At 42.1% G+C, this 127,612-nt stretch overlaps 1 protein-coding gene across 1 annotated transcript; it reads right to left on the bottom strand.

The window, feature by feature from the left end:
• Positions 1 to 31,482: 31,482 nt before the first annotated feature.
• On the bottom strand, positions 31,483 to 112,980 carry DAPK1 (death associated protein kinase 1). Its single transcript, XM_081930386.1, has 26 exons — positions 112,413 to 112,980; positions 111,793 to 111,950; positions 83,693 to 83,914; positions 76,323 to 76,461; positions 75,380 to 75,509; positions 70,254 to 70,302; positions 70,142 to 70,168; positions 69,537 to 69,689; positions 68,368 to 68,413; positions 68,144 to 68,233; positions 65,589 to 65,681; positions 62,803 to 62,922; positions 61,500 to 61,598; positions 60,652 to 60,750; positions 58,870 to 58,968; positions 57,291 to 57,488; positions 54,853 to 55,050; positions 48,664 to 48,762; positions 46,478 to 46,555; positions 45,827 to 46,049; positions 43,606 to 43,794; positions 40,440 to 40,637; positions 38,141 to 38,279; positions 36,852 to 36,972; positions 34,654 to 34,842; positions 31,483 to 33,873 (listed from the first exon to the last, which is right to left on the bottom strand). The coding sequence occupies exons 2-26, from the start codon at positions 111,852 to 111,854 to the stop codon at positions 32,641 to 32,643; spliced, it is 4,293 nt and encodes a 1,430-aa protein (XP_081786512.1). The 5' UTR covers positions 111,855 to 111,950; positions 112,413 to 112,980; the 3' UTR covers positions 31,483 to 32,640.
• Positions 112,981 to 127,612: the final 14,632 nt, after the last annotated feature.

The raw sequence follows: 127,612 nt of genomic DNA, 5'->3' as shown, positions 1-127,612 counted from the left end.
ACGGCGACGGACCGGGGGGGACCAGAGAAATAAACAGGCAACCAGCTAAGGGTAAGTGCACTAAGGGGTTTTGGCCCTCCAATTAATTGGGAGGAAGAGAAGTCCTGATCAAACTTCTGCGTCTCAGTAAAGGGGAACTGAGTACGCTAGGTGGCTGGGTACATCAGATGGTGATCTGGTGTAGGGCAAAGGGAAGATTGGGAGGTAGAGTGTGGTTGAAGTATCTAGTGCATTGCATGTGTGAGAAAGTACAATGTGTAGCTGACCTAAGTGTGGAGTGAGTACTACTTCGTTTCCCAGTAAGGCGTGTGTGTGAGTGACTGAGTGGATACTTCACAGGGCCATACAATGGGAGTTGGGGGTTCAAAGGGGGAAATACACCTCTTGAATGTATGTTAAATAATTTTAAGAAAGCCTTCTCAGGGGCATATGGAGTCAAAATGACGCCAGAGCGCTTGAGAACGTTATGTGAATTAGGGTAGCCAAAACAAAGTACTGGATGGCCATCCCAGGGAACCTTTGATATAAATTTAGTAAGCAAACTTTGGTCTAACATCACCAAAGAAACTGGAGGGTGCCCAGAACAATTTTCATATATAGATTCCTGGCTGAGCACATTAAAAAAAAAAAAAAATAAAATCCTCCATGGATAAGGGAATGCAAAGTCCAACGATGCAAATTATTGGCTGTAAAAGCCGAAGCTAGGAAAGGAATCTTGCCAAATAAACTTAAACCCATTTTTGAGGGACCAGAGGAAGAGGTGCTTCCACCTCCACCCTATGCTCCACAACGAAGGGAGTCTAATCCAAACACTCCACCAGTTGTAACCCCAAGGCAAGAAACTGGAATGAATAATGGGAGTGGAGTCACAGAGCTTGATTCCTTGATAGATTATGATAAATATCTTCAGGAGGCATTGGAGTCCTATAATGAAGCCCAAGCAGAAGTGGTTATTCCACCTGTGAGTCCCAGTAGAACTCCATCTACAGTCTCTTTTAGTGGAACAACTGATTGCCTACCCCAAACCCCTGTACATCCAAGTCCTAGAGAATTATTACAGAAGTTACAGGGAGACCTTAATCGGTCAGCAAGCAATACAGCCAGGCGTATAAAGCTGCTAAAAGAACGCCTTGGGACAAATACCATCCCCTATGATTTGAGGCCCCTAGAGCAAAGTGAAGAAAAAGGTCACGTAGTAGCCCCTCTTAGAAGAGTATTTGATGCACTTGAGGAGCCTGTGCTGGTTAATGGGCAACCTGGACCACGGCCACCTCGAACTTCGACCCTGCAATGTATTCCATTCACAACTACAGATCTGATGAATTGGAAAACACCCCATCTTTCGCAGAAAAACCTCAGGCTATGATGGACTTGGTGACCTCAATAGTAATAGTCCTATTTGGACAGATTGTCGCCAGCTCCTGAATACTCTTTTCACCACTGAGGAAAGGAGAGACATAATTGAAAAGGCACAGATATATTTGCGTGAGCAGGCCAGAGTGGGAAATATTTATAATATTGACCATCATCTCCAGGACAATTTTCCCTTGGAAGATCCTAATTGGGATCCAAACAATGCAATTCACCTGGCCAGGCTTACTACCTACCGCCAGACACTTGTGCAAGGCATCTGCAGGGCATGCCAGAAGCCCACTAATATGTCTAAAGCAGGGGTGTCAAACTCAAATTCATCGGGGGGCCGCATCAACAGTTTGGTCACCCTCAAAGGGTCGGTTGTATCTGTAGGACTATGTGTCCACTCTTTATTTGTATGGTGCATGTATGGGGACATATTTATACTACTGCTGGCATTATATCACTCCGTTTCTCCTCTCTTCTACAATGGGAATAACCATGGCCTACCTCCTAGGATTGTTGTGAGATCACATTAAGTGTGTGCAGTCGGGTACTGCTGCTGCAAGGCTGAAAACAAGAAACCAGCTCCCTAAAATACAAGCTGGCAATAGCCCATTATGTGGGTCAGAGGCGGCTCTGGTGCAAGTTCAGTTTTTCTGCGGAGCTCAGAGAGGCATTTGCCACCCTAACCCACCACGCTCCGTTGGCCCCAGTGTCTGTTGCGTGTGCCCCCGGGGGGGGGATGATTGCCACGAGGCTTCCGGCAGGTGCTTCACCCAGGAGGGAGAGGGCCCAGCCTGCCTCCATCTCTTACGGCCCTGCACCCCAGGGACCAGGCCGGGCTGTGCCAAGCCTGCAAAGGAAAAGCACAGGCTGCTTTAATATCCCCATGTGCTTGCTGACCCATAACACTGTTTCGTGTTCGGTGCGCACCCACAAAAAGACTTAAGTTGTCACCTTTTGAGCTCCTGTATGGGAGGCCGCCCTCCTTTGTTCAGGATATTCCAACTGACCTCAAACAAATAGGAGACCATGTGACACAGGGACAAGTGCAATCTCTCCCGTGTTTTTGTCTCTCTCCCGTGTTTGTTTGTTTTTTTATCTTAACAGGTGGGCCCTCAAGCACACGCCGTGCAGCATTGCCAAGCCGATTCATCAGCTCCAGACTGGCATAGCATATGGGTGAAAGAGTGGAAACGTGATCCACTTGCACCTAAGTGGCGTGGACCTTACACCGTCCTGCTCTCTATTCTAACAGCGGTGAAGGTAGCTGAGGTGACCCCCTGGATTCATCACTCTCGTTTAAAGAAGTCTGAAGGCAGTTGGACATGCAAAGGTGACCCCTCTAATCCTTTAAAACTGACTCTCTCCAAAAACCCCTGTATCTAGCCCTACCGGGAGCGGGTTAGGTCACGGGCAACATTTGACGACCGGCCTGCTGCAGCCACAACCTGGAAGCTGGCTGACCTGCGCACGCCTGAAGCTTGAGGAGCGTCTAAACCAGCAATTGTGAACGGGAAGATTCTCTTATACAATTGATTGACTGCCCCCTTGTGGAACAATTATAAGTGATATTACACATTGGGGATCCTCGGGATATATGTTTTGGTCTTGGTGGTTCCCCATTTCTGTCACTGGGGGAATTATATTGGGACTAATAATTATTTGCTATCACAATAAGGTAATCTTTTGTGGAAGGAATGCATATGCTAGACATCAACATGATTTTATTATTAATCCTGATCCCTTGGGAAGGGGAAGGGTCCATGAATCTGACCAAATTTGCTAAATATGGATTCCGCCATGACCACAATATGTGGGTAGGCTTAGCTGAGATGATAGCCAATGTTGCAAATAGGACTAATTGCCTTGTTTGCTCTCTTGGGCCAGATGATTCAGAGGGAGGTATGCCCTTATTACCAATACCATTAAGTGCCATTGGTATGGTAAGCGGAATGCCACACCAAACAGAAGTACAGAATTTCCCCGGTTGGAACTCAACTAAACCAATACGAGTTATACCTGTGCAAGGGGAATTCTGTGTACATAAATCATCAGATGCAGCTGATTCTACCATGATAGGCTCTTCTCATTGCCACTATACTTGGGATTATATTAAGAATAGTCAAACCTGGGCAAACGGTACTACGTATCGAACTCGGAATACCTTGCCCTGTGCACCTCCTTTTATTTATGCATGGAAAGTGGTGTGGAACATAACTGTGACAGAAAAAGGCAATCTAACATACTGCACTGTGAACTCTCTACCTCTTTTGATATTTTCGCCTTCTGTACTCCAAGTACCAAAAACCTCAGACCCGATGGTTGTGGTGGATATGTGGAGAATGGGCATACAAGAAACTCCCTTCCAAATGGAGTGGGACTTGTTTCCTGGGATGGGTATTACCACCAATGTGGATTATGCCCACTAGTTCAGCTAAGCGAACACGAAGGAATGCTGATATTTCTCGTATAGCAGGAGGAAGTACCCAAAGTTGGAGCGGTACTGATGATTGGCCGCCAGAGCGCATTATAGCCTATTATGATCCTGCCTCCTGGAATCCTGGTGAGCTCATACAAGGGGCACGGGATCCTATTTATAAACTAAACAGAATAATTCGATTGCAAGCAGTAGTGGAACTTGTAACCAATGCAACGGCCCAGAGTTTGAGACTTATTGCACAACAGTTGGATGAAAGTAGAGCCGCCATTATGCAGCTGAAAATGGGAATGGATTATGTACTTGCCAGGCAGGGAGGCCTATGTGGAGTCTTGAACTTGACAGGGAATGCCTGTTGCTTTAACATTTCTGATAATGGTGAGGCAATCCGTGTGTTGGCTACAAAGATGGAGAATATAGCACATGTCCAAGTATAAACATGGGAAGGATGGGATATGGGATGGCTCACCAATTGGTTACCTAATGTTGCGGGACTCAAAGGGATATTATTGTCTTGCTTGTTTTTCTTGACGGTAGTAATAATGGTTTTATGTATGGTGCCATGTATCATCTCATGTTTTAGAAGTACAATTAGCAAGATGATTTCGAATGAAACTCTACCTCATATCATGGCCCTATACAGAGCTTTACCTCAGGAATATGATGATCAAGCTATCAAGGACGCTTGGTAAGCAAGGTCCTTGAGCTTGAAAGGGGGGAATGTGGCATCTGAATATAGACTGCATTTTTAATCAAGACTTATATTGGCTTATATCTTGATCAGGTTCCTAAATTAAATGGGCTTAGATTTTCAAAGGTTTCATGCCAGGCAGAAAAAAACCTTGGCAAGAGGTTTTCTCCTAAGACAAGAGGGCCCCATTGATGGGAAATTACATATGCTGCCCCAAGGCTGAAAAAACACTATTAAGAATGGGTAAATAGTAAAATAATACCAATGTGCCTCCCAGTAAAATGAGCCATATCTTCTTCCTAAGGTTGAAAGGCCAAGAGCAAATGGTTTTGAAAAACAACTGGCTGGAGAAGGGGGGGAGTGTAAACAGGGGAAGAGACTTTTTCTTCACTTTTTATTTTGAGGCTGTAAACTGTTCCTTCCTTTTACTTTGAGGAGATTTATCCTTCTAAAAAGCTATATATGATAATGTATGAAATATATTAGCTTAAATATATTGGCTTAAATGTAATTATGCAAAGGATTTAAGAAATGCTAGATTCATAGAGTCATATTGCAATAGGAGACCAGAGGGGCAAATGAGCCTAGCCCCCCCCTTGCCAGACAGGAGACGCCATCGAACACTTCTGATATATAGTTGTCAGGCATTTGTTTAAAAGACCCTCAAATGAAGGAGATCTTTCAATGTTGATGTGAACTCAAGATCCTTGACATCTGTTGAACATAAAAATGTAAGATTAAACATTTGTTTTAGAAGGCAATAGGGCAAGAGGTGAGCTGGTAATTAAGATTCCATGTAAGATATATTATTACTTATATGTCAAATATATAGCTCTTTGTCTCCCTTATAAGGATAGGAGGATATGGGTGTATCTTTTTGTGATTAGTTATAGCAATCAGCCAATAGGAAATCCAACCAGGCTGATTGAACAGAGGCAGCCCCAGGAGGAGCAAAGGGGGCTGGATTAAGGGAATATAAGTGCTGGCCATAATGGCAGGAGGCAGGCCAGAGCTTGGTAACCATATACCACTGAGCCTCTCATTTATTTGTCTGACAAATAAATTATTATTTTAATTTCTCTGTTGCTGCGTTGAATATTTCATTCCAGCTAAGCGTTAACCACAAGCAGGATGCTACAATACCTCCCCTTTCTGTATTCCAATCTCTAATTAATTCAATTCAGCAAATCCTTCCCCTAATTTCTGTTTAATTTTTGGTCTTTCTTTTCTTAATTACATAATCATTACAGCTAAAAAACCCTTAATTTCTAAATCAACATCGTTCTAACATTCAATAATCTTACAATGTTTCTTAAGATAGTCCTTAAATTTCTTCCAATCTTCTTCTGCCGTCTCTTTTCCCTAGTCTCGGATTCTGCCAGTCATTTCTGCCAGTCCCATATAGTCTTAACCTTCATCTGCCATTCTTCCACGGTGGGTAAATCTTCTGTCTTCCAATACTTTGTGATAAGTATTCTTGCTGCTGTTGTAGCATACATAAAAAATGTTCTATCCTTCTTTGACACAAATTGGCCAACCATACCCAGGAGTAGTCGTGTCCGACTCTTCATGACCCCCTGGACCAGAGCACGCCAGGCACTTCTGTCCTCCACTGCCTCCCACAGTTTGGTCAAACTCATGCTGGTAGCTTCGAGAACACTGTCCAACCATCTCGTGCTCTGTTGTCCCCTTCTCCTTGTGCCCTCAATCTCTCCCAACATCAGGGTCTTTTCCAGGGAGTCTTCTCTTCTCATGAGGTGGCCAAAGTATTGGAGCCTCAGCTTCAGGATCTGTCCTTCCAGTGAGCACCCAGGGCTGATTTCCTTCAGAATGGATAGGTTTGATCTTCTTGCAGCCCATGGGACTCTCAAGAGTCTCCTCCAGCACCAGAATTCAAAAACATCAATTCTTCGGCTATCAGCCTTCTTTATGGTCCAGCTCTCGCTATTGGGAAAACCATAGCTTTTACTATACGGACCTTTGTTGGCAAGGTGATGTCTCTGCTTTTTAAGATTCTGTCTAGGTTTGTCTAGGGGTTGGTTAGATTGGCCCAATTGGCGTAGACAGGATTTTTGCTTGGGGGGGACAGAACCAATTGGTCAGTAAGTTAAGTACTGTACAGTATTTTTATTGTTTAACTTGAAGGGGGCAGCTGCCCTCGGCCCATGGTTGGCCCCCACCATTGGCACAACAATAACAATGCATTGTAACAACGGTGGCTCCATTTTTCTCCATGTCTAGGTGTTTGTACAAAATCCAACTGTCCATCAAAAAGGCAGAGCTGGTCACCTACTTCTCATTCCTGTTTATGCCACATCCCATCATCATACCCAGGACAATACGAACTAGGCCTGTTCAGTTAATGATATCAGAAGTTGCTTTGGTACTGCTCAGGCTGCCTGGCTGCAGCTCCTAAAGATCTCAGGTGTCATTCTCAAGTTTGCCCTCCGAAACCCAGATGGCAGAGACTGGACCCAGGACTTTATGCCATGCCACTGACCTACGGGCTCTGAGCTCTGCTCTCTACAGATCAGGCCTGAAACATTTTTTAATTCCCTGCAGCAAATAAATGAAAAACTCTTATTGTTTTAAATGATTGTATGGCAGCCACTCTGGGAGCCTTTTTGGCTTAAGGGCGGTGTACAGAGACTCAAAATAAATAAAATTTTGAGTTGTGCAGCCCAAAATTCTCCTTGATTTTACTGCTGAGCAGTTGATATGTAGGATCATAGTCTTAGAAAACATTTTCATTGACATCTGTGCCTTTCCCTCACAGAGGGAAACATTTTCTTTATTTATTTTAATGAAATAAAAGTAACAGAGTGATGATAACTAAATTTAACCTGCGTCAGACTCTGTGGTCTAGTATTGTGTACTCAGGCTGAAGGTGCTAGGGGCTCCATCTGAGACCTTAAAATGCAAGTAATGTCATCTGTTATGGACTGTGACCCTTTCCTTCACTCATTATAAAATTCTTTATTCGTCTTTAAACTTACTGGTTTTGATGCAGATTTTTCAATACCTTCAGAACTCACAAAACAGGTGCACACACATATTTTTTTTACATAATTCCATTGGTCTCTCACCTTCCTTAAAGCAGCTCAGATGCAGAGGCTGTTATCTTTTGCCCATTATCACCCAAAGAGCTCCATAGCCAAGCAGAGATCTCAATGTTCATTTCTGTGTGCTTTCAAGCACAACACAGTACTCAAACAAAAAAACTCCAAAACGCAATTTAGAAGTTATTGTAGCATTTTAATTTCCTTAAATGAATGCATAAAATTTTGAGGTAAACACCATAATACTCTCTGCTTGGTGTTCTAATAGTACTATCCTATGCAGGTTTACTTGGAAGCAAGTATCACTGGATTCAGTAGAAATGCTCAATGGGATTTTGCTGCAATTCTGCAATCCTTTCCTTAGGTCTTATTTTTGACTAGGCACACATAGAATTAGGATGTTGCTTAACTGTAATCCAATGCATTTGATAAATACAATCAGTATTACACTGAAAATAGCATTTCTGTTGAGAAGTAATTTCTATGTACAACCATGCAAAGGTTTAATGTTGAACAAAACCCCAAATCTAAACACATCTATACATGTGCACATGTCAGCCTCTAGTTCTCAGTAGGCTTACTTTGACATATATGAGTAAAAAACATAAGTAGAAACAGAGATTTGCTTTCACATATGTAACTTTAATATGCATTAATAATCCAGTTGTGCAAACAATAGTAAAAAAATAATAATTTAAAGTTTGACGGTGAAATTGTGTAATTAATAACCACAAATGGCTTAAGTTGCATTTAAGTTCAGATATTATTTTTGAAACCAATAAGACTATATCAGTGTAAGTGTAAGAGGGGTACCCTTAGATAGGTTCACATTATATAAAGTTTCCAATCCTTTGCTTCTTTTATATTTGGACTTTTACAAATGTCTGACACTTTAAACAACATTCAGGAGATCCATCTGGTAATTATTGTTATTTATATCAGGCAAATAAGTCAAATTATTTGTTTAGTAATTACCAGTTGTCCATAACTGAAGTTTTCGTGTTGACAAAGTGGGTGGGGCAAATGGAGGTCGTTTACCTTTAAGTTCTGGCAGCATCCAGCCACTCTTATGTTAAAAAGCACATGATTTCTGAAGTCATGTGAGGATCTCAGCTGGTCTTTGAAATGATTGGATTTTCACCAACTAAACTGAAAAGTTTCAAAGCACATTTTCTTCCAATTAAAAGTTAAACAGTAGCGTAGTTAGTCTGAATAGTCTGAGCTGAAAAGCAAAGGTCCTTTGAACTGGGAATTTTTTGTGTAAATTTCCACAACAGCAGTGAGGATTGTAGTAGGACATATGTAAAAAGGATTGGCTTTCGTTGAATTGGCAAAATGGCTTGTTAGCTAGCCAAGCATATGGAATTGCTACTAAATTTTAGGGTACACACACATAGCAGACACACACTCCACAGAAAACCACTCCTTCACCCTTCATAATGAAAGACCAGTTAACCCACCAAGGCCAAAATAATTTATTTATCGCGTTTCACTTTTTTCTTCATGGTTAGGCTGAGAAAACTGGCTCAAAGTCACCCAGTGAGTTTTCTGGCTGAGTGGAGATTTGAACCCTGGTCTCCCAGGTCCCAGTTGGACACTAACCACTACACTGCACTGCTTTTTCTGTGGACACTAACCACTACACTGCACTGCTTTTTCTGTGTCCACTTTTTTTTGGAACCCATTGAATGAAATTGGACTTTACATCCACATAAGCAGGAGTTTGGTCTCTGCTCAAATCTCTGTTTCGTCACATTGGATTCACCTGGAGGCATATTTTAACCTCAGTTCCTCATCTGCAAAATGGGAACTGCAATAGTCTTCTGGCACGTGGCTGGATAAAGATGAATGCGTACTTTGCACATTAAAATAGGCCGTGGTTACACAGCTGCTAAAAATAAATAGTGCCATGAGTTAAGCAGGCGGCAGCTGGGGCTGGAATTGCGTCTGGCACGACATCTTCAACAATGAAACAACATGCAGATATCAATCAGTTCTCTTTCCTCTCTCGCAGTGGAAATTTGCCTTCTTTGGGTTCTAATGTTGCACAATACAGAACAAACAAAGATCATGGGACCTTCAGTTTACTCACTTCCCAGATGCTAGCGCTGTGGTTTTGGGGAAAACATTCCCTCCCCCTAATTTGTATGGGTCCTTAAAAACTGTTACTGTTATGGATATTCTTTTTAGCAGTTGTCTTTAGATCTATGGAGGGGGCAGATCTCAGCGGAAATATGGGGCCCAAACTTATTTTGCTAGTCGTGCACAATGCACAATTCGTATTATGTGCTGCTGTCTTTGAAGATGTTCTGGAAATCACAGTTGCTCCAAAATAAGACTGTGAGACCACATTATGCCTGTAAGTTGTACCGACTCTCAAGTCTGTTTCTGGCAAGAGTGGACACCCGACAGTGGCACAACTGCCATGTAACCATCCCTGTATGCGTCTGCAACACTGCTGTTGGGTGGGTGAGGGCAGATCCATGGCACCGACCCCACCAGGGGCGCCAGCTTAAATAAAATATTGGGGGGGATGCAGGTAATCTCCACCCCACATAACTGATCACAAGATGTGGCATGCACACCTTAACATACACCATGAAATTTGGGGGAGCCTCAGTCCCAATATTTTATTGGGACGACGACGAAGAGAACGTAGGCCCTAGGAGTTGGCTCATATGCCAGCAGCTACTCTTGGGCCAAATTTAAAGTGCTAGCTTTAGCCTTTAACACCCTGAACTGGTTGGGACCAGGTTACCTGTATATACTTAACTAATCCTTAAAATCCTTGTCATGTGCGCTTCTCTGTGTGCCCCACAAGTTAAGATGTGGCGAATGACTAATTCTAATTGGCAGCATCCATTCTATATATATTAAAACACAACAATTTAAACTTCTTTGGCGTGGATGTCCTGGTTAGCTGTTGAACGCATGGTTCTTAGTGGACTTTACTCGTCATTTTAATTCCATTTTCATCAATTTCAGGAATTAAACATCTGCCTCAGAAAAGAACAGGGACCTTTTATAGAAAGTGGAAGGTGAGGCTAATTTTACACCAGATGGGAAGATACCTTTTACATTGGAACTACACAGTACAAAAAATGGTCTACAAAAATTGGTTAAACCTGGAGACACAGTGCTCCGCATTGAGAAATTCCATTGTAACCTTATCTTGAAAAAGATGCCCTTGGAATGGGAGGCACCTTTTCAACTTGTCAGTAATCCTTCGCTTTTTGCATATCAACTGGCCCTTCTGGTCACAAGTTTAGGTCGACAAACAATCGCCAGAGTGATGAAATTAAATGCTTGTCCTGCATGAGGGGGTTGGGGAAGAACTGTAGAGTCACTCATAGAAGTAGACTGGTTGGGAAACAGCAAAACCTTCTCACTCCCTGCCCAGGTCCTTGTCTTTTTATTTATTGCACATATTTATTTATTTGCTTTAAAAATTTAGAAAATGCTTCAGAGCCTAAGACAAGCATGTCCAAAGTCCGTTTCGGGGGCCTAATCTGGCCCGCCGGTCAGTTTAATCTGGCCCCTCTGGCAGTTTATTTCCTGGGGTAAAATCCTAAAAAAACTTTAACAACTTCAATCCGCCACGGCCCTTCACTTCATAAAATCTGGCCCTCTTTGAAAAAAGTTTGGACACCACTAGCTTAAGGCGATCAAAGTATAGATGGTGTGGGGGGGGGGAGCATGCAGGAGGGGCAACCCCCCCAACAAGCCGCTGACTTCCCCACTTGTCTCCCACTGCTGAACTCCTGTCATCAACATATGCTGTTATTTTCCTTTCTCCCCTACCTAGAAATTTCCTTCACCTTCCCATAATTTTTTTCTCATGCTGCCACTGCATCAAAGCAGTGTACAACAAGATTAAGAAAATAGAAATTCTAAAAATAGTTAAAACCATTTCTGCAAACTATTAAGAAACCCCATAAAATAATCCCCACAGACGTACACTGATTCAATGGGTCATGCCTCACAGAAAGCTTTCTTAATAACAAACTGTAAGTCATTTCAGCGGGAAAATCCCCCAGAGGGCTGGAGCTGCAACGCTAAAAGCCCAGTTTCTAGTAGAAACTAAGCACAATTCTGGGGCACACAGTAGTTGCAGGAGTGCCCCACATGAGGTCTGTGAAAACTGAAGCTTCTCGGCATGGCCTGAGTGTTTGTAATCTTATCCTTTTCCTTGCCTTTTGTTCTAAAATCTGCAGACTCAACAGCGTTGACACCAGCACAGTTGTATTATTGCACCGAACCCCTAAGGTTAATTCCTGAAAGTGTTCTAAAGTGGCTTTTTTGACGCTTTTCCTGTTGTTGCTGCTTCTTGTTGTTGCTGTTAAAACCTATCGCTCAACTTGACAGTTTGCAATTTTTCGATAACCAATGGTTGTTAGCAAATTTGACCGGATGACTGACTCAATGGTTGGCTTATATTTACGATTCTGATTTTTACCATCTGTTGCCATTTTATGGGAAGCCACCATGGATACACTTTGGTGTAGAAAGGTGCCTTAGAAATTATTTTTGAAAAAATTATTAAAGGCAAAAAAAGAAAGAAAGAAAGAAAGAAAGAAGGAAAGCTTGGTACTACAGTGGTAGCTCGGGTTACATACGCTTCAGGTTACAGACTCCGCTAACCCAGAAATAGTGCTTCAGGTTAAGAACTTTGCTTCAGGATGAGAACAGAAATCATGCTTCGGCGGCACGGCGGCAGCAGGAGTCCCCATTAGCTAAAGTGGTGCTTAAGGTTAAGAACAGTTTCAGGTTAAGTACGGACCTCCAGAATGAATTAAGTACTTAACCTGAGGTACCACTGTACTTGAAAGATTATTTCCAGTGTTTCAAGTGACTCGGTAGCTGGTTCCACAAAAGCTATTATTGCATTTACTCTGCATTAAAATTTTTACCTATGGAAACTACTTTTGGTAATAATCAATACAATGTTGAAGCTTTAGTTCATAAAATTTTGTCCAGAGCGTCAGAATTGAGTGCAGATCAGCTCAGCCCTATAGGCCAGGAGTAGCCGAAGCAGTGACCTCTATATTTTTGGGACTACAACTCCGATGGTTGTGGCTGATGGGAATTGTGGTCCAAAATACACAGAAGGTATTATGTTGGTTTTTTTATAATAATATTTTATTAAATTTTAGGAATAACAACAAACAGAAAAAAGAAAAAACACATACACAAAAATATAAAGTTACAAAATACAAAAAATACAAACATTTAGCTTACAGAGAAAATATAAAAAAGCAGGAAAAAAACACACTAAAAAGAAAACACAAAAATCCCTCTTTTTGATTTCTCCTCTTTGATTCACTTATTTTCCTGACTTCCTCACATCTCCCTTTTTTGTATCCCTTTTAAAAATTAATTCAGCAAATTCATATCCAATTAATTTATCTATTATCAATTCAATCTTATTTTTAACCTTGTTGCTAGAAACCCTTCAGTTCATTTCAATGTCATCAACATTCAAAAATTTTACAGTGTTTCTGTAGATAAATTTTAAATTTCCTCCAATCTTCTTCCACCAACTCTTCTCCCTGGTCTCGGATTCTGCCAGTCATTTCCGCCATTTCCATGTAGTCCATTACTTGCATCTGCCATTCTTCCAGAGTGGGTAGGTCTTGTGTCCTCCAATGCTTTGCAATAAGTATTCTTGCTGCTGCTCACAGAAGGTATTATGTTGGCTCACCCTACTGTAACCTAAGTTTTTAAAATTGATGATTACTTGTATTTCTGCCTACGTTAGTCGTGATCTTTACTTTCAGTGGGACTGCTCTGAATATGATGCTGTAGCTGAGATTTCTGCACGGCAGATTAAATGACACTCCCAATTGTATGATTCTATGATTCTGTGACTAACATTGAAAAAAACCGAGAGCAAGGAATTGGACCTTGTGGCCCTCCAGATGTTGAAAACCACTCACATCACCCTTGACCATAGGCCATGCTCAATGGGGCTACTGGGATTGACGCCACATGCAGGGTGGCAAGTTCCCCATCCCTGCCATAGGTGAAAATTCCAACACTCAGACCATTCAACAAACTTTTTAACCTTTTAAAAAACATTCATTTTTAAAGCTCCTAAAGTAGTTTAAATCCAAGGGACGCAGGTGGCGCTGTGGGTAAAACCTCAGCACCTAGGACTTGCCAATCGCATGATCGGCGGTCGAATGCCCGCGGCGGGGTGAGCTTCCATCGTTCGGTCCCAGCTCCTGCCCACCTAGCAGTTCGAAAGCACCCTTAAGTGCAAGTAGATAAATAGGTACCGCTGTATAGCGGGAAGGTAAATGGCATTTCCGTGTGCTGCTCTGGTGCCGGTTCGCCGGAGCAGCTTCGTCACGCTGGCCACGTGACCCGGAAGTGTCTGCGGACAGCGCTGGCTCCCGGCCTCTAGAGCGAGATGAGCGCACAACCCTAGAGTCTGTCAAGACTGGCCCATACGGGCAGGGGTACCTTTACCTTTAAAGTAGTTTAAAACAAAACAAAACACCTTGCAACATTACTTTACCTTTCCACCTATTTTGCACCAGGAAGCCTGTTTACATTTCAAGCCCTCAGCTGCTCATTTTGTTAAAAACAACAATATCACTGTCAAATTTGGCTTGACATTGATAGCACAATACTTTTCAGCCATCAGCCACAATTGCCAGCCTGGGAAACAGCTCCCTGCCATAACGAAGCACCAATTAGTCATCCTTGCTGCTGAGAGAATAAAAAGCCATGGAAACACAGGCTGTGCTTTCACTGCAGTAGCAGTCCACATACCCTCGAGAAATTCACCACAGTCAATGACAGTTGAACTATTAATATACAAGCATCTTGTTTGTGCACTATAATACATGTAGCATTGTATGGCTAAGATTCATGATTGCCAACCTTGCTTTCATATACAGCGGTACCTTGGGTTAAATATGCTTCAGGTTACATATGCTTCAGGTTACAGACTCCACTAACCCAGAAATAGTACCTTGGATTAAGAACTTTGCTTCAGGATGAGAACAGAAATTGTCCTCTGGTGGCGCGGCAGCAGCAGGAGGCCCCATTAGCTAAAGTGGTGCTTCAGGTTAAGAATAGTTTCAGGTTAAGAATGGACCTCCGGAACGAATTAAGTACTTAACCTGAGGTACCACTGTATATTGTTACAGATTTGGGGTAACAGAGTTTGCGGGGTACAAGAGCACCAATTTCTGCTGGAGTTAGTGAATGTTAGAAATTGATAAATGGTAGAATTTAGAAAATAGCTAAGTTTCTTTTCCAGGCCAGGACCTCACCTGGGATAGAAGTCATTATCACAAAAGGTACTGGGGGCAAGGCATTTATCCAGCAATGGAAACCATCAACCAGTTTCCTCTCGTAGTCTCCAGCTGAAACCTTTTGGCAGAAGTATGACAACTTTCAAGCCTGTTATTGAATGCCTAGGAAAATTGCTCATGCATTAGTCTTGTGAATAATTGTAGCCTCACTTTTTCACAGGTGTGTCCGTCCCCCCATGAGCTTTGGGATCACGCCTCTTTATAGAGCTTCTAGAAGAAACTCCCTCTTACACACCCTTTTGTGCCTTCCAGTTATCCTGGCCTTGGTAACTCTTGAGACAGTTGGTAAGGTCTTGACATCGCATGTCACCGCCTTTCCTGTACAGTACTTCCCTGGCCTGTTTCCATTTCTGAGAGTGTTGGCATTTCTAAAAGTGTTCTACTCTTCAGTGACTGTTAGTACTTGGCTGTCTTCTTCGTAAATAAACAGAGAAAAGCAAGCTTTTTATGGAGATAGAAGGCCAGTAGCCACTGCGATTATATAAGAATACAGAAGCCAGAAGTACAACATCTTATATATAAAACCTCAAAAAAAGTCTTTAAAGTACCGTTCTCCAGTGCAGACCAAGTTAAAAGAAAACTCCGCGGGGAGGGAGGTATATCTATCAACGGAACAGTTTTCTGCTTGCATAACAAACATTTTCTCCACCTTGCACCCAAGCTCTCAAATTTAACTTGGGGAATCTTCTGGAGCAGGGGGAAGGAGAGTAAGGAGGCAACCCACTGCAATTCTTGCTTGGAAAAAAGAAACTCAACATAGCAACTCTATTACCATTGGTTGGCTTTGCAGATCACTTAGGCTGAACATAGGCACATGCAACTTTTCATATTCAAGCCTTCTTAGCAGATTTGCAAATCTTTTTATCACAGACCTCTGCTACCCCAACCCCTGCTATGTGAATAGCAATTTTAAAATCTCAATCTCTCTCTCTCTCTCTCTCTCTCTCTCTCTCTCTCTCTCTCTCTCTCTCACACACACACACACACACACACACACACACACACACACACAGTATAAACCTCTTGGTTATAAGGATTATTTTGAAAATAGGGTATTAGTGTACCAGTGTACACTTGCACAAGAAAACCCACTTTTGTAGGCTACGATGAATATAAAAGGATAGTAACTGGAGAAATGAACTTTCCACTGCCTTCTTGATGTACACCAGCTGAAATATTCTGTAGGAAATACCAATATGTATGACAGATTGCAATCTTTCTGAAGACACAAATCAAGTGACTAGAGTTAAGATTGGTCAATCAGTCTACATTCCTGAGTGTTTGTCATACCTTTGTCATTCAGATCTTTGCTCTTTCTCTCTCCCTTCAGAGATGTCACATGCCATCTGCCCTTCCCTAAAGTGCTTGCCTTTTGTTTGACCAGTCAGTTATTTACCAGCTCAGCCAAAAGGAGATAAATCTGTTATTTTCCTGCGACTAAAGAACGCAATATTGCAATCGCTTTTTAAAACTAACTTCTTAAAACCAGCACCTCTCCCATCCTCCCTGTTCACTAAGATTTCAGCCCCACTTAACTTCCCATTAGACAAATATTTGTTCACCTGTAAGTATTTTAAGAGTACCTGAAATAGTTTTGTTAAGTGAAGCACAAAATGTCAAAGAATGACTAAGAGACTCAGGTAATACACATGTTCTGCTGTTGGTAATGCATGGCTACATAGTCATTTTGCTAGTTTTAAAGAGTCCGAATAAATATTTGATATACACAAACTTTAGCAAAAGAGAAGTGTGTTTTTTCTAAAAACCTGGAACCATTGAGAACATTTGCTATTTATTATAGGTTATTGCACTATTTCATCAGTCTCAGTTAGGAAACGTATACTGGCATTTACACGGGGGTTACGTTCTAGGCCCCCACATGCATAAGTGTAAGTTGCATTAGTGGGGATCACCCTTTAAGAAGCCTCTAAATGCTTGTTTTTCCTCTGCTCTCCCTCCACAGAAGTATGTCTTCAACTAAAGTTTAAGCTCTGGGGCTGGCTGGAGGCTGGCTGGCTGCGCTACCACACATGTCAGCTGCTAGGCAGGGAGGCTGAGTAGCCTAACCAAAGCCCTCCGGTCTTTACAGGGCTGGTCTTCACAGGGCTTCCTCTGCCCTCGCTGACATCCTCTTTGGGCTCTGGAGAGAGTCTCTTCATGAGCCACAATGACTCTCCATTTCTCTCCCGCCATTTTCAGATTTGAATATTTTTATTTCTTTATTTCATGACGCAGAGCTTCTATGTGATGACATGCGAGTTGATCGCACGTAAATGGGGAGATGCCTGTATATTACTTGTGATTACCCATCCTCAAGTCACCACCATCGGTAATCCTTGCAATGAGACCCAGGGCCTCAGTTCAAGATAGTTAAGTGCATGCGGGGGGAAAATACCTTCAGGTATGCCCGAAATTATCACCACATGTCTGTGCATATTATTTACCAGTCTGCTGAAATCATGAGATTCGTGCTCCCTTCTGGACGACCTTCCAACAGCCAGAGACAAAAGTGAGTAAAGCAACAAAGGCACACATTGCCCTTGTAAAGGTAAAGGTAAAAGGACCCCTGACCATTAGGTCCAGTCGTGACCGACTCTGGGGTTGCAGCGCTCATCTCGCTTTATTGGCCGAAGGAGCCGGCGTACAGCTTCTGGGTCATGTGGCCAGCATGACAAAGCCGCTTCTGGAGAACCAGAGCAGCACACGGAAATGCCGTTTACCTTCCCGCCAGAGCGGTACCTATTTATCTACTTGCACATCGTGCTCTCGAACTGCTAGGTTGGCAGGAGCAGGGACTGAGCAACGGGCGCTCACCCCGTCGCGGGGATTCAAACCGCCGACCTTCTGATCGGCAAGTCCTAGGCTCTGTGGTTTAACCCACAGTGACATCTGCGTCCCTATTGCCCTTGTACAGTTGTCTAATTTCTAGACACAACCTTCTTTATTATCCATCTATGCAAGCCAGAGGCATCCTAACACACCAGAGTTGTGAGGATAAAATAGCACGGGGAATATGTATGCCATACGCACATAAATATGTAAGCCAGCCTGAGATCTTTGGAGGACATATAAAATAAAATAAATCTAGAGTTTGCACTGTCGCCTACAGTATTAGTTGGTTGCTAAATTGGCAGAGAGTATCCCACACTACATGGGGCACGGGTGGCACTGTGGGTTAACCCACAGAGCCTAGGACTTGCCGATCAGAAGGTCAGCGGTTCGAATCCCCGTGAAGGGGTGAGTTCCCGTTGCTTGGTCCCTGCTCCTGCCAACCTAGCAGTTCTAAAGCACGTCAGAGTGCAAGTAGATAAATAGGAACCGCTCCGGTGGGAAGGTAAATGGCATTTCCGTGCACTGCTCTGGTTTCGCCAGAAGTGGCTTAGTCTTGCTGGCCACATGACCCTGAAGCTGTATGCCGGCTCCCTCGGCCAATAAAGCGAGATGAGCGCCGCAACCCCAGAGTCGGTCACGACTGGACCAAATGGGCAGGGGTCCCTTTACCTTTACTTTATCCCACACTACGATTCCCTCAGCCATTTATCTTCATGCAATGATCTCAAATACGTATAAAACGGCAGGCGAGACTGTTACACCAATTTTGTGCAGTATGCAGCAGAGTTCAAACAGCTCTGTATGACAACTTGCTACTGTCTTCACAGTTAACCAAGTAGAAATGTTGAGATGCTTTGAATGCATGAATAATTAAAAACTATTTACTGTGAACACAAATAAAAGGAGATGCAAGAGAACATTCCAGAAATGATTTGGAAATGCAGTTTAGATAGCAGAAGGGCAGCCTGCCAGAGACTGCCTAGATCAAGATGGAGTCTCAGTTCTATTAACTTATTTTCATTTTATTCTGGAAAGTCTTTTTGAAAAATGGTTATTGAGTACAGTGGTACCTTGGGTTAAGTACTTAATTCGTTCCGGAGGTCCGTTCTTAACCTGAAACTGTTCTTAACCTGAAGCACCACTTTAGCTAATGGGGCCTCCCGCTGCCGCTGCGCCGCCGGAGCACGATTTCTGTTCTCATCCTGAAGCAAAGTTCTTAACCCGAGGTATTATTTCTGGGTTAGCGGAGTCTGTAACCTGAAGCGTTATGTAACCTGAGGCGTATGTAACCCGAGGTACCACTATATTATATACACTCCTAATTTTAGTGCCCAAATATTTTCATCATATACATGTTCATGGCCAGTGGGCTACAATCTCTGGCTGACTCCCTGCTCTTTACAGAATTTGGTAAACAAACCATGGTTAATGTTACGTGTGTCTGAGGCTGTACCACTTCAGAGCTTCACATCACTGAATGCACATAGAAAATCTCAAAAAACTAGATGTCAGGCACAACACGAGTCTGGTAAATTTTGTATGGAGTTGTATTCAGTCATGTCAGCTTACGCCTGCACTAGGCAGTGTACTATAGACTAGGGGCTCAAGAGTAGGGAATCTGTGTCCCCCTCCAGATATTGTTGGCCAGCCACTTCCAGCAGCCCCACTAGCATAGGCAGTAGTCAGAGTTATTGTCCAACAACATAGAGGAGGGATAAAGGTTGTTTTCTGCTGCTCCAGAGAAGCGGACACGGAGCAATGGATCCAAACTACAAGAAAGAAGATTCCATCTAAACATTAGGAAGAACTTCCTGACAGTAAGAGCTGTTGGACAGTGGAATTTGCTGCCAAGGAGTGTGGTGGAGTCTCCTTCTTTGGAGGTCTTTAAGCAGAGGCTTGACAACCATATGTCAGGAGTGCTCTGATGGTGTTTTCTGCTTGGCAGGGGGTTGGACTCGATGGCCCTTGTGGTCTCTTCCAACTCTATGATTCTATGATTCTATGATTCTTCTATGATTCTATCACATCTGGAGGGCAACATGGTCCATACCCTCCACCATTTCTCCGATGAAAATAGGGACGTCCCATTTCATAATGATAATTTTACTATTTATATCCCACACAACTTACTGGGTTGCCCCAGACACACGGGGCAGCTTCCAGCATATATAAAAACATAATAAAGCATTAAACATTTTTTTTAAAAAAAATCCCTATAAAAGATTGCCTTCAAATGGCTTGGGATTTGGCCGAATAACTGCATACCCTCCAAAATATCTCCAGTGAAAATAGGGACATCCAAAGGAAAAATGGGATATTCCAGGATCAAATCAGAAACCGGGACGGCTTCTCTAAATCAGCGATGTCCCTGGAAAATAGGAACTTTTGAAGAATATATTCCGTCAATTGTAAAGACAATTTTGACTTTACATTTTATGCTCACGCTATGGCCAGCTAATCTATTCTATGACTTTTCTCCCCAAAGGCAGGATAAACATTTCTTCAAAGTATTTCATTTCACTCCACAACAAAGCCCCTTGGGTCCTTTAAGGTGGAATGTGTTAATATTATGCGATTGCAAATGGAAACATTGCTACTAAAGATAGGTGGTTTGTTTTGAAGTAGCTGGCTTCTGTTCTAGTTAATAATAACGTTTCTAGGAGGGGGGGGGGAATGGATAAAAGCAGATTACCTCAGGGGAAGTGTTTTGTATACATGAGGGTCTGTTTCCCATTTCCATCAAGCCTGCTGAGAGAAAACACTGCTGTGTCCGCAATCCCGGAGGTGTGGTTCCTGCTGAGTCACCAAAGAGCCTGAATATGCTTAGTCAAACCAGGAGAATCTGCTACTTAAGGAGCTCAACCAGCTTGGCAAAACAATTTCACCTCATGCATCATTTTGAAATAGAAGAAGCATCACCTTTTTTTCCTATTGTCAACAAGACAAAGTCAAGGCTGGTTTACAACCATTCATGTTCTATTGTGGTCTCCAGCATACGGACCAGATATTCTTCTCCCATTGCTGTCAACGTTTCCCTTTTTTTAAGGGAAATCCCCTTATTCCGAATAGGATTCTTCGCAAAGAAAAGGGAAAAGTTGACAGCTATATCTTCTCCACTTCCACCAGGGATCAATAAAAGAGATCTGCAACCAATCTACTCCGTGTGGCAAGAACCCTAACATGGAATGAATTAATACATTACGTGAAAGAAGGAACGTGTAGGCTTTTCCTAAGTCACTTGCGATTGTGAACAACCCCATTAAAAGTCAAATAAGAATTTTAAGGCCCAAATAGAAATAGAATAAATCCCAATTTGAGGCACAAAAAAACCTGTTCGTCTTGCTTGTGAAGGTAGTGGATCTGTAGATCATTGGTAGTGCTGTAGAAATGGCATCAAGAATATTGGAAAGGCTATCTCATGTGGAGGATGGAGCAAGTTTTAAATTAAAAGAGGATTTTGATAGAACATTAGGACCGAGGAAGTTGCTAGCTGTTTGACAGTGGAACAGCTTTCCTCAGAAGGTGGTGGTCTCTGCTTCAGTAGAAGTTTTGAAGCAGAAGATGGGTGACAACCAATCAGGGATGTTGTAAAAGTAGATTTCCTGCTTCAGAAGGGGTTTGGATTAGAGTAGTTTTGAGGAACCTCCTGACATTATGAGCAGTATCCAACAAAGCCACCGCATTATTGCAAGGACTTCAAGTCCACACAATGGGCATCTCTTCAATCTGTTCTGGGTTTCCCCTCAGCCCTCTGGATATTATTATTGCTATTCTTATTGTTATGGTTATACATTTATTAGGCATCCTTCACCAATAGTTCCAGGTAAGGTTACAACAATCTAAAATTCAACGTTAAAACAAATCAGAGTCATGGGAATAGAGTGGATCCCCAAAACACATCTCAGAGGTCAAAGGCCAGGGTCAAGAGGTGTGTCTTCAGCATACAACAAAAGCTGTACAATGGAGGTGCCAGGCACACCTCTGTGGGGAAGGAAATTCCACAACCTAGGGCAGGCATAGGCACACTCAGCCCTCCAGTTGTTTTGGGACTACAATTCCCATCATCCCTGACCACTGGTCCTGTTAGCTAGGGATGATGGGAGTTGTAGTCCTAAAACATCTGGAGGGCCGAGTTTGCCAATGCCTGACCTAGGGGCTACCACAGAGAATGGTCACTCACTGGCCTCTACCCTCCCCCACCCACAAATTTCTGTGGGTGGTGGAACTACCAAGCTGCCCCCACTTCACTGATCTTAATACTTGAGAGGGTCTGTATGGAAGGAAACATTCTTTGAGATATTTGGGGTCTAAGTCATGTAGGCCACTGATATGGACTAATACGTTGTAAGATAGAAATGTTATGTGACGGCTAATGTTACCTCTTGCAATAAATGGTTAGGAAACTTGAAAATGAGGTACATTTTCTGTATATTCTGTGGCTTTTATGTGCAGTGTGTGTGTGTGTGTGTGTGTAAATCTACATATAAAACAACACCCTTCTCTAGGAGGCCTAACTTGATTAAGCAAGCAACTGCAAAATAACTTCAAGTCTATTTCACCTTGAAGAACCAGAGGAAGTACTTCCTCAAACGTGAGTCAGTTTTTTTAAATAGGATGCAGCCTACTAGGAATTTATCTCCTCCACACCTACATAATAGAGCATTCAGAGTTCAGTCATACCTGCTATTAATAACACATCACCACTGGATTTACTGATACACTCCTGCAGCCATTATACCAATGTAAACCAGTGATGTAAACATGCTGCATTTGATAAAACCATGTAGTATACTTCAGCCATGTGTAATAACACCTCCAGCATTATCAATTACTTTTGGAAAGAGGTGATATAAAAGGGATTGGGGGTGGGGTTTAACCCTTGTTTTCTCCTGAAACTGCACTTCTACAGCTGCTTTTTCATTTGTGTTTGATTTCAGAATTTATCTCCATCATCACCACCATCACCATCATTAGGTACAGCGCCACCTGCGTCCCTAAATCACCATCATTATCATCATGTATCCATCTATATCCCAGGGGAAGCAGGTGGCGCTGTGGTCTAAACCACAGAGCCTAGGGCTTGCTGATCAGAAGCTCGGAGGTTCGAATCCCCGCGACGGGGTGAGCTCCCGTTGCTTGGTCCCTGCTCCTGCCAACCTAGAAGTTCGAAAGCACGTCAAAGTGCAATTAGATAAATAGGTACCGCTCCAGCGGGAAGGTAAACGGCGTTTCCGTGTGCTGCTCTGGTTCACCAGAAGCAGCTTAGTCATGCTGGCAACATCACCCAGAAGCTGTACACCGGCTCCCTCGGCCAATAAAGCGAGATGAGCGCCGCAACCCCAGAGTCGGTCACGACTGGACCTAATGGTCAGGGGTCCCTTTACCTTACCCATTTATATCCCACCTTTTTCCCTGACAGGGACTCAAGGTGGATTACAGATAAAATCATTAAACATCTCCACAGCTTGACCAAAATTTATTTTCCAGAAAGCTTAAAGTGTGTTTGTAGATCCCGTACTCTGCTTACATTCACAGCGAATAAGTAACATATCGGAGCGTAAAATAGGTAAATAAAACACAGCTTGGATATGCATGCCGCTTTAGAGATATAGAATCGATGCCTGAAGACATATGAAACATCATTAACGGCTACTGAAGCTGGATAATTATTTTAGGGAGGGAGCCCTGTACTTTGCAGTGACAGTCTGTTGCGTTCCTCCAGTGTGGTGTAGTAGTTAAGAGCAGTAGATCCGTAATCTGGGGAACCGGGTTCGCGTCTCTGCTCCTCCACCTTGGGCCAGTCACACTTCTCTGAAGTCTCTCAGCCCCACTCACCTCACAGAGTGTTTGTTGTGGGGGAGGAAGGGAAAGGAGATTGTTAGCCGCTTTGAGACTCCTTCGGGTAGTGATAAAGAGGGATATCAAATCCAAACTCTTCTCTTCTTCTTCTCTTCTCCTCAGAATCCACACCCAACTCACGTGAAGTTCTACAAGGTGGTGAGAGTGGGCTCCCTTTTGCCGTTTACATCTTTCTTTCGTTCAGACTGGTAAATTAGGGCTGCTGGAAGTGTGACTATTACTGCTTGGATTGTAATGGGCATTGGGGGAGGTAGGACATGATAGCCTTTTCACTTGTGGCTCTGCTTCAGCCAAATTCAGCAACAACAACTGCTGGAAGAAAAAAACAATGTAAAAGGCAGTCCAAAATAATTTAAGTAGGTTGAATTGGACCCTATTTGCAAAATTTTACAATTCCCAAATACAGACGCGCTTTCAATTTCGCAAGATTCAATATACTGCCTTCGGCTGTACTTGAGGGTCGATTTCAAAAAAATCCGCTCGAAAAACGATTGCCGGTATGTCCCTGTGGAGATGGCAGTATGGAGTCAGTGGCTCATGTGCTTCTGGCTTGCACTCTTTTATAAAGATTTGAGGAGTGATGGGTCGCTCAACCATTGATACTGTTTCCATTCTTCAAGCAGATCAATAATAAATAATAAAATTTTATTTATATCCCGCCCTCCCCAGCCGAAGCCAGGCTCAGAGCGGCTAACAACAGTAAAATAAATACAACATTCTAAAATCATTTCATTATAAAATTAATTCAAATCAGATTAATGGCAACCATTGGGCTAGAGTTCTGTGAGGATTGCCAAAGGAAGGGGTGAGGCTGTGCCCTGGCCAAAGGCCTGGTGGAACAGCTCTGTCTTGCAGGCCCTGCAGAAAGATGTTGATCAAGATCAACTTGATCGGGTGACAGCAAAAACTGCAAGGTTTTTAGCGGGCGCAATTAGAATAAGATCTATTATTTGATTATTGAAGTAAACCTTCAAACAAAATGTATTTTGTATAGTTAAGTTTCTACCTCTATCTTCAGTACATTTTATTTTATTGCAGTGGCCAGTGGTTGAGGCAAATAAAGATTCTTCTGATCTGATCTAAGTAGGGTGAACATTTGGAGTGTCTATGTGGATTTAAACACACACACACACACATTTAACACTTATGCAGAAATGTGATGGAATGGTCTGAAGGAAGGGCCCACATGGAATGGAAATAGGAGGTCTGTTCATCCCAGTGGCGTTTTTTACACCAACAAGGAATGAGAGCCAGGGCCACACAAGACAGTGTGTTGAATGCACAAAAGCATTTGAGGCATTTTAAAAATTTACTTTGAGAACAGCTTTTGGGGAGCAGGGTGGTAAGAAGGTGAATTAGGATAAGGGCTACAGTATGTGGTAAAAGGTAAAGGGACCCCTGACCATTAGGTCCAGTCGTGACTGACTCTGGGGTTGTGGCGCTCATCTCGCTTTATTGGCCGAGGGAGCCGGCGTACAGCTTCCGGGTCATGTGGCCAGCATAACTAAGCCGCTTCTGGCGAACCAGAGCAGCGCATGGAAACGGCGTTTACTTTCCTGCCGGAGCAGTACCTATTTATCTACTTGCACTTTGACGTGCTTTCGAACTGCTAGGTGGGCAGGGGCAGGGACCGAGCAACGGGAGCTCACCCCGTCGTGGGGATTCAAACCGCTGACCTTCTGATTGGCAAGTCCTAGGCTCTGTGGTTTAACCCACAGCGCTATGTGGAGGTGGGTGTACTTGTATTGGAGCTGCCCAAGTGAATAGCAGATGAGTTGTGGTGTTGGGGATCACAACGCAGGAGCAAAGGTTTAACCCCCTTCTCCACATGCCAAATTGCTCTTATTTTTAAAGTAAAGGCAAGAGTCTTTAATAAACACACACACACACACACACAAAATATTTTTTTTTTTTAATAATTTTTATTAAGGTTTTCCAAATTAAAACAAATAAAATCCAATTCATAAACTTTTTCCAATATCCAGGACTTCCCCTCCCCACCCCCTCTTGTGTTCCAAATCTTCCAAAAAAGCAATGATATTCAACAAATTCTTATTCCCAAAATACACTCATCATCAATAACTCAATTTATCCAAATTTCCATCCCCTAAGGTCGACCTATTCCCTTCCACGAGTTCCCCCCTTTCAGATATAATACAGATGAAAATAGAATAAAAACAAACAATAATTTTACAACCTTTGGATTCCAAATTTCCCTCCCCTCTTTCCCTGTTGCGTTCCCCCTATCCCTCCACTTCTAGTGTCTTCCTGATGAACCCACCTTTCACTAAACCCACATCCCTCTGGTTCTTTACCGGTCTTTTTTTTTTAAAATGGCATATATTAAACTTCTGGCATTTTTAAAATTACAGATGTCCAATCATAGAAGGAGTCTATCAAAGGGGGCCCATTTCTTCTATCCAGATTTTTATATCCAGGAGTATAAACTCCAATTTTATATCCATAAGCTTGTCAAATCTGGATATCCCAAATGTTCCCACATTCTGTCCAGTTCTTGTTGTTTCCTTGTTCTTGTCAATCACTCTCCTCCTTTTTACTTCCCTGTTCCCTCACAGAAATGTTCTTTTTCCAAAGGCTTCTAGTGTCTCTACAGAGGCTTGTTATTCAGGAGCAAAACATTACATCATGTTCCTTTCATTTTTCAACAGATTAATCCATTGTTTCCAGTAAAGTGTAGGCCTCTGTAGACAAAATAATGTTCCATTTCTGCAGTTTCCCAGGAGATTAAAAGTTCTATCCAACTGTTCAAGTTTCCCGTCGAAAACACATGCAATGTCCCTCAGCTCCTCTAGGTGGATTACAATAACAAAGTTCCCTTCCAGATCACATCCGCCAGTCCAAATAACCTATAAATCCTTATTTGAAACAATTTATCTCCAATTTATAACAAATGTAGCCGGCAAAGTCCTCATAACAAAGTCTCAATTTCATTCTTCCGTTTTGACAGCTCTTTGACAGCTGTCAAAACCTCCGTTGTTCTTCTCCAGGCATTTTCACGAATCGCTCCAGGGATTCCGGGGGGGTTACTTTTTAATACAAATTCCACTTTTCTCCTCCAGCTCAATCTTATAAATTTCCCTCGCGAAGTTGCTAGTTCGGCAAGATAAGGTTCTTCTCGATCTTAGTTATCCAGTCCTTTGTTTTGGCTCTTCTACAATTCGGGGGGGGGGCTGACTTCCTTTTTTCCACCTCCCCCGTTCGCTCCAAATTCTAAAAATTTATCCCTCTTTTTAGTCCATATTCCAATTACTCACGGGTTCTTCTTTTGGGTCCAAATTTTCAATAGAAGAAGTCAGCGCTCTCCGCCGGATGGCATGCGGCTGCGCTCGGCAGGGATAGCAGAGGACTCAAAGCACCACGCTCCTCCCCGGCACCCGATCCGTAGCCTTTAAAAAGGCTCCTTCACGAATCGAGAGGGCGCTGACGGTGCCAGCCGAGTCTCCATGTCCACGGCCTCCGTGGCCGTGGTTTTTAAGGGTCCCCGCATCGCCGGTGCGGTAGGACCCAGCCCCTGCCGAGCAGGCTCCCTCCGGAGCTCGGAGGGAGCCCGCCATTCGGCGATGGCGCCGACCCGGAAGTCCCACACACACACAAAATAAATGCATACACACACTTAATACAAGGTTGGTAAAGCTGTAGCCCTCCAGCTGTTGCTTGACTCCAACTCCCACCAGCCCAAGCCAGAACGGCTAATAGGGATGACGAGAGATTATCTACAACAAAATTTGAAGGGCCACAGGTTCTCAGCTGTTGAGGCAAGTACTGAGTAGCAGTCAAAACTACTTCATGATCCATTTAGAACTGCTCCGGCACATGATTGTCTTAAAAAGAGCAGAAAGCATTGCTACTGGTTTTTATCTGTCTGGGCAGAATGACACACCCTATCTGCAAGAAGCTGATTCGGCTACCATTTGCCACATTATGAAAATTAGTGGTTTTCTAGAGAACAGAATAAATTACAGGTGGGGAAGAAAACAAAACTCTACAATGGTTCAGAAATCACTCTATGGGTTGTGTACTAAATTATATCTCAAATGGAAAGTTCTTCAGAACCCTGTCAGTCACTCACACTTAGTGGGCAGCAGCCGTGGTCAGTTATGAGCCGCCATTTTAAATGTGCCACAATTCCCAAAAGCAGCACGTTGGCAGCATTGTGAGACATGGTGGCTCACAGATCCAGTTGCCTGGTAGATGTTGTCACTAGGCCTTCAGCAGCATTGGATTTGAAAAGCAGTTTTTTTATTCACTGGATATAATTGGAGTCAATGATTGCTGGAAGGGTAGGAAAGGAAAAACAGGAAGTGGGTTAGAGAAGGTTTGAAGAGTGTTTTTATATATGTCCAGTGTAGATTACATTCATTTCCTAACAGTTCAGCATATAAAAGTAGCAGACCCTCCAAGTGTCCCTATTTTCCAGGGACCGTTCCGGATTTACAGAAGCCATCCTGGTTTCCGATTTGATCCTGCAATGTCCTGCTTTTCCTTAGGATATCCCTATTTTCACTGGAGAAATGTTGGAGGGTATGAAGTAGGGAATGAACAAAATGAAGAGATGAGTCTTCCTTTCTACTTTATGTTAGCTGAAATACAAGCAGCAGCACCAACAAGATATTTGACTGTGACGTGTTGTAGCTGTGAGTCAGAAGATGGAAACTGCAACCTTAACAAGATCAGCACTATCTATGTCAGTCCCTTGCTCCTTTTTGTCGTTCCTCAGCAGGACAGTTGGGAAAGAAAAACACTAAACCTCACATTTCAGTCATATGATTGATTGTTGCACAAGTCATACTTGCTATTCTTCACATTCTTTCAGACTGTAAGCTTCTTGAGAACAGGCACCTGGCTTTTACGAATAAAACCCCTCCACAATGCCCCACATTCATGGTATGGTGCAAATATAGGCCTAATAATTATTACATTCTCAGGGAAGGAATTATGACAGTCCTAAAGAGAGGTTTAAATGATACACACATTGGTTCTACTTAAGTTGCACATTGGCCACAATAACACTACAATAAACGTTACGTGTAAAACATATTCCAGGTAACATCTAAACATATTTCCCTAATGCTAAGATCCTCAAAGGACGCAGGTGGTGCTGTGGTCCACACCACTGAGCCTCTTGGGCTTGCCAATCAGAAGGTCGGCGGTTCAAATCCCTGCAACGGGGTGAGCTCCCGTTGTTCGGTCCCAGCTCCTGCCAACCTAGCAGGTCGAAAGCACACCAGTGCAAGTACATAAATAGGTACCGCTCCGATGGGAAGGTAAATGGCGTTTCCGTGCTCTGCTCTGTTTCGGAAGCGGCTTAGTCATGCTAGCCACATGACCCGGAAAAACTGCCTGCAGACAAACGTCAGCTCCCTTGGTCAGTAAAGCAAGATGAGCGCCACAACCCCAGAGTTGTTCGCGACTGGACTTAACTGTCAGGGGTCCTTTACCTTTAAGATCCTCAAAAAGAGAAGGAAGTTGAAACAAGGATTTTTTTTTCCATTTTTTGAGGGGAGGGGTATTTGCTAATATCACCAACGTAACACCCTCAGTGAAGTAAATTTTATTGTCCTAAGCTCATCATTTATTTACTTATTGACCAATATATAATTTCTTCTTCATTCACAAAATGATAAAGCAAAACTATGAATACAATAAAGGGTCAGTCACCTATCATCTGTTTTTCTGGAGAGGTCTTTAAACTGAACTTTATTAAAAAAAATTAAGAGAAATCCTGAGCCATTTTGTACATCACACTTCTGGTCGCTTTACTCATTTTTAAAATGCCACTTTGAAAAAGGGTGCCTGGAAAGTTATCTTTAAAATGATATAGAACAGGAGTACCAACTTGAATAAAATGTTGGGGGGCCCAGGTAGGGCCCTGCCCCACATAATCACAATACAGCACCCCCATTTGAATAGCAATCACAATACAGCACCCCCATTTGAATAGCAATGCTCTTCGACTCGGGGGGCAGCCCCCTCAAATATTTTATTGAGGGAACCAAACGGATCTCAGCCCCTAGGAGTTGGCTCCTATGATATAGAATATGCAAATTAAAAACGGTTCTGTAGGTTTGCCATTTTCATGGAACTACCTATTATTTTAAAGGTAGTTCTCAGTAACAAATAGGAAGCTATTAAAAATGATTGCTACCGCAACAATGGTCTTTTGATTGAAAATGGTACTTCTTGGCAGGGCATCACAAGGTCCTCATGATGAAATCTGTCATAGTTTGATTTGCACATTCCTTTGCTGTGTGGCTTGTTTTGTGCGGCTGCGTGCAGTTGAACTTTTCTCAGTTCAAAGGTTAAAAAACAATTATGGCTAAGGTATGTGGAAATGTCACTGAGTTTAACAGGGCTTAATCTCAGAAAACACCTTACCTGTGTAGGCACGGGCCTGGACTAAACTGGAACGCTGATTTAAATAGGTATAAGGCGGCTTCCTTCCCTTGAAGACAGGAGAGGAACATCTATCTACCTATGGAGATACTTATATATAATAAACAAACAGGTCCTCAAAAGGGCCACATTGAGGACCTTTGAAAATCTAACTTTTCATGCTCTGCCAAAATATAGACCCTGCAAAGGAGCCAGACCACCTGGCTACCAGACCTCTGTCAAAACAAGCATATTCTGCCAGAGGAAGATTTGTTTTAAGTGCCGAATAAGATATGCCTTAGAATCATAGAGACCACAAGGGCCATCGATTCCAACCCCCTGCCAAGCAGGAAACACCATCAGAGCACTCCTGACATATGGTTGTCAAGCCTCTGCTTAATTATTTTCATTATAAGCAGTGGGTTTTATAAAATCAAGTAATTGCAAAATATCTTATTCCTGGAAGCAGCACTGCCATCCCACTGTGGATTTGTAGGGTGCAAGTAAGTATTAAAATGAACACAGAAAAAAGAAATCTTGCTGCATTGAAAAATCATCTGACTTTTAGAAGACATTTGAAAGGAGCCTGCATAGGGAAATTTTCAATGTTTGATGTTTTACTGTGTTTGATCTTTAAATTTGTTGGAAGCCACCCAGAGTGGCTGGGGCATCGCAGTCAAATGAGCAGCATGTAATTAATAATAATAATAATAATAATAATAATAATAATAATAATAATAATAATAATAACAAACAGTGAGATTCCTGTCCAAAGATCCCTGGAAATTGAAACCGAGATCCCATACTGATAGGAACTACTGCTGAAAAGAGGAAGCTTAATCACAAATTACGTTTTATGCACTCATGAATGCAGCACATACCATCTGCAGAAAGTAATCCTGGATTCTGCTGTCTGGTGATGGTGATTCACTCTGCATACTTAAGCAAAGCCACACCCTTCACTATCACTGCTGTTTCCAACTATGCAGAATCAGCACTTTTGGAGGAAATTAACACAGACCTTGGCCAGAAATCATTGTATTTACACAAGAAGTCATTTCCTCTTCACACACTTAAAAAAAAAAAAGAAAGATGATTCAGCAGAGGAAACTCTTCAAAAACATGTTTGCATATGTTTTCACCTTTGTGTCTTCCAGAGTCTTCCTCTAGTGTGCACAAGCTATTTGTTCCCTTTCTGCTTGACTTACTTGCAATATCCGAATCACTACCAGAAGCAAATTACAGCCTTTATCCCAAATGTTCTAGGGATGGCTCACAAATCACGGCAGACTTTGGAAGAAAGGTGGAACATAAATGTAATGGTGGCTGCCAGGTTGGCATGCCTGCAGGTTAAAAAAGCAGGCCATGTCTAAAGGATAGCCTACAGCAACCTCTTAATATAAAAACTGCAGGGAGTTATATAGTCCTGCAGAGTTCACAGCTGCTGCTAAAAAGTCAAGTTGTTGGAACCAACAGCTAGCAATGCTCAGTTTGCTTATTACACGAATGCAGCTAGGAAATGAGGAATGATGAAAAAGTTGCAACAGGCAACCATTTATTTGTAAAAAAAACTTTAAAATTTTACTACAACAAAGATTAAGGAAAAACAGTATTAATATATATACATACATTGTATATGTATATACACATAATGTATCTTGTACAATTAAAATTACATGCTTTTCGGAACAGAAGAGTCTTGATCCCTCATACCAACTTCTCTTACCGCAAGAAATTCTTGCTTTCCTTTATTAAAGTAAAAATAAAAATCCAACTTTCAAGTATAAGAAATAAGCACACTAGTATCTGAAAGTGAAAAAAAACATTTGCTTTGCACAAATGATCACTGTTAAGTACAGAGTAAATCTGTTTAGCTAACACTTGTATATGTGCCTTGGTGAACTTTACAACTGTGTAAAATCTTTACCTGAGATATGTGGAAAGAATGGAAGGTTCATGGGGTTTCAATTTTCCATTCCACTTCAACGGAAATAAAAACTGATAATGTCTTAATGTTTGTACTCGCACGGTATTCAACATGAGAGCTCTTCAGCAGAACAATTTTCATGTTACCAAGTATCTTAAACTCCAGAAAAACACAGAGGCAAGCACCACTTCTAGCAACCAGCATGCAGAGACAGTGAAATAGAGGTAGCATTGTCTTATAGCTTCAACAGGATCACTTGATTTTAGCCACATTATCTTCTGCAAAAGGCACTCACTTTTTCATTTCTAAGTCTGGTGTTAAAATTGAAATATACTAGCATTGTTTTACTAGAAATGTTCTTTCGTTTTTAAATTAAACAAGCACGATAAAAAAGGAGAGGACTTAGGAAACGAGCTTTGTATCACTACGTATGCTTCTTCTGTTTGGAAAAATGACTTTAAAAACCTTTAAGTACCGAAAAGCTAGAGTCCTCCCAGTTAAAACGCCAGTATTTAAGCAGCACGATGTATAATCAGAAACAAACTGTGAAATACCCAGAAATACACCAGCCTTTTATAACTAAAATAAGAGCAAGAGGTCACAGTAAAAAAATAAGATGATTGGTCACTTAAAAAGTGGTGCTGGGAGGCAGCAGCAACCCATGAATGTAGAAACTTATAAATACATACAAAACGGTCGTACTTAATCCTTTGTCGCTATCTGCTATTAGAAAAGTGTGTGCTTTCTTGTGTTTGCTTTTACCGAGAGACAACTGAGCTAATTGAATTATAAGATGTCCCGCTGTTACAGCTTGAAGCATAGGCTTCTTGGCCATTCACATCTAAACTGACTCTAAACACAGAGGATGCTTTCATTAAAAAGTCAGCTGCATCTCTGCGCCCCAGTTCCCTCAGTTTAGACATTAGGGTGCCCACAGTACTTTCAGGGCTATTTCCCCATTCCTGAAGAAGAGCATAGGATGGGCTCGGGACAAAGTCATTCTGACTCCCATTGTTTGTATTATATTTCGCAACCAGATCAGGAAGGCCCAAGTTCATAGCAAGAAGGCACCAGTCCTTGCCCATGGGATCAGGAGGATCCAGAAGTCGACTCAGTTTCCTTCGTGTAAGCAGATTCAGATCAGACACGTGGATATCCATCCCCAAACTCCCTTGTGAATAGACATCTAGACACCCAAAGCACAGTATACTGCTAAAGCTTTCTTTGTAGCCACCCATGGTATTAGTCAATGAGGTCTCCTTTTGACTTTGTGCGCGGAAAAAATCTCTCGGGTGGTAGATCATTATTGGCTCATGGTGTTCCCTCAGCTGCTGAGGACTGAGATAGTGTTTGACTGTCAGGAGTCCTGGTAATGTTGTGGCCATCAGGTTATCAATCGTACTGCACACAGAGTCCAGGAACAAGCAGCATTTTATCTTCTCTGTTTCCAGGCCTCTAACTTGAACCTCAATACCCTGACCATTGTTCACAAGGAGGACAATGAGCTCAGCTCCACGGTTCACAATCTTTGATCCATTGATCCACAAGCGTATGTCTGCATCTCCCTCTGTGCTCTGTTGATGGATCCATCTACAAAGATTCACCTGAACTTTGTGGAATATCCCACAAGGCAGTGGGGTGAGGTGTTCCACAGGAACAATTCTAACACCACCATAAATCATAACTTCATCCTCCTCGTCAGCCCAAGACCTATGGAGGCTATCAGTCTTGATTAAAGCAGGAATGTCAATCATTGTTCCACTGCTGAGATCCCTGGCACAGATGTCCATAGCGTCCAAGATTTGGATGAGTTCTTCTATATCGCTATCTGGGACCAGGCGCTGGATGTCCTCTATGGTGTAACGGCCTCTGTAGTGATGGAGGGCCTTGGGGTTCTCCACGGACAGGAGTCTTCCAAGCACATTTGAACACAGCCAGCGAGGATCTAGCAGAACAACATCTTGGACTGTCTCGCTTTGCATGATATTGATCTGTTGAACAGAAGAAAAGCCACAAGTCAAATCCAAATATGAGAGAAAGGAATAGTTTTGCAGACATCGCAGCTTTAACTGTAAGAGGACTACAGGTTCTCATATGGTCCATTATCTACATCCAATGAAAAATGTGAATTTGAGAAAGGGAGGAGACCTTCTCCTTGTGCTGGCATACAGCACTTAAAGGACAGTGCAGACCACAAGTTATGGCTGCGTATCAAGCTGAGCCAAAATCAATTCACCTCTTTTGATGGCCAAGCTGCAAAGAATGCAGAGTTACCGTATTTTTCGCTCTATAGGACACACTTTTCCCCCTCCAAAAATTAAGGGGAAATGTGTGTGTGTTCTATAGAGCGAATGCAGGCTGCAAGGCTAAGCCCAAAGCCAAAACAGGGAGACGGAGCGCTGCGGAGAGCTCCGTCTCGCTCTTCTAGCTTGGGAACGGCTGCGCGCAAAGCCTCTGCAGGGCAGCGGGGTGCCTTCACCCCGCTGCCCTGTGGAGGCTACAAAGGCTGACCCCGAAGCCAGAACAGCGAGGCGGTCTCGCTGTTCTAGCTTGGGGATGGTAGCCGCCTGAAGCCTCCAGAGTGCAGCGGGAGTTCCCGCTGCGCTCTGGAGGCTTTGGGTGAATGCACCTTGAAAGCACCTTGTTTTAGAGGGGAAGAACAAGAAAAAAATTTTTTCCCCTGTTCTCCCCCTCCTATGGTCCGGTGCGTCCTATAGAGCGAAAAATACGGTACCTATAGAATTAAAATTGGAGTAATGCGGTTTACTTACTTCTCCTATACTGTGTAGCTGCTGGGCAATGTGCCTCAGCTCATCTTCGCTTGCTAACGGGTTAAGCTGATCTTGCACATCATACACAAATTGCTGCAGTGACATGAGCTGGTTGGGTCCGTTCACTTTTCTCCATGAAGGTAGCGTGGAGACGATTTTTTCGCACAAGTGTGTCATGGGTGGACATGTCTATGGAAAACACCAGATTGGACATCAGCTCTATTTCGAGAAGGTAAACTGTTATCTTTTCGCTTAAAAAATATATATGCCATCAATCACTCATATCCTAGCAGGAACAGACCCAGTGCGGTGGAACAGAGCCACAAAGCTTCTGAGACTGCTTAGCCAGATGGGTCTGTGGCAGGGCAGGTGTGATGCTACACAGACACAACAGCAGAGCCAATCTGCTGCCGCCACTGGAGCATCTACACAGCCTCTACCTGGCCAGGTAAGCTGAAGTACTGTGAGGGCTGGCTCCATGGCTCTGCCACACCTCACTGGATGCTGAAGAATAGAGCATTGATTCTATTTGGCCATGTATACTCCTCTATTGGTAATAATGCTAGAAGTGGAAGTTATTTCCACAACTGATGCAGCCCTGGCAGTACTGGCTTGCATGCTCATTCTGCTGAATGTGAAGCCTGTGCTATTCTGTCATTCCCATTTCAAGGTGATGCATTCTGTAAAGGAATACAAGAATGAAAGAAGCTATCAAATCACAGATTATGCTAAGTACTTACTCATAGTCACTCCTGCTCCAGGCATCATGTAAACTGTATTTTCTTAAAAAAAACAACAACCCCAAAGCAAACTGCGACAGCATAACTGTAACACTCATCCCTTTTATATTTGTAATGTGAAAGTATGTCACAGTACGTTATCCTCAGTTTTTGACAAGACAGTTAACAAGCCTTTTCTTTTATATTTCAAACGTTTCATAAAGACAGCACAACGTGTTAGTATGGCTTGCATTAAATCTGTACTGGCATAAGCATACAGGCTCTTGAAGTCTTTTTAATGGAAAAACTGTGCAGTACCACGAACTTTCTGGAACAAAACAAACCCCGTTTCTTGGCACCATTTGCACAAGTTAACAGAATGAACTTCAAGTGCATGCATGTGATGCAGAAAAAGAGCAGTGAAATGATCACTAGTTTAGCTGAGTGGTTCTGGCAAAGAAGGACCAGCTTTTCACCACAACATTATAATTTATGAAACACGTGAAGCAGGAATCAACACACTCTACTTAAAAGGGGTTGCATTCTTCAGAATCCTGCCTCTGGCGAAAACTCATACTGAAACGAACTGTATAGCTGATGCCTGTTTGACAGCATTGTTAAATACTTATTCTGGGAGTGAGAAACATTTTATACACCAAAAAAATCTGGTGGCAAACCCAGGAGTAGAAGAGTGTACGAATTATGAAGCAGAGGAGAGATAGTTGATCTACACAGAAAAGTATGCTTCTGTATGTATACTATGTTTTGTTTTTTTTTACAAAAAACCCCCCACACAATTGGATGCCAGACAAATTCATCCCTTTTTCAAATTTGTTGGAAGTGAAAGCGGCTGAGTAAATAAGCACCACTATGGTATGCTGTGTAAAATATGGGACTAGGACCACTCAGCCATAATACTCAGTACATGACCTATGGCAACTCATGTGATATGAGAATAAAGTGGAATAGCTCATTTATTCCACCATGAGTTCCTTGGAGGAACGGCAAAGTATAAATGAAGAAAACAAAGATGACTCTCCCTGAAAGGTTCAGGATGGTTTGGTCACATGGAATTCAAGAGGCCCAAAGCTTTTCAGAACTAGTTCAACACTGCAGACACATGTTTAAAAACTTGCTATACTTCAATAAAATATTTATTAGGCCGTTTCTGCAGAATGAGAGAAGGATATTTTCTAAATTTACTTGCCCCCTTTTTTTACAAGGCGTAAGAAAGAGCTGAAAGAATTTATGGGCTCATGATCTATTTAATACTTCTTGCTCCCCACCAGAGGGCACTCAGGCCAATGAAACTAATTTATCCCATACAGACCTTGTTTGTACTTGATACATATTTCTAACTCTCTTCCTTCCTTCCCATACTTATAACCACAAGGCAACTTCATAATTCAAGGTGCACTCAAAATGGAAATACTCTCATGAGGCCTGGGCCAATGGATGTAATAAGAAGACGTGACTTACAGAAATAATTTGACTACGTAATTCTTGGAGGTGGTTGCGGAGAATCTTCATATCTTTAGAACCAGATGCCCCAGCATCCAAAATAAATAACCTGTCTAAAATGTGAAGGTCATTTCCAAACCTGAAAGGAATAGAATAAAGAACCTGTTTATCATTTTACAGTACAGCATTCATCTTTTTCATTCTTATTCCATGTATTAATTGAAGCAGTTTGAGGAAGCAAGTTCTACTAGTATCACATATCTAGTAAAAAAAACACCTTGTAACTTGATCCTATTTCTATATACTCAGAACCTTCCAAATTTAAGGGTGCTTATCGCACAGTAAGTGTGCATATTTTTGTGGTACACAGTGCCCTGGTTTCGTTGAAACTACGTTGACCCCCTCATGCATGAGGGAAGGAAAGTGAAACCTTCCCACATTCTCTTTTGAATTAACTGCGGTTTCCCATTATGCCCGGACTAAGAAAGCTGTGGGTTACTCTAACTGTGCTCACTTCAAAGACTATATGAAAACCATGGCTTAATGCTGCTTTGCTTGACTCAAGAGTTCAAACAAAATAGAAAATGGGCGTCTGTTCAAAATGGAAAGCAAGCAGATGCTTGTATGTGGAAGTAGGGAATGCCTGAGCTCAGGTTTGCTGTGGCAGGTTTTCATAATGGAAATCCATTGTTTTGGACATAAAAAAGAAGAAGATTGCCCATGATTTTTACTGATTTTATATCTACTGATTTTTGTATTTTTTACTTTTGCAGTGGTACCTCTAGATATGAACGGGATCCGTTCCAGATGCCCCCTTCGTATCTAGAAGTAAACGTAACTAGCGACGGCGTGCCTGCGCACGCGTGCGTCACTTTTGGCCACTTCTGCGCATGCGCGTGACATCATTTTGAGCGTCTGTGCATGCGCAAGCAGTAAAACACGGAAGTAACGCGCTCCGTTACTTCCGGGTTGCCAAGGAGCGCAACTCGAATGCTCTGAACTTGAAGCATCTTCAACCCGAGTTATGACTGTAACTGCTTTTGTTTCTGATGTTTTTGATCTGTTTTATATTTGCTTTATGGTTCTCTTTAGTTAAAGATAAAAAAGGGAATCCATTGTTTCCTTTCTGCTTCTGAACCAGTCCAATGAAAGGTGTAGATTTTCTTTATTTGTATGAAAGTACAGCCTTTTCTTTTTTTAAAAAAGGTTTAGCTCAAGGTCTTAACATGCACATAAGTTTTAAAATATACTAATTTCTTAGAAAAGAAATCATTCCTTTTTTAAAAAATACAATTCCCCCATCTTACCTGTTCCTGATTTCTTTCAGAAGAGATGTATCTTTGTCATACTGGAACTCTCCTCCAGCAGAACGCGGAAGATTGACAATGTCGGCATGAGTAGCCACCAGTGCAGCATGGAGTGGGTTTTTTAGCTTTCCTCCAAATGCTTCAGGAGAAAAAAACAAACACAAGGAAGACTTTGAGGGGGAAAGATTTCTCTTCTAATGGCATGGTTCAAATGTAACATTTTATGGTATGTTAAATTGTTATAATTGACCATTTCAACTTGGACCAGCAGCTTAACCACGGTTTGTTAACCATGACAAACCATACCTGTAAGCCATGGTTTGTTACTGGTCTATAAATTTCGGCTTAGCGTTATATGTGAACCTGGCGCTCAAGTCAGGGATTGATTAAATGTTTCCCCAAACTTAAGAGGCTGACTGTGGCTAGTGTGGTTACATTCACAGCACAAAAAACAGACATTCATCGTTCCAAAGCAAAATTGATGGTCCATGTCATAAAACAGAGACATATTACAAATCACAATAAATCTTTGTAAACCATCTATTTCGTTTCTAACAAAATATATATTTGGAGAAGGGGCAATGCTTTTTTTCAGCTATAGCTACTTTTTAAAAAGATCATCCACTGACCGCACTAGTCTACAATACTATGGTTGAGATTATTATAGGCAGGAGACAAATGATCTAAAAAACATTCATACAGTGGTATGAATGCAATTTTACAGTACTTACACAAACAAAGAATTCTCACATAAGTGAGAGTTAAGTAGGAAAGCCTGGGAGATACCATGAAAAAGAATGAGAGAGAAAGAGATACAAATGGGGTATGAATGAGGTAACAGCACTGAACACAAATTTGTACAGCCTGCTTGCTTATACATCATCTTGATAAGATGAAAGTATTTTGCCAAATTTTGGAAAATACTGAATTTTACTTTATTGCTATTACCTGTATTATGGCACATACTCTAGAGGCAATACCACAACAATCCGTATGAGCAAGGGCCATCATATGCTAAACACATACATTCTTCAATTGCAGAATACAAATAAGCATACTTCAGACTTCCATGGAACATAAGCATGCCCAATACAATCCTTGGTTTCTGTTTTGTGCTCTTTGTAAATTCTATGCAAATCTAAAGGTAAAGGTAAAGGGACCCCTGACCATTAGGTCCAGTCATGGCCAACTCTGGGGTTGCGACGCTCATCTCGCTTTATTGGCCGAGGGAGCCGGCGTACATGTGGCCAGCATGACTGAGCTGCTTCTGGCAAACCAGAGTAGCGCACGGAAATGCCGTTTACCTTCCTGCCGGAGCGGTACCTATTTATCTACTTGCACTTTTATGTGCTTTTGAACTGCTAGGTTGGCAGGAGCAGGGACCGAACAATGGGAGCTCACCCTGTTGCGGGAATTCGAACCACCGATCTTCTGATCGGCAAGTCCTAAGCTCTGTGGTTTAACCCACAGTGCCACCCACGTCCCACATGCAAATCTAGAACACCCCAAATCCCTATATTGGTTCCAGCGCAAATATGATCTGTATTCATTCTAATGTGTAGCAGATCATGTGCTTTGCATGCAGAAGGTCCTATGTTCAATTCAGGTAGAACTGGGAGAGAGCACTGTCTCAAACTCCAGAGAGCCATTGGCAGTCAATAAAGACCAGTGGTGTTGTTAGATGACAACTCCCACCAGCTCTGACCATTGGCCATGCTTGCTGGGGCTGTTCCACAACATCTGGCAGGCCAAAGGTTCTCTACCTCGATGTAGACAATGCTGACCTAGATGGACCAATTAACTGATTCATCTTATATTCTTATATTCATAACAAGCACTATGGTTTTGTTAAACCGTCAGTCCCATGATTGTTTAATTAATGGCTTTGTTTCACACATTTCAGCAACTTTGCTGTTGACGAAGTGAAGACAGACATCATCACTTTGTTCTTCCAAAAAACTTCCACAGTAGGTGAAGAGTAATTTACCATAACGAAGCTAGATTTATGGTGTTAGCTAAACCTATATATTTAAACTTTCTCCAAAATATGGAACAATTAAGTTCGTTGGCATACCCAACTTTAAAGCAACATGCCCAGTTAAAATATTTGACCAGTGATCTCATTTAAGAAGTATATTGAATAGCAAAGAATTCTAAAAAGGTTAATTTGTATGAATCAAGGCAGTAGAGTCAAAAGAAGGATGGAATGGTTCAACACAGCTCTACAAAACCATGAAGAAATACTGCTTTCTCCCTTGCATGTTGAAGGGCTGGCAGAGATAAAGGACTTGTGGCATACCTATGGATTCTTCGACTGGAACAAGAGATTTTAGGAAACTAAGCCAAAAGGTCACTTGGTTCAACTGTATTTCATAGGGCTCTTCAAGACTAAAAAGTACAACGTGAATTGAGGTGGGATCATTTGCAGCAAAATAGTCGTAGCAGCAGAAATACACAGGATTCCCAGAGAATTCCCACACACTGAAATCACCAACTCCTGCAACAAGCAAATATATATTATCAAGACATTAAGTAGAACAAGTTTTACAAACATTTTTATTCTTCTTGTTGTTGAAGTATACATATCATTATTGTTATTATTATTAGTTATTATATTCAGAGACAGAGGCTGCAATCCTGACCACAGCTACATTTACTGATTTCAAGGAACCAAGCCATGCATACTGGGTGCAAGACTGCAGTCAAAATTAGACAGGTTTATCCACTGAAGAAATTCAAGTCTTTTTTTTTTACCACAGTGGGTCTTACACTAGAAGACAAACTTTTCTCCATAACTTTTCTGTAAAAACTATAGAAAACATGGCACAATACACCTACCACTAAAGCTGTAGTTTGTGCAGAAGTACACATTAAGACCACTGCAAGAGAGTTAATTGCTAAAATATTAAATGAGTAATTTTACTAGTTTTGTCTTGTTTGACAGAATCTGAAGCATACTATTACACAGGCATATTATTGTGCTATATAAAGTGTCAAAAAAGGAGGTTTTCTTTTTTAAAAAAATCAGAACAGGCCATTTTGTTTCACAAGACAGTAGAATAATAATGTGTAATTGTAAACTCAGAGAGAGATTAGAATAGTCATAGTTCATTACTAACTGCCATTTTATGCAACACTTTATCATGCAATATTTTATTTTTTTAAAATTTTCTGAAGCTGAGAGAAGCATATGTTTATTCCCTGTCCTCCAGAGAGTAATAGGCATTTTTACAAACTTTAATTAATAGGATTTATAAATAAATGCATCTCAGGAAGGCAGGAGCACTAGAAAAATCCTTCAGCATTTTAAAAGGAATTGTAATTTCAGATAATATTAATTCAGAAATGTTATCTTTATTAATCTGGAGGATTTGAGCAAATACTTTGGCTAGTGTAATAATCTCAATCTGTATATATATTAACAGGATGTCAGGCTACAGTTGGTAGTGACAGTATGCTCATTCCAGGCTGGAATTTAAGCCCCAATGCATACTATCTATATGAATTCCTTCAAAAATTGTGACATTTTCCTAAGCTCTTAATTTCTGTGACAAACCCCTGGCACTTTTGACAAATACTGTGTCCTGCAACTGTGGAGATGCAATCTATTCCTCCTTCTCATGGAATATTTGGCTGCTGTTTTTTGAAGCTTTGAAGAATAACGAGTAAACATCTGAAATATCTACCCATTAGTACACCTGCAGCTTGGAAGGACTCAGCCTTTCTTTGGGTACAGGTTGGCTGAATAAGAGCTTCTTAAAGAGCAGTGAGTAAGCCCTGAGTAAGCACCTCACAGTGTTTGTTCATCAGTGGCAGAGTGAATTCCTCAGACTACAGATAACAATGCTCCTATCATGTCTGTTCAACCCTATGTTGAATACCCTGCAGAAGACCATCCCTCATATAAGGGTTTCTTTGCAGGCTGTAAAACGGCCTATATCTCCTCAGACAGAGAATGGCTCTCTCCAGCTTGTATTCCTCATAGAGATGCTTTTACCGAGCAAACAGCAAGTTAAATCACACTTCTGGGATTCCATCAATAAATGCAGCTCCAGCTGAAAATGTAATACCACCACTGGCTTTGGCCAGTATCTCTTGGCTCTCAGAGGATTAGTGCTCGATTGAGATACTACGCTGACACTGAAGAAACTTTAAAATGGTAATGTTTCTTGAGATATTGTGTTGACATAGCAAATGTTACACCTAATCGTAAGCTTTTATTGTGCTGGTAGAGAGTCTGAAATTAGGGATAAAGCACTGATATACTTTAAAAAATAAATAAAGATTTTCTTGTTTTATAGAAGTATGTGTAATGTCTCTCATTTTTTGTTCCATGTAACATTTTTACAAATCAGTTTCATTTGTTGAGACATTAGGAAGAAAAGAGGTGGGGGGGAAGATGGGTGGGGTTGGGTGGCGATGTTTCTATTTTGCTTAATGTATGTAGGGTTTGGTGTCAGCGTTACTCGTTACTCGTGCCGGTTCTCTGCTGATCGCTTGTGTTCCTTTGGTGGTGAGAGAGGTTGGGGTTGGCCTAGGGTGTGGTTGTTTGTTTGTGATTGGCTGTGGTGATCTTTGTTTTGGTGTGTGAGTGGGGTGGGTGGGTGTTTTGGATCAGGTTAGCCATATTAATTTATATGCTGTTGGTGGATTATTGTCATTGTCCTGTTGGGCTGTGTACATGTCTTCTTCTGTTTGTCCCTGTATCAGTTTCAGTTTCTTGGTTAATTTTTCTAGTAGGGCAGTTTCCCATACTATTTGGTACCATTGGTCCATGCTTACTCCTGACAGGTTTCTCCAGTGTCTGGTTATGGTGTTTCTGGCTGCTGAAAGTAGGTGGGTTATGAGTTCTTTGTGGTGTAAATGGGCATTGTCGTCTTGGAAGATGTTTAGTAGGGCCAGTTCTGGGGTGATGCCTAATACTTGCTTAGTTATTTTACATATTTCTCGTATGGCTGTTGTCCAGAATAGTTGGATTTTGGGGCACTCCCACCACATGTGGAGGTATAAGCACTAATATACTTAAAGTGTGCCCCCTCTTGGAGAGGTTTGAAGGGTGGAAACTATAGGGGAGACTTATGTCTGCAGAATGCTTTCCCTAATGATGGTCACCTGGCACCGTCATGGACATGTTTTCACTGCCAGGTTAACACTTTCTCATTCCCATGACACTTGATAGAACATGATCCAGCTGTGCTCTGGGTTATTGATAAATGTTTGTTTGTTGGTCTTCTGTGGCGGCTGGCATTGTTCTATGTATTTTGTTTTTTGTTAATTTTTCATGGGTGTTTCAAACAATTTTGGATTTTTTCAACCCAATGTAAGCCACCTAGAGCTTGCTCTCTGCTTGGCAACTAACAAAATCAACCAATAAATCATTTAAGTGGATTTCAGACTGAAGCGTTTTTTGCACAAAGGACCCAATTAGTTACATTAAAAGAAGAGGATTTAAGTTCATGTTTTACCATTCAAATATGCATTCTGAACGTCAATGGCCTTGGTTGACTGGTCATCTGCTGAGCAGTGGGAATGGTGAGAGGGCGAGACGAAGACTTCCAACATCCCTTTGGTAAGGCCTGGCTCAAACATCATGCTCCGGCTTCGCACACTGACATTCTCACAGCCAGGATACAGATTTGTAATACTTACTGAAACTGGATCACAGGAAGAAAAGGAGAAGGGCAAAAGAAGATTATAAACCTTGAATTTTTAAAAAGAGCACTGTTACAAAACCATGTGGACAGACCATTGTGGTAGTCTCCAGAGAGCAGGTTCAAGCGTTGGTGGCAAAAATAAGGCGCTGATGCTATCAGCAGCTGCCTGGAATATTCTTTTTTCAGATATACAAGTACACAACAATCAATCACAACCAAAGCCCTCCTATCTCCTCTAGAGGTGAACCTGCAGTTCAGAACAGCCCCTTAGTGCCAAAGGAGGTCATTCCCAGTTGACAGCTGGGTAGATTACATATGGTTGGAGACCTTCTTTTTTGAGGGGGTAGAGGCATTGGTACTTTACTTGTGAGAGCAGTATTTTATCCCTCACCAATTATTACTGCAGGGATCAATGATTTGAACAAGTATGTTATTATAGTGGTACCTCAGGTTAAGTACTTAATTTGTTCCGGAGGTCCGTACTTAAACTGAAACTGTTCTTAACCTGAAACTGTTGTTAACCTGAAGCACCACTTTAGCTAATGGGGCCTCCCGCTGCCGAAGCACGATTTCTGTTCTCATCCTGAAGCAAAGTTCTTAACCTGAAGCACTATTTCTGGGTTAGCACAGTCTGTAACCTGAAGCGTATGTAACCTGAGGTACCACTGTATCTAAATATTAAGGAGACTACCTATAAAGCATCAATTTGAATAATAAATAGCAAAGCTGTATTTTTTCCAAGTGGAAGCATGAAGGAGCAGAGCCATTTCATTATCCGTAACTTTTTCAGGATTAACAGAAACCATGCAAATTTAGTAAATATGTATAATTAGTACTTTTGGTATTGAACTAGCCTCCTCTAGTGGTTGAAATAATTAAGGCACCCCTGACATTTCTGAAGGCGCAAGTCAGCTTTGATCAACTTGGTGCCCTGTTTTTAGACTACGACTCCAATCAGCCCCAACCAGAACGGCCCTGGAGGGCACCCAGTTGGTGAAAGCTGAAATAAATATAAATACATATTTTAATGTGAAAAACAGTATTAACTGCACCTTTAATGCTACACTGTAAAGCATTCTCATCCATCTGAACAGTGGTGCATCCACTCTTGTTAGAAACCAAGTACTATGTTAGTGTACTACTGAAATATAAAATGTAAAGTGCCAAAAATGAATGTTGCAGATCATCATCACTCCCCAAGCAAAGCTTTGCCATTTTGTGGGTCTTTCCTTCTAAAAAACCCAAAACATTTCTTTCCAAGAGTTTAACACCTGCCATCTTTAAAGCTGGCATGCACCGTATTTTTCCATCTATAAGACGCCCCCATGTACAGTGGATGCTCGGGTTGCGAACGTGATCCGTGCGGGATGCACGTTCGCAAGCAGCGTCTGCGCACGCGTGGGTAGCGATTCAGTGCATCTGTGCATGTGCAAAGCGCAATTTAGCACTTCTATGCATGCGCAACTGCCAAAACTCGGAAGTAACCCATTCTGGTACTTCCGGGTTTCGGCAGTCCGCAACCAGAAAAAACGCAACCTGAAGTGGACGCAACCTGAGGTATAATTTTGGGGGGAAATGAGGGGAGATGGCCCAAAGTTGTTGAGCTTCTCTCCCTACGCAGCTGCAGGCAAGAAACACTCCCTAGATCACTTCCCACATGCAGCTGCATCGGGGGAAGTTGCGTGCCCGCCAACCAGCTGGCTGGCGGGTGCATAGCTTCTCTCCCCCCCCATGCCACTATCCGTGTATAGGACAACTCCTGTTTTTTACAGGATTTTTGAGTCAAAAAAACTCGTCTAATACACACAAAAATACGGTATCTAGCAAGCCCCACCTTCCTGCAGGAAGGCTACTCTTCTGCCTTCTCCATCTTTGCGTGAAAAGTGATCATTGCATTACTGTAACTAGATTAGGCCCAGCACGAACACCACAAATTAAAACAGTTGCTGTAAACTAGTAAGTTCACCCAATGCACTGAGGTAAAAAACAATGACTATTAAGAGCGACAACATAAAAAGCCTTAAAATGGTACCTGATGGCTTATTAGATAAAGGCGAAGGGGGAAACCGGACAGAGTTTGTAGAGGAAAGCCTTGGTCTGCGTCTTCTGAAAAAGCTTCTCAGGAGCCCACACTTCAGAGACTCCACAAGAGTAGTTTTCCCAGATGCTGAGTGTCCAAAAAGCTTAAGTTTTATTCTCGGCTGCAGATTATGCGTAGGTCTAAGATGCTGGATGAAAAGTGCTCTGTGTGTATCCTATAAGGCGAAAGCAAAGAATAAAACAAACACGTAGTTGTGAAGAGAAACGCCAAACATCAAAATGCTTCTACTTCTTTAAACATCCCATATTTTCCAGAGTAAAGCAGTTGTGCAGGAATTAGTATTCTGATTCAAGTAGCAGAAATATAACGAATGGCGGGAGGGATAGGGGAGACAAAGCCGCATGGAACAAGGGGAAGCCTTTGTGCTAATGGGACAACTTTGCTGGATACGACCCTTCTTTCCTCTAGGGAAAAGGGAATGCTTTACCCTTTGGGGAATTTGTTAAAATTAAAGTGATATCTCTCAATGAATTGAACTAACCATTACTAAAATATATATTTTTTTAATCTATTATTTTTCATAATATTTTAGGTTCAAGTGAAAAAGCGAAATAAAGTTCGATTCCTCACTCATCTCCTCACCTTTTTTAATCTTGTAAGCAGACTGGCTACGTGTTCGTGTTGCTCTGCTCTAGCCAGATCTTCTGCTGTTTTTCCATCCTGTTAGAAGACAAGTGATTAGCTCCAATGACTTCTAGCCCACAAGAGAAAAATAGAAACAAAGATGTTCCAATATCCTCAGGGTGGCAAGAAAATAAATTATGTCAGAAGCAAATGGATTAAGGAAAGAAATAGCAAGGAGCTCCTAGCTGGAATCTCTATTTTGTTCTCTTTCTGTTCTTTTTCCTCTTAATGCTTCTTTTATAGAAGCATCCTGATATTACAGAAACACTTGAAGCATGTTTTTTTTACCCCTTTCAGCATGAATGCTCCCATCTTTACAAAGAAACACGCAAAATGCTTTTTCCAAGCCATGTGTTCCTAATAGTGCGTATGAACAATATGAATCTTTAAAATGCAACTACAATGATCTGTTGGTGCTCATTTAAATAGGATGCAAGAAATCATGAATTGTGTTTATATAGCTATGAGAAATAGAGAGGGGGAAATGAATTACTTGGTTACTTTGTCTATCATCTCTGGGAGGTGTTAGTGAAGAGAAGATGACAGCGCAGCTTTAAACAGCTTAAGCAAACTCAGGAGCAAATCTGTCTTCAGCATTCTGCTTTTGACTTTTAATTACCTACATTTCATGAGTCAGCAGTTTGGTGTGAAATGAAGTATAAGAAAAATTGCTTACTGCAGTAGCCTCTTAGGGCTGCATTCGTGCAACTGTTATACCTTGAGGACCTACCCATTCTGTATTTACAATCTTTTCTGAAACAGAACTGCATTTTCGATTTAAGCAAGGAGATATAATGCAGTCCTTCCGATAGTGTGTTAGCATGTCTTCAATTAAGACCACCAAGATCAACAAAATACTGGAACTCAAAGTGGTTCTTTTCTGCTAACCATTTGAAGACACTGTGCTACCTCATCTATCCAAAACTATGCTTCCATAATAACATATCCCTTAAGCTACTTAAATGAATGCACTTTATACCCATCCATTAAATAAAACACAAGAGTGTGGTGAAAGAATGAAAAAAGCAAACTCCCCTCCCCCCCAGTTTTTCAATACAACCTTATGATGCTGACCAAGTAGTAATTCTAATTATTATTAGTTAGCGTGCATGCAAGTGTGGACATAGGTGGAGTTATTCTGGATTCTGGGTTCCAAGTACAAAGTTAAAATCTTCAAAATGAGGCCACTTTATTTCCCGGCTCTGTAGTACAGTTCATGGAGATTCCTTTGAATATGTGAATTAGCTTTAAATCACTGCAAGTGCTGCAGGGGCGATGATGATGATGATGATGATGATGATGATGATGATGATGATAATAATAATAATAATATATTATTTGTACCCCACCCATCTGGTTGGGTTTCCCCAGCCACTCTGGGTGGCTTCCAACAAAGATGAAAAATACAGGCACATAAATTGCACGCAAAAATTCTCTCTTTCTGGTTCTCTTCACAGCAATGCTGTGAGCCTATGACACAAAACTATTTGGCTTGCAGCAGGGGAGTCCTGACAACTATGCAGGTAGACTGAGGGGAGGGGCACACATTTTGGGTGCAAGCTCTATGCGCCTCCTGCAGAAAACCCCACACGTTACTTAGTTAAAGTGTGGGCAATGATGTGTGTGATAGCTACTTGGTTCTTCAAGAAGGTCAGTTTTAGGAACATTACTCAACCCTGGTGAGAGCTGAAAGGACAGCAGGTGGTGCTGATTGGAGGCAGTGGCGCAGATCCGTTGGACAAGCAGTAATTGTTTTACAAGCTCACCTGCAAGCTTGCTGATCCATTCACTCTGCCTCCCACACATGCCAGTACACTGCGAATTATCCTTCTTATTTTTAGCATGAAAGCTTTCCAGAGGAACAAATTTCAAAAAGGCCTAAATATTGTATTTATAGGTTTTCAACACACATTGTCAGGGGAATAGCTAACATGTTACTGGAAACGAATAAGCCGGGTTCTTAGCAAGAATACTGTTGCTAACCGCGTTCCAAATTAATTTATTTTAGGCTTAGTGTCAGAAAAGCCTGCATATTGTGTGTAAGATTTTTTAAAAACCTAAGTGTTATAGCTCAGAAGCTCTTTTTGTGTGTGTGTGGGGAGATTTCAGAAAACTGCCAAACGCATATCCCAAGTCATACTTACAGAAGTTAAAGCCTCCACATTTGCTCCACTTAGGCAAAGGTACCGGACAACATCGAGAATTCCATTGTTCGCTGCCAGATGTAAAGGTGTCCTACCATACTATAAAAGATAAAATAAGACTTCTGCTGAAACAATAATCCAGTCAAAATATTAAAATGTTGTGATTGGCTTGCAGACAGAGACATGGTCTTGCACTCATTCCTCCTTCCATGCAGCTGAAAGTAGGCGTTTGGTGAACAGCAGTTTCCTATTTTTTCCAAACTAGGAATCAAAGTTTATCACTAACTGCGGCTAGTTCAAAGAAGTCTCATTTCCTGAACCATGGTTTGAAGTTAGCTTGTTTTGAAACTGGACCATATCGTATTAAACTACGATTCCTGGATAAAGTGGATCGTACAGTGGTGCCCCGCAAGACGAATGCCTCGCAAGACGAAAAACCCGCAAGACGAAAGGGTTTTTCGGTTTTTGCGACGCTTCGCTAGACGATTTTCCGTATGGGCTTGTATCGCAAGACGAAAGCCCATAGGGAAATCTCGGGGACCTTTTTTTAAATGCTGGCGGTGGGGAGCAAAGCCTTTTCCCCCCCTCCGGACTTCAGAAGAGGTCCAGGAAGGCCGGCGGGGGCGAAAGGCTTTGCTCCCCACCGCCAGCATTTTAAAAGCGGTCCGGGATAGCAGGGAAGCGCTTCCCGCTATCCCGGACGGCTTTTGAAGGCAGGCAGGGGGGGCAAAGACTTTTGCCCCCTGCCCGCCTTGGGAAGAGGTCCTGGACCTCTTCCCAAGGCGGGCGGGGGGCAAAAGTCTTTGCCCCCCCTGCCTGCCTAACCGGGGGCTTTTAAATCGCCCCGGGACTGTCTGGGGCGATTTAAAAGCCCCCGGACGGCTTTTGAAGCCTCCCCCCGCCGCCCGGCTTCGGGGCAGGAACGCCTCTCCCTGCCGCCCGGCTTCGGGGCATCGTTCCGATGCCGGGCGGCGGGGCAGGAACGCCTCCCCCCGCCGCCCGGCATCGGAACGATGTCCCGAAGCTGGGCGGCGGGGCCGGAAAGCCTCCCCCCGCCGCCCGGCATCGGAACGATGTCCCGAAGCCCGGCGGCGGGGCCGGAAAGCCTCCCCCCGCCGCCCGGCATCGGAACGATGTCCCGAAGCCCGGCGGCGGGGCGGGAAAGCCTCCCCCCGCCGCCCGGCATCGGAACGATGTCCCGAAGCTGGGCGGCGGGGCGGGAAAGCCTCCCCCCGCCGCCCGGCTTCGGGGCATCGTCCCGATGCCGGGGGGCGGGGCAGGAACGCCTCCCCCCGCCGCCCGGCTTCGGGGTATCGTTCCGATGCCGGGCGGCGGGGCAGGAACGCCTCCCCCCGCCGCCCGGCATCGGAACGATGTCCCGAAGCCCGGCGGCGGGGCGGGAAAGCCTCCCCCCGCCGCCCGGCATCGGAACGATGTCCCGAAGCTGGGCGGCGGGGCGGGAAAGCCTCCCCCCACCGCCCGGCTTCGGGGCATCGTCCCGATGCCAGGCGGCGGGGCAGGAACGCCTCCCCCAGCCGCCCGGCTTCGGGGCATCGTTCCGATGCCGGGCGGCGGGGCAGGAACGCCTCCCACCGCCGCCCGGCATTGGAACGATGTCCCGAAGCCGGGCGGCCGGGTGGGAAAGCCTCCCCCCGCCGCCCGGCTTCAGAACGATGTCCCGAAGCCGAGCGGCGGGGCGAGAAAGCCTTTGACCCCCCTGCCTGCCTTCCCAGGGGCTTTTAAATCGCCCCGGACAGCGGAGAAGTCCTCCGCTGTCCCGGGCGATTTTAAAATGCCGCCCGCCAGAAGAGGTCGGGGGAAGGCGGTTTCCATAGGAACGCATTAATTGATTTTCAATGCATTCCTATGGAAAACCGTGCATCGCAAGACGAAAAACTCGCAAGACGAAGAGACTTGCGGAACGAATTAATTTCGTCTTGCGAGGCACCACTGTATTAAACTATGAGAGGGACACGGGTGGTGCTGTGGGTTAAACCACAGAGCCTAGGACGTGCCGATCAGAAGGTCGGCGGATCGAATCCCTGTGACGGGGTGAGCTCCCGTTGCTCAGTCCCTGTTCCTGCCAACTTAGCAGTTCGAAAGCACGTCAAAGTGCAAGTAGATAAATAGGTACCACTCCGGTGGGAAGGTAAATGGCATTTCCATGTGCTGTTCTGGTACACCAGAAGCAGCGTAGTCATGCCGGAAGCTGTACGCCGGCTCCCTCGGCCAGTAAGGCGAGATGAGCGCCACAACCCCAGAGTCGTCCGCGACTGGACCTAATGGTCAGGGGCCCTTTTACCTTTATTAAACTATGATTCCTGGTTCAAATGAAGTGGGTAGCTGCAGTTAAGCAAAAATGAAAGGTTTCAAACTTCCTCTTGGCAATGTGAGAGAAAGGAGAAGTGGGAGTTTGCAAGACCAAGGCTCCTTATGCGCAGCATTATATCTGAACAGGGTCATACTCTAGGAGCCTCTCAATATACCAGTTTGATATAATCATGCCTCTTGCAGTTTAGTGACTAAACCATTCAGCACACCGTAATCTAGCAAGGCGGTTTGTAACCCAAGAAGTGCACTCCCAAGGCTTAATCTTCAGCAGAAGCAAACGACTTTACAGTGGTGCCTACTCATTTTTTCCTCCTTAAAAAAACCTTTAAAACTTCCATGAATCAGTGTTTAGAAACAACACCTGAAAGCAATGGTGAAGTCACAGTACTATAGTAATTCATCTTGCTGTTTGGAGAGGGGAACTATGGATTCGCACTAAACACATTAAAGGAATTCCTACACTTGTTGATAACTTTTGCTTGAGGGCACTCTACTGCCCAGTCATGAATACTGCAGTACAAAAATCCTAGATATCTGCATTGTTTTCTATAGGCAGCTCTCATTTCCTCGGGGGGGAGGGGGGAGAAGGAGAGAGGGGGAAAAGCATCTAAAACAGCAGTGGCATCATATATATACAGTGGTACCTCGGGTTAAGTACTTAATTCATTCCGGCGGTCCGTTCTTAACCTGAAACTTTTCTTAACCTGAAGCACCACTTTAGCTAATGGTGCCTCCCACTGCTGCCGCGCAGCCGGAGCACGATTTCTGTTCTCATCCTGAAGCAAAGTTCTTAACCTGAAGCACTATTTCTGGGTTAGCGGAGTCTGTAACCTGAAGCGTATGTAACCTGAAAAGCATGTAACCTGAGGTACCACTGTGTGTGTGTGTGTGTGTGTGTGTGTGTGTGAATTCTGCTATGACTATATTATTTAGGGATTTCTATAGGAGTGCAGAAACACAAGTGTTTGTATATTTTAAAGCTTGTATTAAGGCTTCTAGAAGTTTTACTTTTAAAATATGAAGTTGTTGCAAATTACATACAAGTCTGTGTTCTTTTTGTAGGATAATTAGAACCATGTATGTTGTTAATTCTTCCATCGTTTTTGTTAAATCCTGGCTTTACTGCCAGACACAGAATGAACATTTACTTGGTTAATACATTTTCTGTGCTCCTTCTGGGCAAAGCAGCTTAGTGATATTACCTTATCTGTGCTGCTGTAATTTCATCAAATTTTATGACCTTTTAGAGCACATGCACAGTAATATTTCACCTTTCCTTAATTAATCTGGAGCAGCAGCAAAGAAAGAAAGTTAATAAGAGCTTGGTGGTTTGAGAACTACTAGCATTTATAACTCCTGGCATCTCCAGTCAAAGGATCTTCAACTGAAGAGCTGGGAAAAATATTTTCCCCAAACTCTGCGGAACCCTTGTCAGTTAGAGTAATCTCTACTAGGCTGAACAGATTATTTACCTGACACTATACAAGACAGTGACATATCCAATAAACTGCTTAATGTCACGTTTAAGGATCCAGAATGGATGCTTCATTAAGTCCATTATTCCTTGTCAAAAGATTTGATTGTGAAGATGATTTACAGTTAGAATGTTTTGTGCTCAAAATCGAACAGGCAAGTTGAATAAAATTCATGGCATCTAACGATGTCACAAAGCGAAAGAGCTTAAGGTGCAAACCACCATACATGTGTAACGAAACTACTTGACCTCTTTAGATTTAGGGGTTTGCTTTTCCCCCCAGGGGGAAACTGGTTCCAAGCCACTGAGACCAGTAGAAGATTTTCAGCCATAAAGTCAAGCCTTTAGCTGTATTAACTCTGCTCCCCTGAAAACACAATTTCTATCATGGTTCTGCATTTAATTGCTCAATCAGTCAGGATTAAGCTAACGCAAGAGGGCAGAGGGCTTATTATCATAAGCTTTTTACTTGGCAGCTGGTGACACTTAAATTTAAAAATAATCCAAATAAATGATTGCACAGGGTCAGCCAAAAACCCACAACTTTCCATGGTGGGTTGTAGCACAGAAGGTCATGAAGGGTGTTTAGGTGGTCAGGCTGTAACTGCAATATTACAATATTCCTTGAAAGGAATGCAAGGACTCTTGAATTGAACCGATTTGTGTCATATAAAAGCTGCATTATACAAAAATATCCTTCACTTCTGTAGCATTATAGAATCCAAGATTTGCCTCCCTCCCTCCCTACACACACACACACACACAGTGTGTCAGCTTTAGGGTCTCTAAAGCCATTGAAATTAGCACCAGGAAAAATCCTGAAGTTCTACAAACTCCTACATGGAAAGTCACAAGAGTCAAACCTACTGTCAAAGTACTGTGTTTCGCTTTCCCACATACTGCCGAGCCATTTTCACAAAGAAGTAACACCAACACCACAGAGGCATACAATGTTTTTGCAATGCAATTAACAGCAATCTTCTAATGCACAAAGGAACAAGAGTTGCTGAGATGTATTATTTACCAGCTGCATGGAAGCAAAATAAAACATGAGAAGCTGTCTAAGGGATCTAAGCCTTTCCACCTTAGGACCTAAAAGCATCCTTACACCCACATGCTACCTATCACCAGTGCACCTTTTCCCCAGTTAATTACTAGTTTGCTTAATGCAGCAACTTTCTCGCTCGCTTCTGCTACCTCAGAAGCAGCTGAGCACTGCCAGAAGGTAAGTGGCCAACCTGCCAGGAGGTGGGTAGGCAATGTTGCTGAAAAACAGCTTGAAGGGGTCTATCTGCCTCTATAATGTCAGAACCGAAAACTGCACTGATAAATTTCTGATTGCACAAGAACAGTATGAAGAATTTTGTGTAAACTGGGACAACAGTGGTACCTCGGGTTAAGTACTTAATTTGTTCCGGAGGTCCGTTCTTAACCTGAAACTGTTCTTAACCTGAAGCACCACTTTAGTTAATGGGGCCTCTTGCTGCTGCTGCGCCACTGGAGCACGATTTCTGTTCTCATCCTGAAGCAAAGTTCTTAACCTGAAGCACTATTTCTGGGTTAGCGGAGTGTGTAACCTGAAGCGTATGTAACCTGAAGCATATGTAACCTGAGGTACCACTGTATGTGTCAAATTCAGATTCTCAGCCAATAAAATGAAGAGTGACTTAAGCTGGCATGATGAAATAAAAATACAACTGAATTAATGAACATGTCTAGAAGATACAGTGGTACCTCAGCTTAAGAACACTCCTGTTTACCAATGATTCGGTTTACGAACTCCGCAAAACTGGAAGTAGTGTCCTGGTTTGCGAACTTTACCACAGTCTCCGAACGATGGAAGGGCACTGGCAGCGGAAGGCCTCATTAGGGGAAGCGCGCCTCGGTTTTAAGAACTGTTTCAGTATAAGAACGGACTTCCAGAATGGATTAAGTTCGTAAACCGAGGTACCACTATATAAGTACATTAGCTTAGTATGTGAAGAGATGAGGGAGGATAGAGTGTAACGTCTCTGGATACTGAGGCTATTCAAGTAAAATAAGATAAAATTCACCAAAGGACATGGGGCGTATACAATCATGAGAACTACCTAATAGGTACTAATTACACTGAACAATGAGCATTCACTCTTGAAATGGAACCACTAGCTGTAGAGAAATATCCCCTTTCCGCCCTCAGAGATTAGCAATTGCGTTTTCGGTACTCAGAAAATGGGAGTTTTCATTTAATTGTAGCCTTTTTTGGGGGAAAGAACTGTTTGATCCCTCTCAAGTGCAAACCTACTGTGCATTCAGTGCTGGAACAATTTGTCATCTGGAAAAGCCCTTAGTACAAACACTGTAGGGTTGCTGGGTGTTTTTTTTTTTTTTTTTTTTAAAAGTACCTTATTGGTTATATCGATGTTACAGTTTGCTTCACAGAGTGCCATCACAATGGGAATGTTTCCATCTTTGCAGGCCACATGGAGAGGAGTGTTCCCATGTCTATCCTGGAAATCTATGGAGCATCCCTGTATGATAAGCATTTTAACCACTTCCATCTGACATCTTCGGACTGCAAGGTGAAGGGCTATGTGTCCATCCTAAATACACACAAAAAAAAGAAAGAATGACCAGCTATTTCTTGCGTTGCAAACAAAATCAATAACTGTTTTTTTAACAGGTTTATATCAGAAGCAAATACAATAATATTCAGTCATTTTGAGCACCACAGAGCTCCTTTTGGGCTTTCTGGAACCCGATAACTTCCTAGTTAAGTCAGTGTCTGCAGTTGGATGCAACACTAAACCGTGGTTTACAATTACTAGAACAAGATTAACCTCCCTCTGGACTGCTGTGCTCCGTCTGTCCTCACATGACTGTGAGGAGGAACATTACTGTGATGCGTCTGGAATCTTCCATTTCAGATAACTGCCATTGGTGTGTCAACTGAACTCTAAAGTATGGTTAATGTCAACTATGAATATAAACCAGCTTAATAACTCATTAACCAAAGTTAAGATTAATCACACTTTAGAGGTTTCAGAAGGCATCCTAAACTGTGGTTAATTCTAAAGAGGGAACCAGACGCTTCCATTCTTCCTTGTGGAACACCAAGGAAGGAGGAAAATGCAGGAACCAGAGGCTATGATTGTTCTTGTATGCTAAATTATCACATTGCTTCTGAACCAGCCCCACTGTGGTTCAGTGGGCTGTGGGCTGGATTGTAGAGGAATGTTCTTAATGCCCTGTTTGAGCATGAAGCCCATTTGATGATCTGGGGTCATCAACTTCAGAGTTGCGGTTAGGATAAAATGGCAATTACCATAGGTTTTCAACCGTGACCACCTTGGACTGAGGTACAAATGGTTTTGTCCCATAAAAAGTTACATCCTTTCCTGGCTTGTTTGGGACCCAAATGAAAAAAGAAATGTTCTAGATAAATGAAAGAGTAGATTTAAATAGCACAGCTTAGCCCATGTACATTTCCCTGGTACTGAATACTCCCTTACAGGTGTCAAGAAAAAGACCAAACAGGAACTTCAAAACTACCTCATGAAAAACTAGTCCTGTTTAATTAGCTGCACATTCAGTTAGCATTGTGCAGTGCTTAAAAGGTTATGAGGAAATTTCTATATGAATCTATCACAGACAAAACCACTTGAATTTCTCCACTTTCCACAATGATTCTTTTGCTGTAAGTACAGTACAGATGCAGAGAATTGCAAGTAAGATTCACAATGAAAACTCTTAAACTGCAAAAGAAACAGCTATTTAAAGAAACCCTGAATTTCTAGTAAGAGAGATAGAATTGTATTTTTCTTCTTCAGTACGTCTTGATGATAATGAATACTGCTGAGTTTGTACTCATTGTGACACTTCTAAGCAGTAAGCGGAGCTTTGCTGGAGAGACTCTAACCTCATATATTGGAAAGAGACCTTTTTGGTAAACGGAGGACTCACAAACACACTAGAGTTTCCTGGATTTCAGATACTTAAAAGTTGGAAATAAAAGATACATTTGCTTGCTCCCAGTATATGGGAAAGCATCTCTGAAGTATTCAAAAAGGGGGCCCAAATCTAGGGTTATTGCCAAAGTCTTTTACATTTTTGAATTTGTTTCTTATACTGCTCTATTGCTCTATGTCTTAGAAGTAATTCACACTGAATTCAATGCAGCTTACTCCCAGGTAAGTGGGAAAAGGACTGAAGCTTGAACTTCTTATTCAGCTAAAAATGCCTTGTTTCTATCCCCACTTTGCCTTTTAAGTGTCTCTCTGATTGATAAAGAACCAAACTGAGCTCCTGCTGCAGGCAGGATAGAGGGCTCTGACCATGGATGAGAGCCCATCAATCCAGACTATGGATTATCCTTTCATAGGGTCAAACTGGAGTCAGAGTTGGATCAATCAATCTTCAAAGACTGGATGCGGACAAGGAAGAAACTGCAAACTTCTAGTAATCTATCTGTATGCTGAGCATCGTATATTTTCACCATCTTATTTCTACTTCAAGTATTTAATAAAAATTAAAAAGTCTTGCTATCATTTGGGGTGTTCTGGTTATTTTCAGTAAAACATGGAAGAGCCTTAAGTCTCCCAAAATGAACAGCTGAACCACAGAGGAGATCGCTATACAGTTATATGAAATAAGCATAGTAAATGCAATTAATTAATTTTTCATAGTGCTGTATCCTACTTCTTAAGACAGCCTTCATTTAATGATTAACAATGACATGCAATATCCAAACAAGTTATGAAAGCTATTTAAAGCTCTTCTCTACTATTCAAAACCTTTATAGACAATTTCTTGCTAAATGCGACTCAATTCAACCATAACTAACCTTGTCAGTTGCATCAAGGTCAGCGCCATGCTCTGCCAAACATTCCACAATATCATGGTAACCTCTAGCCGAGGCTGTCAAGAGTGGAGTTTCCCCTTCCTTATTTTTAACATTCACATTGCAGCCTGCCTTGCAGAGCGCTTTGGCAACAAGGTAGTATCCATGCCAAGCGGCACAGTGCAAAGGAGTTTCTTCTTCCTATAAAATAATTTTGCAAGATTGCTATTAACAAAGCTGACCTTATGCTTAAACAACACTTCCAATTTTGACTCAATAAATCTAACTCCTAGGCAAATGTTGCAATCCCATTAAAAGGTTATTAACAGGATGTTCTTCATATTTGTTAATTAGTGCCCTTCAATGCATCAAGCAGGCATAGTGGCCCATGCGCTGGGGTCGATATCTGAAGGAGGAAGCACACACAAGTAGGAGATTTGTGCATAGGCTTCATTCATGCAGATGTCCTTGTCATGATCTCCAACAGCAGTGTGCTCCAGCTCCCCAATCGACATGCGGCAGACTTGTGGAACTGCAAATTCTATTAGTTTCATATCTATAGATCACAAACAAACCCAAGAGTTAATTCCCCCATCAACAAACACTGAAAAGAATATTATTACTACTACCACCATGATTAAATTGGATAATATCATTAGTAATACATGCAGCAAATGTATTACTGGCCTGCCTCAAGGGATACAGGGTAAATCCCATGTAGCACAGCTATGAATGGGATAGGGAAGGGGGATTCTTTATAAAAAAGGGGGAAAGCTTATCATTTATTTGCAGAATTTTTACTTAGGACCAGATAGCCCAACAATCTGTGTGAACGCATGGGACGTCCCAGCCATTCCGGAGCAATCACAGCGGGAAAAAACTCATAAGACTGCACTAAACAGAGGAAATAAGAGTTGCAATTTATTAAATCAGCAATGACTATATTTGTGATTGACTGGGTCAGATATGCTTCTCTACCAAGTTGGCAATTGTAATACATTCACAGAAACATTCAGTGAGAATAAACATGCCTTTTCAATCCATTTTTAATATTTAGGGTTGGTGATTAGTTGGTGAAGGTCCAAAGTTCAGAAGTAGAGCAGGTGGTTTGCATCTTCAGCTAGGCCTGGGAAGGACTGCTGTCTGAAACACTGGGAAGCTGCATGCTGTTACGTAATCTTGCTATATTTATAGTACTGAAATGTGGCTTTTTGGTATGTTATATTTTGTTTTGCTTTGTTACTATGAAATCATTTTGTAGCTTGTTAGAAATGCATCCCTGTTTCTTTGCAGGGATGTTTCTTTGGAGCAGGCTTTCTTGTGGAAAGGTGTCAGACAAATAAAATGAATGAATGAATGAATGAATGAAATCTGCTACTAGTACGTGCGTAAGAATGGACTACAGGCCTCATTAGGTGGTTGTCAACTAGGTTTTACTCACAGTAGACTCATAGAAACTGGAATGTTAGGCCCACTAATTTCTACTCTAATTAAAAAACCCACATGGTAATTTCAAGTACTGAATGGGAAGGAATCCTGGTTTTGCTTAGCAGCAGAAAAAGGCTTAATCTCTACTACTCACCTTATCTTGAAAATTTGGATTTGAGCCAATGCTACACAAGACTTGAACCACATCAACGTGACCATACCGAGATGCCACATGGAGTGCAGTTTCTCCAGACTGAGAAGAAGACAAAACACACACAAGCGTTATTCCTCATGCCACACTGTTGAATACAGTGGTACCTCGGGTTACGTACGCTTCAGGTTACATATGCTTCAGGTTACAGACTCCGCTTACCTCGGGTTAAGAACTTTGCTTCCGGATGAGAACAGAAATTGTGCAGCAGTGGCAGGAGGCCCCATTAGCTAAAGTGGTGCTTCAGGTTAAGAACAGTTTCAGGTTAAGAACAGACCTCCAGAGCGAATTAAGTTCTTAACCCGAGGTACCACTGTACTCCCAACATCATGGATTATATTGGTTCCTATAAATACTGGATGGGAACAATCTATAGAGAGAGGTTTGCCCTTTTTCTCCCATGCCAGTTCCAAAGGAAAAAACTGTTATTCTAAAGCAGCAATGCGGCAGCAAGCAAAGGCTATAGCAGCCAAGTCTGCTGCTTGTGGCTGGAAAGCCAAACAGGAAGTTTGTGACTGTTGCCATGGGAACAAAGGGGCAGTCCATTCTGTACTGAGCACCGGATGTTAGCTCAGTGGGGTTGTCATATGACCTGTGCTGGAAGTACATGGGTGGAGTTTATTCTAACTGCTGATGAGTGCAGACATGTTTTCTCTGTACTGAAGTAAAAGACAGGAATAAAAGATGTAAATAGATTTCTGTCTGCTTCTTTCCCCTCCCTGGGGACACCAAAGGGGAGAGAGGAGCAGTTGGTGTGTTTTCCTCACAGCCTGAGGAAAATCGCCGGAACGGACCTCGCATATGTTTTATCCTGCCGGGAGTCGCCGGAGGGAGGTCTAAGGAATTCAGCCGGTGCCTGAACAGATAGGCACAAACCTCTGAGACGGGCTAGAATTCCAACAAAAACAACCCAGCAGCAATAATATGAATAATACAAATAAACATAAAGGTTCTGCTTTGGAGCTTGTTGTGGGCTACTGCTGGCTGGAAAATAGCTTGGGGTAGCATTACCTACAGGCATCCACACTGACTGGTGGAGAGCCCACACCACCCCGGTGCACGTCAACAGATGGCTATCTCTGGCACATACTAACCTTACTCTAACAGAAAACTTCAGGAGTCAGCATAGAACAAGTACTTTAACAGAATTAATTAACACTGTAGCCTGCCCTAAACCTGACCACTAGATGGGTCAGGCTGCATTCACATACACATTTATTTCAAAGTAGGTCCTACTGAAAGGGATGCGGGTGGCACTGTGGTCTAAACCACTGAGCCTCTTGGGCTTGCCGATCAGAAGGTCGGCAGTTCAAATCCCCGTGACGGGGTGCGCTCCCATTGCTCGGTCCCTGCCAACCTAGCAGTTTGAAAGCACGCCAAAAAGTGCAAGTAGATAAATAGGTACCACTCTGACGGGAAGGTAAACAGCGTTTTTGTGCGCTGCTCTGGTTCGCCAGAAGCGGCTTTGTCATGCTGGCCACATGACCCGGAAAAACTGTCTGCGGACAAACGCCAGCTCCCTAGGCCTGTAAAGCGAGATGGGCGCCGCAACCCCAGAGTCGTCTGCGACTGGACTCAACTGTCGGGGTCCTTTACCTTTCTTAGGTCCCACTGAAGTCAGTGGGGCTTATTTCTGAGTAGAGAAGCTATACGATGGCACCACAAGGCTATCTAAAATAGAAGTTCTAAAATAATGCTCCAACAGATTTAAAAGTTTGCCCTTACCTTGTCTCTAACATCCAAAGGACATTTATTTAGATGGAGGAATTTCAGAGTTTCGACGTGACCATGTCGAGATGCCCAGTAGATTGCATTAGATCCTGCCTGTCCAAAATATTTGATGATGGCAATCAATAAAACCATAAGCAAATTGCAGCAACATATTCCAACATATTTAAGATAAATGTTACATGATGAGGATAATTATCAAGATCTAACAAATCAACTTTTCCAAAGCTGAAACATTTTGTTTAGGTATTCATTCAAATAAAATGAATTCATATGGGTATTAACTTGCTGATACTAATGAAAGGGTGAGAAATGCAATTGCTCTTTGCCAAATTTAGAATATGACTGACTGAGCTGCAGGAATGATTTCAATCTATAATCTTCATTTACAACAATGTAAACAAATGTTCATGGGACGCGGGTGGTGCTGTAGGTTAAACCACAAAGCCTAGGGCTTGCCAATCAGAAGGTAGGCAGTTTGAATCCCCATGATGGGGTGAGCTCCCGTTGCTCGGTCCCTGCTCCTGCCAACCTAGCAGTTTGAAAGCACGTCAAAGTGCAAGTAGATAAATAGGTACCGCTCCAGCGGGAAGGTAAACGGCGTTTCTGTGTGCTGGTTCGCCAGAAGTGGCTTAGTCATGCTGGCCACATGATCAGGAAGCTGTACGCCGGATCTCTCAGCCAATAAAGAGAGATGAGCGCCACAACCCCAGAGTTGTCCGTGACTGGACCTAATGGTCAGGGGTCCCTTTACCTTTACCTAAACAAATGCTCAATCGGTTTCCTTCTAAAATGCACTGCAAATAAGTAACACATTTAGATACCAATCTAAACAATTGTCTCACCTTATCTTGGACATCAATACGGGCACCTCGCTTTAGGAATAACTGAAGCATTTGAATATTTCCACATCCAGCAGCAATCAGAAATGGAGGTGTCCCATGCTGCAATAAACAAACTGTTAAAAACTGATCACTTTTCTCAATAATAATAATTTATTATTTATATCCCACCCATCTGGCTGGGTCTCAAGAGATTATGGGACAGAACAACATACATATATAGCTAGTTGATAGTCTCTGATTTAATTTTTTAACAGATTTTATTATATATGAAGACAAGATTGTAAACCGCTTTGATTTTTTAATGATATTTATAAATACATGTTTTAGCTGATGCAAAATCTGTGTACGAAGAGTAAACGTCTGCTTTTGTAGAGCTGTGTCAAAATCGCTCTGAAAGTCCAGATACATTTAACAAACATCCAAAAATGCAATGCAATGAGCTTCTGAGAAAGATTTAGAGTGGGTCTGGTGCACCATGTACAATAGCTCTCTGTGTGTAACAAAACCTATACCAAACATGCAGTGTCTTTATTTTTCATTATTAGGATTATTGTTTTCATAATGTAGTGAGAGATAGTACTGCTAAATTTAGCTTTGTGAACATTGCGTAAGTTGGCATCGTATTTCAAAAAGGATATTGACAAATCATGAAAAACCAATTCACTGGAGCGATGCAAAGACAATGAAAGATTCGGAAGATAAATAATGATTTAAGAATAAAGGCACTGAGTATTTTAATTATACAGAAAAGCAAGTTTTTCAGGGCTGGATGTACACTGCCGGTTTTCAATGAAAAGGAAGAGGAACAGCTAACTATGCAACACCTCATTCTCACAGCAACAACCATCCATTCTACTCACTTGTGTAGGTAGCACTAGGAACCTCCCTCCCAGGACCACCCAATGAGAGGCAGAAATGGTAGCTTTTTGGGGTTTTTTGGAGGGGAGGCCTAAACTGCACACAACAGCCTTAGATTTTCCTTCTTCTCCACTCATCACTGCTAGCAAATCAAGGACATCAAGAATGGAAGTAACTGTCTATAGATGTTGTGGTATTTCTCAAAACGGGTGTTAAAAGCTAAATTATATAAATTGATATAAATTATCAAGTGGGAGAGATAGGTCCTTGTCCACACATGCAAATAAAAAACGCCAAAGAAAACTATGTCCTCTGTAACCTTCCCAGGAAGATTTTCCTGAATTGATATTGGAATGCTCACAAGTCTTTGGGCTGATCTTTGTTTGTCAGTAAAAATGATAGCTTCTTCTTCTTTAGCTGCTAAATCTATACAACAACAGCATACCTTATTAGGTTGATTGACATCATAATTGGTCAAAGAGCCCAGAAGGTGCTGGAGACCAGGAACGTTGTCATCATTGATGGCATGAATGATGGCTTTCATTACAAATGAATCTTCCTCGTCCTCATAAATTAACCAGAAAGTAGATGGGAAGGGAAAGGCAAGAGAAAAGAAGTTCTTAGCTTTGAGAGGGATGAGGGTATGGAAAGGAAATAAACTCTTCAGCAGCAATATATTGTCATTTCACAGTATGACTGCCATTCCCAATGGGTAACAAGCTGTTATAACATCTGCTTAAATTCTGGAGGTAATTTACTTTCTCTAATAAGAGTCTCCTTTTTTTATGCATCAGCACATATCTTTGACCCTGATTTAAAAGAGCTCTATTATGCATTTCACAATTCATTTTTTGAAAGCTACATCAACATAAAAACAGGAATAAGAAGCATCTATTTCCCAAGAACGACATCTTGAAGCAGAACAGTGCTATAAATTACTCCTATCTAGAGTTCATAAGGTTTTAAACCACAGTGGCACAAGGCTACAATTCTACTGGGAGCTGGTTTTGCAACGGTTACGATTTCTGATTCAACATTAAAAAATAACAGCACATCAATAAGCAGAGATTTTATTTACAAAAATGTGGAAGTTAGCAAAGTGAGATAAAGAGTGTAAGACAGATAGACTTGCCACTCTGCAGAATTTTTAATGCCTAAGGACTTTTAATTCTGAGGGGGAAAATGTTTGCATGATACTTATTAAAACTAGTATAGTGGTACCTCAGTTTAAGAACAGCTCTGTTTACGAATGATCTGATTTACGAACTCCGCAGAACCGGAAGTAGTGTCCTGGTTTGTGAACTTTACCTCGGTCTAAGAACGGAATCCGAATGGTGGAAGGGCACCGGTGGTGGGAGGCATCGTTAGGGAAAGCGCGCCTTGGTTTAAGAACGGTTTCAGTTTAAGAATGGACTTCTAGAACAGATTAAGTTCGTAAACCGAGGTACCACTGTATTTAAGAACACATTTCATAAAGTACAGAATCAAACTTTAAAAAAGAAATCTACAGGATTTATGCACCTCCAAGTGTAAATCAGAAAGACTCAAAACAGATAACATACCTGCTTTCATGTGAAAGCATAAAAAGGAAGTGTTGCTGGTTTAAGCTAAACACGCAATACATTATGATGTCTAAATTAAGAACAGCTGTTTCAACCATGGTTTATTAAAGCAAACCAAGACCAAATATCACAATCTGAGCCTGGTTTGTTTCAAAAAACCATAGTTCAAAGTAACCACCCTTTTGCTTAGTGTAGACATGGTGAGAAGCTAAAGCAAGTTTAAAACCAGGAAGCAAATGCTTCCAGTTTCTGCATTGTGGACACTAAAATATGGTTTAGCCTTAAAACCAAAAACTATGGGTGTTACTCATGTTTTACTCAGCAGACCCACTGAAATTAATGGGTCTAACAGTTATGTTTATTAATTTTAATGGGTCTATTCTAAGTAACATTTAGTTGGACATCCCTATCTGAGAACCACTGTGGTCTAGTGGTTAGTGTGTTGGACAAGGACCTGGAGGAGTCCAGGGTTCAAATCCTCACTCAGCCATGAAGTTCACTGGATGACCTAGGGCCAGCCACTGCTGGATCCAAACTACAAGAAAGAAGATTCCACCTAAACATTAGGAAGAACTTCCTGGCAGTAAAAGCTGTTTGACAGTGGAATTTGCTGCCAAGGAGTGTGGTGGAGTCTCCTTCTTTGGAGGTCTTTAAGCAGAGGCTTGACAACCACATGTCAGGAGTGCTCTGATGGTGTTTCCTGCTTGGCAGGGGGTTGGACTCGATGGCCCTTGTGGTCTCTTCCAACTCTATGATTCTATGATTCACTGCCTCCCAGCCTAACCTACCTCACAAGGTTGTTGTGGGGATTAAATGAGAAGGGACAGAAAACTTGAGCCCCTTGGAGAAAAAGGTGATATATACATGCAACAAATAAACAATATTTTGTGCGATAAACTATAACTTATGATACACTTTTGTGGACACACATACTGGGTGTTCAACATGGAGTTCATAGCCTGTGGAGTAATGTACATGAATTATGTATCTGGCATGGGTTCACAGATCTGGCTTCTGAGTGCAACGCAACAGCTGGTCTTGGGAGTTGTACAAGACTTTTTCCCCTGGTCCTGGGCTTTCCTACAAATCTATAGTCATGCTGCCTGCCGACATCTTATTGGGAATGGCAGAATCTCTTCTCATATCCCTTGGCCAGCTACACGGTTACACTAAAGCAAATAAGGTGGCCACACCTCTCAACTGTATCACACTGATGGCAGCTCAGACAAGCGGAAGGGGGAGAATCTTTTTACACTTTGGTACCCCAATGTCCGCCAGCCAAGCCACTGCTGTAATTAAGGTGACCGGTATGAAGAAGGGAGACAAAATGCCAGCCCAGTTTTCTGCTTGATACCTGCTGTTCTCCTCTATCTACTTGAGAGACTCCTGGCTTGTTTCTAGATTTAACCCATTAGTGGTGCTCCAATAGCATTGCAATGAATTAGCTCCGTCCAGAAATATGGAAAGCAGAACTGACTGAGCAAAATTTAGTCATCTATCTTAAATTAGATTACAGGTGTTGTCCACATATTGTCTTTTGTCTGTATTTATTGCTCAGTTCCTTGGGATCATTTTTGAAACACTGCAAGGGACATTACAGTTCCAATTACTGCAGTTCAGAAGATGTTATATTCTATGTTAACCCCCATACTCCCAAGTATTTACTTACCAGAGTGTCATCGCTCCTAGCCACGCTCATGTTACTTCTGGACAAAAAGGATCTTGATAATCTTTGGCATAGCGATATTAAACGCACTGATTGCTTTAGTAAGAGAAGAGACAAATATTTATGTGAAACCATAAAAACTCATTAGAGGAAACATTTCTGATACGAGTTCAGTTCCGCAAGCAATACTGCTTGACTGTTAGTAGTTGAAATCAAGCTAAGTCTCCAAGGTCTGTATTTTTATATAGTCCATGTGCCTCAAGATAATAGTATGGTTACACACTCCATACTTCCCTGAGCATTCCAGGGGTCATGCTCTAAAATATAGTGTCCTCTAGATCAGTGTTTCCCAACCTTGGGTCACCAGCTGTTTTTGGACTACAACTCCCATCATCCCTAGCTAGCAACACCAGTGGTCAGGAATGATGGGAATTGTAGTCCTCAAACAGCTGGAGACCCAAGGTTGGGAAACACTGCTCTAGATGAAAGAGGCTGCAGACTCACAATGTATCTGCAATAGTTGTTCAGCAGGATTGCTACAGAGGGCAGCAAAAAGATTTGCTCCTACATGAATTTTGCAGGAAGGAAGTGCAGACACCCTGACAGTTGTTTCCAGTCCAGGTTAAGTCCTGCTAAAACCTTTATTCCCCCTGCCCTTGTTGTATCCAAATTGAACCGCCAACTCTCTCCATTTCTTCCCACTTTACCTTGCAGAACGATCCTCTCAGATCTGATTCCCTATAGACAAATTGCCCATCCAAAATATAAAATAAAACAGTGTCGTCTGATGGTGAGTTAGCCAATGGTACCCCCTCCAGATGTTGCTGGACTTCAATTCCCATCAGCCCCAGAAAACACAGCTGGTGGTCCAGGATGATGATTATAGTCCAACAACTTCTAGAGCAGGTTTCCTCAACCTCGGCCCTCCAGATGTCTTTGGCCTACATCTCCCATGATCCCTAGCTAGCAGGACCAGTGGTCAGGGATGATGGGAATTGTAGTCTCAAAACATCTGGAGGGCCGAGGTTCAGGAAGCCTGTTCTAGAGGGCACCATTACAGGCAACTCCCCAGTTGTGTGGGGATTGCGTTCCGGGTCATTGTGCACTTGTGTGAAATCACATGTAATCAGAACACCCATTGAAAAAGCCTGCAAACACCACACTCTGTCTCTGCCTCTTTCGGTGACATTTTCAGGTCACTTTTGGGTCCGGAATGATGCAGCAACACACATATCAGACACACCTAAAACGGTCACTGCCTGTATTTCCCACTGAAGAAAGATCCACTGATTATCAGTGAATGATTGCTAATAAGCATATTAATAAAACAGGGTTGCCAAGCAGCAACACAACCAATATTACCATGTTAGTACTATGTGGCATACGGTTCAATGTGCCACCGTGGAATACTGCATTTGGAGAGGCATCTAATTTTTGAGGGCTTCTGTCATATGGTGAATATGACAAGGCATACTGGACATTAAGTATCTGCCACTGAAAACTGATGTGGCCAAATAACCTTGGAATGCCTTATTATCAAATTAGAAAGTCTTGTGAGAGCCAGATCTAGGACAAATTTGGGATCTATTTTTATAGGGTTGAATTCATCAACAGCCGCATCTGCCGATCTTGATTCCAAGAAGGAGTTCTTTCCTTTGGTTGGACTTATTTGCTAACTCTCTCCCTACTAACAGTTATTATACCCTGATGATAATTATGTACACTTTTCCATATCTCTTTCTTCCAAGTTATCCTGCATGTCTCTTTTTCACAGTTTGCAAGAAACTCCTTGTTGCTCTTACTTCCTCCTGCTCTTCTTTCATTTCTCAAGATACACTGGAAATACTATATGATGCTCAGCTGTAATGCCCTGTACCAATTTCACTCTAAAAGTCTAACAAATATAGAATGGAGAATGAAAATGATGGACTATGTAGAACTCGATAGACTGACTGGAAGGATCCGAAATCGACAAGATCAGAGATTTACAGAAGATTGGAAGAAATTTATAGAGTATATGCAAAAATTAAGTGATAATCAGATAATCTGTGAAAAGAAATGTTAGAATCTTATTAGTTAGAAATGTGGAAGAAGTAAAGTTATGAAGGAATCTCAGGCAGGTTGAGGGAAGTCAAAAAAGAGAAATGGGATGTAATTAAGATGTATGAATTGTATAATTTTGTATTGGAAAATGGATAAAAATATTATAAAAAAATAAAAATAAAAGTCTAACAAATATACAAGAAGTTCAAGACTGAACTAAACCAAATCATTTAAGGCCCAGATGAAGCTCTCAATAGCTTTCATGTGTTACTATATACTGGCTATGTTGACATGCCATGTTAAACTACACTTAATCTTTAACCATTCATTCCCATTTGCTCCTTTACTCCTGGCCCAGTTGTACTGGGGACAATAACCCAGGATGAGCCGTGCGTACCCTCATGCTGCTTGTTCCATGTTAGAGCATAGTTAAGCATCATGATTTCATGTGACCCACTGTTACATGTACTTATTCCAAAGAACAAGAGTTACTATAAAGAACTGTTAGGTCTTACTTTCCATTTCCTTCGTGCTGCGAACTTTTTGAATTTTTCCATATTCACGGCAGATGCTTTTCTACTAAGTGCTTGAAGGGTATCCTTCGGCTGTGAGAAAATTAAAACAACACTTTGAAATGCTATATCCTTCACAGTGAAGAAGAATGAAGAAGATATTGCCTTCTACAGGGGCAAAAGAAAGAGGTAAAACTAATATAATAATCTATGCATTGCACACTAACCTTAATCCATGGGTGCTGCAAGCTGTCTTGAATTGTCATTCTCTTCCTTTTAAAGGAGAAAAAAAGTATTTCATTTCATTTATTATTTTTATGGTCTGTATTTTCTTCAAAGGCCTCAAAAAGGCATATACGTACCCCTATTTTTATTCTCACAATAATTCTGTGAGGTAGGTTAGGCTGAGAAATGGGGAGTGGCCCATGGTCAGTTTCATAGATTAAAGGTAAAGGGACCCCTGACCATTAGGTCCAGTCGTGACCGACTCTGGGGTTGCGGCGCTCATTTCGCTCTATAGGCCAAGGGAGCCGGCGTACAGCTTCCGGGTCATGTGGCCAGCATGACAAAGCTGCTTCTGGCGAACCAGAGCAGCGCACGGAAACGCCGTTTACCTTCCAGTCGGAGCGGTACCTATTTATCTACTTGCACTTTGATGTGCTTTCGAACTGCTAGGTTGGCAGGAGCAGGGACTGAGCAATGGGAGTTCACCCCATCGTGGGGATTCGAACCACCAACCTTCTGATCAGCAAGTCCGAGGCTCTGTGGTTTAACCCGCAGCGCCACCCGTGTCCGTTTCATAGATTAGTGGACACTTAAACATTATGTTTTCCTGGTTCCAGCCGGAGATACTGAACATTACACTAGACTGGTTCTAACATATTCTTCATGTGGTTACTTCTACTACGTATTTATACAGCACTGAAAACATGCTAGAACTAACTACCGTATTTTTCGCTCTATAAAACGCACCTTTTCCCTCCTAAAAAATAAGGGGAAGTGTGTGTGTTATGGGGCGAATGCAGGCTGCACTGCTTTCGCTGAAGCCAGAACAGCAAAAGGGATTGCTGCGCAGCAATCCATCTTGCTGTTCTGGCTTCAGGGCAAAGCCTCTTCAACAACATTTGATTCAGAATTTTTTTTTTTTTTGCTTGTTTTCCTCCTCTAAAAACTAGGTGCGTCTTATGGTCAGGTGAGTCTTATAGAGCGAAAAATACAGTAATAAATAAGCAAATGCAAATTGTATAAAGTGGTGGTGGTAAGGGCAGCAAACTTGACAGTCTAGATCAACAAAACAGGGAAGATCTCCTTCACTTTGAAAGGGATAAGGTTAACTACCAACTAATCCTGTTTGCTTGAACTTGGTATCACAAAATGAATCCTGGAAGAAACTTACTTTGGATCCTTGATTAGTAGTCTTCTTATAAAATCTTTCGCTAAAGCACTGGTGTTACTGAAGAATTCCTCCTCAAAATCATAGTTCACTGCAGACACATTGGCTAATGTTTCTTGTTTTGTCTCTCCAAGAAACGGCGATGCACCACTCAGACTGCAAAAAAAATAAGTTCGGTCACAATTATATAGTATGACTCCAGGACAAAAGGTTTGGTTCCAGGATTGAGTTTTAAAAGTGATTCTGAAGCTCATCCCAATAGCTTAAGTAAGGCCTCCACTATCTTCTCACAGTGACTGCAACTCTCAGAATTTACATATTTTCGCTTTTCATCATTTATGCTGACTGCACGAAAAAAACGCACACTATTCAAATAAAATAAAATTATGTTCCCATATAGAGGAACATAATAATAAATCGTAACACTGAAAATAAGGACAGCAACAAATTATGTTTGTAATCAGTAGTTTGAAGCATATATTTGGAAAATTATGTACAACTAACCAAAACATGGGCCTGGATAGATTAGTAACCTTGACTATAACTTTGTGGAATTGATTTAATAACCAAATGTGTAAAACAAAGTGATTTAGAGTGTTAATACTTACAGAATATATGTTATTACACCAATACTCCTGAAAAAAGAAAGGGTGTCTATCACTATTCAAAAAGACACAAAAAATTACAAAACGTTCAAGTGCAGAAGAATTGTGAACTTACCACATATCTGCCTCAAGGCCCAGCGGTTCATAATTTACTATTTCAGGAGCTAAGAGACAAAGCAGAAGCTTTAGTCTATAGCAGCGCAGTTTGACACGAAACGATATATTTTTTTCAGCTATGAAGTATACATACCACAAGGGTAGGGTCTAGAAAGAGCAAATGGAAAAAGCAGATTTCCCAACAGGAATCATCTGTACATTAGTTCACAAGCTGCATTAGTTCACACAAATGCAGATCCACAAACGTTTTATCGTTCGTTTATTTTACAATTCATTCTATCACAACCTCACCCTCTTTTAAACTATTTATGAAACTGATTCAGACTGTTCTGTAAGATATTTATTCATTATGATCCCCTGTATTTGAAAACAACATATTCAATGTATATACTATTGCCAGATGTATTCACGTTCCCAAAACATCTGCTGTGTATTCTATGCAGGGCTGATTTTGAAGACTGTCCAGAAACTTCAGCTGGGACAGGATCATCTCTCTCTTTTTTTTAAATAATTTTTTATTAGTTTTCCAACACAAATTAAAAACAAAACAACACACACACATAAACAAACAAAAACATATAAACATGTATAATTTCAAAACCTCTTTTTCATAAACCTTACTTCTCGGACTTCCCCTTACCTCCCCTTTTCTGCATCCCTGTTTTAAAATTTCTTCAACAACTCTTCATACCAATTAATTAATTACTTATTTTCTTTTTAAGCTTCTTCTCATACTTAATCAATTACAGCTGTAATTCTATATTTTCCTTTCCCTTGACATTTTAGCACTCATCAATTTTACAACAATTTTTAAGGTATACTTTAAATTTCTTCCAATCTTCTTCCACCGTCTCTTTTTCTTGGTCACGGATTCTGCCAGTCATCTCCGCCAGTCCCATGTAATCAATCACCTTTGTCTGTGGGACAGGATCATCTCACCAGAACTAAAAATTGCGACATACCCAATTTGTATCTGGAGAGATGTCAAAGTTTTTAACTTATAAAACTATATGCATTAGTTTGGGATGCTTCCATAGGAATCTGTGCATCAGATTTGGGAACGACCTGCCTTCCGTGATTAGATGCAGAGTGGAATCATCCTGGAGGGGGTGCTATTTTCCCAGGAGGAGGAAAAGGTCAGAGGAGCTTTGGATCAAGTTTACTGTGCGATCTGCACATGCCTACCCCAAAGTAAGGCAATGTCATTCCACTAAACTGATTTCCGTCTCTCCTTTTGCCACTGCTGTTTTTGTTATGTACTGAAGTTCTCACCCTGGGCCAGCAGTGGGATACTGTAGATAGTTATGCAAATAAGGGATCGAAAGTGACATTCAGTGATTGGATAGTTTTAGAAAATTGTTACATTTACGTTGTACTGGAGCTCTATATAAGCAGGCTGACTGAACCCTTTAGTTCAGTTCTGTTCTGGCCTCTGAATAAACAAGAGCTGTTTGAAGAATCGCTGTGTCGTCTGATATGTTCACCCACAACTTAACGATTTTACTGCTACTTTGTCTGTGCTTTTGTTAGGGATTTTAGTTATAAAGCAATCATGTAAATACAAAATTGCTTTTTTATTTTAAAAGTATTGTTTTAAGTTGTTTTTACCATCTTATCCACCTTACAAGCTTTATATTGAAAGGTAGGACATAAACCTTTCGAATTAATATATATATATACATACAGTATAGAAAGTCCAGGCAGAAAATCATGACTTCCACATACAGAAAGGAAAGGGTGTTAAATTTGCAAATATTCAAATTCAAATTAGTTTGAATGCAGGTAAATATTACCTACCTAGAAACAGTGTTCAAGAGGAAGGGCAACATTTAAAGAGAACTTGTAAAGACTGAACACATGTAATGATCACCACTGCTCACATATGAAATAAAGCCCTAAGCAATACTGACATGTACATATCAAACTGCCTAATAATAATGTGTTTGGCACTCTAAGAGGCTTATGTTTTTCCTAACATATAAAACACTACCACCCACTCCCGTACCATTTTCTTCTTTTATTTCTGCTTGATGAACATGTACATGTTCTCTGTTATTTCTCTGTTAACCTCTCTTCCACTTGTTATTGTCCCCTGTTCTGCTCTCTTAACATATAGAAACATATAAGCCCCAGAAGTCTGTTTTTAATGTTTTCCTCACTGTTCCTAGTTTAGTTTATGGAATATAAGTCACTTTAACTCCTTTAGTCTTGTGTGCAATGTTTTTGTGTGGTTATCTTTGTTTATTATCTTCATGACATTTTTTTCTTGAGTTAATTTTGGAAATATTCCTTCTCTTCCTGCTGTTCAGTAACACCCCCCAATTATTCAAATGCCTGATGTCTTTGCTTTATGTTAACCTGAAGATTTCCCCTTTATCACAGCCCTTCATCTATGCTCTCCCCATTTTCTTATTTCGATATGGAAACAACTTTGCTTTCTATGGTTTATTTATACAATGCTTCCTTCTGCCTTGTTTCCCTATGTTCTACATTGTTATTGGTATTTCAACATATTTTCCAAGTCATTATAGAGTCTATTTTAAAAACTTGCATTAGTTCCCAACAGTTTCCTCCCTCATGTGGACTATTTTTAGTGCCTGGAAGGAACTTAAAATAAAACATCCATTTTTTCCTTCTCGCCGTCTTTGCTTTATATGTTGCTACATGCAAAGAGATAAATGAACACTCTTTTATGCATTAAATTAACAGCTATTCCTTTTATTCAATCTACGCACTTTTGTCAACAGCTTTTCCTTTCCAGAGAATTTCTATTTTTGCATTAACACTCATCCACCTTGCTTAAATTCCTGTATGTTTTTTCTAATATGAACCACTTGCTGGTCTCTGAACTTTTCTTTTTCAATCACAAGTGTCTTGTTTCCTTCCTCCTTTAGTGGCACAATGTTTTTCATCTGTGTTCTTTTTATAATTTGGTTATCTCTCACTTTTTCTGTATTTGTTTATCTTCCCTTTGTCTACTGCCTATCAGGCTACTATATTCCCCCCTTCAGTCTCAGGAACTGGCCCGTAGCTCAGTCTGTACCCTTTTCACATATTCTAAAATGGATGTGAGCAATTTCTTTTAAGAGATCTATATATTCCACACGTGCTTTAGAACAACTAGAATAAAAACAATAAACCAGCATACAACCAACTAAAGAAAAAATAAGCAAAAAAGAGCAGCAGCAGCCGGACAGTAATACTAAAAAAAAAGCTTTGGACAAATTTATTTTTATTTAACAAAATTTATATACCACCTCATGGTAGCAAAACATCCAAATGGTTTACAAGAATAATAGAATTATAGAATTGTAGAGTTGGAAGGGAACACAAGGATCCTCTGGTCCAAGGGTGAGCAAACTTTTTCTGCAGGGGGCCGGTTCACTGTCCCTCAGACCTTGTGGGGGGCCGGACTATATTTTTTTGGGGAAAATGAATGAATTCCTATGCCCCACAAATAACCCAGAGATGCATTTTAAATAAAAGCACACATTCTAGTAATGTAAAAACACCAGGCAGGCCCCAAAAATAACCTAGAGATGCATTTTAAATAAAAGGACACATTCTACTCATTTAGAAGGCAACTGGGCCAGATCCGGACCCCTGGCCTTAGTTTGCCTACCCATGCTCTAGTCCAACCCCTGCAATGGAGGAATCTTTTGCTCAGTCTCACAACCTTGAGAGTCTCACACTCTCTACCGACTGAACTGTATTAAAAGTCCAATAAAAACAGTTACAAACAATAACATTAAAATATATTTAAAATCAAGGGTAAAAAAGATTAAAAACATCAAGATCTACATGTCTGAATAAGCGTGCCTAAACAAAAATGTCTTAAGCGTTTCAAATTATCCATTTAAAATGGGTGCCAGGATACCATAAATGCTGATCAGATGTCATTAAAAGCTTAGGACTTCTCCTGGGAAGCTGCAATAAACATGCAAGGTGAACATACCTAGAGAGAGAGTATTCCATAATTTGGGCACCACCACTGAAATGGACCTCTCCCTGGTAGCCACCCTTCCAACCTCAAAAGCCAAAGGAACCAAGATTTTAGTTGATGGTCATCTGGTAGAAAAGAGTCTCCCAGTTACCCAGATTCCAAGCCATTTAGGTTTTTAAAGGCCAAAACCAGCACCCTGAATTGAACTCAACAATGAACTAGCAGCTAGTGAAGTTCTCCATACCACTGAAGTATACTTGTGGTGCTGACTCAATCTTGCTACCATGCTCTAAACTAGCTGTAATTTCTGGATGTTCTTCCAGAGCTGCCCCATGTCTAACACATGACACCAAACCTGGATGTTTTTGGAGAACGGGTACAAGAAACATAGGCCACCTGAGTATCCTGCAGCAAAGCAGGGACAAGCAGAACTCAGAGAATGGAGACCTGCTTCTCATGAAGCTCAACCCCATCCAGAATAGGCTGAATACCACTTCCCTGGACTGATAAATCATTCATCATCACCACCGTCTTTATCTGGACTGAGCTTCTATTTGTTAGCTCTCATCCAGCCCATTACTGATTCCAGATACCAGCTGATACCATGCCAACACCTGGGTCAGATATAAAAGAGAAACACAGCTGGGTGTCATCAGCAGATTCCTGTAAACCTCTCTTGATATTTCTTTTGATGAGTAAGCAGGTTATAAATATTTTTAAATAAATAAAAGGTCTCCCACCTGGCACCAGGAATGAGCTCCAGGTTACCAGGCATTTGCTATTGGGTAGAACTGTTTCTTATTTTCTGTTCTGAAGTCAGGCCATCCATCTGTCACAAATTTCTAAGATGGGCATATGGGGACAGGAGGGCTGGGAAAATGTGTGCGAACTTGTAATGGATGTTCCTTTATTTGCATGGCAAATGAGAAACTGGGAGAAGTACACACTACAGTATCGTCCTAGGTAAATTCTTTTGCCGTGCAATCTGGACAGGTTGTTGCTTGCCTGTCCACTGCCCCTGTTCTCAGCACAGACAGTACTGGCGAGAGACTGAGTAGACTGAAGTTTCCAGCTCATGTGGAAAATGGAGGTCAGTTCTGCTTTGGCTATATGAACCAGTCCACTTCAGCACTGTCATGCAAACACACCACAACAGCTAAACAGGGAAGTACAACACTCACCAACAAATTCAGGCGTCCCAAAAATGTTCTTAAACTCATTACTAAAGTCTATTTTATGTGCTAAGCCGAAGTCAATGATCTTGATACGAGGCTTTGGTACATTTCTATCCAGCAGCATTATGTTCTCAGGCTTTGAAGAAAAAAAGATTGGTTGCGTGTGAGCAGTTGCAAAACACAGGAACAATTTGGAAAAATAATCTCTTCCTGACAAGTAAAACTCATATGCTCTAAGCACCACACTCAACGGAAATGGCCCAGGGCTGTGAAAACACATTGGTTCCTCACACTGAATCCTGACCTGACACAGGGTTCCCAGATGATGATTAATTATATCCAAACATTATAATATAATGGTGGGTCCAGCACAGAACAGCTGCAAGATTCACATTTGTTCTTTACAAAATCAGGAGTATTCCTAAGTACTTAAAATAATTGAGGAAGACCCATAAAAACACACATTTGCACATGCTAATTTGTAGATACAAATGCAAGTTTGGAAATAAACATCACAGCAGCAAGCTAATTTATTTCTCATCCAAATGACCCTAAGTAAAATAAATTCTTCAATTAATTTGAGCCCCCCCACATCTACCCTAAATCAGCAAGTCTTTAATTAAGTTCTCCTCAATTCATTTTCCACATCCAGTTCAAAACCAGAGTCTTCCTTCAATTAATAATTACTCACATTCATTAATCATTAGGTCTGGTTTGGCACTGAGACTGCACAGGTTCTTTCAGGCGGGCAAAATGAGTAGACTAGTAGGTAGGGGCACAAAATATTTTAGGAAATAGTGCAGAGGCCCCAGGGCATGCTCCGCCACTACCATGATACTCTTTTCAATAGCTACCTTTCACATAAATAATGGGGATTTTTATTATGCTATCCAAGTTCTAAGCGTTGCTTTAGGCACTATTCCCCAAACTTAAAATCTATCCAACATACCTTGAGATCAAAGTGTGCAATTTGCAGAGAGTGCAGATAGTAAACACCATTGAGGATTTGCTTGAGAAATTCCGTGGCCTCCTCTTCAGACAGAGATTCCTTTTCCGCTAAAAAATCAAAGAGCTCTCCTCCTGCAACACTGTGAGAATAGGAGCAGCAGTTATTGACTTTAGCCTATTGATTTTTTTTTTCAGCTTAAGGACTTTGTACAGCCATATTAAGAAAGGCAATCCATTCTTAAAAGCTTCCTGCACAGTTTCTGAACACGTTTGTTTTTGTTTTTTAAATTACAATTCAAATGTTTATTTCAGTCTGCCATGTAACAATGCATGCTTGAAAATTCTAGGCACCTAGAAAATTGACGATTGCCTCTGAAGAATTGTTCTGGTATACTGAACTATTTTTCTGGCTTTATTATCCTAGGTTGTACTTTAATTTATGAAAATCAATGAGGTTCATACATTGTTTTGGATGACAGGAAGTGGGAGTATTAGGAAGTCTCCGGTGGCAGGAGAGAAATGGCAATATTATAAGCAACTATTGATTTTAAAGCAGAACACAGAAAAGTCACACATTGTTTCCCCATAACTCTATAAACGTTGACTCCTGCCATCTCCCAACTATTTCCATACTTTGGTTATAATTTTCAGTGTGGCAGCAAACTTTATTTTAAATATTTCTGTGTACCCTTTGCCTGCATAAAGACTACATTTAAAAATTTCTCAAATATTTTGATTGTGAAATCTGTCAAGAAACTCTTACAAATGAATGTGTACACACATAGTCCTTTTTCCATCCATCACTTTCTGTGATGATGAATAGCAGCTGACAATCACAGTTTACTGGCTCACCATCCCATCCTTTCGTTCTATACAAAACTGAATCGCAACACTCTCTGAAAACAACAGAGCAATGTTCTTGGTTTTTTTGTTCCAAATGTTGCTTCTTTGTCTCAGCATATCCATTATTAGAAACAAATATTAAGCGGCAAAGGCGGATTTTAAAATGAAACATTGATGAAAACATCCTTGCCTCTTACCACTGTCTTTATCATATTTATTACTTATTTATATATCTCCTTCCCATTCACCAAGTGCTCTCAAAGCAACAACTAACCCATAAAAAGAAGAAACTCTTTTTATGCCTTAACCAATCTTTAGAAGACAAGGGAGAAGAGGCCAACTAGATGGTTTTCCTTGTGGAGATCCACAACACAGAGATGGAAAAGACCTTACCTATAAGCGTATATAAATTGGAAAGGTCTGAATGGAAATCAGTCTCTTCCCTCAAGGAACCTGGTTTTAGGCTGTCTGTGGCTTTAAAAATTAACACCATTACTCTTTATTGTGCCTGCAAACTAACTTGTAGGCAGTCAAGCTTCAAGAGGCACAATATGTGCTCGGTGATCAGACCCAGATAACAGTGTCGCTGCATCATTCCGAACAAGCTGAACTATTCCAGCCTTCCAAAAGTAGCCTTATACAGAACATAGTATGCAAGCCAATCTGGAAGCTACCAAAGTATGTATGAAACAGCCAAGCCCGTATTTCTATTTACTTTAAAGCTCTAAACCAATTGTAGTACTGTCAGGGGTAATCAGGGGTACCTTCATCTCACCACTGGGGTGTTGTGCAGGCATTAGAACAGCCCATAGACAAAGTGCCTTTAAGTCCACCAGGGGTTGGTGAGATGTATCTGGAAAGTCCCATAACAGGTTGTGAAGGCAACAGCCTCCTCTGCTGTTTGTCCCACACTCCATCTTCCCTGCAAGAAACCACTAGCATACCTGGCACAAAAATCTCAACAATGGCCTTATCTTTCACTATATGAGGCAGTGAATTCCATAATGATTTCTTGTTCATATGAAGAGATGTAGAGATGAAGAGATACAACCCACACGCAATCACTGTCCTATGGCTGGCTGAGGTGTTTTCTCCCCACTTTTTATGTTAAAAATGTTTTGTGATCGTGGCTGACATATTTACAGTGGACCCTCGAGTTACATACCTCTCTGGATACATAATCTTCAGGCTGTGAAAGCAGCAAACCCAGAAGTATTTTTCCGGGTTTTGCCGCTCACGCATGCGCAGAAGCACTCTGTGTGCCACGCGTGCGCAGAAGCAGCGCCTCTGGTTATGGATTTTTCAGGGTGCATATGGACCCCCGGAACGAATTAAATCCGTATCCAGAGGGTCCACTGTATTGTATTTTTGTTGTGTTTATAAACTTGCTTACAGTATTTGATGTACTGTACGTTGGCAAGAGAAATTAGTTTATGAGGCAGCTAATATATATGAATAAATGCAATGTGCCCTTTGTGTGCAATCAATTCTACTTTATAGCATAGCTGTGATCATACATTTGCATGTATGTAGGGGAATATGGCGTGCTCTGGTCCATGGGGTCACGAAGAGTCGGACACGACTAAACGACTAAACAACAACAACAACAACAACAACAACAGGGGAATATGAAAATTTCATGTGAAAGGCAGGCATGCATATGGGTGTCCCAAGGATGTACAGAGTGTTGCTTTCCCTAGCAATCTGAACTAGTCCTGAGTGACCATCAGTCGCAGAGCATTAATTCTTATTGCTTATGCAGCTGCATCATTTTTAAGCAGCTAGAGAGACACACTCATACCCAGAAGAGCTTAGTCTAAAACTGGACAGAAGACACAAGGAGAGTAAAGGGTTGCAGACCAAGATTAAAAATACTCCAAATGTCAATCCATATCATAATACTCAATTCAGTTCTCTGCCCTCCACTCAACTTTGAATAGCTCAAGAATCCAAATATCCCACTCGTTAGGGCCATTCACTGAATATCCTTTCACAAATCTGTGGCTTCCAGGTGTTGATGGACTACAGCTTTCACCATTCCTGAGCACTGGTCATACTGGCTGGGGCTGATGGGAGTTGCAGTCCAATAACACCTGGAGAACCACAGGTCCCCCATCCCTACTTTTACAGAATATAACTTCATTTTAAAGTTTGCTAGCATGACAATAGCCCACGCTACTTTCATTTTCTACTGCAGAAGTTTGCTTTGTCCAAGATACATTACCTTTGAATCTCTACATCGTACACCTATTATGAATAGCTGCACTGTATAAAGGTTGCTATTTATGTTAAGTGTATAATGTATACCCTGCACCTGTGGCTGCTAGAAGCAGTGCGCATGCAACAGTGGCCACACACAAGGAAATGGCTTTGACTGGTCAGCTAAACCTGGAGAGGGTAGTCTATGGGACTTCCCCTGCATGCGAAGAAAGGCTGTGGCAGATTGAGCAGTCAAGACCAACAGTGGGTCCAACGGTCAAGAAGGCACATGTTGTAGAGGGAACTGAGGGGCAAATGCGCCTTGTCAACCTGGGAAGGTAGCCCATCTAGGAAAAGGAAAGCTCTGATCCTAAACCTCTGCTGCCTTGCAGCTATACTCATTCATGAGAAGGGCTTTGGCAGCAAATCTGGAGGAAAAAAATCTGTATCTGCTAAGGAGTAAACGCCACACAAATCCAGAGTGGGAGCCCAAAGACGATTGGATGGTGTCTCATACACCTCATTTCAGCAACTCGTTTCTGCAGCCAAGCTAGTATCAAATGTACTGTTCTGCTTCCCTTTTGACCACAACAGTGAAGCTAAGTGTGGGGCCACCCAGGACCTCCATACATATTGCCCAGGCTTGCACCCCGGAGAGGTCACTTCAGTGCTGCTAAAGCAGCAAAAACAACATGGGAGGCAGGCGTTGTTACCGGTCTCCACAATCACAGCAGGCGCTGTGATTCTCCAACAGTTTGCCTTCACCCCCAGAGGCGCACTTCATAGTCTCTTGAGACAGATAGATGCGAACAATAAAGACTGTATATACCGGTACTACAGAAAAACAACTTAATAGAGACAATTAAAGCCAGACAGTAATGGGCATAACCTATGGTTGGATTAGAGGGGATTGGAGTAATATTGAAGAAATGAAGAGAGGAGGAAGAAAAAAAGTAGCAGTAGCCATGGGCAGGAAACAACCTTTGCTTCTCAATGTGAAATGCAGGAAAGGTGAAACCATTGTAAATGGGCAGGCATTTCATCAAATAGGCTAGAAGCATGAAAAAAAAGCCTACATCTAAGAGGTTTACCTAAGCAGGGTAACTGCTAACACATCCCACATTTCAGTGCACTGCTGCTTTGTGATTCATTATAATGCCACAGCATGCATCAAGTTAAGCTTGAGCAGTTTATTCACCTTAATGGAACTAAAAAGCAAATTATGAAATTAAAAGGTGAATAATCTCCATTTCACCCAGATGAAGCCAGTGGAATGTTTAAAATTCTGTTTTCAGAAGTTCACTTCTTGAACATCTGCTATAAATATTTCTGAAAAGAAATGCAGCACAACAAAATGGTGCTAATTAGTTGATGATTAACTTGTCCTTTGAAGCAATAACTTGTCCCCTACATTAGCCGCCATATTTTTTCCACACAGGAGATTTTATTTGCAGCATATTTATGACAACAGCTGAGGGCAAGTCTAATTGATTATTTTCCTTCTGGTTCTCTAATAGGGATTACTGAGTAAATTCTGCATAGCTCCTTAAAGAACTGCATGCTCTTGAACTCTGATTAGCAGAACATTATAGTGAGTGCCACCCACAGACTCTAAATACTTCTAACGAACATAGCATATAATTACATTAAATTCGGATCATGTATGAACCCTGCAGCTTTCTCATTCAGCAGCAGAAAAGTAACCTTTCCAATGCAATTTCTCTGATTCGTACCTGAAAGTTTATACCGACTGCTTCCCAAAGCATAAAATAACACAAAGATCACACTAAGCAAACAGCAGACACTATTAGTCACTGGCATATGCTGTAAGGATAAACAACTATAGAACCAACATTTCAGCAACCTAACATTTCATTTTTGTTCTAGTTTCATCCTTAACATAAAACATTTTCCAGAAACAAGTTCTTTGAGAATTGCTTTTTTCTGACATGTTGGTTAATCTCTTGTATGGAAGAAGCACCAGCAACCAAGACCAGCACTCTGATTACTGTATTGGAGGTAGAAGCAACAAGAAGCCATGGCAGAGTTGGTTTTTCTGAGACCTATATAACCAGAGCAAAACAGCTGCAAGCCCAATAAAACCCCTCAGTATTTAACACACAAGAAAGCTGTATCTACAGTACTCCTTCTCTGGATCACAAGAGGTAATTATATTTTTATGCATGCATAAGGAGTTTACAAATGGAATCAACAGAAAACATACATGTGGAGTTGCTATAGGTTCTAGTGCAAGGTTTAACTGAGAGTCTTCAAGAAGATCAAGCACTGTGTTTAACAGTAAAAAAAAAGATGCTTGCAGTCAACACTTCCATCCTCTGGGAGGAAAAATATATCACACAACACTAGAAAATAATTATTTTTCAAAAGAAGCAAACAAGCCTTTCCCAAGCTTTGGGATTAAATGCTACATCCCATAAGATATAATTATAGATTTTAAACAGTAACCTTGAAACAGATTAGCTTCAAAAACCAGCATCATCATTCCTTAATGAGCCAGTATCATTGTACTTACATGCCTTTATTAATGAACTGATTAAATAATTAAGGCACCAGCTAAATAGTTATTGTCCCAAGGAGCATTTTAAAGCCCAGTGCGTTTAACAAAATTAAAATGGCCTACATTGGAAATGGAGAGTAAATCAGAACAAAACAGAGATTAGCCTGATTGGTTTTGCTATTGGGGAACCTATCCTTTTTCACTGATCATTCATGGTGAAAAATGAGGCCTGAACGTTTAGTTAATAGCTTTTTTCTTGCTTGATGAGATAGAAAAGCAAAGAGTGATAAAGTTGGCATAGGTGCCGGCTAGTCCAAGATTGAGGGGGTTCAGCTTGTGTCACGTGTTTGTGACATCATGTACAAGATGTTGCTTCATCAGGAGGGGGCCAAGCATGGACCCCAGTGCAGCATGGCTTCAATGGCCAGCAGCTCCTCCTCTCTGGCTCTCAGGAGCAGCCAGTCACAAAAGCCACACCGAAACCAGCTTCCTCTGCCCTCTCAGCACTGCGTGCACTCTCATGTTAAATGTGTATCCTTTTCAGATTCATCCTATGTATACTGAACACTAGATGAAATCCCTGCCCCCATGGGGCTCAGCAGCATTAACTAGTTAACTAGCAGTGTTAACTAACTAACTAACTAACTAACTAACTAACTAACTAACTAACTAAGTCAGCTAAGCAGCGTTAACTAACAAGAAGGAATAAATTCTAGGGAAATATTCAGCAATAACAGACCAGATGTCCGACAGTTAACCTTTATTGAAAATTGTATTTTTAAATGAGTAAGTTTGAAAAATGGATGGTTCAAGTTTCCAGCCCGACTCCCCAAACCAAATGAGTTCCTTTTTCATGCATCTGAGATATTTACTTAACAGTGCTTCGTTTCTGTCAGGAGCCAGTGCCAGGAGTAAATCAGCAATAAAAAATAAAATAAAAGAAACCAAATCAGTGTAGGCCTAGTAATCATACTTGCAAGGACTAAAGGTCCCTGCTTTCCCACCACTCTCTTAGGCTCCTCCCTGTGTGCCTTCCCCAGCAGCCTAAGGCTCCTTCACTTTGTCTCCCTTTGCTCTGCCTTCTTCATTTCTCTGTGTGTCCTGGGAGACCAGAGAGGAAGGGAGATGGCCGCAGCAGGAAGCAGAGACCCCTTGATTTTACAGCAGCCTGCTTCATCTCTGTCCCCTCTCCTCTCCTGCCACTGAGTCTGGAAGGCTCTCTGCCCCAGCCTCTTCCTGCTCACTAAACTCTGTTGCCTCTTCAGCTTCTGACTCCTCCTTCTCCCATCTGCTCCCTCTGACCACGTATTGATGGAGCAACAGAGTGCTTCTATTGCTCCACCAACAAGCAAAATGCAAGAAACTGGAAACTGGGGGCAGAGAAACCTAACTGCCACATGTAGGTAAAAATGACAGGGATTTCCACTTCACCACTCAGTTTGATTCTCTTGTTTTCTCACTGTTCAACTCTCAAATCACTGATCTGCTATAAAACAAAATAAATTTTCTAACTCACCTCTGTGCACACACACACAACACAATTCTTTTTCACAATTCTACCACCCAGAACTACCACCTTTAATCTGCAGGGTTATAATTGTTACTTCAATAACATTTCACAGAAGTACTTTCCTGCCCTTTTCCCAGCTCCATTCACTAGCTTCTCTCAAAAAGTTGCAGGTTTTTTTATTAAGATCCGTACCACGGTTTTTTCTAGCACAAATTGCCAGAAAGATGCATTTCCAAAAACATACATCTCTGATTTTCAGAAACTGCCCCATCCCCTAAAAAGCAATTTCGAAACTACTTACAGTTCAAGAATAAGAATTACATCCATTTTACTTTCATAAACATCGTGCAGAGTAATCACATTAGGATGCTGGATTTCCTTCAATATGTTTACTTCTCGTTCAATGTCTTCTCGAGTCACTCCTCGGCGGCTGGATTTTGTTCTCCGTTTCTTGATGAATTTTGCAGCATACTGTGCCCCAGTGCTCTTCTCTCGACATTTCCTTACTACTGCAAACTGTCCACTAAGAAACACAAGACAGTAGGAAAGGTATTTATTAAGTATAGTACAAAAATATTTTCTATTGCTACACACAATAGAAATGACAAAAATTCGGCAGTGGTATATGCAAATTTGGGTTAATATTGGAAAACTGATAAAAAATTATTCGGCAAAAAAGAAAGAAAGAAAAGACAAAAATTAAATATGAAAGGAACACAGAAATGTGCTCATACTTGGTGACCCCACTGGTCCATTTAGCTCACTTGGTGCTAGCTACGGATTCAACCAATGAGCAACTTTCCCCAATACAGCCACTCATTTAAAAAGAAATAAATCCCTAACTGCAATTCGGAAAAAGTTTCGGGGGTGGGGAATCACTAGAAAAGCAATTTAGCACTAATTAAGGCTTTGAAATGCTGCTCATAACAAAGGTTAGAGTGAAGGTGTACCAAACTGATACCACCTTTTTGATACGTCACTGCCAGAGTCAAAACCCTGACGTTTAAACAAAATAGAGCAACGCTTTAAGGTGGAATCCAATGTAGCACCAAGTCTCTCATTCCATTAGCATAATTATTTATCCATGTACAAGGGAACACCCTCTCACTCAGTGGAAATCCTTGCACTGAATACCACCCTTAAGGGCATCTATACCTGTGGATAGTGCACCCAATCTTCTGGGGATGAATCCTAAGGAAAATACAGGATGCTGACCATTGGATGCCCCAGCGTCCCATAACAAGCACAGTAAGCCTGCAACTTGCTCTCACTTTACTTAGGGGATTGACACCTGCAACCTTACATGAGTGAGGTGGGGGAAATAAATAAATGGAGAACTGGGGGAACCCACTGCCCTCCGTGCCCCATTTATTTACAGTCATGGGAAAAAGAAAGTACACCTTCTTTGAATTCTGTGGCTTTATATATAAGGACATAATCACCTGTTCCTTAGCAGGTCTTAAAATTAGGTAAATACAACTTCAGATGAACAACAACAACAACAACAAAAACTAATAATAATAATAATAATAATAATAATTTATTTGTATCCCGCCCTAAGCAGGGCTCAGAGCAGCTAACAACAAGTAAAAATAGCACAATGTACAGTGGTACCTCAGGTTAAGTATTTAATTCGTTCTGGAGGTCTGTTCTTAACCTGAAACTGTTCTTAACCTGAAGCACTACTTTAGCTAATTGGGCCTCCCGCTGCTGCGGCACGATTTCTGTTCTCATCCTGAAGCAAAGTTCTTAACCTGATGTGCTATTTCTGGGTTAGCAGAGTCTGTAACCTGAAGTGTATGTAACCTGAAGCATATCTAACCTGAGGTACCACTGTACATAAAATCACACAGTAAATTAATTCTAAAATCAATTCAGAATCAAATTAATGGCAACCATTGTGTTAGAGTTCTATGAGGATAACAGAAGGAGAGAGGGGGTCAAACTGTGCCCTGGCCAAAGGCCAGGCGGAACAGCTCTGTCTTGCAGGCCCTGCGGAAAGATGTCAAGTCCCACGGGGCCCTAGCCTCTTGTGGCAGAGTGTTCCACCAGATCGGGGCCATGGCCGAAAAAGCCCTGGCTCTGGTTGAGGCCAGCCTAACCGCCCTGTGGCCCGGAATCTCCAAGATGTTTTTATTTGAAGACCGTAAGGTCCTCTGTGGGGCATACCAGGAGAGGTGGTCCCGTAGGTACGAGGGTCCTAGGCAGACCCAGTGTTTGCCTTTGCAAGCGGACCCCTTGCAAACACAGTGGGCCCACTGTAAATGAATGAAGTGTGGTAATTCCACATTAAATGCCCAGTGTGGAAGCATCCCATGATAACCAAAACTCCAACGTAAAGAAGACTGTTATTTAATTTGAAGGGTGTATTTCATTTGAATTCAGTGTAACCGGTACAGCGACTCAGTTACATGTTGATATAAATTTCAAAGGTGGCTAAGATCTTCCTTTGTTCACAAGCAACAGCAACCCAGGGGGCAACCATTTTGTAGATGAGCTCAATGACTGAGCTGCAAAATAAGCGTTCAGATGGTCCCTAAGATTCCTTGGACCTAAGTTGTTCCAGGTTTTGTGAGTTAATACAAAAACCTTGAACCTGACTTAGCAGGAGATATTTCTAAATATTATGGAAAATTCGACATTATTTACTGCATATGCCCATTTCCCAGGGTTAATTTGTTTTTGTAATGAAGAAATATCAACAATATATATTACTGATTCATACAATTAAGGACTTGTGGGATTTTTATTACTACAGAGGCAGGTATAAGAGAGCTGAAATAAGAGAGCTTTCCATGGGTTTTTGTGAGCTGAAGTGTGGGAAGAAATCCTGAAAGCCATTTTGCTAAAAATTAACTACAACATTAGTGTGCTCTCATTTCATTACTATGCTTTGTCACAGCTGCCCGTGCTGCAAATACCGGAAACACTCTGCAGGTTTTAAAAGTATAATGCCAAGTGTCATAGGTTTTATTAGAATTGAAGAGATAATTTTAATAATAATAATAATAATAATAATAATAATAATAATACTGCCTAGCACTCTACTTAAATAATATTAACTAGTGTATATAATTCCCCTCATGGGAGAATATCAGTTGAAGACAGTGAGAATCACAATGAAAGCACTTTGCAAGAATAAGTGCTGTCTTTTAATAACAGTGATTTGTTTGTGATCCTGCAATTCTCTTTGAATTGGTGGATAATTGCTACTCTAAATCTCCTCTGTTCAAGGTGCTTGGCATCGGCCTATACAAGTGTTGTAGGCGTAATGATTTTTCAACCATCTTTCTGACCAGTTAGCATATCATCTGACAGATAAAATTGTGTTTTAGCGTTTAGACCAGGAAATCATAAGCTGCTGCTTAAAACAAAGAGTGGGGAGGAAGGAGAAGGTGAAGAGGGAATTCACAAATTTACGTAAACGGGCTCTGCGTCCCAGCCTTCTTGTTGCTCTCCAGCACGGATAGGGTGCACATATAAAGGATTACTAATTAGCACAACATGGGCAACAGTAACTCCCACGCCAGACCAACTTCCTTCTCTTTATACAAAAAGACAAAAAGAATCAGACATTGGAATGTTTATAAAGCTATTACTACTAGATGAAATTATAGTAAGTTGTATTTACCATTTCCACCCCCTGCGCTGTAATTAATTTAGAAATTCCGTAAGACTTTACAATACCAGTTTGTTAGAAGAAATTTCCCTGAACAAAAAATTTAAGCCTATATGTCTTTAAAGAAGCTGAAGTCCCATCAGTTAAATGGATTTGATTGTATTTAGTTCTGTGTTTCATGGTCCGGACGATACTCAGAAGTTGCTTGCCCACTGAGGTGGATCCACAACACTACCTTTCTTGCAGCAAAATCAGTGCCCTTACTGAGACGGTTGAGATGGACAGGAGGTCTGCATGGTGTAGGCAACAGGGACACCGGACTGATCCTGTTGGTGTGTGCGCACAGCGCTGACCTTCCTGTCTCCTCAACCTTTCCAGTAAGGGGCAGTGACTCTACTGACAGGAGGCTGGGTGAGGTGCAATACAGGGCATATTTTTTAAACTTAATTTTTGGGTTTATGTCTCTGGAAAATTATTATGTCTCATTTCTTAGAAGGAGGGGAATGATGCAGACAGGCAAATGCACACAGATCAGTCTTGACCAAATAGAGATTAGTCTGTTAAGCGACAATGGAAAAGCTATTGTTCTGTGAATAGAACTTTAGCAATAAAGATGGTAAGGGACCTCTTTCAAACCCTTCAATTTAAAGCCACAGCTTTTTAAAAAACAGATAATACTGTCTTTTCTTTTCTTTTTGTCAACTGTGTGAAAGGCAAAAATTAACAGAGGCAGCTAGAACTTAGGGAAGTTGAAAAAGGAAAATGCTAAGAAGTCAATTCATGATATATTCATAGAATGTATCACTCCCCGCCCCCCCCAGGAGATATACACAAGATTTTCCCTTATTAAAAACACTCACTAGTATAGTAATATTTACAAAATGAACAAATATTTTAAAACCGGTTTACACTGTGTCCCACATCTGTCTGAAAGGAGTACAAAAAAGCCCAACACAATGATAAGATAATACAAAATAAATGCAGATGAAATTGAAAATGAACAAATTAAGTGACATGCTGGATTAAAAAAAAACCAGCAGAAGCCTCTGTACACAGATATGCCTTGACGGAGGTGCTGAAAAAGTATAAATGATTTTGGCTTAGTTTGGAGGGAAGATGATTCAACATATGGCATAGCACCATAGCAAAGGCTCTCCCCCTGGTTGTACCACTGCTTCATTCTCTTTATGATCCAGTGCAGATGCACAACCTCCAATCTCTTAAACATGCTTTATGGGGTGGGCTTGACTTGTGAGCTACCTTCCCTTCCGTCTGACTTCTCTGCTCTAGCACCAACTCATCCCTCCTTTCCAAATATGATATAGTGTTACATCTAAATTGGCACCAACAGCATTAGCTTGCACTAACCAGAATTTGAAAAACAAAATAAAAAAACCAGCTTAAATCTTCATTTAAAGCTCTGGTTAGTAGTACTAAGGTAGTGTACAGACTGTCTCCCCCAACCTCACATCCTCCAGATGTTTTGGACTACAACCATCATCAGCTAGTATGGCCATTGGCCAAGGATGATGGAAGTTGTAGTCCTAAACATCTGGAAGGCACCAGGTTGAGGAAGTCTGATGTAGCCTTCAGTTTGTGTTGGTGTGAAGTCTGGCTAACACCTACAAGAGAAGGAGGATTAATATGGAAGAAGGGAGGGTGTGCACAAATGCCCCCACTCATTCCCTTAACCATGGGATCAGCATGGCTGAGGGATTGTCAATATTACATCTGTATGGAGCCTATACATTCAGGTATCCATAAGGTATTGAACCTATTTCAATATACACATCATGCTTTGTAAGGGACAGACAAATCAGGACATCAACCACAGTCTGAAGCTGGTTTGCAAACCAGTTTCTGCTGCTGACATATGAATTCACAAATCGAAGTTAGAGCCACGCTTCTCAATCTCAATGGGCTACTACAGAGACACGAAGTGAAGAACTCAAGACGTTTTGTGCCGCACATGGAACAAAGTTGGGAAAGGCTGTTCTAGATACTGCAGGAATGAGTGTGCACAAAATAATCAAATACAAGAATCCTTGCATAATATTCATGTTGAGCAGGATGTAAGGAAGGTGTAGTAAAAGTATTAAGGGATGTGTCATAAATCTCTAGATTAATTTGCTGGAATTTTAATGCTGCCTGATGCCCAAGGCTATGAATTATAACACACTAAAAAGCCAATATGAAAACATTAAAAGCATTGTCCTAAAAAAAACAAAACCCACTTACGAACTAATGTTATGTTAGTTGTATCCACCTTGTGAAAGTGATAGAAAGCAGAGTTTAAGTGCAAGTAATTATGAACAAACAAACAAACAAGCGCTTCAAATTGCACATGTAAAACACTAACTGGTGCTATTTAATCTGTTTATATTGCAGTAATTCTTAGTGATAATCTGGCCAATGCATTTTATATTAAATATCAGACAGGTACATATTGTGAATGACAGATTGTGGAACATTCCCTAATCAGAACAAACTGGTTGCCTAGTTTGATAACCTAGAACACACTGTAAACATGTAACATCTGATAATAACAATAATTTCACGACCTGCTTTTTCCCAGTGGGGGGAATTCCTACAGTAGGAGGGTTTACTCCTACAAGCTTTACTGCAACTTGTTGCCCATGAGAAAGAAAAAGAAAGAAAGAGTTTGTGTGAGTGAGAATGAATCTAGTAAGGTATCTGTACACCTTTTCACCACCACTGGGCCTGTGAGGGTCTTTGCAACTATGATTAAGCATTTTGCTGACTAAAATCACTCGCATTCAGCCAGTGAATGTTAAACTGGGCTTGTTAAACTGCAGGAACTTTGTTTTGTTTTACAGCTTTTGCTTTTTATATTGATGCTTTTATTGAAAGTCACCTTAATCTTAAGCCAAGAAGGAGTGCTAACACAAACATTGCCATAGCTAGATAAATAAATGGAGCACACTCATTTGTTTACTTTTTCTCACACACCTTCCTAAAGAGACAATAGCCCTGGTAGACAGTGTATGAAAAAGAGCAACTGATGCCTCACAAGTCCTGCTGTTTGGAACTTTTAACACACAAACGCAAACACAGCGAGATTCAAGGCAGATCAAATTTCCAAAGTTGATCAAAGAAACATTCAACTCAGCAACATGAATCCATGATTGAAGGAAAGCTATCATAGGAGGAAGAAGTGAATGTAAAATGACCAGGGAAGAACAGTGAAAGAAATTTGCCATTTGGGGGGGAAAGTTATAAGTTGAATGTGAGAAGGAAATTACAAGAGCTTGGTAAAAATATTTTGAAAGGGATGTGGGGTTGGGAAGGAAAATACCAACAAAAATGCCTTCTCCATTTATGAGTCTGTGGATTCTACCTAAAACGAGTAGAGGCAAAATTCTCACCACAGCCTTCCTGACTTGAGGAAATGGACAGGTGCTTATTTCTCAATAAATATGCATAAATTGCACAGATAATTTAACTATGCCCAGCCACACGACCATCTATCTGTGCCTTTGGCAATAAGACTAATACATTACAAACTGCAGTGAAACTACTGTTGATCCTGCGAATGGCCACAATTGGTGTAATTTTCACTGTCTGTATCTTCTGTATTTCATTTCCTCCTTGACCTCCCTGTTCACAATTCCTACTGATCCACAACTGTGTCTGTATATACCCCTGTAGCTCTGGTTAACACTTCATACATCTGATGCAGTGGCCAGTGTTAGAAACTGAGATATGAAAGCAAGGAGCTAAATGGCACCTTAAACCGAGATTGTGGGTGCAATAACGGAATGTCTAAGCACACTTTTTTTTTTATAACAATACAAAGCTGAAAATGAATGAACTGCAGCTAAAATAAAATGTTAATTTTTCACATGGTCTAAACCTTCCCTTGCCCTCCCCCCTAATATTCTTAAGAGGGTCCCTTCTCCAGCCTTCAGATATTAGCTGGAAGTGGGGAGGCAGAAAAAGGTCCTCCTTTCCTTCCACTCTGCAGTTTTAATATGAAATCTTAGGTGCAGTACTGCGCCCAGAGCTCAGAAACTGCTCATGCTAATGAAATTCCCTGTCGCAAAATGCGCCTAGAACAATGGGAGTTCTGAACACTGGCAGTGGATTGTAGTCCATAAACGTTTATTCAATAATAAGTGTGTATGTCTTTAACATGCCAAAAATGTTGTTTTTGCTGCAGGAAACTATTACAGCTAAGCCTCTGGAAATTGTTGTTAAAAGTTTCTCTGTTCCCTTTTTTTACATCCTCTTTCCGTTTCCTGCATCTCGTAAGAACTTCAGCATATTTGTTTCTTCCAGATTATCATCTGTGGGTGCTTCAAGACCAGGCAGCTCCTAGGAGCTCACCAAACATTGGTCTTCTGTTGTAAGCTACATGTTGAATTTCAATTGACTTCCTACACTTTGGGGCAGTGTAGCACTTTTTAAGTGTATATATTTTGCTGTGCTTCACCCATACTCACAAGCATAACATAGTCACGTGAAGAGGCAACATGCAATGTTTAAAACCATTTCTTAATTTGTGCTCAACTATTTTTTAAATGTCAGTTCCACTGTGCAATTTAAAATCAACAATTTTTGCATTTGAGCTAGAACACTTTCAGTTAAATATATTTAATGGCAAGACCCACACAAACTAACGGATTGGTTAAGCATGCAACTAAAATGACACTGGCAAGAAAAACACGAGTGAAGGGGTGTGGAGGTACATAGCAATTCACATAATGCAGCTCTCCGAAAGAAAGAAAAATGCCCAAGCACTGGGCACAGTTCCAGTTACGTTTATCAAATCTGAAAGAGGTGTTTATCTTCTACAAGGACTGTAGACTCCTGCTTAAAGGTTTTTCTGTCCAACAAAAAAAAAACCTGCCTTGGCTCTCACTCATGGGTGCAGTACTCAGACCTTTGGCCTAGTTATTACCATAGGTTTAATCCAAAATTCACTACACAGTCTAAATATCAATCTGGTAACAAGGTGCACACTTAGCAGATTAATACTAAGCTCCAAGTACATGGCTTGGTGTTAAGGTAAGACATCATCCCAACACTTAACACACACACACTGAACTCCCCTTTTGAAGAGCAGGCACAGTCTTACATGCAGATCGTTGATCCACAGGACTGGGCAAGCAGGCAGGAACATCTTTGAGTAAGCAGAGTTTATTCACACCACCACAGCCAGCAGCACTGTGTCCTTGAAGATGGAGGCAAGATTGACTGTGCCAGTTCACTGTTCAACCTAGGCTCAGGTGCCTACCTGGGATGGAAGTGCTTTGCTAGCAGTCGGTGAGACAGGGGCTAATTTGGACACTCCCCAGTTGGCGCCTGGGACGGCCAATGTCTCTGAGGTGGGGCTTTCTCCTGACAAGCTGCTCAGCCCCTCCCCAGCATCCTGATGGGTACCTCCCAAGCTCCTTCAGGCCAGCCCTGCCAAGAAGTCCTCTCCCAGGAGTCACGATGCAGGCAGCCCAGTGTGCAGTAACTAAAAAACTTAGGCAACTTTTAGACTTCATGAACATGTAGACTTCATGTACAGAAATAGGTTACTTGCCTAATAGGTCATTTCCTAATCTCATTATACGTTGTTTGCCTCTATTATACAAAGCAATAGATAAAAGCACAGCAAGACTCACTTTTGCTTTCACCATAAGGTACACCAAACTAAAAATGTAAAGCAAGTCTGACTGAAAGCAAATTTGACTGTGGCTTTTCCAGAAAGCAAATTATCAGTGTACAATTACAATGCATTACTGTTAATAATATTCCTAAGAACAACACTTGCATAAACCATCCCGGAAGGGAAATTAATGTCTACTAAAAGTATTGCTTACATAAAAGAAGGAGAAAAATTTCTGAATCATCCTATATTTATTTTAACATACATACATAATTGTATTTGTATGCTGCATTTCCATAATTCAAACCATGCTCAAGGCAGCTTACAACATGTAAAAAAATACATAATTCTAAATGCTACAAAAGTAATCACGAACAATAAATAAAACATAAAAAAATACACAACCAAATTGAAATTCCCATATAAATCATAATATTTTTTTTAAAAAGAAAACAAACAATTAATATCAATAACAGCAACAACCCCCCCCCAATAAAACTCCCTAAACAATATCGAACATAAGAGTCTGGACATACAAGGAGCATAAATGAAAGAAAATAAGGCAAGTATTATTTAGGGATTAAGACTTCCAACTTGAAGTCATGGCTATTACCCTGTTGTATTGACACCAACAATGAGCGACAGATAAGACAACTAAATGCATAAAATGGAAAATAAACTTGACATTATTTCCTTTAAGCAACAGGACTTTCACTCTGAAGCAAGTCAGCAACAATATATTTAATTTAATTAACTGATTTAATTCATACACACGTAAATTTAATAATTTTTATTTAAACGTAAGGAATTATAAAAGTTCTGCAAGAAAGAACAAGTAAGTTCATCAATTATTATCCTGTTACAAATGGAGGGGAGACGAATAAATGACACATCAACTACTCTGCAAGAAGGCAGAATAAAAAGGAACCATAAACCATAATAAGGTTCAAGAAGATAATAGTAGTACACTACTAGAAACTATTTTTCTTTTAGAAAAAAATATTTTTACCATTAAGTCAATTATATCAATTCCATCTTTTACGCAAGTGCATTTAAGACGGCTCAAAATCTGAAAAAAAGGTTTTTTTTACACAATGCAATCACATCCCATGCAAGGGATCTTTTCCAGAGGCAGCGTATATATGCATAATCGCATGCAGCCCAAAGCTGCTGGTAGGCAAGAGAGGGAACCTTCGCATGGAGGACTTCTGGTGACTCTGATGCCTTTTCTCACTCCTCCATACATGATACCAGCACTGAGAGGGCCGTGGCAGCTTGTTTTCCTACCTCTCCAAGGTATCACAGCAAGGAGGAGAGAGTAGCTAGTGAAAACCAGCCTCCCTTAGTTCCAAGACAAGTGGGGAAGAGGTGGAGGCAGACAGAAGAAACCCCATTCCGTTCTCTTCAACTGTAGAAGGGAGGAGAGGCAGGCAGAAGCTGCAGTTCCATTTCAGAGGCATTCCAGCTTTTTTCTTGAAATGTAAGACGAGAAAAAGGTGTCTTGCCCAGCACATCCAGTGTGTCTTCCCTCACCATCAAATCATCACCAGAAATAGCCTATTCCCTGGATAACAGTTGCCATATCAGGTGGTGTGGCTTCCAAGCATGCTGGAATCTCATTATAATAGATTAAACAGAAGCATACTGCGTTGCTTACTTATGTTAATCACTGGGAGCTGTTTGTCCTGCAGACAGATTTTTGGAGCCCTTCTCTCCATTTGTGGCATGCAGCAATGAATGGCATTTTATGGATTAAGCTCAGAAATGGACCTCGATAGGAAAAAAACATCTGAGGTGATATCCACTGTAGACCCAATGGAAATCAATTTCCTTGATTACGGTGGGTTTCCTCCCAAGTATGACTGATGTTGGTGACCTTATGTATAAAATATCACTCCTTTCATGCAAATTTACTAGCTAATAATAGGCAGTCATAGTTGACTAAGAATGAGGGGGAGAGAGAGATGATGAAAGCTTGAAATGAAGATAAGCGTATCTGTGTCTCTCTCTTCTCCTGAGATTTCAATTTAAGATTAAACACACAAATACTGATAATCCAGCTTTATTGTATTCTGCATTTGGAGCTTTGCTAAAGCAGTGTGCTAAATATAAGCAGTATACAGCTGTCCTGAACTTGAAACAAAAATATGGATAGCAGAGTTTTAGAGAGATAAGGTTTCCCACTGCCACCTTAGCGCTCAGAAAATTAAATGCAGGAGTCTTTAAAAGAATGAATGTAGGGAATTCTCTTCCCTCATCATCAATAAAATCACATCTTTAAACGGCTGGTCCATATGGGATGACAGTCAATTTATTGTGAAGTGGAAGGAGACAGTAGTACTTTTTCTTTTTTTCCAGAAATTTAAGAATAGTAAGTAACCCTGATGTTTGTAGAATGGTTGGCATTGGTGTTCCAAATATTATCAAACCTTCTTAACCTGTATAAGGTTATTCAATGAAATGACTGGTCAGTCTAGAACTATTGTTATTTCAAACCATGGTTTTGAAGACTGATATAAAATGTTTGAATTTATTTCGTTTCTCTTGGTTTGCCATAATGCATTAATTGGGGACACTGTGGTTAGCATTAACCAGGACTGACTTGGAAATGGAAGAGTGCGAAAGCCTGTGGCACATTCTCGGTCCTTCAAACTATTGTTTGGCATATTGGGATCATGATGCTCAATGACTCTTAAACCAGGCTCAAGTCAGAAAATCATAGTTTCCTGCTTTTTAAACAAGACACAGAAAGACCTGAGATCATGTGCTGCTTCCTCACCTTCAGCATAGCAGGAGAATGGAAGCTTGTATTTCCAATACAGCTGTCTGTTCTGTCTTATATCAGGAACTATTGTTTGTTTAAACCAGTGTTTCCCAAACTTGGGTCTCCAGTTGTTTTTGGTCTACAACCCCCCCCCCCAGACCAGTGGTCAGGAATGATGGGAATTGTAGTCTGAAAACAACTTGAGACCCAACCCAAGTTTGGGAAACACCTGCTTAAACCCTAGTTAGGAAAAACAAACCAGGATGAGAAATGAGAGTTTGATATTTGGTGGTAGGAAACATCCTATGGAGATTCAGTCACTCCTCTTGGTGTGTTGTGTTCTTATGCTGTGGTGGTGGTAGGAATCTCCAGTTATTTATTTACTTAGTAAGTCTAAACCCACAAAGTAGAAAAACTAAGCAGCCTACTTGGTAAAATAATTACTTTTATTTCAGGTACTGGAAAAATAAAATAAAATAAAAATACATACTTAGAATAATAGAATCATATTTGGAAGGGTCCAAAGGCTCATCTAGTCCAACCCCCTGCCACAACCTTCAGAGGGAGTCCGTTCCACTATCGAAAAGTTCTTAATGTCAGAAAGTTCTTCTTGATGTTTAGTCGGAATCTCCTTTATTGTAATTTGAAGCCATTGGTTCAAGTCCTACCCTCCAGAGCAGGAGAAAACAAGCTTGCTCCATCTTCCATGCGACAGTCGTTTAGATATTTGAAGATGGCTATAATATCTCCTCTGGGTCTCCTCTTTACCAGACTAAACATACCCAGCTCTTTAAACCGTTCCTCATAAGACTTGGTTTCTAGACCCTTGATTGTCTTAGTTGCCCTCCTCTGCACACATTCCAACTTGTAAAAATCCTTCTAAAATTGTGGTGCCCATAACTGGACACAGTATTCCAGATGTAGTCTGATCAAGGCAGAATAGAGTGGTATTACTTCTCTTAATGGGACTTGGGTGGCGCTGTGGGCTAAACCACAGAGCCTAGGGCTTTCCAATCAGGTCTTCAGTTCAAATCCCCGTGATGGGGTGAGCTCCCATTGCTCAGTCCCTGCTCCTGCCAACCTAGCAGTTCGAAAGCACGTCAAAGTGCAAGTAGATAAATAGGTACCGCTCCGGCAGGAAGGTAAATGGTGTTTCCGTGCGCTGCTCTGGTTCGCCAGAAGCGGCTTAGTCATGCTGGCCACATGACCTGGAAGCTGTACGCCGGCTCCCTCAGCCAGTAAAGCGAGATGAGCGGTGCAACCCCAGAGTCGGTCACGGCTGGACCTAATGGTCGGGGTCCCTTTACCTTTACCTTACTTCTCTTAATCTGGACACCATACCTCTGTTGATGCAGCCTAGAATAGCATTAGCACTTGCATTATACCTACCTAGTTATCAAATAGGAAGGGGCCAGATGCTTGTATTGTATTCTTAAAGCATGCAAATAAAAACAACAACACCCACTCACCATTCTCTACCTCTTTTCCCTTTTCTTCCTAATGTAACACTGATGTCTCACAACAAATGAAACTGATCTGTAGAAAACGTAACTTGAAAAGAAGAGACATTGCACATACTTTTGTAAACCAGGAAATCTTTAATAAAAATATATTTAAAAACAAACAAACAATACTCCAGCATTAGGCATCATCCAGCTACCTTGCATGGAAACAGCAGCAACAAATAACAAAAAGAATTTGCAGCCATATTCCTCACAAGCTTTGAGAATGGTAAAATTTAATACCTAATGCCTGTTTCTCAGTTAAAGACACTAAAAGAGAGCAACCTTACTAGTAATTTTATTCTAACCATAAACTCAGTTGCTTCAAGGCTACTGAAGACACTGAAGTTATTTTCCAAATTCCTAAATGTATCTGTTCTTGGGATAAGACTGTAGCTAGAAGGATACATAGCGATTCACAATATACAGTATTCCCAAGGAAAATACAGCATCTTTGTGTGCTTTGAAAATGGGGGTATGTGGACGTTGACCACCCTGTTGATATGCTGCTGTTACTCTCTAAGACACCCATAGGAATTCTCCAATTCAGACGACTATATTCACATTACTGTACAATAATCTGTTTATGGAATTAGTTTTCTCTTTTAAGCAAAAAATTCATTGTTATTGTTCTCTAAGCAGGTCATTAATGACCTCTGCAAACTGGAAAAGGATGGAATTGTAAATGGCATGCACTTTATATTGCCTCCATGTACTGCTCAATGCTATGAATGCAAAATTTGAAGTTGAGGTACAGTACAATTCCCAAAGTGGACATTAGTTTAACACCATCAGGAATCAGTGCACTGCTGAATTACCCCTGGTTGAACACAGGTACTTTAGAGCAGTGTTTCCCAACCTTGTGCCTCCAGCTGTTTTTGAACTACAACTCCCATCATCCCTGACTATCAAGACCAGTGGCAAGGGATGATGGGAATTGTAGTCCAAAAACAGCTGGAGGCACAAGGTTGGGAAACACTGCTTTAGAGCAGTGTTTCCCAACCTTGGGTCTCCAGCTGGTTTTGGACTACAACTCCCATCATCCCTAGCTAGCAATACCATTGGTCAGGGATGATGGGAATTGTAGTCTGAAAACAGCTGGGGACCCAAGGTTGGGAAACACTGCTTTAGAGAACTGACTGTAAAAACAGGACAAATCATACTAGAAAAGAGAATACAGTTCCAAAGTACAGCAGACGTGCTATGCTGGAGCTGAGGGTGGTGTGGTAGGGGACACATATGGGTCAACCGAATAGATCATGTTACAGCCATCACAACAGAAATAATTTCTCCGCAGAATGTATGCACTAGTCTTGGACAGAAAGATGTGTGTATGTGTGTCTGAAGGGATGGCGATGCTTTGGAAATTGGTGCTGGAGAAGACAGCTGAGAAAATGTTGTTAATCAGGCAAGTAATCAACTATTTGAACTCCATAGGTAAAGGTAAAGGGACCCTTGAACGTTAGGTCCAGTCGCGGATGACCCTGGAGTTGCAGTGCTCATCTTGCTTTACTGGCTGAGGGAGCCGGCGTACAGCTTCCGGGTCATGTGGGCAGGATGACTAAGCCGCTTCTGGCAAACCAGAGCAGCGCACGAAAACGCCGTTTAACTTCCCGCCGGAGAGGTACCTATTTATCTACTTGCACTTTGACATGCTTTCAAACTGCTAGGTTGGCAGGAGCAGGGACCGAGCAACGGGAGCTCACCCCATCTCGGGGATTCGAACCGCCAACCTTCTGATCGGCAAGTCCTAGGCTCAGTGGTTTAACCCGCGTCCCTTTGAACTCCATAAAAGGTAAAGGTACCCCTGACCGTTAGGTCCAGTCGCATACGACTCTGGGGCTGTGCGCTCATCTCGTTCTATAGGCCGAGGGAGCCGGTGTTTGTCCACAGACAGCTTCCATAGTCCATAGCAGCAGCCAAATTACAAAGCGACGCCACAAATAAAGTCATTCTGCCAGCAGTCACACATGGGAGATCTACTGAATTTGGGACAGTGTCCTAGAACTCTGCTGAGAGGCAGGCGAACTGAAAGGCAACAGAGCACAAGGACAGAACTTTGCACAGCAAGTTATATTTGCACTCAAATTTGGTTTCTAACCGGTCACGGTATATGAACCAACTCTGTTGAGAAGTTACTGGACTTAACTGAGGACTGCTTGCCAGGAATACTAGCTAATATTTTAATCTTCTTTCTTTAGATTTAAGTCTCCTAAATTAAATTTATTTATATCAGTTATGGGGGAGAAATACTTGTCTGATAGCTGAATTTTAGGCATACGTCGGAAGTCATCCTCCTCCAAGCACATCTATTTAGCCATTATTGTTTGCAAGGCCTGTTTCATCTACTTTTACTCTACAACTGTCAATTCATTTGCTCAATTTACTCTGCATTTGATCAGAGGATATACTGTGCACTCCAAAAAACGTTGTGGCAAACAATGATAGGAAACATGAAAGAAAGTGGTGGGAAATCTAACAGCTGTAACTTAGATCTCCTACTGATGCTAATTCACTAACTAAAATGCACAACTTAAAAAAAAAGAATTTATGGCTAGAGGCCTAGCTGATTAGATGTAGGGAACAACTGTGATCACATGGAACTAAGCAATTAGGTCAAAGCCTGCTCTTTAAATTGAGACAGATGAAGGTCAAGGAATGCATGGAGACAAAAGAAGATTTATTCTGTCCTCAGAAGTTATACAAGACTTCCAGCAAATAATAATTAGAACTTTTGAAACTTTATGTAAGTAACAGATACAGTTTTGTCCTAGAACATATAAAATAAAATACACTTAAGATTTCGCAGTAAGCCAGGAACTGACAAACCAGTACTCAAGCAGTCATATGCCAATTCCTCATAGCTAATGTTTTCTGAACATGGATGCACTAATTTTTTTTTAGTGGCTATTAAAATCAAAGAAAGAAATTTCCCGTGTACATATATGGTTGATGTGCCTATTTTTCTAGCTACTGAATGATGATGATGATAATTTATCAATAAGGCTTACTTCCAAGTAAGCAGGCTTAGAACTGCAGCCTTAGAGACTAGATAAGGATGCTCTGAGACATGATGCAGAATGTATCCACTGGTCCATTCACTGGTGGATTTATCAAACCCTTCATATTGTGGAGTAGAATATGATTTCTTTCAGCCACAGCAAGCAGAGGAGGTGGGTGAGGGATGAGATGAAGGAACACAGGCTGTACACAGTGCCTCAGATCAAAGAAACCATGGGGTTCCTACACATCACCATTTCAGTACAAGGGCATGGGACTAGGGTAATAAGCATGCTATAATGGGGTCAGAACAGCATACCTAAACACTTTTGTAGGAAGAAGATTAATGTAGGATCTTGATGCAGATGGTTCTGAGGACCCGTGAATCATGAGAATTTGTGAGGGATAGCAAATTCATGGGACTTATGAGGGTTGTTTTTTTTTTAAAAAAAATTATTAGAGTTTCACAACATGGTGCAGTATAACACATCAAACAAACACGAATATAACAAACAAAACTAAGAAAACACAGCCAGTTAGACAATCTAAATGGCAATAAAAGGGAGTTAAATAATGGTGGGGTAGAACATTGTGCCAACATAACTGAGTCCCTCTTAAAGGAGTTTTGAGATCACGAAGGTACTAGTCCCCTTTCTACCTTGCTAAGAGAAAAGAAAAGAAGGGGAACTAAATAGATTCAAAACTCTTATGGTTTCAGAGCTCTCAAGCACTTAACTGCACACTTCAGTCATAAACACTGTCTTGAGAACTAGCATTGGGACACGGTTCATATTTTCTTTGTGGCGCTGCCAATACAAATGAAAACACACATAGAGACAAGTGGATCGTTTCTTCCCCCCACCCTCAAACCTTCCATAGGAGACAATCAGAACAAATGCCACAGCATTCCCAAGGCAACTCTAGCTTATAATACTTGCTTCAGAAGATGCTACAGCATCTTCTTGTTTTCTTCTGAAAATAAGAAACAAGCACAGCAAGATTAATTCCTCTAGCAAATGCCAAGTAACATTGTTATGGTTAAAAGGGGTTTTGGGTTTTTTTCCCCTACACAACTATTTTTTCAACAACATATCATGGTTAAAGGAAAAGGCAACGGGACCCCTAACGGTTAAGTCTAGTCACGAACGACTCTGGGGTTGCGGCGCTCATCTCACTTTAGTGGCCAAGGGAGCCAACGTTTGTCCGCAGTTTTTCCGGATCATGTGGCCAGCATCACTAAGCCGCTTCTGGTGAAACCAGAGCAGCGCACAGAAACGCCGTTTACCTTCCCACCGGAGCAGTACTTGTTTATCTACTTGCACTTTGACGTGCTTTCAAACTGCTAGGTTGGCAGGAGCTGGGACCGAGCAACGGGAGCTCACCCCGTTGCGGGTACTCGAACCACCAACCTTCCAAACGGCAAGCCCTAGGCTCAGTGGTTTAGACCAGTGTTTCCCAACCTTTTTTGGGCAAAGGCACACTTGTTTGATGAAAAAAATCTCGAGGCACACCACCATTACAGCCCCGTGACGTCAGCGCGCAGCGTCGCGCCGGGAGGGACGCACGAAAGTGTAAGTTTCAATTTTTTCCCCTCCCCTCCTGTGTAAAGGGGAATGCACTCTGCTAAGTAAAGGCACTTGCCACAGCAGCGTCAACGTCACAGCACCCACCGGCACCCAAGAGAGAAGGGGTCTCAGCAGCCCTTTTGCCAGGAAGAGGAGCAAGAACGAGAGGAGGAGGAGGAAGAGGAAGAGAGTCCCCCCCAAAAAAACATTCTCCTTTTGATCTTCCTTATTTGCAATTCCTCATTGCAAAACAGCGGTTGATATAGAGCTGATTTTTTTGTTATTACAGTCCCCACCCCCTCACCTAGAAAAACACCCCCTGTCAATTTTATTATTATCATTATTATTATTATTCCCCGCCACTCTGGGAGGCTGAAGCCCTTTAAGGCTTCCTTCTGTCCACTCTCTGTGAATTACCTGCCCGGAGCGGGTTTCTGGGGGGGGGGGGCGCTGCTGCCGGTGTCCTCCCCGTCGAGTCTCGCCTTGCCCGGCGCGTGGCGGCCGCCCTTTCCCACACTCTGCCGGCTGCGCTGCCAAGCCGCTCGGCCTGTCAGCGTTACCGGGCTCGGCGGGCGGTAATTCCCGAAGAAAGCCGGCGGCGCTTGAAGAGCTGGCAAGCCCCCATTTGCATGTCTGTTTTCCGCAGCCCTTGGAGAGGATTAAGTTCCCTCCTTCCTGCCGGGGAACCTCCAAGCTTTGGGGGTGGGGGGGGGGAGGAGGCAGCAAAGCGAGGCAGGAAGGAGAGCGCGGCTTGGCTGGGTGAGCTTTGGCAGGGAATGAGAGCCGCGAGGCGGGCGCAAGCGCTGCCCGCCGAGCTCGCAGGCAGCCAGGCAGGCAGACGGCGAGAGCCCCGCGCTGGGCGACCTCTCCTCGCCGCCGCCACCCCGCCTCTCGCCGCCCGACTCGCCCGCCTCCCTCCCACGGAGGTAGGCTGGTGTGCCGTGGGAGGGAGGTGGGCGAGTCGGGCGGCGAGCACACGCGGGGTGGCGAGCAAGCTCCCTCCCACATCCCATCGCCACTCGCTTCGGCTGGCCTACTGGGCTGTCGCAGGCGGAAGGCCTGCGCATGCGCGAGGTTTTCGCGCCTTCCTCCAGTAGGCCGGCCGAAGCGAGCGGCGATGGGATGTGGGAGGGAGCTCGCTCGCCGCCCCGCGTGTGCTCGCCGCCGCCGCCCCGCCTCTCGCCGCCCGACTCGCCCGCCTCCCTCCCACGGAACACAAGGCAACGTTCCGCGGCACACTAGTGTGCCGCGGAACACCGGTTGGGAAACACTGGTTTAGACCACAGCGTCACCCTCATCCCATATCATGGTTAGGTCCCATTTATTAACACTTGCAGTAGTAGTATGGATCAATTATCAGTTGGAAAAGGCCAAGAGACTGACCCTGTCCATGAATTCATACTATTCAAACGTATTACTGCTGCAGCAGGTGCATGTAAACTGGGCCTTATGCATGATGAATTTTTTATATGATAAAACCCAATTTTTGAAATCCAGGTCTCTTTTAGACAAACAGAGCACATAATAGTCCTTTCAGCAACCTAGTGTTTAGAACTGGGAATTCAGTTGCTTTCAGAGTGTTTCTGCCTAGCAGTTTGGAAGACCCTCTACCTGCCATTAAGTTTCAGATGTCACAGTAAACCATAGTTATTTACTGTGCAAGACCTAGTCATGTCCACTACCTCCTTGCTAGTGCTGGGGAGAAAGAAACCATGGCCCTTGGGCTTAGTATTAGATTGTAACCAGGGTTTGTTTCTATAGATTGTTTTGGTCATACAAGCTAAGATTAGGAAGCCAATAAAAGCCTAGGCTATACCTTGTGACTTTTTTCTGAGTGAAACAAACCAAACTCTTTGTCTTGGACACAACACTAAACTGAGAATTCTGATCTGATTCTTCCTAGAACAATACATCTTTAACTATAGTTTATCATGATGTTCATGACTGTTGCCATCGTCTCATTCCTAATGAGTCCCAAAAGGGAACGTAGTATAAAGGAATCTAGCACCAGAACTAGCACACTGTACAGGTGTATCAATGAGATCTCTCCTTAATATTGTTAAGAAATCAAGTGGAAATGTGAACGGGCCCCTAAATGGCTTTAAAAGAAGATTGGACAAATTCATAAAGGATTAGGCTATCCACAGCTACTACCCACAGTTGCTATGTTCTACCTCCACTGTTGGAGGCAGTTTGCCTCTGAGTATCACGGGTCAAGAGAGAGACACTGCGCTAGGGTCCTGCTTATGAGCTTTCCACATATATCTGGTTGGCCACTGCAAGAACAGAATGCTAGACGAGCCCTGGTGCCAATGCGGCTAGATGCTTCTTATGCTAACTCAGCCTCCAACATATGAAGGGCTGCAAGAACTGTGATGTGATGGAAGTAGTGTTCTCCCTGGCACCATCCTCATGAGGTGTTAATCAGGGGGACGGGGATTGATAAAAATGCCTGAGTAGTTTCTGGGCTCACCTACAAGTCCCAATCAAACAGGAATTCTACAACTGCAATGCCCAGGTACGACATCTACCCCTCCTCAAGTATAACTCCCACTCCCACACTTAGTATGACTAGCAAAACCCTATATACGAGTGCTCAGAAGCAAGTCCTACATGTTCCATAGGATTTACTCCCAGGAAAACACGTGCACGATTGCAACTTTGATTTCGGCGTGCTTCACAGCCTCTTTGCAATCCTCCTCCAAATATTCTGCAAGGCAAGGCAGCTCATTGTTCATCTGGAGAGTAGAACAGTGGGAAGGGAGGTTAAAATAAATGGCTTTGAGTGTGTCAATCAAGCTGAAAAGCAGCCTTTTCCCTAGATGATTTAACATCACTGATTTAAAAATCAATCCACCCAACCTCAAGCCTGTTTTTAAATCATTTTTCTCAGCCAACTGCTGAAACTGGAAGCCAGCCCAACTTTTGGTGGGGAGGCAGAAGAGTTGTAGGGGAGGAATGCCAGACATGGGTTTTAAGCAGCCTTATCTCCTGCATGCCCACTGCTTTTGTCCTACAAATGCCATCTCTGCCGTCCCCCCTCCCCCCCCCAATGCATCTTGGCAAACAAAGAACTGGAAACACAAGTTTGCCAAGATAACGTTAAGGTTTTTAAAGCAAGAATGTATTTTAATTACAGACAGTTATAGACACAGTTTAGTCTACTGTTTCGAAAAATCTATACAGTATAGCAAATAGTATGGAACTGAGATGGGGAGAGACATTTAATTTTCACGTGGCCCCTAGAAATTTATTTTGTGTTCCTCCCTTTACTTTAGTCCCAGGTCCAGTACTGTATCAATTTTCCTTTTATGTTCTAAGTAATATGGGCAGAGCACAGGACACTGTGATTAAAAGGCAGGTAAAATAGCATCAGTGAAGTACCGTAACAGGGTTGGCAATACAGAAATTTGGGCTGAGTATTTCTGGGGTAGCAGATATGGGTTGCCCACAGCTGTAAATCAACTGAGATATGATTTATCAATTATTATTTGACTTGCATTTAAAAACAGAACTAGTGTAAAAGCTTTTCTAACACGTTTGATGGGGGCGAGGCACAATAAATTGTGCCTAAGTGTGGTTGAAATGTTATATTCAAACAGATTCAAAGGTTTACAAATCTGTATCTAACATGTTTTCTCCATGGCACCACTCTAGTTATGGACTTCCTTCCCAGCTTTGAGCTATCCAGTCCCAGTACTGTTTTGATTTAGGAGACAGCTTAAGACTCATTTATTTTTGCAGGTCTTTGGGTCAAAGTGGAAGTGGCCCTGCCGGTTTAATAGCATCTGTTCACTGATTGCTGGTGCTGCTGTTATTTCATGGTTTTTTGTTGGCTTTCTTCCTTTCTTCTATTTCTCATGAATTTACTACTTGATAGCCACCCCAGGCTGTTTGATAAAGGGATTCATTAATTATGGTGAGTTGCAATAAGAAATTACTTTTATTAGAATACTTGTAGATTTTAAAAGATGGCAATTCATATTGCTAAACTTCAAAACCCACTTCAAAACCTAGATTCCGATTTGCAAATCATATTTTGTTAATTTGGTGAACCCATACCACAGGTAAGTTGATTTGAGTCAGTGGTTGTATTTGAGCTCAAGGATAAAACCTGATGCTTTTCATCTCATACACTCCCTCAGTCTCTCCAATGCCGCTACTAGAAGAAGTTAGGAAGCTTTAGAATTTAGCATGTCCAAACCTTGACAAACTCTGGTTAATCTTAACTATAGTTTGTTTGAAACAAACTGTGGTTTTTGAAGCTGGCTTGTTTTGAGCAAACCATAATTGCTGCTAGCCAGAGTTTAGGGTTCATATATACCGTATTTTTTGCTCTATAAGATGCACCAGACCACAAGACGCACCTAGTTTTTGGAGGAGGAAAACAAGAAAAAAAATATTCTGAATCTCAGAAGCCAGAACAGCAAGAGGGATCGCTGCGCAGTGAAAGCAGCAATCCCTCTTGCTGTTCTGGCTTCTGGGATAGCTGTGCAGCCTGCATTCGCTCCATAAGACGCACACACATTTCCCCTTACTTTTTAGGAGGGAAAAAGTGAGTCTTATAGAGAAAAAAATACGGTAATCCTTTAATGTGGTTAGTCAAAAATGGAAGCTAATGCCTTAGAACTCTGCCTTGCACCCAATGGCTCATTCCCATCACAGTGAACCATAGCTTACTGTGATGTCCAAATGCAACCAGTGTCAAGGCAGCCAAAGTTGTATTGAATACCAAAGCTCTCATCCCCTAAAGCAGATATAACAGGACGTTACTAGAGGAAGGGTCATTGCACAACTGGCTAGTCTGCACAGTATATTCCTTCTTTTTTAAAATGCATCTCCAAGCATATTAGAATGGATCTGCGTGAATCAGGCTGTGGGCCTGCAATTTTACCAAGCGTTTAGCTTAATATAAGCACTTCAAACACAATCTTATTTCGTAAGCCTCTTATTTACCACTCACTGTATTAAAACACACAGAACAGCTGAAGCCAAGAGCCAACTGAAAGGTGCACTGCTATGAGTGTTTATTCCAACAAAGTTGAAAGTTCCATGGTTACTTACTCTATACAACATACCAAAGTAGGACTCAAATAGTTGTAGCTACTAAGTATTTGCTCTGTGAGATAACATCCAATTCCTGGATAGGGGACTCATATATGGGTGTACATTCCATCAAAGATAAGATTTTTTAAAGTGCTAACAACTTTCAACTAGACACTTCAATGAAATCATTGGGAGTTTCTGAACTCTTTCTGGACTAAAGTATACTCTGATTTTTTTTCCTGGTGGTACTCAAAACTGCAGAACTGGCACCTTTTTCCCCCCTAGAAAAAAGCACTGATGGTGCCTAATAAAGTAAATAAAATTCCTAGGTAGGTGTGGGAGGGCACGATCCAAAGGCATCCCAGTTGCTGACTTGCACCACCAGCTCCAGCAAAGCAAAGGCAACAACTTCCGAAATACGGAGGGGAAAGAATCGAAGGTCTGCCTTGGCAGGAACTCAGCAACCCAGGCCAAGAAGTGAGGAAGCAGCTCAGACCCAAGAAGCAGCTCTCACTTCATTTCCCTCCCTTGCCGTCCATGCGTGCCTCTTGCTGTTGTGAGGCAATGTTGCAGGAGACTCTCCTAGGCCTTCCAGAGAGGCAGAGCGGAGAGGGAAAGTTTCTTTTGGGGAGGGGGGAAGCCAAGAGGAAAAACTAATGAAGTGCAATTGGGATGGAATAGTAATTGGAGGTGTTAAATCAAACAAATCTATTTAGGGGCAGGATCCTGCCTTCTGCAAAATGGATACAACTGTGCTCAGTGGGTAGTGGGTTTGAGTTCCATGTTGGGTTTAAGATTCCTGCACGGCAGGGGGCTAAACTAAATGATCTCATGGTCACTTTCAATTCTGTGATTCTGTAAACTTTCTAGCATCTAATTTAAGCTGTCATGGGGGAAAGGCATTGGAGTTCAGGCCCCACCTCTGCCTTGTATTCAGTCTGCCTCCTTAAGTTACTTATGTGTGTTTAGCTGAACACAGTGTTTGCAGCAATGACCAGTGAAATACCTCTGAAAAACTGTCAAACAAGGTTCATTGGCAACTGCGTTCCCATTTGCCTGCAGCAACTGTATTCAGAGACTGAGAGAAGGAACCTGCGCATTAAATGTGCAGTTGTATGAGACTTGTCTGTATGCATGAGAGACGGTCAGAGAGGCAAAGCTACATGAGTTGTTGTGAGTCAGGCTTGCTCCAGTTCCACAATGGGAACATTTTTATAGATGCCTTCCACACATTTAGCTCATTTAACATATCATGAACGACTTGACCAGCACTCTTGCAGTTTCACTCAACTTTTCTGTTTTTTAATGTGTGTTTTTTCCCTAGATGCAGGGCAGGTCTTTGTAAAACTAAGCCACCTTCATGAGGATTAAGTGTTTTTACTGTTTCGATCAGGAGCAATGAAAAAAGTTTCAGAAGAATGCAGCACTGTGGCAACCGCATACACGAAGTCCTTGAAACAACAAGGTATAATAAAAGAACTGCAGAATTGTTTATTTAAAATGCACAGCCACACTGCTTGCAGCCGCAAGAGAACTAAACAGAAACAGGCTTATATTTGCTTGCATTTCATAATCATTTCCACCGAAATCTGCTTTGGCCTTCTGAAATTGCATGATGAGCCGATTGCTTAAAACATCTGTTTAAAAGATAAGCAAGGGAGTACTTATCTTAGTTTTAAGTTTGGTATTTTAATGGAGATAATGTGACTAGTGGATATTTTACATTCCAATCTCAAATATTTTTAACCGGGCATCTCATTGATTTTGATAGAACTACTCTCAAGGTGACAAATATAAGGCCTGATTCATAGTTACTGCCGCCCACATGTGAAAACATTTGGGTAATTACTTGAGTACAGCTCCACAAAGCAAGGCATTTGTGTGAAGTGGCTTCCAGTCCATATGGCAAGTATTCAGGACACTCTGTCTCGCTGGTTTAAAACAGGTAATTATGTTGCAGCCTTTGCCTATTTGGCTGTAGGCTCAAATCTCCTATCACTCTGTTTATTGATTTAAAAAAAGAGATAGGGTACCTACCTCTCAGTTACAAGCATCCTGAGTTAAAGGATCTCACATACCTTTGAGGTCTTCTGCTAGTCAGAATAGACTACACTGGATCAGATGGTCCAGTGATTTGACTCAGTATAGAGCTGCAACTTAATCCCTTAATTAAGATAATCCAGTTCAGAGAGCTTTCTAAAACAGCACACAAATGAACATGCTAGATTCCAACTTAACTAGAAATCATTTGCAACTTATTTGCTACACTACGTATTTTCTCCATGGTGGGTTATTTTTATTTTGCTTTGGTAGCATCCAATGTTTGAAATTCCCCAAGCACCAGGCATGTTTTGCTACTGGTGCGGATCCAATGGCGACTATGTGGAGATTGCTGGGCGCCGGGTTGGCAGCTGACCTCTCTTATCGAGCCAGCTGACTCGTGTGGCAAAAGAGGTGCTTCTTGTGCTTCCATGTGAATCAGGGGCCCCTGACCCAGAACATAACCTCCGTACAAATTGGGGTTTGCCTGCGTTCGGAAACATACTTCCTCCACCTGCAGAGGCACAACATTGCTATCATGCCTAGTAGCCCCTGAAAGGTTTGTCCTCTATGTATTTGACCAAGGTTCATTTACAGGCATCCAAGTTGATGGCCATCACCACCTCCCACAGCAGCAGAGCTTCCTAGTTTAATTACACACTGCATTAAAGAAGTACCGTATTTTTTGCTCTATAAGACTCAATTTCCCCCTCCTAAAAAGTAAGGGGAAATGTGTGTGCATCTTATGGAGCGAATGCAGGCTGCGCAGCTATCCCAGAAGCCAGAACAGCAAGAGGGATTGCTGCTTTCACTGCGCAGAGATCCCTCTTGCTGTTCTGGCTTCTGGGATTCAGAATATTTTTTTTCTTGTTTTCCTCATCCAAAAACTAGGTGCGTCTTGTGGTCTTATAGAGCAAAAAATACGGTACTTTATCTGTCCTGAACCTTTCAACAAAACTTTTCTGTCCACTTTCTCCATGCCATGCATAATTTCATATGCTTCTATCATGCCACCTCCCAGTCCCAAATGCCGTGACATTGCACATGCTACAATTGTCCCAATTAGTTCTGATCAGTATTCTGTTGAAGGATGCATTTCTTTATTCACTTACTGGGAACAAGTCCCACTGAGCTCAGTGGGGCTTACTTCCAAGCAGACATGCACAGGCTTGCACTGTTAGTGACTACCTGTTAAGATGGTACTTGGGAATCATCAGTACTGATGCAATCTGCACAAAAAGAAGCACTGCCCATAGTAAAATGGGAGAACATCCATGTTTAAATTTAAGCTGAATTATGGGAGTGCTACTTTTGTTTTCCCATCAGCCACTGTATGACGATTGCCAGAAACAAATTTAAAGGTCACTGAATTAAAGGCGATCAACTGTTTTACTGTACGTTTTAGGGAGAAATGGATTCCCCCATAACATGTCGAAGTACAGAATTTAGCTTTTATACACTAAATAGTGCACATTCAATTCACAATTATTGAAGGGACACTGTTCCCCATCTCCCCTCCCCCCCAAAAAACCCCCCAAGTTTACAGCATTGAAATAAAAGGCTGCAGCATCAGATTTCTATTTTTGTATAACAATTTTGTATGATACACACATCACTGGTAAAAGTAAACTCATTTAAGCAAGCACAAAAATCAAGATGGAAGCCAACACAAATGCTTTTTTTCCAAGTGTGAGAGACCCTTCATCCACAGGGCAGGCTCACAGTATAGACGTTGGTCAAGCCAGTAGCTCAGTTTAGATGTAATGCCAAACAAGCGTCTGGTGAATAGGAGTATCTCTATAGGTTTAAATGCATGTTCTCTCTTTGCATCCAAGTTCCCTCCATCCACTTACTACTTTTTGCTAACCATAGCTTGCCATGATGTCCAAACTGGTACACCATGGTTAGTGCTAATCTCTAAACTATTGTTTGCAGACCCACACCAAATCATGGTATGGAGGTCAGTGGCTCAACTTAATCTTCCCCCACAGAGTTGTTGTGATGGTAGTGAAGAATAATAAAACACTTAGAAGATTCACCATAGTGTGAAATTAAATTTCACCCTATCTGTGCAAGTGTATTTGCTGGCTAGAGAACCCTCCCATTTCTACTCTGGCGGTTCACCCAACCATTTTGGGGGTTCAGGGGAAAAGCCTTATTGTGCAACGCCTCTGCTTACAGAGTTTGTTAGGTAAATCCTAGCCTTAGTGTACTGCAGAGTGCTATACTGCAAAGCACCAATAGTTCACCTAGTTTTTAAATTTAAAAATTAGCAATACCTTAAAAGATAAAACGCAAGCAGCAAACACAACACACAGTAAAAAGCACACACTTCATTTAGCAATTAAGCTAGGAGATTTGAAACCAAAAGCAAACTATAATCTCTAGTCAATGGTCTGGGTTTTCCAGCACAAAGCTGTGGCATAGACACAGCATTCTGTAGTATTCAACTAACAAGCTTTATGGAGACCGTGTTAAATCTACACTGCTTAATGACTATAAGTCTCTTGATCTGACATTTGACTGGAATGGAATAATTGAACTCTGATACCTTGAAACCAATCAATCTCCACTGGATTGAAAACAAATGCTAGAAATTATCTGTATTCAGCCACCCTCATACTTAAAGAACCAAGCTGGAGAAATTATTAATATTGCATGCTAGTATTAATATTGCAAACTGGTTTGCATTCTTCCACATACACTAATAATTCACTACTGTTATCATCAGAACTTAGTGTGCATACAAAACCCACCTGCCTATGCAAACCACTTTTGCAATCAGCATAAAAATAGACATACAAGTATCAACTGCAATGTTTCAATCCACCAGCCTTACATACAGAAGAAAATCACTTTAGCTTAGAATCACCTTTCTACGCAATGCCATCTGAGTACATATATGTATGCAAGGAGACACCTCTCTATGAAACACTAATAGCAATGCCAAGTGTAACACATTTTGCTTCTGGCTTACATATTAACTCTTATAAGGCACACAGGCTCTGAAATATACCACAGAACATTCCTTAATCTGAGGCATATAAGCAGCTCAGTGGGCTGCATTAGCAGCAAATGAATTTACACTCCAATCCAACACAGTCTGCTCATTTTTCCTGCTTCCTCCAACAGCACGGCTGGATTCTCTTCCTCCACAGACCCTCTGCTATCTGGTCCTTCCCCGGGGACCATCTTATTGATACAGGCCCACACCTGGCATGCACTTTTCCTTCCAACAAGTACGGTACCTTCCAAGTTCCTCCCCGATCTCATAGTGATCATCCAGGTTCTCTTGCCTGAAGACAGTCATGATAGCTGCCACTCCTCAGAAAGGAAAACAACACTCTCCGCCTTTCAACTCATCACATCCCTGGTAAAATCCTCCAGCATTTTGCGGCTGCAATCCCTGAAGAAACAGAGGTGGGGACGGGGAAAGACAGTTGTTTCATTAAAACGCCTGCGTTTGCAAGAGGGGTGTGGTTATCCGCACACTGCAACATGCACCCAACCCGCACCGGTTAACGCCAAATGTCTCCGGTAGCAGCGGCGATCCCGGTTTGAGAATCGCCGTGCGGATCGGCCTTGCGCTGCTCAACTTTGCTCTCCAGGAACCTCTGGGGCTGCGCTGCCGATCCGCCTCACGGCAAATGGAAGGCGCCGCTCCTTCCCCGGCCTCCCGTCCATAGACAGGAGAGGGGCTCTCCCTCGCCTCCCCCCTTCCTCCAAAGCTGCAAAATGGGAAACGCGCCGGCCTGTGGGAGGGAAGGGGTGGGGGGGAGAACCAAGGCTCGTTTCCCGGATCGAGCCCCTCGGCGGGCGAGAGAGCAAAGCGCAGCCCCGCCACCAGCGCCCAAGCGCGCCGCCTCACCTTTCGCTGGCCGAGAAAGCCGGAGCGGCGCCGCGAGCAGCCACCATTTCCACCTCAGGAAGGCGCCTCCGGGCGCCACATTCCTCCGCGACTCCCCCTCCGTTACCCGGTCAACTAGGACGTGCGACCGGGAGGAGCCTCCGCAGCAGCTGCTGCTGCTCCTACTACACGGTTTAAAAGGCGCCTGCCTCAGAGGAGACCACGTCCATCTCGGGAGGCAGCCAGCGCCGCCGGCCTGGCCAGGTTGCTTCCCGGGGCGCGGGGACCCTTCCTCCTTCCCCTTTCCCCTCCTCGGCGCTCGCACGAGGCCTCCTCTCCCCCCCACACGCAGCGGCGCCCGAGAAGGAGGGAAGCGGCCAGCAGCTCGGCTGAACTAACCGAGGGGAGGGAGCGGCGGAGGGAGGGAGGGAGGGAGAAAGGGAAGGAAGCCCTCCGCCTCGCCGCGCTACGCTACACTGTGGCGGCGGCGGCTGCAGCTGCAGGGGGAGGAGCGCGCGCCCCGGAGTTCTCCTTTGGCGCAGCGACCCTCTTCCCGGGTTGGGGCAGCCCGAGAGAGAGAGAGAGAGAGAGAGAGAGAGAGAGAGAGAGAGAGAGAGAGAGAGAGAGAGAGAGAGAACCCGCCCCCTCCTCTTTCTCCTCCTCCTCCTCCTCCTCTCCAGACATGCAGCGCCCGCTTTCTCTCGCGCCGGCGACTCACCGGCCGCACTGGCTGCAGGCGGCCTCTGCCGACGTCCCTCGCTCCCGGGAGAGCCCAGCAAGGCAGGAGAAGGACTCCGGCCAGCGGCCAATGGGAAGGCAGCTGCACGCGGCGCTCCCCCCCCTCCTTCTCCTCTCCTGACCTGCGCTCGGCGGCGAAGGGGCGGGGAGCCCGGCGCGCGGACGCAGGCGCGCAACGCGGCCGTACAGGTGTCAAGAGCTGCGCGCCTGCGGGGGGGGGGGGCGCGCTTGGGCCGCCCGAGGGTTCGCCTCGGTTTGCGCAGCGGGGAGGAGGAGGCGCTTAGGCCCGCTGCCGCACCTGCCGTGCCCTTTGGAGTGGCTTCGACGGCCAGGCAGCTGGGCGCAATGGCTCCGCTTGGGATTAATCGACGGCGAGAGGGCAAAGTGCTAAAGCAACAACCTCAGATACGCAGGTGACACAACCTTGATGGCAGAAAGTGAGGAGGAATTGAAGAACCTTTTAATGAGGGTGAAAGAGCACAAAATATGGTCTGAAGCTCAACATCAAAAAAACCAAAGATCATGGCCACTGGTCCCATCACCTCCTGGCAAATAGAAGGGGAAGAAATGGAGGCAGTGAGAGATTTTACTTTCTTGGGCTCCATGATCACTGCAGATGGTGACAGCAGTCACAAAATTAAAAGACGCCTGCTCCTTGGGAGAAAAGCAATGAAAACCTAGACAGCATCTTATAAAGCAGAGAAATCACCTTGCCAACAAAGGTCCATTAAGTAAAAGCTATGGTTTTCCCAGTAGTGATGTATGGAAGTGAGAGCTGGACCATCAAGAAGGCTGATTGCCGAAGAATTGATGCTTTTGAACTATGGTGCTGGAGGAGACTTGAGAGTCCCATGGACTGCAAAAAGATCAAACCTATCCATTCTTAAGGAAATCAGCCCTGAGTGCTCACTGGAAGGACAGATCCTGAAGCTGAGGCTCCAGTACTTTGGCCACCTCATGAGAAGAGAAGACTCCCTGGAAAAGACCCTGATGTTGGGAAAGGGGACGACAGAGGACGAGATGGTTGGACAGTGTTCTCAAAGCTACCAACATGAGTTTGACCAAACTGCAGGAGGCAGTAGAAGATAGAAGTGCCTGGCATGCTCTGGTCCATGGGGTCACGAAGAGTTGGACACGACTAAACGACTAAACAACAACAACAACATTGTGACTTCAGGCATGCAGGAGCTGGAGCCTGTGGTTGAGAAGAGGCTCCAACTTGCAGCCTTCTCCGCAGCTTGCCCTTTCAAGCTATGCTCTCTGGCCTAATAAGCAAGATAAGCTTATTAGATAAGATAAAGGACTGTATTAAAATGGATTGTCTTGTAGCTGCAGCAGGTTAAGAAACATGAAACTTCCTGGAACATAAAAGTTGAACAATAGCAAAACTGGAACAACTCACATAGTTTTTTTATTTACTTTCACAAAATCTTGTGGGGGGCAGAAAGTATTGTAATGTGTGCTGTAGATGAGCCTTTCCAAAAGTGTGGCTCACTCCAGAAGGCCTAAAAGGATTTAAAATTGGCTGAGATAATGTGTGTTGGGGAAGATGGCAGAAGGTGCTAGTTTAAGTCTACTACTGTGCAAGGGACTACTATTTATAGACTTTAAGATTTACAGCAACACCTACAAAACCAAATTAAAATAATGTAAATTTCCCCATCCTTCTGTCAGTTTATCTGTAATCACAACAAGTGAGTCCAAATAGGTCTTGCAGGGCTTCTGAAAGATGTTCCACCCTCAGCTTCGAAGGGTATCTGAAGAGAAGGAGTTGCATAATCAGGGGATGACTCTTATCTACTTACCTTGCTAAATTTGCCTGAAAAGGGATACTGATAGGACTCTACCACTGGCTGATTTCAGATAACTAGCATCATTGCTCAGCATAGGGAAAGAAGTGATTGGTTAAGTTTTTGTTGTTGTTAGTCTGAAGCCTTTTAGCTGTGTATTGGTCAAAACCAGCGGCTTACATTCTTTTTAAAAGCAGACACTGGAACAATGTTGCCAGTGATCGATTGCCATTAGGAGTAGATGGGCTGATTTGCTCAGCACCAAAGACGAAACTCATATTAAAAGGACATTACTGTTCAAAATATGTATGTTAATTTAGTTTGAATGAATTTCCAGAGGGATATCTGTGTAAATCTAATGCAGAAAAAGGGACAACGTAAATTGAGCCCTGCTGAATCCTGCCAGAGGCAAGTATTATGTCCTCACAGTTGCCAACTTGATGACTGTGAGAAGCCCGCAAGCAGATATTGAACGCATCAGCAGTTTCTCCACCTATAATTCCTAGTAGCTGGTATACTGAGGTTATACTTACTCGTGAGAAAGGTTTTGGGAGTAAACCTCAAGGAAAAATCCCTACTTGCTGCCTAGTGGGGCATCTTCAGGAGAAGAAAAGGTTAAGGAGCAAATCCTACACAAATCCAAAGTGAAGTCCCTAAGACGGTTGAATAGCATCTTGTATGCCTCCTTCCGGCAGCCAAGCTGGTGCCAGAAGTATTGCTCTGCTTACCTTGAACTGCATCAGTGAGGCCGAGTGGAGGATCTTGTTGTCTGGGCTGCCCAGGACCTCCACACACACTGTGCCCAGGCTTGCGCCCTGGAGAGGTCACGTCAGTGCTACTAATGCAGCAAAAACAATCAATGCAAGAGGCAGCAGTTATGAGTTACCAGTCTCTGCAGCCACAGCAGGCGCTGTGATTTCCCAGCAGTTTGCCTTCAATCCCAGAGGCACACTCCATTGTATCTTGAGAAAGACGGATACCAACAAAACTGCCTCCAACATCTCTCATGGGCTAGTAACAATTGATACCCTTGCCCTTCATGAATTTATCTAATCCCCCTTTAAAGCCATCCAAGTTGGTTGGAATCACTACCTTTTGTAGGAGCAAATTCCAATCTAACTATGTTCAACGTGAAGAAGAAAAAGCCTTGTATTACTCTGAAGGCTAATGCATTTGATTACAAGGTTTCTAAGGTTAAGAACAAAACCATATCCACATTGAGTTTTCAGTTAATGTGAACTGTGATCAATTTGAGTAAAACAAATCCTGTATCCTGCTCCTGTTACATATTGACAGTACTGAAATTTAAATTGCCAAAACAAAACCAAGAGAACTGCCTAGAATTAGATATAGCTTGCTTCACCAGCTGGCTTATATAATATGATGAAACTTTTGGGATGACTCAGGATTGAAGAAAGGAAACCGAACGGAGGCAGTTTGGAAAACAAAATACATTCCTAATTATACAGAAATGTTGCAGTATTTATTAAATTTCACATTTTATTACCAAGATGAAAAATGTGATTTTTTTTTTACTCATTAGTAAGTAAAAAGTAAGCATTAGATGATGATTCTACAGTGCTACTAAATGTTTTTTACCCATTCAATCCAGTTCTATCTTGCCCATTTCTTTTCATGATTGGGATTGTGATTCCACGAAGCTACTAAACGTTTTTGTACCCATTTAATCCAGTATTATATTACCTGTTTCTTTTCATATGTGAGACAGGTTTTCAGGTCATACGCAACCCCAAAGGGGCATAAAACCCACTGCAGATGAGCAGCTTTTAATTTTTGTGTGAACTCTTTTATCTCATCAAAAATGCTGATCATCAAAGGTCAAGGGAAGTACAACAATCACATAAGGCATGTTTTCATACACAAGGAACCCCAGTTGTCTAATGGCTTATGAGTAGGTGTACATATTTTGTCTCTCCGGGACTCAGTTTATCTGAACTGATAAGTTGGGTAATTCTGGGTGTTGGATACAGCATGATTAAGAACAGTCGACATGTAGTCTCTCATCCGAAGAAATATGGGATCCATGGCTCCCAACTTCCTCCACATAAACTTGATAAATAATATGAAGTTGTGAATACTGGTAATAAAGATGGTGGAAAAGAGAACTAATTTGATGTAGCTGAATGAGGTGAACAGGTTGGATTTCTCCTTGTGCAAGTACCCAGGGTACATTTTGTCTGGCATTGATTGTGTTTTTTATGTATTTTTCTCTAAGGACAAGTTTAACATTCTGCTAAGATGCTAGACAGCATCTTAAAAAGTAGAGACATCACATTGCCAACAATGGTCCCTATAGTAAAAGCTATGGTTTTCCCAGTAGTGATGTATGGAAGTGAAAGCTGGACCATAAAGAAAGTTGATCGCCGAAGAATTGATGCTTTTGAATTATGGTGCTGGAGGAGACTCTTGAGAGTCCCATGGACTGCAAGAAGATCAAACCTCTCCGTTCTGAAGTAAATCAGCCCTGAGTTGCTCACTGAAAGGACAGATCCTGAAGCTGAGGCTCCAATACTTTGGCCACCTCATGAGAAGAGAAGACTCCCTGGGAAAGACCCTGATGTTGGGAAAGATGGAGGGCACAAGGGGAAGGGGATGACAGAGGACGAGATGGTGGGACAGTGTTCTCGAAGCTACCAGCATGAGTTTGACCAAACTGCGGGAGGCAGTGGAAGACAGAAGTGCCTGGCGTGCTCTGGTCCATGGGGTCACGAAGAGTCGGACACGACTAAATGACTAAACAACAACAACAAGTTTAGCAACTTCCCAGGGAGCTAGCGGATTCTATGATCAAATAGATAGAGGTGATCTTATGGCTGGTGTTTGAAGCATTCTTGCTTATGGTACTGGATGTCCTCTGACATTCATGCCAAGGTCATCTGACTTAGGACTGTTGGGAACTCCATTCCACCCTTTCTGCAGATATGTGGGATTGTTACATGTCACATGTCTGTTTACATTCCAGCACAGATTCCTGGAGTCCCATGAGTGGAACATCCTCTCTGTATTGCTTTTGTTTTCTCTCTCTCTTAGAAGAACGACCATGTTTTTCTTTGTCCTGATTTATGTATAATAAATGCGTAGTCTAGTCCGACAAGGACTTCATGGCTTTCATAACTTCCAATGAGTTGTCCTAGGTTATATTGGGAATATTAAATATTACTTTTCAGTATTAGGCAGACTCCATTAATCTAAAATTATTAGTGACATTGATATAAGGACGTTGTTACAGATAAGACAGCTACCTAATCAAGGTTGTTTACCTCTGCAAGGATGGTAAACTAATTGGGTTGGTCTGTTACAGGGATCCTAATGTAACTCTAATATATTCTATAATTATCATGGTGGGGTTACTAATGGAGAATGGAAAGAGGTTCTGTGGATACCCTAATCAAACTGTGAACATAGTTCCTTAAATTTAGGAAAGAGAAATGCTGTTGCAACCCACCCACCCAACAAATGTGAATACCATTCTATGTCTGCTAACATGGGCCACCACGTTCTTCAATAGCTGGAAGTTTCCAAATCTTTTCCAGATGCAGCTGCAGGCAGAGTGCATTATAAGAGTGTAATCTGGAGGTTGCCAGAGCATGAATGACAGCCATCAGTCTCTGTATTCAGGAAGACAGTGTAGCATTGCGTACAGCTGCATTATGATGGCACAGAAGCTGCGAATGATGAAGTATTATTGCAAAATCTGTGTGTCTTGCCCGGAGCATTATCTGGATTTAAGACCATCTGGGAACCGTAAAGTTAGCCACTTAAGAGCAGAAGAGCAGGGTCACGAGCAACAACCAACTGCAGCCCTTCAAAATCCAGACAGTTAATCTGCTAGGCTATCACTTGAGAACAACTCTGTTGAATTTTGTAGAGGGTAATCTTAATTGCCTGAAATTTGCTAGTTGTTCATTAGGGCAAAGAGAGACAAGTTATTAGAATTATTTGGCCATATTTATTTTAGCAATAAAATATATTCTGTTATTGTGCCATCATTTGTCAGGGTCAATTAAAAATTTACTGTATTGAATTGAGATGTAGAAAAACTGTATTTTCTCCCTAGCAATAAATAGTTGATCTTTTTTGAGGCAAATAATGGCTAAAGCACTAAACTGGAAGTCAATAAGTAATGCCTTTGCAATTAAATTGGTATCTTCTATTTGAAGGGTCTCTCTCTCTCTCTCTCTGTATTGTGCAATGGCAACCCATAATTATTCCAACTCTAGGGTTGGGTGCCGATAGCACCTACACTGAATATCACAAGCATTAATGATACTGTTCACATAATAAGAGGCATAAATACATCTAAGGGTTCAGACCATGCTTGTTTCACTTCCTTAAGTGTTCCCGGACATATTTAAGGGAGAAAGTTTTAAGTGGTCTTAAAAGTTGTATTACTACTGGGTACAAGTATAGATTAGTTTACTATCAACTGCATGATTATGTGCAATGTGTTTAATCTGTGCTACAGCTCCAAATAATGCAAAAATTATCTATATAATGCAGAGCAGTTGGCTGTAATCAGTGTTGCTGTCCTGGGATCTCTTTGGTACCAGAGGCTGTGTCAGTGATGGCTTATTCCATTCCACAATATTGTTCTTCCTCTCCAGTTTCACTGCGTCACAAAGATAATACTGTGTGAGGATATCCTTTGGTAACCTGCTATATCCTGCTGGCTTGTTAAATGCTGTAATAAACAAGCAGGAAGGAAAACAGGCTCATCAGGCTTGATTCTAGGAAAGCTAAATACTCCAGATTATCAGGTATTGCAACAACCCAAAAGGCTGGGCAAGTAGAGCAAATTAAAATAAGCATTAATTATCATTCATTGTATTTCTTAAGCAGTAGTTTTCTAGTATCCAGACGTACTCATTTCCCATCCTCAAATAACTTCCTTCTAGATCTAATGTGTGTATTAAATATCCTGTTTCAGCTGCCTTAGCATAGCTTTGACATACAACATGATATAAACCAAAATCTCTCTCTATGGATTTATTATCTTTCTTGCACTCTCATGACATTCTGTCACACTCTAGTATGAGACCCTGAGAAGGGCTACCAAAATATTGGCACTCAATCTGGATATAACTGGAAGTGGGAGGTGTAAGATCTGCTGGGATTACCAGAACAGGGAACAGGTTTAATTGTTCTGCAACAGTATGATCTTGAAGTTTCCAAAGCAAGGATCACATTGGCTAGCCTATCTCTCTATCTCTTGAGACAGTGCCTTTAATAGTTATATGTACGATGCAAAGGAGATAGAGGCACCGTGCATAAATAAACAAAGCATCACTTTGTTAAGAAGAACATAATCAAATACCCTGCAATCAGTAGCCTAAGCCACTGGCATATTTCACAGCTGTAAAAAGGTAAAGGGACCCCTGACAATTAGGTCCAGTTGTGACCGACTCTGGGGTTGCGATGCTCATCTCGCTTTATTGGCCGAGGGAGCCAGCATACAGCTTCCAGGCCATGTGGCCAGCATGACTAAGCCGCTTCTGGCAAACCAGAGCAGCGCATGGAAACGCCGTTTACCTTCCCGCCAGAGCGGTACCTATTTATCTCCTTGCACTTTTGACGTGCTTTTGAACTGCTAGGTTGGCAGGAGCAGGGACCAAGCAACTGGAGCTCACCCCATCGCGGGGATTCTAACCACCGACCTTCTGATCGGCAAGTCCTAGGCTCAGTGGTTTAACCCACAGCGCCACCCGCGTCCCATTTCACAAAGGGCCACTGCAAAAAGGAAGAAAACCAAAGTCCTTCTTGGCTATAAGTACACCAACTAATGGAAAATGCAAATTTTCTCAGTACAGCGCACAAAGGAGGGCAACTGCTGTTACAAAGAAGAAGAAGAAGAATTTTGATTTGATATCCCGCCTTTCACTCCCTTTCAGGAGTCTCAAAGTGGCTAACATTCTCCTTTCCCTTCCTCCCCCACAACAAACACTGTGAGGTGAGTGGGGCTGAGAGACTTCAGAGAAGTGTGACTGGACCAAGGTCACCCAGCAGCTGCATGTGGAGGAGCGGAGACGTGAACCCGGTTCCCCAGATTACGAGACTACCGCTCTTAACCACTACACCACACTGGCAGCCACTGTGGCAGCCATTGTGGAGTTTTCACTTCCCTCCCTCTGGTAAGTTTCTCAATTTATCTTCTGTCCCGACATCAGGATGCACATTCCCCCCACCCAACCCTGAACCAATGGCAGCCAATGGTGTGAAGCAGGAATGGGTAAATGCACAGTCCAACATTTCACAGGATGAGTTCCATTGCTTGTTACAAGGACTCATGATGGGCTTGCTGCTTTTAATCATGCACAGGCCTGCTATCCCTGTGTAAACAGACAATATTCTTCCCCTCTTGCTAAAAATGCAAGGGGCCAATATTACCCCACTTGCTGATAATCAAGGAGGCTTAACCTTCTAAAAGGAAAAGCCAAAGAGGATAAAATTGTGTTGCTTTGTTGGCTAGCAACCAAATCACAAAAGTAGCTGTAGTGCAAAGCCAAAATTTATGTGACTGTTTGCCTGTTATTTGTATGTAAAGATGACTGTGTAAATTGAGCATAAGTGATACTTGAAGAGGGTTGTAAATCATTTGCCTAGTTGAGATAATGGGACCTTTATTTCCGTGGACCATGCCAGGGAATATAAAGGCTTTCAGCCAGACTGGATTCCCTGTAATTAATAAAAGGCATTGTAATGAATCAAACACAATACTAGAACAGTTGGGAATTGAAGGTGGCAACAAAACATTATCATAGCTTGCTCATTTGGGGATACATGTCTGTATGTCCTTGAATGGTTTATACACTTACCGTAGGCACTGGGGAGAGAAATCCTATGCACATTTTGCAGGAAGTAATGGCCACTGAATTATGTGTGATGTTCTTTAGGGTAAATTTAATGGAGGCTCACCCAGTATATTACCTTCCTATAGAGTTCAGTATTGCAAGGTTTCTGTCCTTTTTGCTAAGGAATAGCATTGCTGTTTGTCAACTTTGTTCAGTAAAATAAATCTTTCTTATTTGTTCATCTTCTGCCTGAGTCTCCAAGTAGCTAAATTTACTCTCACACAAAACTAAAAGATAACTCATGACAGTATTGTAGAGGGGGTCCACCGCAAAACATCACAAGAACAATGCCACAATAGCATAGCAAGACAATGACACAACAGCAATTTCATAATAACGTAGCAAAAGCAATAATGTAGTGACAATTTCATAATAACATAACAAAAATAAAACATGCAAAAATCCACATTTCAATACTAAATATAACTAGGTTCCTGAAACAACATGCAGCATCTAATAGCAAAAATAAAAAAGGGAGCTTCACAGTTTCACCTTAGTCCAAGAAACACCCCTCCCATGATGTTGCTCCTCCATGGACATCAGTTTAATGTGCAGCAGGTGAAGAAGAGCCATCCAAAATGTGACACAGGGCAAGAGCTTAGGCAATCCTCCTTGCTCCAAGGACAGGACCTATTTACAAGCCCATTTTATCTGAGTAAACATCAGTTCAGCAACCTTAGATTTATTAATTTTCTCCGTTCATTTAATTTGAAGCGAAAACACCGAAACCTTGCACATTAGGAAGCTGAATGTAATTCTGCATGAATATAACAGTTCCTTTTCTGTTTTGATACCAGACAGCCACAAAATGTTTTGGAATACACTGTCTTGGTTCTGTTGCCTTTTCTGCATTATCTACTGAAGCAGGCCATTTAGCATTTGTTGCCATGGATGCTGAACAGCATAATGAACTGTTTGGAAGCTTTTTTTTTATAAAAAAAATAAAGGCTGCAATCCTGCCCACATAGACTATGTTTAAATTCCATCAGCTTCACACTGTGCTTCCAAAGCTGCTTTACATAACTCCAAACTATACATGAAGGTGGCAGATAAACCCCTGGATTTTCATGTGTAAAGTGGGAGTGTATTTTAAAAGGCTAAAGAATCACAGGGGAGAGGGATGTTAATCCATCTTCTGACCAGTAGTCTTATTCCTGATTCCTGAAATCTATTCCTCTGTCCCCCCCACCCCCAAATTGGTGTGTTTTGCAGGTGTAATCTGCAACATGTTGACATAATAGTACAGTTGTGGTGGATTTGTATCAGACCATCCACCCATCATTCTGCTTCGTTAGTTCTGTGAAGCTTCCGGAAACCACATCATTGCACTCTTGCACTATAGCACAAGAGAAGTGGGATACAAAACTCACAGCCAGAACACTTGTGTTATAAAAAGTTATATGATTTCAGCAGAAAGTTACAGGACAGGCACCAGTGGGTGTGGCTGCACCAAACTTTTTGCAGACGCAAAGCAGAAAACTTCCATCTCTGCCATAGTGTCATTCCTGGTCCCAATACACACACTTGCCATTTTAAAGCAATTTAACCCACTTCTAGGTATCATCACAATACCTCAGACTCCGGCTGAACTGGCCTTCTTTGTGATGAGTCCCAAAGTGTGCTCATCAGAAAACAGGACACTGACATTCTTTGCCGTTTTTAAACACATGTCAGATAATGGACGGTGGAAGAGCACTGTTGGTGAACAAGGAAACCTGGTGCCACTTGGAAACACACAAATAACTATGAAAAATAACTTTTCCCAACATTTGGTCTTTCATAAGTGATGCAGAGTTAACTTGATAGACCAGAGGATCTGGTCTCGAGAATGTTATTAGCAAGGGCAAAAATACCAAGCTTAAATTATACATTTTTTCAGTCATTTATTTTCTTTTTGCAGGCAGTTGCATTTAGATCAGAAGTCTCAGGACCAGGAGAATAAGCCACTTGGTATGTAATGACATCAAGAGTACAGGTCCGGGTTATAGGCAGTAGTTGTTGTTTAGTCGTTTAGTCATGTCCGACTCTTCATGATCCCATGGACCAGAGCACGCCAGGCACTCCTGTCTTCCACTGCCTCTTGCAGTTTGGTCAAACTCATGTTGGTAGCTTCGAGAACATTGTCTAACCATCTCATCCTCTGTCGCCCCCTTCTCCTTGTGCCCTCGATCTTTCCCAACATCAGGGTCTTTTCCAGGGAGTCTTCTCTTCTCATGAGGTGGCCAAAGTAATGGAGCCTCAGCTTCAGGATCTGTCCTTCCAGTGAGCACTCAGGGCTGATTTCCTTAAGAATGGATAGGTTGGATCTTCTGGCAGTCCATGGGACTCTCAAGAGTCTCCTCCAGCACCAGAAATCAAAAGCATCCATTCTTCGGTGATCAGCCTTCTTGATGGTCCAGCTCTCACTTCCATACATCACTACTGATCACTACTGGGAAAACCATAGCTTTAACTATACGGGCCTTTGTTGGCAAGGTGATGTCTCATGTCCAAAGAACCATAATATAATGTTCTTCCTTTCATTTAAACAGCAAACCGTATGAAGGTCTCATTTTACCAGAAGATTACACAATTTACCTTATTTTTTGCTCTATAAGACTCACTTTTTCCCTCCTAAAAAAGTAAGGGGAAATGTGTGTGCGTCTTATGGAGCAAATGCAGGCTGCGCAGCTATCCCAGAAGCCAGAACAGCAAGAGGGATTGCTGCTTTCACTGCACAGTGATCCCTCTTGCTGCTCTGGCTTCTGAGATTCAGAATATTTTTTTTTCTTGTTTTCATCCTCCAAAAACTAGGTGCGTCTTGTGGTCTGGTGCGTCTTATGGAGCAAAAAATACGGTAATCGTGGACAAGGCTACCAATGGCTCCTGGCTACAATGGCTGTGTTCTACCTCCACTTTCAGAGGCACGATGCCTTTGAATACCAGCTGGGCAGAGTGTTGTTGTGTTCCTGTGTTGCTTGCAGGCTTCCTGTATGCATCTGGTTGGCCAGGATGCTGGCCTAGATGGGCCACTGGCGGATCTAGCAGACTCTTCTTATGTTCTTATGTTTGAAATGGATTAAAGCCATCATTTATCCATTATATCACAATGTGTCATGTTGAAGCATATGATTTATATTTTCTATATATGGGACTAAGGGTTCATAGTGGTTCCAGGCGTGCTTCCATACACCCGTGTCTATCCCAAGGTCAGCTTCTGAGTATCTATCATTCTGTTGTTCTCGGCAGTGGCTCGCCCAAGAGATCGTGATTCAGCCAGTTCAATAAGGATATGTGTATCATTACTCAGGCAAGAAGATCTGAGGCACAAGAAGTACCTTGCTCAAAATTAATGTATCCATTACATCTAGAGAAAGGAAGGAACAGCCCTGCGGACTTTCTAAAAACGCTGCAGTGGCTTCCTAATTTTAAAAAACTGCAAGATAGACTCATTCAAAGTCTATCACATGCTTGTAGGTTTATTTACATTCATCTTGTTTTATGTAAATTACCTTATCTTACCTTTATAAGCAGAAGGTGTTGCCTCTGTGTTTCTGGCAAAAAGCTCAGAGACAGCTCAAGCGATTAGAACCCGCAACGTGTCATTTAAAAGCCTACTGAATAGCCATGCTCTGGCACTGCTTAATTTATTATCAAATTGCCCGTGAATCTCAGAATTCAGACTCAACAAATTATAATTAGAATCAAAGATTTCTGCATCACTGTAATCCAGCTGCCTGGATTTCAGCTCGCAAAGACCATCTGTGAAAAAAGATAGCCTGATACAAGCCCAGAGACTTTTGTTGCCTTAACCTTTTCCCTGCCACATCCTTACATGTCCTGTGGTCAGGGGACCTTGCAAGCCTTTGTTTGACTGGGGTCAGGCTGGCCTAGACAGCATCTTAAAAAGCAGAGACATCAGGCTGGCAGTGTTGCATTTGGCCCAGATCTATTTTACTTGCCCTTCCCCACCCAGCTGCTGCTGCAGCTTTCAATGAGTGAATGCAGGGAAGGCAGTGAGAGATTTTAGTTTCTTGGGCTCCATGATCAGATGGTGACAGCAGTCACGAAATTAAAAGACGCCTGCTTCTTGGGAGAAAAGCAATGACAAACCTAGACAGCATCTTAAAAAGCAGAGACATCACCTTGCCAACAATGGTCCCTATAGTAAAAGCTATGGTTTTCCCAGTAGTGATGTATGGAAGTGAGAGCTGTCCATAAAGAAGGCTGATCGCCAAATAATTGATGCTTTTTAATTCTGGTGCTGGAGGAGACTCTTGAGAGTCCCATGGACTGCAAGAAGATCAGACCTATTCATTCTTGAGGAAATCAACCTGAGTGCTCACTGGAAAGACAGATCCTGAAGCTGAGGCTCCAGTACTTTGGCTACCGCATGAGAAGAGAAGACTCCCTGGAAAAGACCCTGATGTTGTGAAAGATTGAGGGCACAAGGAGAAGGGGACAATGGAGGACGAGATGGCTGGACAGTGTTCTCGAAGCTACAAGCATGAGTTTGACCAAACTGCAGGAGGCAGTGGAAGAAAGGAGTGCCTGGCGTGCTCTGGTCCATGGGGTCACGAAGAGTCAGACACGACTAAATGACTAAACAACAACAAAAGGGAAATTGTTAGGACACAGTTTATTGCAACGCATACATAAGCCCCATGGAGGATTTAGCAGTGGTGGCTGGTGCCTATTGCAGGCTGTCATATGTCCCAGACATTACTGGAATTTCAAAGGCGGAAGTGACGTTCGGGGTGGATTTCTGGAATGCGGCAGTTTGTCCTGGAACTTCAGCATGCAACAAAATTGGTGTTTTCTGTAATTTTGGGGTCTGTATAAAAACGGTTTTTGAGGTGTCCTGGTTTTTAAAAAATGCTGTATGGCAATCCTTGGGACTGGTAGGGTGGAAAATGTGGAGCCTAAATGTGGGGAGAGCGAGAGCCAATAAGAGGCAGGGCCAACTAATTCTAGTTTTGTCTCCATCCTTCTCCCTGCTGAATTCTACATAGGCATGCCCCCCCCCAGGAGGCAGGTAAGGACTGGCTGAGGCCAGAATGAGATTTGTGGGCCAAGCCCCATTATCTCCAATAGAGCAGCTTCCACTAGTATTTAGCAAGGGAATTCTGTAATTCCTAAGTAAATAACTGGGTCATACCGTTATTAACTGGGTTTTCACTGTGGTTTTCCTATGTGCATCTCATAGTAGTCAAGAGTCAGGACAGATTAGCTCAAACATAAAATCAGCACCTGACTGGAATTAAATGTAGCTAAAAAGAAGAAGACATGATCACTTGAGGGTTACATTTTGAAAAGAAAAATAGCATTGTGAGTGTACATTCTGTCCTGTTCCAGTAGCAGAATATGAAAGGCAGATTTATTTTCAAATTCTGGAGATCTGGAAATAACATGTCTGAAACCAAAATGTATGATAACTGCTTCTGCAGCACCCAGCTACCCCCACTAGCAAGATTTCCAAAAACTGCCCTGTGCAGCTGTTAGCTAAATGCTTCTTGCATGGTCTTAAATTAGCACATGAATGCACTATTTTCTGTGACTATTTACCCACATCCCTTGGTATTTCCTAAAGTAAACACTCATGTATATGAAATGACAAGGATCAAATCTATGCAAACAGTGTCACCAAGACGTTTTAGAGATATTATAATCATGTGTGGCATATTTCACAGACGTACACTCCACCTGTCTATCTTGCACACAAAGGCCCAGATCAGATTAAAATATCTGGAGCATGATATTTACACACACAGAGCTGTTGCGCTTCTACCCACTTGGAACAGAAGTACCCTCATATGCAAACACAGTTTGGACTGAGGAAACTGAT

This window comes from Podarcis melisellensis (genome assembly GCF_964234715.1).
Source record: "Podarcis melisellensis genome assembly, chromosome: 11".
NCBI lineage: Eukaryota > Metazoa > Chordata > Lepidosauria > Squamata > Lacertidae > Podarcis > Podarcis melisellensis.
The sequence above is the reverse complement of the archived record's forward strand: the minus strand, read 5'-3'. Positions and strand labels throughout refer to the sequence as shown.

Bases quoted from the DNA above. Each gene is read 5' to 3' on its own strand.
- DAPK1 (XM_081930386.1), bottom strand. From the start codon at position 111,854: ATGACTGTCTTCAGGCAAGAGAACCTGGATGATCACTATGAGATCGGG. The intron at 57,489-58,869 runs GTGAGTAGTAGA...ATTATTTTATAG, and splicing joins ATCCAAATTTTCAAGATAAG to GAAGAAGAAACTCCTTTGCA. The intron at 33,874-34,653 runs GTAAGTAAACCG...TCTGTTCAACAG, and splicing joins AGCTACACAGTATAGGAGAA to ATCAATATCATGCAAAGCGA.